Below are 143,358 nucleotides of genomic sequence, written 5' to 3'. Positions count from 1 at the left end.
ATTAGGAACGGCTCACTGTGAATTGTTACAAGCAAGAGAACAAACTTCGCTTGCATGCACACAGTCACCCAGACAGGGCTAGAACGCAGGGGTCTAGAGTGAAATCTGCTTGCTAATTTGCCTAATAAAACTTGTATGCCCTGTCACTAGCGCTCCAGGACCTGAGCCAAGGGCTCGCTGGCCTATCCGGAGAAAGGTTAGGCTCGCTGGCCTATCAGGGTAAAGGTTATTACTTTAGTGTCTGAAGTGTCCAATGAGAAGTACGCTTCTTGCATGAGGGGCTTTGTCTGACCGAGGTCTGTTTCCTTAAACCCCCTCCCCAGCCCCCCAAATTAGGCATGTTTGTGTTATTTGGAAGTATGTCCTAGATGCCAGGCCTAGATATCAGAGTCGCCTTCACTGACAGCAGGAGCCGCAGGAGCACACCAGGACACTCCGGGGCTGGAAATGGTACGTTCGGCCTGTGACTTAGATGTGGGCAGGATGCTGCGGCAGCAGACGGAGACCGCAATGGGAGCAGGTCTTGCAAGACAGCTGAGTCTGCAGCGGAGTCTCATCTGGCTCCGCTGGGTCTTGCCGCTCCGATTCCGCTGGGTGGAGCTGGTCCATCAGACAGAGCGGTGGTCTCTTCCTCTCTGAGCGCTCAGCGCTGCAGCGTCTGGGGTCAGCTGGGCTTCTCCACCAAGGTCTCGGGAGGATCCTGAGGAGCCAACTCTGGGAGTTGGATTGGGACTCTTCTACGGGGGATGAAGGTGGAGCTGCGTGGATGATGAAGGTTAGGACACGAGTCCTATAACTGCTTCGTCCTCCCCTGAAAATCTCGACACACCCTATGCAGTGTCTCAGGGCGCAGCTACCCAGAGGACTTTGTGATTCTCAGTGTTGAGAGAGAGAGATGGGGTGGGGGGTGCCGGGGTGTGTGTGTGCGGGGGAGGGGGGTTAGACATATTGGAGCAGCGAGTGGCCCCATCCTTTCTGGAATAAATGCCCATAGTGCAGTGACTCTCAACCTTCCTAATGTTCATTTTGTGATCCCATCCATAAAATTACCTTTGTTGCTCCTTTATAACTGCAATTCTGCTACCGTTATGAACCGTAATGTAAACATCTGATATGCAAGATATCTAACATACAACCCTTGAGGCTGGTACTGGTCCTGGACTCACAGATCTGCCTAGTTCTGCTCTCCAGTGCTGGGATGAAAGATGTGCACTTCCACACCTAGTGATTCCAGTTTGAATCCCTAACATCAACCAGCAGATCACACGGGGACATTTCACACAACCAGAGACAACACAGGTTACAAATGGCTAGGAAATAGTTAAAGAGCCTGCAGAATCCGTCTGTCCTGAAGACACAGGTAGAGAGCTGAGGTAGGTGAGGGGGGAGTCTCCAGGGGACCAGCTAAGGCTTGGCAGTGCAGGTACGTAGATGCCAAATGCCTCTTGGGAGGACAGGCTATTGGATGGTGACTTTCAGGTGGGCTGAATATTTTGCCACGAAGAAACTGCTGTGGTGAGGGACATGGTGATCCAGGAGTTGACAATTTTGCTGGCTTTTGACAGCTGACCCTGCCACTCTCTGGTTTTAGTCTCAGGTAAGAGGGTTCCATCTGTTGTGGACCAAAAGCCCCTGTGTCTGGTGTTTCTGGTATGATCTGGTATGAGTGTTGCTACTTATTGACACAGTTAATGTCTCTTGGTGTGCTGGCAGATTGTGGTTTGTGTGTGTGTGTGTGTGTGTGTGTGTGTGTGTGTGTGTGTGTAAACAAGCTGGACTTGTGTAAACAGTCCCCCTTTCCTGGTACTGTTACTCTGTAGCAAATCAGGTCAGTATGGTTGTTGTCCAAGGTGACACTCTTCTAGGCTAGCTCTGACACAGAGGTTGTGATATTCTGCACAGCAGAGTGACCTAGAGCAGTCCCTGCCCGCCCTCTACCTTGTCTCCGTGTCACCCAGAGATGCTTGCTTTTTCATAGGCGTGCCACAGAGTTAAAGGATGTTTCCTCTGAACTCTGTCATTTGTGTCCTTGGGCGCAGAGTGCCTAGAACTAGGAGTAAATCTGTGATTTTGCAAGTCTTCCTGACATTGCCAAACTCACTGACCTCTCCTCCCATTGATTGGGGACCCTGCGCTCAGTGCAATGGTTGGTTGTGAGCATCTGGATCTGTCTTTGGAAGGCTCTGGCAGGGCCTCTCAGGAGACAGCCATATTAGCTTTCTTTCAGCAAGCATTTCTTTGTATCCACAGTAGTGTCTGGGTTTGGTGACGGTATCTGGGATGAATCCCCAGGTAGAACAGTCTCTAGATGGCCTTTCCTGCAGTCTCTGCTCTACGCTTTGTCTCCATATTTGCTCCTGTGTGTATTTTGTTTCCCTTTCTAAGAAGGACCGAAGCACCCACATGTTGCTCTTCCTTCTTCTTGAGCGTCATATTACTTTTTTTGTTAAAGATTTATTTATTTCATGTATGTGAGTACACTGTAGCTGTCTTCAGACACACCAGAAGAGGGCATCGGATCCCATCACAGATGGTTGTGAGCCACCATGTGGTTGCTGGGAATTGAACTCAGGACCTCTAGAAAAGCAGTCAGTGCTCTTAACCACTGAGCCATCTCTCCAGCCTGAATATATAACTTTTAACATGTCTTTCCCTTTTCTCTCTCTCTCTCTCTCTCTCTCTCTCTCTCTCTCTCTCTCTCTTTCTTTCTTCCTTCCTTCCTTCCTTTTTTTTTTTTTACTTGATGGTTCATTTTTGTATGTTTGGTATTTAAAGAATTTAGGATCTTTTTCCTCCAAGATTTATTTGTGTGTGTGTTGACATCATGTGTGTGCGGTGTGCATGTCTGATACCTGTGGAATTCAGAAGTTACTGGATCCTCTGGAAGTAGAGTCAAGGACAGTTGTAACAACCATGATTGGAACCAAACCCAAATTCTCTACAAAGCCAGTGAGTGCTATGAACTTCTGAGCCGTCATTGCAGCTGCTGGGTCTCTTTATTATTTTTATTTTTCCTCTCAATAGAAGAAGTTTATGTTTTAATGAAAACATTATGGTTGCATCTAAAATATACCTGAGACACACAGACTTGCCAGGAGTCCTACACACCTGTTCTTAAGTAACTTGAAATATGCATTATAGATTTAAGTCTTTTGTTGAACAAAGAACTCTACTAACTCTGGGGTGCATGACCATAGCTCAGACCTGGAGAATTTAAGACTCCCCATTTTTCAAAATGGTTCAGAGGACTGTAACATTCCCTTTCTTCTTTCTGACTCTGTTGAGCAAGCTTTCTTTCCCACTTTGGGCTTGCCCTCCGGTATTTCGGCTTCCTTCTATTTTCTCTAAAGGGCTCCTCTCCTCTGTGCAGCTGTCTGCACTGTGGAGCGGACCTCCCTGCCAGTTTATATGCCCTGGCTGTTCTCCCCTCCCTCCCGTTCTCCTGTCCATGTACCTGCTCACATCTTACAAGTGACTTGCACTGAAGTTTTCATTTAGACTCTGAAAAGATGTCCTTGAGCTTTAGCCAAACAAACAAACAAACAAAGCCTCGTCTTCTTTGGACATCCAAGGGCAATGCTGAGAGCAGTGCCAAGGTTTTATGGGGTGGGGGTACCTCTGGGACACTCCTGACCAACAGCTTCTGGCATGGGCTTTTTATTTGACAACCTGTGGCTTCTAGCAGGGAGCACAGTGCCTGGGTAGGGGACTGGTTGTAGACGTTTATTATAGACATTCATTTGCAGGTAATAAATTTGGTCAATTATTTGTTTATTTTTTTCCAAGACAGGGTTTCTCTGTGTGGCCTTGGCTGTCCTGAAACTTGTACTGTAGGCCAGATTGGCCTCAAGCTCACAGACTACTCTGCCTCTGCCTCCGAGGGTTGGGATTCAATGTGTGTACAACCACTGCCCTTCCAAGAATTTTACTTTAATGTGTGCTTTAGGAATTATAGAGGTGACATGTTGGTGAATTAGAGCTCTGTCTAAAGACATATGTCATCTGTCCCTTTGTTTAATGATTTAGTAGAATTCTCACATAAAAGTGGTGTGATGGCTCCATTGTTTATCAACCTGGCATACCTGGGGAGTGAGGATCTCAACTGAGGAACTGGCTCCACCAATCTGACCTTGCCTTCAGGGCCTTTTCTTTTTTTTTCCCTTTCTTCCTTTCTTTTTCTCTTCCTTTCTTTCCATAATTTAGAAGCCTGAGTCTTAAAGAATTTTTTTTCTATTTATTTATTTTATGTGTATGAGTGCCCTGCAGCTGTCTTCAGACACACCAGAAGAGGACATCAGATCCCATTACAGATGGTTTTGAGCCACATGTGGGTGCTAGGAATTGAACTCAGGACCCCTGGAAGAGCAGTTAGTGCTCTTAATCGCTGAGCCATCTCTCCAGTCCCCAGAGCATTTTCTTAAATGCTAATTGATGAAGGAGGGCCTAGTCCAGTGTGGGTGTTGACATCCCAGGAAGTAGGGGCTCAAACGTGGAGGAGAAGAATAACCCAACCAGCCAGTGAGCCCTGTTCATGCGTGCTCTCCTCTTCAGTTCTTGCCTGCACACTTCTTCCTTTAGTTTCCCCCCTTAGTTTCCATCATTGATAGACTGATCTGTAATCCATATAAACATAGTCCTGCCCAAGTTGCATTTGGTAATGATATGTCATAGCAACAGAAGGAAATATAGGACACTACTGAGAAGAACTGCTTGTCACGAGTCCTGTTTGCTGTTTGATTAAGGAACCCAGTTAAACACTTTCATTTTTTTAAGATTTATTTATTTATATGTATATGAATACACTGTAGCTGTCTTCAGACACACCGGAAGAGGGCATCAGATCCTATTACAGATGGTTGTGAGCCACCATGTAGTTGCTGGGAATTGAACTCAGGACCTCTGGAAGAACAGTCAGTGCTCTTAACTGAGGAGCCATGTCTCCAGCCCGAGCTGTACACATTCTAATATCTGCCTTTTATGCAATCGCTGAACATGTATTCAGGTTCATAGCAAGTTGTAAGAAGGAGTATTAACCAGAGGTCCAGTGAGTTGGCTCAGTGGATAAAGGGATAAGCTAAATATGGTCTAAGTTCAACCTCTAGAACCAACTTCCACAGGATGCTTCTAACTTCCACTAGTGTTCTGTGGCATGCTCACACTTCCCACCCACATTACACACTAAACCAAGGTTTTAAAACCACATACGAGTAGTGTCTACCAACCCAGGTAATGTAGACAGACAATATGTTGGATTTTAAGCAGATAGCATCCTTCTGATGAGTATGAATTCATTGCTAGGATTCTTAGGGAGAAGAGGATGTGGTTGTTTTAAACTTGGGGTAGAGTTGTTCTCAACTGTCTGAGAAATCGACCTCACTCTTTATAGCTCTGGTGGGAAGGAACCTTTCCAGATCTCAGCTCTCAGGTACCAGGATGACTGTTGTGTCCAGCATTTCTAGCACACACGTTCTAAGGACAGCTGATGCTGACCCATGGTGGGTAGTAGACAATAGAACTTGGGATGACAGTTGTTAGAAAGATGCAGTGCAGGAAGAGCAACTGCACTGTCATCTGCACAAGAGCTCATCCTACTTTGATGTTTCTTTCCCAGAAAGCTCCAAGTTACTTTTAGCATTTGTGTTTGAGGAATCTTGGTCTATATGAGCAGTAGATTGTGATGACCACGACAACTTGAACCCTTGTGGAACATAGTTTCGTGTCACCTTATGTCACCTTCTTATTAATTCTGTGTATGTCTGTGGTACCACGAGTCTTACTTTCCTGGAAATATATGTGTGTGCTTTTAGGAGTCAGTGAGCTTTGAGGATGTGGCTGTGAAGTTCACGCAGGAGGAGTGGGCTGTGCTGGATCCATCCCAGAAGAAGCTGTACAAAGATGTGATGCAGGAAACCCTGAAGAACCTGGCTTCCATAGGTAAACATGGGCATTGGCTTTTGTAGTCCATCAAGGACAAGTGTTTCTAGATAGTGTTGATGTATGAATTAGAATAGGGAGAAGGGAATTGGGGTGGATATGTTAGGTGGGATACACAAATGAATTTAGCTGGAATTCAGAACTTTTTCTCTAATTAATAATTAGTAATTAGTTTTCTGTGTCTGCATTTTAGGAAACAAGTCGGGCAAACAGAAGGTTATAAATGAGTATGGAAAACTATGGAGAAAACTAAGGTAATTTCTTTGCCACGAGATAGCCATATTCTTGAGAGCTGTTATGTTAGGACATCTCACAAAGAAGCAGTAGATGTACTTTATGTCAAGCATCAAACCAATTACTACCAAACTAGAATACAAACCAACATACAAACCAAACTAGAATGTGTTGATGTCATATGTGATCTGTTACCATAGCTTATATCTTAGCTTGGTTTTGTATTGCTGTACTCAAAGACCAGGAGCCAAGGCTGCTCTGGGTGGAAAGGTTTTTGTTTTATTTTTTTTTAATTTTTATTTATTTATTTTGGCTTTTCGCGACAGGGTTTCTCTGTGTAGCCCTGGCTGTCCTGGAACTCACTCTGTAGACCAGGCTGGCCTCGAACTCAGAAATCCACCTGCCTCTGCCTCCCGAGTGCTGGGATTAAAGGCGTGCGCCACCACTGCCTGGCAGGGTGAAAAGGGTTAATTTCACCTTTTAGTTAGCAGTCCATGATCCAGGGAAGTCAGGACATGAACTGAAGCAGACGTCATGGAGGCATGCTGTTTACTGTCCTGCCCTGTGTCCTGCCTTAGTTTTCTTATGCACCTCATGACCCCTTCCCCAGGAGTTGTACTGGTCACGTGGGCTGGATTATCATAAAGAAAATTCTCCACGGGCTTCCTTACTGGTCAGTTCAATGAGGACATTTTTTTCAACTAAAGTCCTCTAGGTTTTGTCCAGCTGACAAAATACTAAATAGCAAAATCAATTCTCTGTCATTAGGACTCATAAACACCTCAGTATTTGGCCATGGTCTGTCCTGTCCTTTTTGTTTGTCCACAAGATGTCATGTTAATATTAATATCACAATTTAGAACATTGGAAACAGTTTTAAGAAATTTCAACAGTTTAAAAGTCCAAGGGCTCCTAAAAACCGAGTGTCTCTTTCAAAAGCATTTTAATATTGCAACTGTGGACTTGCAATATTAAAAAAAAAAAGAATGTTCCATGCTTTCTTACTCCACTAGCGAAGAACCAGATTTATTTATTTATTTTATGTATATGAGTACACTCTCTTCAGACACACCAGAAGAGGGCATCAGAGCCCATTACAGATGGCTGTAAGCCACCATGTGGTTGCTGGGAATTGAACTCAGGACTTCTGGAAGAGCAGTCAGTGCTCTTAACCACTGAGCCATCTCTCCATCCCCAGATGAACACATTTTTAAAACTTAATGTTGTATTGATATATTCACCAGCCATGGGGGACAAATTGGGAATGATTTATTGTCAAAAGACAGAAGGTGATTTGACGGACACCATTGTGTATCCAAAATGTTCCAAAGATTGTGAATTGAGATAGATGTTGAAATGCTATGTGAATGTTTAGTGTTCTCAAGGAGAACCATACATGAATTGCACTGTTTCTAGTGGCACTGTCCTCAGGAGACTTGGAAAGCATGCAGTCTGAACACGTTACAAACTGTTTCCCAGCACGAGACCAGCATTCATTCCCGTGTTCAGTGGTTAGTAACCACTGTCTCAGGCATGCTCGCTTCTTTTGTTTTGCAGCAGCCACCTGGCGGGGAAATTCAGTGACTATAATGAAAATCATCAGTGTGCAGACATCTTCAACTGCAGTCCAGGGCACTCTGTGAGCCTGCAATCTTGTCCAGGACGTGCTACATTTGAAAAGAATCTCTGTGAAGAAGGTAGAATTGGCCATTCATCTCTGGGTGTGCCATTGAACCATCTGGTAGGACCTTATGAAGACCAAGAACATGGACAGCCATTGTATAAACATAAGGAGTTTGAGAGCAGCTCCAATTCTCTGTCCCTTCAGATGCATACAAACACTCACACCGGAGAGAAACCTTCCAAAAATAAGGGCTTTGAGGAAGACCTTCCTTGTGTCAGATCTGGCCAAACGTATAAACAAAATGACTATTCAAAGAAGTCTTATGTGCACAGGCCATGTGGGAAAGGCTTCACGCATCCCAGTCCTTTACAAAGGCATGAGAAGAGTCACAGCGTTAAGAAGCCCTATGTATGTGAACTGTGTGGCAAAGGCTTTGCTCGGTTTGGTAACCTTTTAAGGCATCAGAGAACTGACACAGGTGAGAAGATTTTTCTGCCTGGTCATTATGCAAGAACTCTTCCTCGTTCTGCTTGCCTTAGAAGAAGAACGAGTGTCCGCAATGGCGAGAAACCCTATGTATGTGAACAGTGTGGGAAGACGTTTCTTGATTCTACCTACTTTAGAATACACAGGAGGATTCACACTGGTGTGAAACCCTATGTCTGTAAGCAGTGTGGGAAGGCCTTCACTGCTTCTCGGTACCTCAGATCGCACGAACTAACGCACACTCGGGAAAAGTCTTATGTGTGCGAGCTCTGTGGGGGCGCCTTCACATTTTGGTATCAGTTTCAAAAGCACAAGGTAGCTCACAGTGGTGTGAATCCTTACGTTTGTAAGCAGTGTGGAAAGGGCTTTCCTTATTCCAGTTCCCTAAAAACACATGAGCGAATTCACACTGGTCAGAAGCCCTATGTGTGTAAGCACTGTGGGAAAACCTTTGGTAGTTCCGGGAACCTTAAAAGACATGGAAGTACTCACACTGGTGAGAGACTCTACATTTGCAAGCAGTGTGGGAAGTCATTCAACAATCACAGTTCCTTTCAGTTCCACAATCGAATGCATACTGGAGCGAATCCCTACAAGTGTAAGCAGTGTGGGAAGGATCTAGCTTCTTCCTCCTCCCTTCAGAGCCACGAAAGGAATCACTCTGGAGAGAAGCCCTACGCGTGTTTGCAATGCGGGAAAGCTTTCAGTTCAGACAGCTCTCTTCGGAAACATAAAATAATGCATAGTGAAGAAAAACCCTACGTATGTAAGCACTGCGGGAAATCTTTTCGTCGCTTTTTTGAGGTTCGGGTACATGAGCGAATCCACAGTAGTGAGAGACCCTATGAATGTGAGACGTGCGGGAGAGGCTTTTTGAGTTCAACTCATTTACGAAGGCATGTACCAATTCATAGTAGAGCAGAAAAGGATGCTAGTAAATAACATGAGAAACTCTGTGGTAGTTCTCACTAAGTCAAACTGCATGAAGTAGGTTATTGCTAGCAATGTGGGGAAGTGTCAGACAAATTTGAGAAGACCATATACTTTTGAATTGATGTAGGTATTACTACTAGAAATTCTCTTCTAATATATGGGAGCAGACACTGGAGAAATGCTGCAAGCCACGTGATGAAATCCTCAGCGTTCTTTTCATTGTGGAGAAGATGTGAAATAGCTCACACTGGAGAAAAACCTTATGCAGGCCATGTGGAAAGCCCTTAGTTCTCAGGGGGCCCTCGAGACATGGTAGTTGTCATTCAGAGAGAAATCCTTCATATATAATGTGGTGATTTGAATAAGGATGCTCCAAATATGCTTATATATTTGAATGTTTATTAACCAGGGAGTGGAATTGTTTTGAAAGGCTTATAAGAATTAAAAGGCATGGCCTTTTTTAGAGTAGATGTGAACTTTTCAGAGGTGTGAGGTGTAAGACTTGGCGGTGGACTTGGAGGTTTCAAAAGCCTGTGCAAGATCCAGTTTCTCGGTCTTTGTGTCTGTTTTTGTGGATCAGGATGTAGCTCTCAGCGACTGCGTAAGTTCCCAGACATGATGCTAATGGTCTGCATCTCTGAAACTGTAAGCAAGCCCCCAATTAAATGCCTTCTCTTGTAAGTGTTCCTTTGTCATGGTGTCTCTTCACAGCAATAGAACAGTGTCTAAGACATAGAATCTTACACAACTTTCAGTCATCTTAAGGAGACATGAAATAACTCACTGTGGGGTAGCCTAACCTACAGGATTTGTAAAGTCTCCATTATTACTTTGTTAGTACTTCAAAAGGATGCATCGAGAAAACCCCTAGCATTGGAAAGCATGTGGGGAGATTTCTGGATTCAACTCAAAAATTAAGAAATAGCAAAGTTTGAGAAACAAGTTTGATTAAAAGAGATACTTGATTTTGGTCAGACAGTCTCATCCACCAAGTCTGTGTGCCCCCTCTGGTGAAGTTGTCCCCAGGTGTGGTGGCTCAGGCATGTGTCCTACTTGGGAAGCTTGTGAGAAGGATTCCAAGTTTCAGAGCTGTCTGGGTGTATTGAGGTCCTGGTATTCCCAGGGAAACTGGGCTCCCCTTTGGGGGATTGTATCCTGATAATAATAAGTGAGCCCAGAGGAAATCTCAAGGACTGTTTTAGAAAGTTTGAGTCAAAAACCACATACCAGGCAAGCTATAGGCAAACTATAGGTCTTGAAGGAAGTGTGTTCTAGTGTCTCCTCCTACTCTTTTCCCTTCCTCCTAGCCCCGTCTCCCTCTTTAACTTCGTAAATTTTTATTTCACAAATGTGAGTGTTTTGCCTGCATCTGTATCTGTTCTGTGTATGTGTACCTGGTGCCCAATGAGGCCAGAAGACAGCATTGAACCCCCAGGAAGTGGAGTTACAGATGGTTTGAACCTCCATGTTGGGATGTTGGGAGTTAACGCCAGGGACTCTGAAACGCCAGTGCTCCTGACCACTAAGCCACGTCTCCAGGCAAACAACTAGCTAACAACTGCCAGATAACTTGGTTTGTGCTATGTAGCCCAGGCAGGATGTTCTCACACTCACTGCAATGCTCATGCCTTATTCTGTCATCACCGTGTGAAGTAGTATTTTGACAGGAAGTATATCTGTTTTCATTTTCAAAAATTACATAGCTAAAAATACTCAATTGCCCATTTACTGCATGTTAAGCAAGCACTTTCCCTTATATACGTGTCTAGTCTTCGTGGTTAGATAGGTGAATATAGACACCGTTTGCTCCATCTTACTACATATTATTAGTTTCTGACAGTGCCCCTGCCTAAGAGCAGCTTCAGTATATTTGACCACAACTAGGCGTTCTAACCATAAAGAGACACAGATACCAAGATGCCGCTGCAGGTTGACTTGGTGAGCTCTTTGACTATTGGGTAGTCTGGGGTGACCTCCTTCCTGGAAAGGTGGAAGCTTTTTGAAGCCATCCACGCCTACAATTTAGTCTGTGGCAGTTACATTAGGTGCATGATTTAGTGGGTGAGTATGGCTGTGATAAACACCACAAGCCAAACGAGTGGGGAGACAGGGTTCATCTGGCTTTATACTTCAAAATCACAGTGCATCATCAAAGGGAGTCGGGACAGGAACTCAGACAGGGCAGGAAGCTGGAGGCTGATGCAGAGGCTACGGAGGGGAGCTGCTTACTACTGCTTGCTCACACTGCCTTGTTCAACCTGCTTTCTTACAGAATCCAGGACCACCAGCCCAGGGATAGCACCATCTATAATGGACTGGGCCCTCCCCCCATCAGTCACAAATCGAGAAAATGCTCTACAGCCTTGCGTTCAGCCCGGTTTTGAAGCATTTTCTCAATGTTGGTTCCCTCTTCTCAAATGACTCTAGCCTGTGTCAAGTTGTCACAAGTAACCAGTACAGTGCAGGAGCCCACGAAAGGAAAACTAGACAGCAGGGCCTGTGTATGACTCGCCAACCTGTCAAGACCAGCTTTGTTTCCCAAATGTGCTCAGGTTGGCAATCTCATACCCAGAATCAAGCCTTCCTGTTTATTTTTTCAGTGTCCTTCACCTCACCATAGTCAACATTTTAAAACATTTTTATTTTTATATATTTATGTATAGGTATGACACATTTTCAATTTTTTTATACTTATATGTGTGAGTATGGACATGTGTGACGGTAACCCGAGTCCAGAAAGCCATTAGATGCCTTATGAGTATTGCTTCTCAACCTGTGGGTTGGTGGCCTTTTAACAACCCTCCTTCTCAACAAAAAAATGTACATTATGATTCATAACAGCAGCATCACAGTTATGAACTAGCAACAAAAACAATGTAATGGTTTGAGTTGCCAAATGAACTATATTAAAGGGTCACCGCATTGGGAAGGTTGAAAACCACTTACTACCTTAGAGCAAGCTGGTAGTTGTGAGCTGCCAGGGGTGCTGGGAACTGAAGTCTGGTCCTGCCCAAGAGCAGAAGGTGCTCTTAATCACCAAGCTACGTTCCCAGCTCCTCAGCCCAATATCTTTTTTTTTAAATATTTTTAAAGATTCATTTATTTATTATATGTAAGTACACTGTAGCTGTCCTCATACAATCCAGAAGAGGGAGTCAGATCTTGTTATGGGTGGTTGTGAGCTACCATGTGGTTGCTGGGATTTAAACCCCGGACCTTCAGAAGAGCAGTCGGGTGCTCTTACCCACTGAGCCACCTCACCAGCCCTCAGCCCAATATCTTAACATTCGCATTAACCCCAGCACTTGTTTTCACCACAACAAAGAGAAACATCTGTACAGCAGCATGGATGGCAAACGTGGTTCTATTGGAAGCCTCTGGGAGCACTGCTCTCACAATTCAGACCCACACACAGTCCTGCACGTGTAAACGCAATTAAAAAGAAATACTTCAGAAAGACATTCTGTTTCCAGTTTTGTTTCTGATGCAGGCGTGGGGGTGGTGAGGGCCGGGCCCAGGACTTCACAGAAGCTCGCAAAGCGCTACCACTGAGAAGGCTAGGCTGACTCCAGACAAGCTTCAGGAGACAGGCCTAAATATGTTTCCATGAACTGGACAAGTCCAGGCAAGCTCAAGCAAGTCGGCTACTAGAAAAACCCTTCAGGCAGCTAGTCGGAAGCTGTCGCGCCACCCAACCTGAGGCAAGGACAATGGCAAGGACAGCAGCACTTTTCAGCCGCCACGCCCCATAATGGCTCTGGGATGTCCCTAGATATGAACTCAACAGATTAAGATAGAGGTCACCTACCCAGAGTTCCCCTACTGTGCTTTAAATCAGGCCTGCGAGCTCACTTCGGGGGGGTCTCTCTGTCTTTATCTTGGTAGTGGGAGACCCCAGCATGATGGACTTCTGCAGAATAAAACACTGTGTTTACATACTACTTGAATCCCCTGTATCATTCTTCGGACAATCATGAACCCTTACACCATTAAGATGCCTATCTAGCCCTGCAGTCCTTTTGGAAAATACTTGGCTTTTGGAATTGGCTTTGAGGAAGACCACAACAGCCAAAGAGTAGGAAGCCAAATATTGCCGCTGATTATAGTTCTGAAAGTGTAAGACCCGAAAAGCCTTACGTCCGGGATGTCCCACTCACAGAGACGGAGATCGATGCAAAAAGCAAGAGGTTTATTAATCCACCCTGCTGGGGTCGTTCTGAAATCAGGATAGAAGCAACCCTGAGTAGCTAAAGCACACACCTTTTATACATTTTTTAGAGCAGTTCTCAGTCACAGTTTAGGGCTGGCAGTTTATCACTGGTTAACCTTTAACTGCATTAAGGGGGCAGACTTAAGGACCGGAGACATTGTGTGGGCTTTTCTATACAATCGGAAGACTTAGCACACCTTGCAGTGAGGCAAATTCTGGGAAAAGAACACATTTACTTAACTTTTTTACAACCATGGTCATTTTGAGCTACCACAAATCTTACAAAAGGAGTTTCCCACCGAGCCCCAAGGTCTGTAACTGCCTTCATGGCCAGTGTGATTCCTTCATTAATCCCTGCTGGTGCTCAATGTCCTGCATGGACGACAGCGGGATTCTGGGATCGGGAAAGATCAAGAGTCTGTAATTTGAGCTCTACCTTGCCTGGTTCAAGTTGCTTCCTCTGTTCCTGGGTCTTGAGGAGGTGGGTCCAAGGTGTTACTTGAGCGCTTGTATTGATTGGCCAACGAGGAGTTTGTTCTGTGAGTGAGGCATTCTGCCACTATCAGATCTGTTTCTTTTCCTGCGCATTTTAGGTACCTGTGTGTTCTTTGAAAGCAGATCCTAGAGCACAGTCCTTGGCCTCCAGGTCGCATTCATTGACTGCAGGAGTGGCAGGAGGACACCAGGACACGAAAAGACAGGAAATGGTGAATGCTGTTGAGCGTCCCAGGTGTGGGAGGAGGCAGCTGCAACCTGGAGGCGGTAAGGGATACCGCTGATACTGCTTGCCGCTGAGTCTGGTCTGTCCCCGCTGGCCCCTGCTGCTTCTGGCATCCTGCTAGAAGGAGCTGGGCCAGCAGGCAGAGCTTCGGGCCTTTCCTTATCTGAGCTTTGGGTGTTGCAACGTCTCTTAGCTTAGCGCGTGCTGCCCGGGTCCCCTACAGTCTGGGTCGTGAGTGGGCCGCCTTAGGAGTCGAACTGGGGCTTTTTTGCAGAGATGAGGGAGGGGGATCTACGTGGATGGTAGCTGTTAATTCACTGCCCTGCTCTTTACCTAAAACCTCGCCACACTCCCATGTAATGTCTCAGGATGCAGCTACTAAGAGTATCTGTGACTCTCAATATTATAAACAAACAAAACGGGGCAGAGAAGCATCCGGACACAATGACAGCCGGAGACCACTTTTTTGGAATAGCACGGCTTTATTCCCTGGATGAGTTGAGTGCACCTAACAGGGCTCGGGGACTTACACAGGAAGTTCAAGCTTTTTATTGGTTCGGTTCGGTTCCATTGGGAGCAGAGGGTTTGGGAAACTCCATATCCGGTCTTCTTGTTTCTGCAGGTAGAGCGGAATTAACGGTCATGCTGTGGTTAAGAACTCCATATGACTAGGCGCCTGCACAACCTGGCTCAATTTCTCATAAACCTCAAGTCATGAGCTAAACCTCAGCTGCAGTTAAGGTGGGGAAAACGACTGGATGCAGGATAGCTTAGAGTCATGGCTCTCTAGTCTTTTGTAAGGGGGTGGGGAGTTGGACTTTTCCAGACAGGGTTTCTCTGTGTAGTTCTTCTGGCTGTCCTGGAACCCACATTGTGAACCAGGCTGATCTCAGACTCAGAAGTCTCTCTGCCTCTCCAGAGCTGGGAGTAAAGGCTTGCACCACCACACCCAGCTTCAGGGCTCAAGTGTCTATCTGTTCCTTCTCCGATGCTTTTTCACACTGCCCGTGCTTAGCGTAGGTCTGCCTGTGGTTATAGATTATGCCTTAGGTTATAGCTGCCTGAGGCTTGATATTATAATTCACCCAGTGAATCTCTTCTCAGCTCCCTTTCTGTCAAACCTATAACATCATTCATCTTACAGTGACCACAAGAGCCTTGAGCCCGTTATGTCAGGCAACAGACAGACACGTTTGTGTTATTGAAGCTGGCATTCCCAACCTGTGCCCCAAGTCAGGCCCAGCCCCCTGTTCTCAGTAAGCCAATAAAGAAGAGCCAAATATTGGTGAAAAGCAGAAAAGATGCATTCAGTGTCTGTACATTGGAAAGTGTTAACGCCTGGGGAACTGCTGCCTGCCTGTTTAGCAAGCCACTGCATGCTGCTATTGCTGTCACTAGGAGACTTCCTCATGTCCAGGTTGATTGCATATTCTGTTATGTTCTGTGCTTTGGTGTTTTTTTGAAACCAATCACAATAAAGTCAGAAGTGCTTTGTATAGTTAGCCGCAATAAGCTTGGCCCTGAACCAATGGCCTGGTAGCACTGTGTATGCGCTTTTATGGTTTTTGCTTTTGTTGTTGATGTTGTTCTTAAAATTTTTTAAAAGATTTATTTACTTTGAATGTGCATTGGTGTTTTACCTGTATATTTATGCCTATGTGAGGGTGCCAGCTCTCCTGGACCTGGAGTTACAAACAGGAGTTGTAAACTGCCATATGGGTGCTGGGAATTGAACCAGGATCCTAAACTCTGAGCTATCTCTTCAGCCCATGATAAACATTTTTTTCTTAAGATTTATTTATTTATTATATGTAAGTACACTGTAGCTGTCTTCAGACACTCCAGAAGAGGGCGTCAGATCTCATTACAGATGGTTGTGAGCCACCATGTGGTTGCTGGGATTTAAACTCAGGACCTTTGGAAAAGCAGTTGGTGCTCTTATCCGTTGAGCCATCTCACCAGCCCCAACATTTTTTAATTATTTATTTTATGTATATGATTGCTCTATCTGCATGTAAACCTGTGTGCCAAATCCCATTACAGATGTTTGTGAGCCACCATGCGGTTTCTGGGAACTAAACACAGGACCTCTGGAAGAGTAGTCAGTGCTCTTAACAACTGAGCCATATCTCCAGTCCCTTGATAACCATTTTTAATGGTCACTTATTGTTGTGATTTATTTAAAAACAAAAACAAAAACCAACAAGATATGTTTGGTAGAGCTGAGTATGGTGAGGTGGGAGGGATGCATTGGTGGGCCCATGCTGAGGCATCCCTTCCTCCTGAGGTACCAGTCATACAATGGGTATAGTATAGAATAGAGTTTATTTATAGATATGGGAAAGGGAATTGAGGAGGGAGTAGAGACAGAGAATGACAGAGACAGACAGACGGACTGACAGGCTGATGGGGACGGGGGGAGTGGGGAGAGGGAGAAAGGAGTCAGGGAGAGAAGAGAGTCAAAGAGAGACAAGGGGCAAAGAGCAGTTTTTGCTTTTATAAGCTGCCCCTGGGATGGCTGTGAGTATTCAATAAATAAGAGAGACACCTACACCAATAGAAGAAGCCATTTGAAATAAGACTTCTGGCTGGAGAGATGGCTCAGAGGTTAAGAGCACTGACTGCTCATTCAGAGGTCCTGAGTCCAATTCCCAGCAACCACATTGTGGCTCACAACCATCTGTAATGGGAGGGAATTTAAAAACCTGTTTTGGTGTGTGTCTGAAGAGATCAACAGTATACTCACATACATAAAATAAATAAATCTTAAAGAAAGAAAGAAAGAAAGAGAGAGAGAGAGAGAGAGAGAGAGAGAGAGAGAGAGAGAGGAAGGAAGGAAGGAAGGAAGGAAGGAAGGAAGGAAAGAAAAGAAAGAAAGAAAGAAAGAAAGAAAGAAAGAAAGAAAGAAAGAAAGAAAGAAAGGAAGGAAGGAAGAAAGAAAAGAAAGAAAGAAAGAAAGAAAGAAAGAAAGAAAGAAAGAAAGAAAGAAAGGAAGGAAGGAAGGAAGGAAGAAAGAAAGGAGACTTCCATTTTGAGTAGGAGTTAAGTGAAATTTTAAGTTCTAAGACCACCATGGAAATTGACATCCTGTCATCCTGGTTGGCAAGTTAAGTCATGAATGTTAGGCAAGCAAGTCACTCTGCCACCATTGAATAACCCAACCAATGATGACAGAATAAATGTAATAAATAAGTAAGTAAGTAAGTAAATAAATAAATAAATAAATAAATAAATAAATAAATAAATAAATACATAAGACATATTCCTAAGGAAGTCCCCTATCCTTAGATCCTGATTAGTAGAATGGTAGAATAACTTGGCACAGATGTTTGTGGATTTCAAGTTTAAAAGCTCTGAAGGATTCTGGCTTTTGGGGGGAGGGGGGCAGGGGATGTTGCAATCAGCTCCATCAGTCCTGGGGCAAATACACAATAAACTCTTCCTGTCTGACTAAGATCTGTGTTCCTGTGGTTTGTGAAGAGATTCCTGGACCCCAGTAGAGGAAGAAGAGATCTAGGGAGGCCCCTATGTCTGTCTTCAAGGTCCTGAAGTGAGATCAGAGTGAAGTAGAGGCCAGGGATGTGCATGAGCAAACAGTGATGTTGAGGTCTGGTCCTGCACTGGCCCACCACTGGTGGGCTTCAGGCTCATCCTGCTAGGTCATCGGACAAATTGTTAGAAGGGTGTTAAATCCCTTTCTGAGAGACAGGCTCCCCACTCTGATTGGTGCCTTCTCCTTCTTTCAGCCTGAGATTCCTGAGGAAATTCCCATTTCTTCGAGGTCCACAGTTTCAGAGTCTCTTTCGAATATCCTCAGTTCTCCCAGGCAGGCTTCAATGGCAGAATTTATTGAATACCCAAATTCAACAGCATTGTTTCATTGGTGGCACTTTGCTTTGTAAGCCTGACCTTCCTTTCTTCCTGGCAAGTGCTCTTCATCCAGTCTTACAACTTGTGTTTTGAGATGAGTCTCACTGTGTAATTCTGCCTTCTCTGGAGCTTATTCTATAGACCACATTGATTTGAAATTAGAGATCTGTCTGCCTGGCCTCCACAGTGCTGTGGCTAAAAGGTGGTGCCACCATGCTTGGCCCTTTATCTCAAATTTTGTTGTTTGTTTTAAGACAGCTTCTCACTATTTGGTATTGGCTGGCTGCTACTCCCTGTGTAGGCAGAGCAGGCTGGCACTGGACTCACAGGATGTTCCAGGTTCTGCCTCCCGAGTGCTGGGATGAAAGATGTGCACTACCACACCTAGCCCTTTTATTCCAGTTTGAATCACTAACATCAGCTGATAGATTATTTTCCTCCAATCCAAGCCAGATTAGATTATATTAAAGGCAAGTAGGTTTATTGAGAAGCTGCTCTCAGGCTAGTTCACTGGTCCCAAGGACTGAGGCCAGGGGCGTGGTGGGAATAGAAATAAAGAAAAGGGCAAAGAGAGGGAAGAGGAGAGACCAAAATGTCTGGATTATAGAGGAAGGAGCTTCTGGGGGAAGCTCCCGGGCTGGAAAGTTCAAGGTTGGAAGCAGGGTGTGCCAGGTAGGGTCTGGTGGCTGCTGGGAGAACCTGGAGGCCAGGTCTGCTTTGGTGTGTAAAATATGCACCTCGGTCGCTTGTCTGGATCCGAAACCAAACTTCAACCAGCAGCTCTCACATTGACATTTCACATGAGAGACAATGTGGGTTACAGAATGGCTAGGAAATGGTTAAAGAGGCTGCAGAGATCAGTCTGACTTGAAGTCACAGGCAGCCTAAGTAGGTGAGGGAGAGTCTATAGGGGACCAGATCCGTTTTAGCAGTGTGGCTGCAGGGATTCCTGTGTAGCCTGGCACATGACCAGTTTCTGGTATGATTAAAGGGAAAGTTTTTGTTTTATTGCAGAGACGAGAGAGAGAACTGTCTGAGCAATCGGCATGAGTCAGGAGCAGAGAGAGAAAGTAGACTGAACACAGACAGCAGGCATGGATGGCAGAGGGAGGAGATTCAGCTATGGCAGCGCATATTTGTCAATAGTTTAAGGGTCTATGATTTGCCGAAGAATGATATCCTGGACTTAAATAGTATGCAAATGTAAAGAGTGTTTTATTCTGTACAAGTCCAGCATGTTGGAGTCTCTCCTTATCAAGACAGAGAGACAATCTAGTGAGCTCGCAGGCCTGATTTAAAGCACATTAGGGGAGTTCTGGGGTAGATGAGCTTTCTCTTACTCTATCGCTAGGCATTCCAGAACCATTGCTGGGGCATGGCGGCTGGAAGTTGTTACTGAGGAATTCCGGGGTAGGTGAGCTTTCTCTTACTGTATCTCCAATAACTGACTTGCCTGGGTCTGCCTGGACTTGCCCAGGCCTTAGGCCTTAACTCCTAAACTGCCAATTTGAAGTTATCATGGAGTCAGCCTAGCTTTCTCATTAGCAGCTGGTTGGCCCAGCCTGAGGAGACCGGGAGCAATCACAGAGGCTGGGCTGGTTTATAGCGACTTTCTGCAAATCCAGAGCTCACTGACTCTGCAGTACCTCCTGGGGCCAGCATGACTCTTTGGGGCAAATGTACTGGCTGCAGTTGACTCCTTCGATGATATCTGTTAGCTGGACATTAATCTGCTGTGACAGATACTGTAATGGTCCATGATTTGCCAAAAAAAAAATTATACCCTATATTCAAATAGTATGTCAATGTAAAGAGTGTTTTACTCTGCAGAAGTCCATCATGCTGGGGTCTCCCATTACCAAGACAGAGAAACACACACACACACACACACACACACACACACACACACACACGCGCGCGCGCGCGCGCGCGCGCGCGCGCGCCTCCCCCTCCCTCCACTTCTACCCCCCAACCCCAAAGTGAGTTCCCAGGCCTGATTTAAAACATATTAGGGGAATTCCAGGTAGGTGACCTCTATCTTAATCTGTTGCTGAGTCCATCTCTAGGGACATTTCAGAGCCATTATGGGGCATGGCTGCTGGAGACTGCTGCTGACCCATTGTCCTTGCCTCAGGTCAGGTGGTAGGGCAGCTTCTGACTAGGTTTTCTTTCTTTCTTTTTTTTTTCTAGTAACTGACTTGCCTGGACTTGCCCAGTTCTTAGGCATAGTCTGCTGAACTGCCAATTTGAAGCCTGTTATTTGAAGCCTAACTTTCTCAGTGGTGGTGCACGCCTTTAATCCCAGCACTTGGGAGGCAGAGGCAGGCAGATTTCTGAATTCCAGGCCAGCCTAGTGTACAGAGTGAGTTTCAGGACAGCCAAAGCTATGCAGAGAAACCCTGTCTTCGAAAAAAGAAAAAGAAAAAGGAAAAGGAAAAGGAAAAGGAAAAGGAAAAGGAAAAGGAAAAGGAAAAGGAAAAGGAAAAGGAAAAGGAGAGGAGAGGAGAGGAGAGGAGAGGAGAAGAGAAGAGAAGAGAAGAGAAGAGAAGAGAAGAGAAGAGAAGAGAAGAGAAGAGAAGAGAAAAGAAAAACCAGCCTAACTTCAATACACAGTCTATTTACAAACAAAGTTACAGATTCAGATAAGGTAGTGTTAAGGAGCATAGGGGGACGTCTCTGTCTTGTCTCTGGTCACAGCCACCGAGGAGAGGAGAAGAGAAGAGAAGAGAAGAGAAGAGAAGAGAAGAGAAGAGAAGAGAAGAGAAGAGAAGAGAAGAGAAGAGAAGAGAAAAGAAAAACCAGCCTAACTTCAATACACAGTCTATTTACAAACAAAGTTACAGATTCAGATAAGGTAGTGTTAAGGAGCATAGGGGGACGTCTCTGTCTTGTCTCTGGTCACAGCCACCCTCTCTGTCTTGTCTCTGGCCACTGCCACCCTAGATTTCCTCTACTCGGTTTCCATGCAGCTCCATAGTGCCAACATGCCTTCCCGAAGTTTGGCTGGACAGTCTTCTTGCCCAGGAACTGTTTGCACCACTTTAGACTGCCAGTAGGGATCCTCAACAGTTCCAAGTGTGTGCCCTTATGGATATGTTGTATCTGTTTACCTGCTGTTTACCACCTGAGAGTGCTGAAAGCTCTTTCTTGGGCAAATGTTTCAATTTGGAGAGAATGTTTCAATTTGAAGGAAGACGTGGGATAAGAAAGAAAGAGCTAGCTTATTATTTAAACAATAAGGATTTGTTTTGACCCTCTCATGGAAGCAAGAACCCAAGAACCAATGTGATAATGATTTGGGAAAAAAAAAAGATGTCAGCCCATCAGGATATCCGAGTATGTGTCCATCTTGTCTTCTCTTTGAATTTTATACTGTGACGACCCCATCACATCTCCAACGTGAGCCTGGAGACATCAGATTCCATTTCAAGTTTCCCCTAGGAAGGTCACATTACGTTTTAAAATTTTTGTTTCCTGGGCTTGGAGAGATTACCGTACAGTTCAGAGCTGCCTTTGCAGAGGACCCAGGTTTGGTTTCCCAACACCCACATCAGGGGGCTCATAACTGCCTGTAACTCCAAATCAAGGGGGATTCAGCACCCTCTGCTGGCCTCTGACGACCGTACACTCAAATGCACACACCCTCAACACACACAAATGTTAGAAATAAAACCAAAACCTTTAAGATACATATTTACAAAAACCTCCACTTTATGCCCCTTGTCTATACTGTTCTCCAATTAGCATATCATAAGGACTGGCATCCAAGGTTAACCTATAAGGACCCCAGAATCAGGCTTCCTCTTTTAAATTTTTAATTACATTGTAAACTAGAATGGCATTGGCCTAATTTCAGAATTTTAATTTACAGGATGACTCACCATTCCTTTTCAAATATCTAGAATTTGGCTTTTTAAAACAAAGCAAGAAGTGTTGGATTTTCTGAGTTACAGGCAATGGTTGCCCACCTGATATAGTTCTGGGACTTGAACTTGGGTCCTCTACAAAAGCAGCAAAGGCTGCTGAGCTGTCTTTCCAGCTGTGCTCAATCATAAGCAAATTTGATACTATGTGTACAGGATAGAGATGTAGGAACAGTATGTAGACAGTATTTATATACATACAGATACCATAAAGGGAGCGCTTTAAGTCAAAGATTTTAAAGCGTTTACTTTGAGCTAAGTATGATTTGTCAGTTTTTATGCTAGAGTGTTTGATTGTTTCAAAGTTTGAATTCGTCCTTCATCTAAACCCTGGATGGATAAAACATGAATTCTAATAGAAACAAAGTAGACAAATTAAATGCAATGGTATAGATGCTAGACAGATCTCTAAAACCATGCAGTATCAGTTTGGTTTTGGATTTATCAATTAATTAATTAGTCAAGTAATTAATTTTCGTGATGGGGTTTCTCTCTGTAGCCCTGGTTGTCTGACTTTGTAGACCAGCCTGGCCTCCAACTCACAGAGATCCACCTGTCTCTGCCTTCTGAGTTCTGGAATTAAAGGTGTGCACCAACACTGCCCAGCTGATTTTATTTATTAAAATACAATTTCTACTTATACTTTCTGAATTTCATACATGTAGACAATATTTTTGAGCATATCACATGCACCACTCTCTTCTAACTTCTCCATCCCCTGCCTAAATATGGCTTTTTTTTTACAGTTGGCCTACTGAATAGTTTTTCTGCTCTTGTGTATATGGCTCAAAGCATGCTCTGATGCACAGTTGACCTATCAAGGGACATCACTCCTCAAATAACGGTGAGGCGCTTATGAGCCCATCCCCCACAGATGATGGAATCTTGACTTGCTAGATCTGGCCCAGACAAACACAATTCTTGTTATTTTATAAATGTAGTCTGATCATATCCAGAAGACACTGTTTCAGCCCAGGCTCTGGCTTCTACAATTATTGTGCCTCTTCCTGTTCAATGTTCCCTGGACCTGGAGGGATGGGGTGCGTGATGGAGGGATGGTGTAGATGTTCTGTTGATGACTAAGCACTCCATAGACGCCTTTTGTCTTCACGCTGACAGGCTGTCATTTCTACATTTGTCATTGTCCACTGCACACAGAAACATCTCTCATGAGGATAAATGTTACACTGTTCTATGAGCATACAGATAGGCATTGAGACTGTAAGCATTTAAGAGAATTATAGTAGATTTACTTCAGAGGCCTATGATATCTCCAGCTCTAGGTCAGACTGAGAGGACAAGACCTATGTTCCCTATATGCAGTGGGCCTTAAATCCAGTTAAAATACAATCCGTTACCCTTATAACCTGCATGACAGGATTGCACCCATGGACTTATGTTTCCGGCTGGTTGTTACTGTAGCTTTCAAGGTTCACAGGTAGAACAGTGTTGATGTCTTAACTCCCTCAGCAATAGCATAGTGGGCAACCAAGGGCAATACTGAGAGCCAGTGTTACATTTTTAGGAGAAGGGGGTGCCTCTGTGACACTCCTGACCAAGAACTCAACAGAAGGAACCTAACCTCTGCCATTGGGCTTTTTAATTGACAACTTGTGGCTCCTGACAGGAGTCCTGTAGGGGACTAGTTGTAGACATTTATTGCAGGCATTAGTTGCAGCTAATAGATTTGACCAAGGGTTTTAAAGTATGTTTTAGGAATTATAGAGGCGATATGCTGGTGAATTAGAACTCTGGCTAAGAACATATGCCATCCTTCTCTTGTCTTATTCTCTAGTTACTTTCTCAAATAAAAATTGTGTGATGGACCAGTGAGATGACTCAGTAAGTTGTCAACTTGGCCCAACTGGGAAATGGGAATCTCACTTGAGGAGTCGGCTCCAGCAAATTGGCCAGTGTGCCTGTCTTCAGAACATCTTCTTGATTGCTAGTTGATGAAGGAGGGCCTACTCCACTGTAGGTGTTGACATCCCAGGACATGTGGGCCTTGGCTTGTACAAACAGGATAGCCCAGCAAGCCAGTGGAAGCAAGCCAGTACTCATGGTTCATCCAGATTCTAGGATTCAGTTTTTGCCTGCACATTCCTGCCTTAGCTTCACTCAGAGATTGACTATAGCCTGTAGTCCATATAAACACTTTCCTGCCCAAGCTTCATTCAGTCATGGTGATATGTCATAGCAACAGAAAGCACAATGGGACAGTACTGAGAAGAACTGCTTGTCATGAGTCCTGTTTGCTGGTTGACTAAGGGTACACTAAAGAACCCAGCTATGCGCTTTCTCATATCTGCCTTCAGTGCAACACAGAACATGTATTCAGGTTCCTAACAAGTTGTAGGAAGATGTACTAACTAGAGACACGCCAGGTTACCTCAGGGGATAAAAGCATGTGCTATGCAACCCTGAGGATCTGAGATCTCCAGAACCATTGTTAAGCTAGACCAAGAGAACCGACTCCCACAAGGGGGCGCTGACTTCTACCAGAGCACAGTGGCATGCTCACATTCTCCATGCACAATATACACTAAATCAAGCCTTTACAAAGATGTGCGGGTAGTATCTGTCATCCCAAATGAGGTAGACCCATCTAGAGAATAGGTTCGGTTCTAAGCAGATAGCATCCATCTGACGACCATGAGATCATTGCTAGGATTCTTAGAGAGAAGAGGATGTGGTTGTTTTCAACTTGGGGTAGAGTTGTTCTCAACTGTCTGAGAAATCGACCTCACTCTTTATAGCTCTGGTGGGAAGGAACCTCTCCAGATCTCAGCTCTCAGATACCAGGATGACTGTTGTGTCCAGCATTTCTAAGCACGCACGTTCTAAGCAAGTGAGTCTCAATGATTAAATTCAGGTTTTAAAAAAGGCCTCAAGAAACCTTTTTTTCTTTCTTCCTTATTTTCTGTATTCTGAAATAGCCTCTCACTATGCATTCCTTGCTAGCTTCAAACTCAGATCAGTCTGCCTCCAGCACCTAGGTTGGGAAACTCACAATTGCATGTAACTCCAGCTCTAGGGTATCCAGCACTCTGGCCTCCACAAGCATGCCAGACACGTACCCACACGTAGACACACATATGTAAACTTAAAATATGACATCTTTCTAAAAAGTGCACCTCTATATAGTCCTTTCTAATCATGAACTCTTTATGTACCAAGGGTTGGCCTTGAACTTGAAATCCTCCTGCCTCTTCCTTTAGACTGCCAAGATTAAAGCCATGCACCCCCACTCCCAGCTACATTTGAAAATTTAAATACACTAAGAAGCTATGTCCAATTAATAGCCACTTGCTAGGGGCTAAATTAGTTTTTCTCCAATGGTAAGTGATCCTCATAGCCAGTCTCAGCCTGGGAAGGACTGATCACCAGAAAGAGCACAGACTCAGTGGGTGAGACTGTCTGATCAAAACCAAGTATTTAGTTTAATCAAAGTTGCTCCCATAACATTGCTATTGCATAGTTTTTTGAGTTGAACCAAGACATCTTCCTGTTTTCCAATACCAGGAGTTCTCTCAATGCATTTTTAAAGTCCTACCAGAGTGATAATGGAGACTTCACAAATTCTGTACCTTAGGCTACCCTAAAAGCAAATTATTTCAAGTCTATAAAAGAACTTGAGATAACTGGAAGATTTCTAAGATTTTTTTTTATTTATATACATTGAGTTTCCCTCCAGAAGGACTACCACAATGTCTTTGGAGGGCCCCAGGAGAACTAAAGGCTTTCCCCATAATGTGCACATTGTGGTGGCTTCTCTTCAATGTGAGATCTTCCATATCTTCTCCATGATAAAAAAAGAAGGTGGAAGACTTCATCATATTGCTAGCAGCTTTTCTCCAAAGGGCTTTTCTCCAGTGTGTCTGCTTCTAGTTCTAAAAGTTACATCAATTAAACAAACAAACAAAGCTTCTCTCTATTAAGCTTTGTTCAACATTTCCCACACTGCTAGCAGTCTGTTTCATGCCCATGTGGTTTGATTTCTCAGAGGTAACAAAGAGAATACATTCCAACATTACTTACAAGAATCCTTATGTGTTTCTATGAATTAGTTCATGTCTTTGCAAAGAAGATGACCTCAAACAGCCTCTCATTCATAGGGTCTTTCGCTGGTGTGGACTCTTTCATGTACTTGAGACTTCCAAAAATCGATCAAAGGCTTTTGCTTTTCCCACATTGCTTGCGTCCACAGGAATTTGCTGTAGTGTGAGTTATTTTATGTTGCTGAAGAGAGCTGTCCGAACTGAAAGCTTTCCCACATTGCAAACTCGCATAGGGCTTCTCTCCAGAGCGATTCCTTTCTTAGCTCTGTAGGGAGGAAGAAGCTAAATCCTTCCCACACTGCTCACAATTGTAGGGTTTGTCTCCAGTATGTATTCAATTGTGGAACTGAAAGGAATGGTGATTCTTTAAAGCTTTCCCACACTGCTTGTGTATGTAGAGTCTCTATACAGTGTGAAGTTTTTTTTTTTTTTTATGTCTTTTATGGCTACCAAAATGAGCAAAGGTTTTCCCACAGTGCTTATACACATAGGACTTCTCATCAGTGTGAATTCTTTCATGTGCTCTCAGGAAACCAGAACATGTGAAACCTTTCCCACATGGCTTACAAGTATAGGGATTCACACCACTGTGAGATATTTTATGTTTCTAAAATTGATTCCAAAATGAGAAGGCACTCCCACACTGCTTACCTACGTAACTTTTTTTTTCCAGTATGAATTTGTTCGTGTATATGAAGGTACTGAGAAGCAGTGAAGGCTTTCCCACATTGCTTACACACACTGGGTTTCTCTCCAGTGTGACTTCTTCTATGAATCTGAAAGTAAGCAGAATAAAGAAAATCTCTCCCATACTGCTCACCCACATAGGGTTTCTCACCAGTATGAATTTTTGTGTGTTTTCGAGGTAAGCAGAACGAGAAAAAAATTTTCCCACAGTGATTACAAAAAAAAAAAAGTCTTCTCACAATCTGGAGTCATCTTATGTCTTAAAAGATTATCTAAGCGAACAAAGCCTTTACCACACAGTTCACATACATAGGGCTTCTTAACGCTGTGACTCTTCTCATGCCTTTGTAAAGGACTGGGATGCGTGAGGCCTTTCCCAAACAGCTTTTGAACGTAAGATTTTTTTTGCAGGGTGATGTTCTTTATTTCCTTGACCAGATTGGAGTAAAAGGTCCTCACAGTCCTTATTTTTAGAAGGTTTCTTTCCACTGTGAGCACTTTTATGCATCTGAAGGGACAGAGGATATGTGAAGCTGCTCCCAAACTCCTTATGTTTATACAACTTATAGTCACTGAATTTCTCCGCCAGGTGGCTGCTGCAAAACAAAAGAAGCGAGCATGCCTGAGACAGTGGTTACTAACCACTGAACACGGGAATGAATGCTGGTCTCATGCTGGGAAACAGTTTGTAACGTGTTCAGACTGCATGCTTTCCAAGTCTCCTGAGGACAGCGCGACTAGAAACAGTGCGATTCATGTATGGTGAGGTAAGTCTCTTTGAGAACACTAAACATTCACATAGCATTTCAACACAGATTTCAATCCACAATCTTATGCATACTTGGATATGTAATGATATCAACGCAAATTATGGTCTTTTTTGTCTTCTTGTTACTGTGTTTGTTTCTGGTTTTATTTGTTTGTCTGTTTGAAACAGCATTTTACTGCATACCCCTGACTGTCCTGAAAATTACTCTGTAGATCAGGCTGGCCTCTCTTACACAGAGATCCACCTGCTTCTGCCTGCTGAGTGCTGAGATTAAAGGTGTGCGCCTCTACCACTACCACTACCACTACCACTGAGTCAATCTTCTGCTTGAATACATGCATATCCAAGAAGTAAATTGACAGTCCCAATTAGGACAGTTAGGAATTTCTATTTTCTTATCATGATCAACCTGTCCCCATGACTTGTGGATAAATCAATATAACATTGAGTTTTGTAAGTGTGTTCATTTACTGTGTTTGTGGGTGCACACGTATACTACGGTACATGGGAGATGTGCAGGACAGCTTTCAGAAGTACTGTTTCCTTCCATGTCAATGAAGCAGGCTTTCTGTGAGAAGTGCTGGGATTACAGATATGTCCTGTTTTATGTGGATTTGGGGAACTGAACTCAGACCATTGTGATTACATGGCCAGCACTATGGCTGGCTGGGCAATCTTTTTACTTCCTTTGTTATCATTCTGAAAGGATGAGGTATGTCCTGAAGAGTTTTCTGTTAAATAGACACAACGTGGAGTCATCTGGGAAAAAAAAAAAAAAAACACAGTCTGAGCTGAGAAAATGTTTCCATCAGATCATCTTTAGGCAAATCTGTGGGGGACATTTTTGTTATTAACCATCAATGTGAGAGGGACCAGCCACCTAGTGGGTAGTGTCACCCCTGGGCATCAGGTGGTCCTGATTATATAAGAAAGCTGGCTGAGCAAGCCCTGAAGAGCAAGTCAGTAAGCAATTTCCTCCACGGGTCTCAGTCCCAGTTCTCTGGGCCCTTGCCTGCCTTCAATTCTTGCTTTGGCTTCCCTAAATGATGGGCTGTGACCAGAACTGATAAACCAAACAAACCCTCCCCTCTGCCTACATAGGAGAAGGCTGAGCCTCAGTCACAGTGGAAAACTGCATATTGGAGATACCAGTAGAGGGGGACGAGCATCCAGGACAGCAGCCTGAGCACAGGAGACTATCTATGTATGCTTCCAGGAGCAGAGCTGGGGAAGTGGAGCTGTCTAAGTCAGTCCTTGGGAGCCCAGGAGATGGTGCGTCAATTCCAATGTGGGACACTAAGCGAGGCAGACTGCACGAGGTTGGTCCTGCTTTGCTTTGATTGTGACTATGCCATGTTTTTCTTTTAGAGTAAGAAAGAATGTAATTTTTTTTTTTTTTTTTACTATTGTAGGGACCCACAAGTCAGAGGCTTTCAACTTTTTATAGGCACATTTGGTTTTGAAGGAGAACTATAAGTTCTTTTAAACTGCTGAAATTTCTTAAGACAGTTACTTAAGTTTTAAATTGTGGTATAGATATTAACAAGACATCTTGGAGGCAGACAAATAGGAAAGGTTGTGGTTAATTAATAATATGTTTATGTATCAAGTTGACAGAGTGTCAATTGTGCTGATTATTATTTCATCAGTGTGGCAAAACCGAGAGTCTTATGGGGGAACTTCAACTGAGAAAATGCTCCCGCTGGACTGGCTTATAGGAAGCTTTTGGAATTTTCTTAATGAAAGATTGATGTGGCAGCGTCCAGCCTATTGAGCTGTTCTGTGGATCCTGTTCATGTGGTTATGTAAGAAAGCAAACGGAGCCAGCCAGTAGAAGCAAGACAGTAAACGGCATTCCTCCGTGGCGTCTGCTTTCAGCTCAGGTCGACAGGTTCCTGTTTGAGTTTAGGCACTGATTTCCCTTGGTCACGGACTGCTAACAACAAGGTGAAATTACAAAACCAAACGAAGACATTCTGTATGGCATAAAGTTTCTATATGTGAACTATAACGCATCGCATGTAACATGATCATGTTCTAGTTATTCTCAAAATCCTAATAATTGGCATCTCCTAGGATTGAGGTGTGAGACACTAATTTGGGGGGAATTTTTCTTGAGATGAAATTGGTTTGATGCTTGATATCAAATGTATCTTTTACTTCTTTGAAAAAAAGGCCTCATTTGTAACAGCTCTCTGGAATATGGCCATCTCTTGGGAAAGAAATTACCTGAGTTTTCTCCAGAGATTTTCATACTCATTTATAGCCTTCTGTTTGTTGGACTTCTTTCCTAAAATGTAGAATCAGAAAAATAGTTAAGAATTATTTATTTAGAGTCACACCAAGGTATTTGATATTATTTGTGACTACTGTGAAGGGTGTTGTTTCCCTAATTTTTTTCTCGGCCTGTTTTTCCTTTGTGTAGAGAAAGGTCACTGATTGGTTTGAGTTAATTTTATATCCAGCTACTTTGCTGAAATTGTTTATCAGGTGTAGGAGAGATCTCTGGTGGAATTTTGGGCATCACTTAAGTATACTAGCATATCATCTGCAAAGAGTGATGGTGTGACTTCTTTCTTTCCAATCTGTATCCGTTTGATCTCCTTTTATTGTCTAATTATTCTGGCTAGGACTTCAAGCACTATATTGAATAGGTAGAGAAAGAGAGGGAAGCCTTGTCTAGTCCCTGATTTTAGTGGGATTGCTTCAAGTTTCTCTCCATTTACTTTGACTTTGGCTACAGGTTTGCTGTAGATTGCTTTTACAATGTTTAGGTATGGGCCTTGAATTCCTGATCTTTCCAAGACTTTAATCATGAATGGATGTTGGACTTTATCAAATGCTTTCTCAGCATCTAATGAGATGATCATATGGTTTCTTTTGCTTTGAGTTTGATTATATAGTGAATTACGTTGATGTTATTCCATATATTGAACCATCCCTGCACCCCTGGGATGAAGCCTACTTGATCATGATAGATGATCATTTTAATGTGTTCTTGAATTTGGTTTGCAAGAATTTTACTGAGTGTTTTTGCATCAATATTCATAAGGGAAATTGGTCTGAAGTTCTCTTTCTTTGTAGGGTCTTTGTGTGGTTTAGGTATCAGAGTGATTGTGGCTTCATAAAATGAATTGGTTAGAGTATCTTCTGTTTCTATTTTGTGGAATAGTTTGAGAAGAATTGGAATTAGGTCTTCTTTGAAGGTCTGATAGAACTCTGCACTAAATCCATCTGGTCCTGGGCATTTTTTGGTTGAGAGACTATTGATGATTGTTCTAAAATTTTTTTAGGGGATATGGGACTGTTTAGATCACTAATCTGATCCTTTTGAAAATTGTCCATTTAATTCAGGTTTCCAGTTTTGTTGAGTATAGGCTTTTGTAGTAGAATCTGATGATTTTTTTTTATTTCCTCAGATTCTGTTGTTATGTCTCCCTTTTCATTTATGATTTTGTTAATTAAGATACTGTCTCTGTGCCTTCTAGTTAGTCTGGCTAAGGGTTTATCTATCTTGTTGATTTTCTCAAAGAACCAGCTCCTGGTTTGGTTGATTCTTTGTATAATTCTTTTTGTTTCCATTTGGTTGATTTCAGCCCTGAGATTGATTATTTCCTGCCCTCTATTCCTCTTGGGTGAATTTGCTTCTTTTTTGTTCTAGGGCTGTCAGGTGTGCTGTCAGGCTGCTAGTGTATGCTCTCTCCAGCTTCTTTTTGGGGGTACTCAGAACTAGGAGTTTTCCTCTCATGACTGCCTTCCTTCATTGTGTCCCATAAGTTTGGGTATGTTGTGGCTTCATTTTCTTTGAACTCTAAAAAGTCTTTCACTTCTTTCTTTATTTCTTCCTTGACCAAGTTATCATTAAGTAGAGAGTTGTTCTGCTTCCACGTATATGTGGGCTTTCTATTACTTATGTTGTTATTGAAGATCAGTCTTAGTTCGTGGTGATCTGATAGGATGCATGGGATTATCTCAATCTTCCTGAATCTGTTGAGGCCTGTTTTGTGATGGATTATATGTTCAATTTTGGAGAACATACCATGAGGTGCTGATAAGAAGGTATGTCCTTTTGTTTTAGGATAAAATGTTCTATAGATAACTATTAAATCCATTTGTTTCATAACTTCTGTTAGTTTCACTGTGTCTTTGTTTAGTTTCTGTTTCCACGATTTGTCCATTGCTGAGAGTGGGTTGTTGAAGTCTCCCAGTATTATTGTGTGCGGTGCAATGTGTGCTTTAAGCTTTAGTAAGGTTTCTTTTATGAATGTGGAATGCCCTTGCATTTGGAGCAGAAATGTTCAGAATTGAGAATTCATCTTGGTGAATTTTACCTTTGATGAGTATGAAGTGTCCCTCCTTATCTATTTTGACAATTTTAGGTTGAAAGTAAAGCAAGTGAAAGATCTGTTTGATAAGAACTTAAAGTCTCTGAAGAAAGAAATCAAAGAAGATCTCAGAAGATGGAAAGATCTCCCATGCTCATGGATTGGCAGGATTAATACAGTAAAAATGGTCATCTTGCTAAAAGTAATCTACAGATTCAATGCAATCCGTATCAAAATTCCAACTCAGTTCTTCATAGAGTTATAAAGAACAATGTGAAAATTCATCTGGAATAACAAAAAACCTCAGATGGTGAAAACTATTTTCAACAATAAAGGAACTTCTGGTGGAATCACCATCACTGACCTCAAGCTGTACTACAGAGCAACTGTGATAAAAACTACATGGTATTGGGAAAGTGACAGGCAGGTAGATCAATGGAATAGAATTGAAGACCCAGAAATGAACCCACACACCTATGGTCACTTGATCTTTGACAAAGGAGCTAAAACCATCCAATGGAAAAAAGACAGCATTTTCAACAAATAGTGCTGTTCAACTAGTGGTTAACTTGTAGAAGGATGAAAATTGATCCATTCTTATCTCCTTGTACAAAGCTCAAGTACAAGTGGATCAAGGAACTCCACATAAAACCAGAGACACTGAGGCTTATAGAGGAGAAAGTGGGGAAGAGCCTTGAAGATATGGGCACAGGGGGAAAATTCCTAAACAGAACAGCAATGGCTTGTGCTGTGAAATCAAGAATCGATAAGAGAGACCTCATAAAATTGCAAAGCTTCTGTAAGGCAAATACACTGTCAATAAGACATAAAGGCAACCAACAGATTGAGAAAAGATCTTTACCACTCCTAAATCTGATAGAGGGCTAATAACAAATAACCCTATTAAAAATGGGGTACAGAGCTAAACAAAGAATTCTCCATTGAGGAATACTGAATGGCTGAGAAGCACCTAAAAAAAATGTTCAACATCCTTATTTATCATGGAAATGCAAATCAAAACAACCCTGATATTCCACCTTACACCAGTCAGAATGGCTAAGGTCAAAACCTCAGGTGACAGCAGATGCTGGTGAAGAGGTAGAGAAAGAGGAAGACTCCTCCATTGCTGGTGGGATTGCAAGCTTGTACAACCACTCTGGAAATCAGTTTGGTGATTCCTCAGAAGATTGGACATAGTACTACCTGAGGACCCAGCACTACTACTCCTGGGCATATACCCATAAGATGTTCCAACATGTAATAAGGACACATGCTCCACTATGTTCATAGCAGCCTTATTTATAATAACCAGAAGCTGGAAAGATCCCTCAACAGAGGAATGGATACAAAAAATGTGGTACATTTACACAATGGAGTACTACTCAGCTATAAAAAAAACAATGAATTCATGAAATTCTTAGGATAGATCTGGAGGATATCATCCTGAATGAGGTAACCCAGTCACAAAAGGACTCCCATGATATGTACTCACTGATAAGTGGATATTAGCCCAGAAGCTCGGAATACCCAAGATACAATTTATAAACCACGTGAAACTTAAGAAGGAAGAAGACCAAAGTGTGGATACTTCCATCCTTCCTAGAAGGGGGAACAAAATACCCCTGGAAGAAGTTACTGAGACAAAGTGTGGAACAGAGACTGAAAGAAAGATCAGCCAGGGACTGCTCGACCTTGGTATCCATCCCATAAACCACCACCAAAACCAGACACTATTGTGGACGCCAACAAAAGCTTGCTGACAGGAGCCTGATATAGCTGTCTCCTAAGAGGCTCTGCCAGTGCCTAACAAATACAGAGGTGGATGCTCATGGTAATCCATTGGACGGAGCACAGAGTCCTCAATGAAGGAGCTAGAGAAAGGACCCAAGGAGATAAAGGGGTTTACAGATCCATAGGAAGAACAATAATATGAGCTAACCAGTACCCCCAGAGCTCCCAGGGACTAAACCACCAACCAAAGAGTACACATGGTGGTACTCATGGCTCCAGCTACATATGCAGCAGAGGATACCCTAGTTGGTCATCAATAGGAGGAGAGGCCCTTGGTCCTGTGAAGGCTCGATGCCCCAGTGTAGGGGAATACCAGGGCCAGGAAGTGGGAGTGGGCGGGTTGGTGAGCAGGGGGGGGGGGAAAGAGGGGGTTTTCGGTGGGAGACCAGGAAAGGGGATAACATTTGAAATGTAAATAAAGAAAATATCTAATAAAAATTATTTATTACCAAAAACATTAGGGAACAGGGAAATTCGTGGTGCAAATGATCCCACTGACATATTCACCCCAATTCCCTTCTCCCTGTCCAAATTCATACATCAACACTATCTAGAAACACTTGTCCTTGATGGACTACAAAAGCCCATGTTTACCTATGGAAGCCAGGTTCTTCAGGGTTTCCTGCATCACATCTTTGTACAGCTTCTTCTGGGATGGATCCAGCACAGCCCACTCCTCCTGTGTGAACTTCACAGCCACATCCTCAAAGCTCACTGACTCCTAAAAGCACACACATATATTTCCAGGAAAGTAAGACTCGTGGTACCACAGACATACACAGAATTAATAAGAAGGTAACATAAGGTGACACAAAACTATGTTCCACAAAGGTTCAAGTTGTCGTGGTCATCACAGTCTACTGCTCATACAGACCAAGATTCATCAAACACAAATGCCAAAAGTAACTTGGAGCTTTCTGGGAAAGAAACATCAAAGTAGGATGAGCTCTTGTGCAGATGACAGTGCAGTTGCTCTTCCTGCACTGCATCTTTCTAACAACTGTCATCCCAAGTTCTATTGTCTACTACCCACCAAGGATCAGTATCAGCTGTCTTTAGAACGTGCGTGCTTAGAAATGCTGGACACAACAGTCATCCTGGTACCTGAGAGCTGAGATCTGGAGAGGTTCCTTCCCACCAGAGCTATAAAGAGTGAGGTCGATTTCTCAGACAGTTGAGAACAACTATACCACAAGTTTAAAACAACAACATCCTCTTCTCTCTAGAATCCTAGCAATGATCTCATGGTCGTCAGATGGATGCTATCTGCTTAGAACCGAACCTATTCTCTAGATGGGTCTACCTCATTTGGGATGACAGATACTACCCGCACATCTTTGTAAAGGCTTGATTTAGTGTATATTGTGCATGGAGAATGTGAGCATGCCACTGTGCTCTGGTAGAAGTCAGCGCCCCCTTGTGGGAGTCGGTTCTCTTGGTCTAGCTTAACAATGGTTCTGGAGATCTCAGATCCTCAGGGTTGCATAGCACATGCTTTTATCCCCTGAGGTAACCTGGCGTGTCTCTAGTTAGTACATCTTCCTACAACTTGTTAGGAACCTGAATACATGTTCTGTGTTGCACTGAAGGCAGATATGAGAAAGCATATAGCTGGGTTCTTTAGTGCACCCTTAGTCAACCAGCAAACAGGACTCATGACAAGCAGTTCTTCTCAGTACTGTCCCATTGTGCTTTCTGTTGCTATGACATATCACCATGACTGAATGAAGCTTGGGCAGGAAAGTGTTTATATGGACTACAGGCTACAGTCAATCTCTGAGTGAAGCTAAGGCAGGAATGTGCAGGCAAGAACTGAATCCTAGAATCTGGATGAACCATGGGTACTGGCTTGCTTCCACTGGCTTGTTGGGCTATCCTGTTTGTACAAGCCAAGGCTCACATGTCCTGGGATGTCAACACCCACAGTGGAGTAGGCCCTCCTTCATCAACTAGCAATCAAGATGTTCTGAAGACACATGCATTGGCCAATTTGCTGGAGCCGACTCCTCAAGTGAGATTCCCATTTCCCAGTTGGGCCAAGTTGACAACTTACTGAGTCATCTCACTGGTCCATCACACAACTTTTACTTGAGAATGTAGCTGGATATTGAAGGAGACACATACTCCTGGAGTTCTAATTTACCACATGTCAACTCTGTCATTTTTTTTAAAAATGTATTTTAAAATAAATTTTACTAATTTAATAAAAAAATAATTTTAAAAACATAGTGTAATGTGACAGGGGTCTACGCAGCCTTAGGGGGATGGGTGGAGGTGGGACACAGTGCTGGATGGAAGCCAAAGGATGATGATCGCCTACCTTCCTTCCTCTTAACTCTAACTCACTCTATAATTCTCTGTGCTTGCCTAAGTGCTGATCTCTGGTGCTTAACAGATGCTGTACAACAAGGGGGAAAATGTTCTTTCCTACAGTTTCTTTCTTTTTTCTTTTTAGATTTATTCATGTATTATATGTAAATACACTGTAACTGTCTTCAGACACCCCAGAAGAGGGCATCGGATCTCATTAAGGATGGTTGTGAGCCACCCTGTGGTGGCTGGGATTTGAACTTAGGACCTTCCGAAGAGCAGTCAGTGCTCTTAACCACTGAGCCATCTCGCCAGCCCCCTCTAATTTCAACAACACATATTTTAAATGAAAATACGTGATGAACTCTATTAGCTGCAGGGAAAACCTTAATGCATTTCTACCACCAGCTCCCTTCAAAGGGCACTGTGCTCCCTGCCAGAAGCAGGTTGTTAAATAAAATGCTCAGCAATGAGTGTCAGGCTCCTTTCCTTGAGTTTTTGGTCAGGAGAGTCCCAGAGGCACCCTCTCCTCCTAAAACCTTGACACTGGCTCTCCGCATGGCCCCTGGTTGCCCACTATGTTACTGCTGGGGGAGAGAAGCCATCAACACACTTCACTACCTGTGAACTCTGAAAGCTACTGTAACAATCGCCCTGGAGCATAAGTCCATTGTGCAATTGTATCAAGGTTAGAGGGGTAACAGATGAGATGGAGAGGTCGCAGGCCTCAGCAGAAACTCTACTATTATTTTACTAAGTGGTAATATTTAAAAAAAAACAAAACTATCTCTATACTCATAAGTACAGCTCTTATCCTCATGAAAAAGTTTTCTGTGTGCAGTGAACATGATGCAGGAACTTACAAGTTGTCAGTGACGAGAGTAAGCGTGTATGTTGTGCTCAGACATGAATGGGGTTTCTGTACCACAGCTTGTCCCTCACCGTCTTTCCCCAGGTTCAGGGAACCCTGAACAAGTGATGGAGGAATGACTCTAAAAGCCAGAGGTTGGTGTGACACTATGTCTACTGAACAGGACAGGACTTTATTTATTTATTTATTCATTCATTCATTCATTCATTCAATGTATGTGAGTACACTGTTGCTGTCTTCAGACACACCAGAAGAGGGCATGAGAGCCCATTGCAGATGGTTGTGAACCACCAAAAGGTTGCAGGGAATTGAACTCAGACCTCTGGAAGAGCAGTCAGTGCTCTTAACCACTGAGCCATCTCTCCAGCCCCCGGGACTACATTTATAACACCAGAATAATTGAATTTGTCTGCAGGACATCTAGCCAGCTACTGTTCCAGCATGGATGGTGAAAGGCTAATAAGCCCCCATCATTATTTCAGGAGCTCTTGTCAGTTAATGGCTGCTAGGAGAGGGAGAATCAGTTTACTTTAAAAGTATGGCCATTGGTAGATCAACTGTGCTCTAGTGCATGGCCTTACAAATATGTATATAAGAGCAGCAATAGCTAAACAGTAGATTATCAAAGGAAAAAAGATTAATTGGGGATAGAAGATGGAGAAGTTAGAGGAGTGGCAGGTGTATGAATGTGCTCATATCGCCTTACATGTATGGAGTTATGGCTGACTTGTATGAAATCCTAAAAGCATAAGTAAAAATAGTACCTTTAAAAATAAATAAAACCAAAAACAGACTGTTACTGCATGTTTTTAGACACCAGGGTAGCACCTGTGTTCTTGCCTGTAAGTTTTCTACATTATTCCTATTAAAAATCAAGTCCCCAACAGTGCAGAGTTCAGATTAGGATTCATTAAGACTATAAAAAACAATCAAATTAAGAGTCAACACAAAAACTGACAACTCATACTTCTACGTAAGAGTTATAAAAGCTCTCAAAGATATATATCTTTATTGAGATGTATATTCATAAATACTACTTACATGTGTTTGTGTCTTTATATTGTAAACACAGTACCTAATTTGCTTGTAAGGTGAGTGAGTCCCACTGGAGAGAAGGCTCAACAGCAATTGCTGCTATTGCAGAGGACCTCAGTTCAAATCCCAGCACCTACCATGGGTGGCTAACTACTGCCTATAACTCAGTACCTCCAAAAAAACACCAACACCTCTGGTCTTACATACACATTAAAAAACTAACAATTTTTATTTATATACATTGCTGTTTTGCCTGCATGTATGTTTGTATGAGGGTGTCAGATCCCCTGGAACTGAAGTTATAGATACTTTTTAACTGCCATATGGGTGCTGGGAATTGAACCCGGATCCTCTGGAAGAGCAGCTAGGGCTCTTAACCCCTGAGCCAGCTCTCCAAATGAATACTTGATTTTTGACAAAGAATCCAAAACCATACAATGGAAAAACAAAAACATTTTCAACAAATGGTGCTGGTCAAACTGGATGCCTGAATGTAGAAGAATGCAAATATATGCATAGCTATCACTCTGCACAAAACTCAAGTCCAAGTGGATCAAAGACCTCAACATAAAACCAGAAACACTAAATCTAATAGACGAGAAAGTAAGGTACTGTGTTGAACACATTGGCACAGGAGACAAATTCCTGAACAGAACACCAATAGCTCCGGCACAAAGATAAACAATGAAGGGGACCTCATGAAACTGAAAAGCTTTGCAAGGCTATGGATATCAAGAAGACAAAACAGCAGCCTAGAGAATGGAAAAAGGTCTTCACCAAGCACTGAGCGCTCAATAAGGGAGGGGACCGCGGCTCTGCTGGGAGACCTGGGCCGTATGATCCAGCGGAGCCAGATGAGAAACAGTCTCAGCTGCCTTGAAAGGCCGCGTCCTTACTGTGGTCTCCGTGTGTAGCATCCTCCTCCTCCCAACATCCAAAAAGCGGGCCAAACGTGCTATTTCCAGCCACGGAGTGTTCTGTGTCCTTCTGCCGCTCCTGCTGTCAATGAAAATGACTTTGAGATCTAGGCCTGTGATCTAGGATCTACTTCCTTAAGAATACAAACATCATTCTTTTCCGGCTGGAACCATGGAGGCAGTTCCAGAGAAGAAAAAGAAGGTTGCCACTGTTCCAGGAACCCTTTAAAAAAGGTTCCTGCTGTGCCAAAAACTCTCAAGAAAAAGGTTCCGGCTGTGCCAGAAACCCTTAAGAAAAAGCGAAGGAATTTCGCAGAGTTGAAGGTGAAGCGCCTGAGGAAGAAGTTTGCCCTGAAGACACTTCGAAAGGCAAGGAGGAAGCTCATCTATGAGAAGGCAAAGCGCTATCACAAGGAGTACAGGCAGATAGATGTACCGCACTGAGATTCGGATGGCCCGGATGGCAAGGAAAGCTGGGAACTTCTATGTGCCCGCAGAACCAAAACTGGCCTTTGTCATCAGAATCCGAGGTATCAATGGAGTAAGCTCAAAGGTCCGCAAGGTATTGCAGCTTCGTCTTTGACAGATCTTCAACGGCACCTTTGTTAAGCTCAACAAGGCTTCAATTAACATGCTGCGGATTGTGGAACCATACATTGCATGGGGGTACCCCAACCTGAAGTCAGTAAATGAGCTCATCTACAAGCGCGGCTACGGCAAAATCAACAAGAAGCGGATTGCCTTGACAGATAATTCCTTGATTGCTCGGTCTCTTGGTAAGTTTGGCATCATCTGCATGGAGGATCTAATTCATGAGATCTATACAGTTGGGAAACGCTTCAAGGAATCCGCAAATAACTTCCTGTGGCCCTTCAAATTATCTTCCCCACGAGGTGGAATGAAGAAAAAGTCAACTCACTTTGTAGAAGGTGGAGATGCTGGCAACAGGGAAGACCAGATAAACAGGCTTATTAGACAGATGACCTAAGGTGTCACCCGTGGTATTTTTGTAATCTGGTCAGTTAATAAACAGTCACAGCTTGGCAAATTGGAAAAAAAAAAAGAGAGAGAACACAAACATGCCTAGTGTGTCTGTAGGGGTAGGAAGTGTGGGTAGCGGGGGCAAGTGAACTAACAGACCCGGGTCTGGCAGCTTCCTACACCTAAGAAGCACACTCCTCCTTGGCCAGTTCATGCACTCAAATATATTCTGATAGGCCAGCGAGCCCTTTGCCTGGAGCTCTGGAGACAGGAGACACAAGTTTTACTAGGAGAATGCAACTAGCCAGTTACTAGGCCCTACCTTCATGAGAGAAAGTACATTTAAGCATAATTCGTTCTGGCCTCATCGGGCTTGTAACAATGCACCGTGGGCAACTCCTACTTTTTCCTCATCAGTGGGATCACAACAAGAATTTAGAGAATTCCAGACTCAGTAGCCATGGCGACAACTCAAAGGGCTACCTTGAACAGGCCTGTACTGCGGGATAAGGAGGGAGGGCCTCATTAAAGGAAACCCCATCTGCCCTCCCCGCCCACCCCAAACCCCCCACTCTCCCCACCTCCAGATCCTCACATCTCACCACCCCACATCCAGCCTGCCCAAGACTTCAGGAAACTGGCTGCCCTCCACCGGTAGAATAAACAAAAACAGGCAATCTGATTTACTTTTTATCTTGAAGTTTCAAAACAAAAAACAAAAACCAAAACCATTTTATTCTGAAAACCAGTTTCTGGGCCTGTTAAAGCCAGAACCTGCCACTCCCTGCTCTCCACTGCAAAAACAGATGTTCAGTCTCCGAGTGATATGTTCAGATTTGGAGGCCTTTGTCTCTCTGACCAATAAAACTCTGCCCTCCCTGTCTTGATTAAACTAAGTATTCTTTCATTTTCCTTTGCTGACCTTTTTCTTTTTAGACTGGTGTTTTCTCAACTCAGAATTTGGAACGAGGCAGGTGCCCAAGGCTTTCTCAATCTCATATTCAACCAATAACATAAAGACACACAAACAACCAAGAGATGGTGGCTCGTGCCTTTAATCTCAGCAGAGGCAGGCAGAGCTCTGTAAGATCAAGGCCAGCCTAGTCTAGAGAGAGAGTTCCAGAGCATCCAGAGAAACCCTGTCACAAAAATCCAAAACAAGAATAAAAACACACATATACATACATACACAAACAATGACAAATATTCAAGTCATGGAGAAAGTGGTGGGATTTATAGTGGAAAAACTGGCTCAAAATAATAGCAAAGCTATCCACACATAAAAGACCCTTAGTGGTGGTACAGGCCTTTGTCCCAAGCACTTGTCAGGAAGATGCAGAGTGAATTCTGTGAGTTCAAGATCAACTTTATCTACAAGTGGGCCAGCCAGAGATACATAGTGAGACCTTATGTTAAAAAATTACAATTACAACAAAATAGACCCTGACTGCTCAGCTTGACCCCATAATTTATGATGTTGTAATAGGGCCCCAGACCTTATTTGGCCCCCATACCTAGCACAACTGACTCCAGGATGGAAGTACCACTCACAGTGTAAAACTCGGCATGCAGAGAGTATAGTCTATCAAAAAACAAGACCTAATCCTTGAAAGTCAATAGTTCTGAGAAAGTCTCTAAATGTACCAACCTTGCTTTTTAACTTCCTTGGTTCAACTTTTGGCTAACTGTTCACGCTAACGGAAGTATGTTAACAGGACACTTTTTTCTAACGTAATGTATTTATTATTTGGGAATTTCTCATTATATACCTTGATCACACTGCCTAGTCCTCAAGTTCCCCACCCCAGCCCTTGTGATTTCCCCCCACAAAAAAAAGAAGCAGAAGAAGAAAAGGAGGAGAAGGAAGAGGAGAAAGAAGAGTAGGAGGAAGAGGAAGAAACCAAGTCCAATTTGGGCTACCCATATACTCACTGGAGCAGGAAAAACTTAGGATATGTTTTTTGTGCCTAAAATCTCACCTTGAAAAAAGGTTCAGAACTATACTGGCATCCCAAACACCCAGTGTAGTTGCTGGCCTGCTAATAAAGATTTTTTTATATTAGCTAAAAACCATGTCTGAGCAGGCTTCTCTGGTGGATACCCTGAAACAATGTCTCCTCCAAACATTTACAACTGACCCTCTAGTGAATGACATTCAGCACCTGACCCTAAATGAAAGTGTGGGAGTTAGTCCTGCAGGTTCCTCCTCAGGGTTCTGGTTTCTTCCTTCTGCAACCATCTCTCTGCTACCCAGTTTTAGGAAAAGAGCCCTTGCCATCATGGAAGGAAGTCCTGTGGTTCAGAATCCATCCTCTTCCTTGGGGCGAGGCTGCGGATGCCCTTGGAACAGCAAGGAGCCACCTTAGTTTTACTCTTCTATAAGGGTCTTCTAAGATCCTGCTGACTGCACCAACTGTCACAAGCAAGCAGGTAGATACACCTAATTAGTGTAACAAAGGTTATATTTCATTATGCTGAGGAGCATCACGCAATGTTCACACTCTAAATTTCCAACTACAGTCCTAAGCCTATCTCCCCAAGGCTGCTCACTTGTGAGATGTAGCTTAGCTGCAGGTCAGGTCCTGAGGGAGACTCTCTAACCACAGAGGAGATCCAGGTAGTGTCTCTCCAGATAGGCAAAGCAGAGCATTGCTCTCCGTCTCTGCTTATGTACTGTCCAGTGGGTATCATGGGATTCTAAGACTGTGTCTGGTTATCTTGAGTGAGTGATATCACTGAGTTCTCAGGTTCAGCCTTGGGTGGAGTGGGGATCCTGACATGTCTAGATTTTGCATGTCTAAATGAGCATCTTGTTTTCACTATGTTCAGTACAAAAAAACAAAACAAACGAATGAAAGAAAGAAGGAAAAAGTCAGTAGAAAAAAAAGAAAATATAGACTCAGTTCAACCTCAAAACAAAGAGAGCAGACTTCTGAGTGTGAGAGGGTGCTGTTGTGTGGCAGCCACCAGCGAAGACTTATAGGCCAATAGAAAGTCATTTTTATCCCGGCAGCAATGCCACTGGCTGTTTGGGATCTCTGGGAAAGCTTGTTCTAGGTTGACATCGGTTAACAAGAACAGTTGCAGAAGCAGAACTCAAAAAGCCTGAAAGCAAGGTTAGTACATTGACAGACTTTGATGGGTTGGGTCGTGGTCTTCGTTTTGGCAGGTGGTATACAGGCTGAGTTTTACAACCTGAATGACACTTGCATCACAAAATCAGTTGTGCTTAGGTCTGAGGCCAACTAAGGTATGGGGCCCTGTTATAAATGACACACTCAAACCCTGGGACTCAGTATCCCAGCTTTCTAAAGAATGAGCCTTGCAGGGTCTGACAATCAGTGTTTGTGGTGGAGAGTAGGGAGGGAGGAAACCTGGCTTCACCAGACACAGAAGAAATTGATTTTTTTTTAACTCCAGGGTGAGAGATAAGCCAGATTTTTGAGGGGTGGGGCACAGAGTGCAAGCTCTAGGCTCCTGGCCACATAATGGGAACTGGCTGCTTTCTGGAAACTCTGTGGGTAACATTTCTTGAAGCCTTGGATTAGTCAAATGGTTCTGGTTTGTGGGGCAGAGATTTCCTTTAAACATTCTCATCTAAACTTGGGGATACAGAAACTTTCTCCACTGTTGCAGGCTTTCTCTAAGCCTGACCTTTACGGAAACTGAGCATTTAAAACACCTCTACCCCAATAGTTACCATTTCAGCCACATCTGCACCCTGGTTCCCTGTGTTCCTACTCTCTACATCCCCCACTTGAAAAGAGACAAAAAATTTAAAAAAAAAAACAAAATGTAAAAACCAAAAAGAAAAATTTCCCTCTTAATAGCAGTTACACCCTGTCTTAGGGTTCTATTGCTGTAAAGAGACACCAGGGACTTGGGCAATTCTTATAAAAGAAAACATTTATTTGGGTCTGGCTTACAGGTTCAGAGATCGTGGTGGTTTGAGTAGGTTTGTGTTGGGCAATGGGCTATGCACAGACAGGCTGGTCTCCAGTCGAGCTGAGGTTGTGAACCCTGGAGAAACCCAGTGGTGATAATTCACTTACATGGGATGGAAGGAGTTCCCTCATGTCTCATGGAACCCTGGCTCTTGTCGAAGTTACTGCCCCCACAGCCCCCACAAGAGAAGCATGTGGCTAGCAGTCACGTAGGCAATGTCCCAAGCTTCTGACCTTCAGGTTAGACTCCTCCCAGTTACTTAGCAACACCAAGCTAACAGCCCACCATAAGAGGAGTTGCTTGGCCCCACCTCACTCTCTCCCTCTTACTTTCTCCCTCTTACTCTCTCTCTCTCTCCTCTCTCTCTCTCTCTCTCTAATTTCTTACTCTAGCCTTTCTTCTCTCTCTCTCTCTCTCTCTCTCTCTCTCTCTCTCTCTCTCTCTCTCTCTCTCTCTCTCCCCTTTTCCCCCTTCTCTCCTCTTGGCCATGGCCGGTCTCCCTCTCTCTTTTACCTTCTCTCTTTCCCCCTGCCTTTCTACAATGAAGCTCTAAAACCATAGACTGTCTCTGTTCATCAAGGCCTGCTGTGCTTGGATGATGGGATAGGCTTTCTTCTAATGAGCCATGTCTAATCTCCTGTCAGAAGGCCTTCCTGTGCTCCAGCCATATACTGGACTAAAGACTCTCGCCTGTGTGGAAACCTCTCTCCCTCTGCCCTCTCTCCCATAACTCCAGATCCGAGGGTGTCTCCCTGGGACCCCTGGTATCAGGGGCTGCCCCTTGTCCACCCCCCATCAAGTGATGTCAGTGGCTTAGACACCCACCTGGGGCCGAGTGGAAAGCATCTGGCAGCCCTCCCACTTCTACCTGCCCAGAGCACAGGAGGAACTCTGGCTAGATGTGGGCTATCTCCCTCCCCCTTTTCCCCTACACCCCAACAGCCCCACAGGTTTGGCCCCCACATGTTTAAATGCTTGGTCTATATGGAGTGGCACTATTAGGATGTGCGGCCTTTTTGAAGTACCAGTGGCCTTGATGGAGGGAATTTGTCTTTGTGTAGGTCTGCTTTAAGGTCTGCTATGCTCAAGCTCCACTCAGTGTGGAACCAGAGCCTACTCCTGGCTGCCTACAGAAGAGAGAGTCTTTTCCATGCTGTCTTTGGATCAAGGTGTAGAACTTTCAGGTCCTCCAGCACCATGTCTTCCTGCACGTTGCCATGATTCCTGCTATGATAATGGACTGGACATCTGAACCAGCAATACAAACCTAATTAAGACAGAGATTTAGTCTATTACATCAAGGTAGGAAGCATGGTAGAACACAAGCAAACGTGGTGCTGGAGAAGTAGTTGAGTTATACATCTGGATGTCCAGGCACCAGGAAGAGAAACTGACATTAGACCTGGCTTGAGGTTCTGAAACCCACCCTCAGTGACATACAGAAGTACCTTCAATAATGCCACTCCCTATGCATCTATGGAGGCCATTTCCATCGAAACCACCAGAGGCCCTAAGGGCTGAGGGGCTGATCTAGTTGTTTTGCAATATCTCATATAAGCAATTAGTGCCTAACTGCTAAGGCTCTCTCCTCAGTTCAAATATCTCATGAGAGACAAGTGCCATTGTAAGATCTATTACCTCAGGAGAGTAAGCCCCTTCTCTCTGCTCTAGTCAAGCAATACACCACTTATGTGGTCCATGAAGCAAGCCTGGGGAACTCCTCCCACCTCCTGCAAAAGATTCATTTCCTGTCATTGACAGAATTTTCCCTTTTTTCTCTGAGCATTTGCTTACATTGTTTTGGTCACTGTTTTACTGTCTAGAGATCTTGATTTTGTTCGTTTTCTCTTTCATTTTAAAAAATAGAAGGTAGGAAAAATCTTAAGTGTGTCAGGTACCAGCAGGGAAATTCCTGGGAACAGCATCCAGGAGCAGACTCAGTGAGTTAAGAAAGGCTTTGACTAGGGGTGACTGCCAAGTGTGCTGGACCGCAGTTGCTGGTTCATGTGTGATGTCTGCTGAGAAGACTGGACCGAAGCTGCTGGTTCATAGTTGGTGTTTGCTACTGTACTGAACTGCTGTTATCCATCTCAGTGCTTCCCTTGAGCCCTGCATGTGAGAACTTTCAATTATGTCTCTCAGGCCCACTACAGACAAAAACTTTGTATACCAAACTAGAGATTCTGAAATCTTAAAAAATACAAATATATTACTTACTTATTTGGGGGGGGGGGGGCATTGTGAGCACGTGTGTGTGTGTGTGTGTGTGTGTGTGTGTGTGTGTGTGTGTGTGTGTGTGTACGTGCACACAGCAGGTCAGAGGTCAGAGGAAAACTTGTAGGATTCTTTCTCTTTCCACCCTGTGGGTCCCAGAGATTAAATTCAGGTCATCAGTCTCGGTGGCAAGCACCATTGTCACGAGTAAGCTATGTCACCAACCCCCAAACTAGAAATTCTAAAATCTCACTTGCTCCAAATCCCAACTGCTACTCTCTGGCTTTCTGCTTAAGGATTTGTTCTTCAAGTCTTACCCATCTAGTCTTGACCCACCTCTATAATACTCTTGCCTTCTCTCTTTGCCTCTCTTCCTAAGGATATGAAGATTAGACATAGGTTGTCTCCACATAGTCCTTTCTTTCCCCTTTTCTTGTTCATTATGCCCCTGTAGCAGATTGAGGTGAAAAAAAGTAGCTGAGCTCAGTGTCCTTGGTGTCAGTATCAGAAGAGTAGACGTCAAGGAGGACAATAAAACAGAAATGTTCCCCCATTTGGGCTACATTCAACAGACAACAATTTTTTTAAATGTCACACATGTGGCAGAGACAGATGCTGAGTAAAATATTTCTAAAGAGTCATGAGAGGGACAGCCCAGTGGTTTAAGAGTGCATACTGCTTTTCTAAAGGACTAGAGCTCCCAGCAACTACATCAGGAGGCTCACAATAGTCTGAGCTTCCAGCTCTGGGGACTCCAATGTTTCTGATATCTGTGGGTACCTACCTATACATGCATATATTCAGAGACATACACAAATATTCACATAATTTAAAACAAAATAGATTTATTTAAAGAGTTGTGCGTTGGTGACTTGTGCTAGTGAACACATACTTCTCAGAGTTCAGTAGCCCAACTTGGAGGAGTGTCTTTGTGTTTGTAAACTATCTCTGCTTTTATTACTTTGTACCCTTGGTGCAGTTCCATTTTAAAATTTTTATTACCTTTATTTGCTTAGCAGCAGAGTGTGTGCCACCATGAACATGTGGAGGTTAAAAAACAACCTTAGGGGTAGGTTCCCTTCATTCTACCATGAGATTCCCAGGCATCTAACTCAGGATATCACCGTTGACAGCAATCACCTTCAACCTCAAGTCATCTTACAGACCCCATGGTGCAATGCTCTGTTCTAGGACTCAACCTGAAAAGTTCAGGGGTATTATTCAAGCTCAGATCTGTGCCTGTGCACCAGGACTCTTTCTTCATATCCGTCTCCATCTTTCCCAAGGGAAAAAAGGATCCAATTTTAAATTAAAGGAAAAAGGGTGAGAAATAGACAAAACAGCCTTGGTCTGTTTCCAAGGACTTGGGATAAAAACCAGAAGGCACCTGGAGCCTTGTCCTATCCTAACATGAATGGCTGACTCAAATACTCACCCAAGTACCAAAATGAAGTCATTGGAGCATATATGCCACCCACTTTCTGAGTCCTCACCTCAGGATGCAACATTTCTGTTTGGGTAAAGGTGACACAAGGGTGCAAATACTTTTTTAAAATACTTACTTATTGGAGAGGGTCATGGATTTGTAGCATGGTAACCATGTGGAGTTCAAAGGACAACTTGCTGGTCTCCATAGCAAGTTCTGAGCCTGCCAAGGCTCATAGTGAGACACTGTCTGAGTAAAACATAGCAACATCTTCTGAACTCCAGGGGCCAAAAGAGCTGGACTGCTCTCAGCTATGGCCAGAAAAACTTTTTGCTGTGAACAGTCAATAGAGAGTTGTGTAACCGGTCGAAATACTGTAACTGACTGTTCACTTCCAAATGGGACATCTATACTAACATTCCCAACACTAAGGAACATTGAGGAAGAAACAGAAAAAGCATTTAAAAGCTGAAGGAGGGGAAGATTGCTGTGAAATGCTGTCTTCTGGACATGGCATGGCTACAGCTACCATCAGCTCTCAGCAATATTGATTAGCTGCAGCATTGATTACCTGCACAAGACCAGAACAAGATCAAGCCATCAAGATTACTAGTGTATATGGGTTGACGAACTCCAAACCCCATCCTTTCTTGTGGAGATATTGCAGTGGATAGTTGTAGGGTCTAGAGACATGGGTATAAATATAATCCAACAGGCAGTGGGTGGTGCTGTGTGGCATTGGTTCACCTTGCTACTCTTTGCTGGTCTTCATTGGGTAGCTACTGCTGCTGATTAGCCTGAACTGAACTGGACTGCTGCTATCCTGACAATAAGATTGTAATTTCCCCCAAAGAACTATTTCTAAACAGGCCATGTTTTTCTCTGCCCTATTAACTTTTCTTTTCAACTACCTCCAGTAGGTGGTGGGCTAGAAGGCAGGTTAAAGTTTTTAAAAACCCTTATTAAAGTAGGTTTTGAAAGCTGTAAGCCTACAGGTGGTCATTTTGCGTTTTAAGGTGTTATTCTACTTCATATCCTCTGCTTGATGCATACTTTGTAGAGTAAAACAATAGAGATAAAAATGGAGAGAAGCACTGTTAAGAGCTGGTTGGTGCTGACACACTCCTTCAATCCCAGCAGAGGCAGGCAAAGTTTGAGGCCAGCCTGGGCTACAGAGCTAGTTGCAGGACAGCCAGGGGTACACAGAAAAAAAAAAGGTCTTAAAAAACAAAACTAGGGCTGGAGAGATGGCTCAGCAGTTAAGAGCACTGATGGCTCTTCCAAAGGTCCTGAGTTCAGTTCCCAGCAACCACTTGGTGGCTCACAACCATCTGTAATGGGATCCGATGCCCTCTTCTGGTGTGTCTGAAAATAGCTACAGTATACTCACATACATAAAATAAGTAAGTAAGTAAGTAAATAAATAAATAAATAAATAAATAAATATTTTTAAAAAGCTAAACAAACAAACCAACAAACAGACAAATAAGCTACTAGGAATGGCTATACAGGCACACTTTTCACTGACATTCAAGAGTAAGAGAAGGAAGACTGCCCATTCCAGGTCAACCTGCAATCTATGGAAAAATCCTTTTTCTATGGAAAAATCCTTTTTCTGAGAAACAAAAGCAAAAACAAATACTTGAGATCTTTCAACAGTTATGTATATATATGAATGAATGTATATTGCATGTGTGTGTGTGTGTGAGGGGGGTGCATTGACTCTCTTAACACTAGAGTCATAAGCAGATGTGAGCTGCCTGATGTGTGTGCCAGAAGAAGAATTCGGAGCACTTGCTCTGGAAGGACAGCAAGTGCTCATCTCTGAATCATCTTTACAGACCACAGGAATTCTGAATAAACACAAAATATTGGTAATATTGCATTTGGAATATGCATTTTCTGAGACATTCTACCAAAAATCAATCTCTGTCTAGGCCTTCATATTACTGACATTCAATAGATTAGACCTGAAGAATTTTCAAAGGACTTTCATTCTATTTAGTGCTCTTCTGGTCTTTCAGTGTTTCTATCTGGTGTGTGCTTGGAAGCCTGAACATCCTTTTAATCAAATCAGAACTTCATACCACCTTTTTCCTTTATCTGCTAACTGAACCAAGAGGTGTTCCTATGTTTTCCACTGATAGTTCTCCCTATAAAGTTTCAAGATGATTAAAATTTTTAAATTTTATTTTATTCAGTTTGGTCTGCATGTATGTATATGCACCACATACATGACTGGTACCTGCAAAGGTGAGGAGTGAGGTTGTGTGCCACCGCATGGCTTCTAGAAAATGAGCCTAGGTCCACTACAAGAGCCATAAGGGCTCTTAACCACTGAGTCCTCTCCCCAGTCCCCACCATGTGCATGCTTTAAGTGTTCTCAGAGTGATAAGGAGGACTTCAAAATGTCTGTATTTAAGTTTACACTATAGTGTGTTCTTTTACGTCTGTAAAGGATGAGTGCTGACTAGTAGGAAGACTTTCCAAGATGTGAGGGATTTCTCTGAAGTGTGACCATCTCCTTGCATTCAGCAGGAAGAGGGAAATAGGGAAGAAGGGACGGCTTTTTTACATTCTATACCCACGAAAAGCTTCCCTCCATTTTGTGCTTCTCACATCTTCCACAAAATCTGTAACTACAGAAGGCTTTACTGCATCACATACAGTCACAGTGCCTTTTCTCTACTGTGATTTCTTTCATATACATGGGATAATTTTTTGTAGAAAAAAAAATACTTGTGCATTTAAAAAAAAAAAAAAAAACCAAAGACTTCTCTCCATTCACGTTTTTTTGAAGGACCCAAACCTACAGGTCATTTTCCCACATTGTTAGCATAAATTCAGTAGTCTTCAATGTGATTTTACTTATTTCTGCAAAAGCTATCAAGCCAACAAAAGGTTTTTCAACATTACTTACAAACATTGGGAAGCCCACAACTGTGAAATGATTTATACTTTTGTGATTCAAAGTAAAGTGGGCTTTCCCACACTGTCTACATATGTAAGGCCCCTCCCTCCCCAGCGGGAGGGTGTTCATGCTTGTTAAGGCAACTAGGAAACCTGCAGCCTTCCCCACACTTCTTGCATTCATGGGGTTTCTCTCCAGTGTGAATTCTTCTATGACTCTGAGGAGAACTGGAACAATGGAAAGGTTCACCCCAGTGGTTACACACATAGACCCTTAACAGAGTGAGCGCTTTTCTGGGCTATGAAATAGAAGAACCACAGTGTTTTCCACACTGTTTACACACGTGGGCTTCTCCTCAGTATTGACTTGCACATGTACTTGTTGGGAGATGGGAAAGGCAAACCCTTTCCCACATGGCTTACACTGTGCAGTGGCAGTACTTGTGCCTTGATAAGTCCCTGAAGGACTGAGAGCTTTCCCGAATTTTGCTTACATTGTTGGTGTTTTTATCCAGTGAAATACTTTGACAATTTTGACCAAAATGCAAATTTTCATCCCAGTTCTTATTTTATATGATCTCTGTACGGTGTGAATACTTTCACACTTCTGAACAAATCATGGAGAGCTGGGGGTGGGGGGAGGGATTCCAAACTCCTTTTCTTACACAATTTCTTTCTGTGTTCCTGATCTTCATATTATTTGTGTTGTGAGTTAGGTTTAAGGCACACAGCTAGAGATAGAGGCCAATGGCTGGTTTGTACACCCATTTCTTTTACACCTATGTACTTCCAGATACATGTTTTGGCTCACAATACCCTCCGAGTGAAGTTGAAGACTTCTACAAACTATGATCTTTATAGTCCCAGAATTTTTCATGAGCTGACTGCCACAAGAAAGCAAAAGTGTATTACCAAGATTTTATTTATTAATGATTTACCAGTAAAAAAAAAGGGGGGGGAGTTCTGTGTAACACTGGCTGTCCTGAAACTCTCTATAGATCAGGCTGGCCTTGAACTCAGAGGTTCACTTGTCTCTGTTTCCCAAGTGATGATATTAAAAGCATAACACACTATGCCCAGACTCACTTTAAAAACAAAACAAAACAAAACAAAAACCAAAAATGAAAACAACAACAACAACAACAACAAAAACTTCTGGTTTTGGCTCTCATTTTCAATGGCCAATCTCACAAAGGCCACACATGTTGTGTTTTATAAAAGTAAAGAGAGAAGGAATATGTTTGGTGGAGGTCCAGTTGGGGCGGGGGGGTGGGGGAGGTTCCTCCATGGACCCATGCTAAGGCATCCCTTCCCCCTGAGGCATCAACCACAGGGTGGTATAGTGTGGTATAGAATAGAGTTTATTCAGGGAGTGAGTTGGGAGGGTAGTAGAGCCAGAGAAAGGCAGAGAGAGATTGAGAGCAGTGGGGTAGAGGCCAGCCATGACTACATGGTGAGAGAGTGGGGCAGAGAAATGGGGAGAGGGGGTAAGAGGAGAGAGGACAGAGTGAGAGTAAGAAACAAGAGAGCAAGAGTGAAGCCGGGCGTGGTGGCACATGCCTTTAATCCCAGCACTCGGGAGGCAGAGGCGGGCAGATTTCTGAGTTCGAGGCCAGCCTGGTCTACAGAGTGAGTTCCAGGACAGCCAGGGCTATACAGAGAAACCCTGTCTCGAAAAACCAAGGGGAAAAAAAAAGAGCAAGAGTGAGAGGAGGGGACAGCCAGCCCCTTTTATAGTGAATCAGACACACCTGGCTATTGCCAGGTAGCAGTGGGATGGAGCCTAGACAAAATGCAACAATGGGTAGGAGATCGACAAACAATAATTCCTGAAACATCAGTAAAGTTTGCCAAACTATCCAAGATGTAAAAGCCTTCCATTTCCCTTCACGATCCTTCTGAAATAATAAAGTAAAATAAAATCTACAGAACTTAAGTGCATAGTATTGTTAGGACAGAAAAAGATAGTGTCTCTGCCTCCATTGTCTGGCAGCAGGGATGTGGCAGATGGGGTCAAAATCCACAGCCGCTGCCCTAGGATACCTGACCAGATGATGGGATTAAGATCCACCATGCCTGTGGCTCAGGTAATAAGGGAGTTTCCTGTCTTCTGCTTCTCCCTGCTGGGAACCTAAGCTACACAGGGGCATTTCTCTTTGTTTCTCTTATCTCTGGAATGCATTTATGAAAACTTCTACTTCCTCCTCTCTCCAACATGCCAGACAGCTGCACAAAGTGGAAAATTAAATTTGCAGCTTGACTCAGTCCACATATACTTGGTGCGTGCTTGTGATTTTCCCCACATATACCTCTGCCTGAAGCTCGCATCTCACGCCTTTGGACCAGACAGGCTGGGTAGCCAGTGCTCACTTGGGCCTGCCATGTGCAGGCGCCTGTAGTCGTCTCCGCTCCCGCCCCCGCCCCGCCCCGCCTCTGCCCAGAGACACTGTATCCTTGAACAGGACTTAGGGTGGGAGGCCGCGCTGTTTGTAGCCAGCATTTGCAGGAGGCACCTCCCCCTTCCAGTGGTTACTAGATTTATTATGGTTAGAGTCCTCGATAGACCAATTAAAGAGACGAGTAATAGTGAAAAGCAGGAAAAGGAGATTTTCTTTTTCAGTGTGACTATGGCCAGAGAATAAAAACTGGAGACATCAATAGTAACACGAAAAAGAAATCCGGCCTGCAGAGAAAGGGGTGAAATCACTTCCTCTGCCTAGGCAGCATATGAAACAATGGAGCGTGGACAGTTTGGTCAACTCATCAACGACCTAGAGTCATCTGAGAAGAAAGCTTCAACTAAGGAACTGCTTAGATCAAATTGGCCTGTGGCTATGTCTGTGGGGCATGGGTTTGATCGTTAATTTATGAAGGAGGGGCCAGCCCATCATCTTGGGCTGCATAAGAAAGCAAGCTAAACAGGTGGGGTGGGAATATAAGGGTTGATTATTAGATATTGAAATAAAGAACAATAACTAAATATTGAAGTTCAAGACCACACTCCTCAAGGCACAGAAAAGTGCAGTTGTGTAATCTCAATTTAAGATGGAAAAAAAAATCTGTCTTTTGGAAACTGGATCTGAAACGTGAAATATAACACTAATTGCCTGAAAGAGCCAGAAGCAAAGAGGTAGGAAGAGGAAAGAAAGATACCATTTCACACAACACTAAATGCTGCAGAATGAGGTCTGTTGAGAGTTCAGTGGTTAGGAGTATTTACTGCTCTTCCAGAAGACCTGGGTTCGGTTCCCAGCACCACGGTTAGACCTGCAACAGAAGGTCTTAGGTTGATCAGCTCCCACCAGCGGTGGTGTAAGCAGGAGGTGACTTGGGTCTGCAATCATTTTTGTTATTATCAATTTCCTTTTCTAGTTTTCATAGTTAGGAGACAGAAATATAGTTGATGCATTTTGGCCATATTTTACTCCAAAGAAGAGAAACACTAGGCAGAATAGATAAATGGTAAATGTTCTGACAAAATATATTGAATACATGTATAAAAATTCCAAACTGAAACTAAGTGTGGTGGCTCTGTTGTAGCTTACATATAGGCTCAAGACATTGTTTTCTAGGCAAAAAAAAAAAATGTGTGTGTGTGTGTGTGTGTGTGTGTGAGAGAGAGAGAGAGAGAGAGAGGGAGAGAGAGAGAGAGAGAAAGAGAGAGAGAGAGAGAGAGAGAGAGAGAGAGAGAGAGAGAAACAGGGTGAAGAGGGGAGGGGTAAAAAGACAACTTGGCAGTTAAAAGTGGTTGCTGCTCTTGCAGAGGTCCCGAGTTTAGGATCTAGCACCCACAGTGAGCAGTTCAGAATTCCCTTAATTCCAACTCCATAGAATTTGACATCTCTGGCCTCCTGCACTTACATGCACAAACCTACTTGCACACCACACACACACACACACACACACACACACACACACACACACATACACACACACACTTTACAAAACAACAAAAATAAATTTAAGAAAAAACTATGTAAAGGGTCTGGTGTGAAGGCTTAGAGGGTAAAAGGGATTAACGCAGAACCTGATGAAGTTCGATCCCTAGGCACTCACAAGAAGGTGGTAGGAGAGAGCCAACATCTGACCTCTATAGACATGCTCAAACACATATGATGCACAAAACCACAACACTAATAATCAAATAAAACTTAAGGAGAGAAGACAAATCAAGGGATGGGAAATTTACCTTAGTTGTGGAATTATGGACCCTGTTCCATGCTTGAGACCAGTTCCTTTAATTTATAATCTGTAGCTAGCAAGGGACCCTGGGGAGGTGAGAATCTTCAAATAATGTTATAAAGGGATAAAAGGGAAACAGAATAGGAGGATTAAATGGATAAGGAAGGCAGGGAGATGGATGGAATATGGGAAGGGAAAGCTAACACCCAAGGCCTTTTTTTTTTTTTTTAAAGATTTATTTATTTATTATATGTAAGTACACTGTAGCTGTCTTCAGACATTCCAGAAGAGGGAGTCAGATCTCATTACAGATGGTTGTGAGCCACCATGTGGTTGCTGGGATTTGAACTCTGGACCTTCGGAAGAGCAGTCGGGTGCTCTTACCCACTGAGCCATCTCACCAGCCCCCACCCAAGGCCTTTTGAAAAGCTACATCAAGACAGAAGCTCTTTATAATAGACACATAAGATATAATACATACATAAGAAGAATCTAAATGGAGTTAGCACACAAAAGGCAATGCCCTAACCTGACATCATAGGCTACCAAATAACGCCCGCCCTCCCCCAGACCAAGAATAATTACATCATTTTAAGCCTTTAGACAAAGGGGACACATAAACCCTCTTGGGATGTGGTCTAAGAATAACATCAGTTCTGAGTGCTTGTGAGAAAACTCCAAGAAAATAATACAAGAGTCTTGTGACCTCAGTCTCTTCCGAAACACAGAGTCGTTCTTGGAATCCGTGTTCATGCTCCTTCCAGGTATAGCAGATAGGAGTGAGTTTATTTCAGATTAGTAATTACAACTGGCTGTTGTTACTTGTTTCTATGCCTCTATGGAAAGACATGGGCTTTGCCACAGGGGGGTTGTTCTTCTGGTTATATACAGCTTGAACTCATGTGACCTTTCTTAACCCTCAGAGTATAAGTTGTCTGATGCTCTCTGAATAAAGTTGGCCATTGCATGAGACTTTAGTCCATTTCCCTTTTAGGCTCCAGTCTCCCAGGTCCCACCACATTTAGAGCATAAACAGACACCTAAACATCACACAGCCTGTTGCCAATGCTGTTGCTTACCTTTCACAAACTGATACGACCTTATTGCTTATGTGAACACACGATATACTTATTCAAAGAACAGGGACAAATCAAGCTGGTACTTAACTAGAAGCTTCATTCTCACTGACTAGTGTTCACAGTGCTAGAAGATGCTACCAAGGAGAAAGCAACCATCCGTCTCATCCAGCTAGGTACCGTTTGAGCTACAATAGTGACCTGCCTACAGAATATGTCTGCTGGTTCAACAGTAGCATGAATGTTATAGGAGAATACAACAGCCGTAGGGTTGGATTTAAGGCATGCTACATGAGATGGAACTCACCCCTGACACCAATGATGAGGCCAAGAACCTGGTACTAGATAGGTCATGGGCCCTGGAGGAAAACCTATTACCATTATTCTGATAAACAAATATAGCATAAGGCGCATTACTATACCCATAGGTCAGCCTAACTCATAGCTCAACCCTAGTCAGAGAAGATGGCAAATAACATAGAGACCCAGAGTTAGACAGCATGCAGAGAATGAGAGCTGTGAATGCTTCAGTCTTAAGTGGAATGCTTTAGTCACACCCCCTCCCCTGCAGATTGTGGTGCTTGGAATAAGATACTCCATAGGTTAGAATATTTGGTTTCCAGCTCATGGAATCGTTAAGGAAGGAATGGGATGTACAGCTTTGTTGGATGAGGTGTGACTCAAGCAGGCCTTGAGTTTAGAATGACTCGTTCCATTTCCTGTAACTGCCAGTCTTAGTGCCATCTTTCTTATAACTCCTGAGCCACGAGAATGAAGTGGAGGAAAAACAGAATGTGGAGGCTCAATCAGAAGAAAGATGAGGCTGGGGTCCAAGTAAATTAGCTTGTGCATCCACAAATGCTGAGGGATGCTAAAGGCTGGGATACTGGTACAAGTTGTTGAACTGTACGTTACTGCTGGTAATTATGGGACTGTGAAAGGCAGTCTGTTTTCTGGTCAAGCTAGGTTTAAACTCTGGAGACCCAGGAGATAAATCTACAAGGAACAGAAGGAAGTTTGCCACCCTCTCAAACACTAGGCTCCTGACACAAGGCCTCAGCTCCATAATTCTGTGGCCATCAGTCACATAGGGCAACTCCCCAAACCCATCGTTTTCTGTCCAGACTCCACTCCCACAGTTACCTGGCAATACTCAGCTAGGCCTGGCCCACTATAAAAGTGGCTGCTGCCCCCCTTCTCTTCCTCTCTCTTTCTCTCTCTTTCTCTCTTTCTTTCTCTCTCTCTCTCTCTCTCTCTCTCTCTCTCTCTCTCTCTCTCCCTCTCCCTCTCTCTCTCTCCAATTTTTTATTAGACATTTTCTTCATTTACATTTCAAATGCTATCCCTAAAGTCCCCTATACCCTCCCCCCGCCCTGCTCCCCTACCTACCTACTCCCACTTCTTGGCCCTGGCATTCCCCTGTACTGGGACATATAAAATTTGCAATACCAAGGGGCCTCTTTCCCAATGATGGCCAACTAGGCCATCTTCTGCTACATATGCATCAAGAGACACGAGCTCTGGGGGTATTGGTTAGTTTGTATTGTTGTTCCACCTATAGGGTTGCAGACCCCTTCAGCTCCTTGGGTACTTTCTCTAGCTCCTCCATTGGGGACCCTGTGTTCTATCCAATAGATGACTGTGAGCATCAACTTCTATATTTTCCAGGCATTGGCATAGCCTCACAAGAGACAGCTCTATTAGGGTCCTTTCAGCAAAATCTTGCTGGCATATGCAATAGTGTCTGGGTTTGGTGGTTGTATATGGGATGGATCCCCGGGTGGGTCAGTCTATGGATAGTCCATCCTTTCGTCTCAGCTCCAAACTTTGTTTCTGTAACTCCTTTCATGGGTATTTTGTTCCCTATTCTAAGGAGGAATGAAGTATCCACACATTGGTCTTCCTTCTTCCTGATTTTCTTGTGTTTTCCAAATTGTATCTTGGGTATTCTATGTTTCTGGGCTAATATCAACTTATTAGTGAGTGCATATCAAGTGAGTTCTTTTGTGATTGGGTTACCTCACTCAGGATGATATCCTTCACATACATCCATTTGCCTAAGAATTTCATAAATTCATTGTTTTTAATAGCTGAGTAGTACTCCATTGTGTAAATGTACCAGATTTTCTGTATCCATTCTTCTGTTGAGGGATATCTGGAATCTTTCCAGCTTCTGCCTATTATAAATAAGGCTGCTATGAACAATATTGGAACTCAGAAATCCGCCTGCCTCTGCCTCCCGAGTGCTGGGATTAAAGGCGTGCGCCACCACGCCCGGCTACCATGCAGTTTTTATCACAATTGCTCTGTAGTACAGCTTGAGGTCAGGCATGGTGATTCCACCAGAGGTTCTTATATTGTTGAAAATAGTTTTTGCTATCCTAGGTTTTTTGTTATTCCAGATGAATTTGCAAATTGCCCTTTCTAACTCAGTGAAGAATTGAGTTTGAATTTTGATGGGGATTGCATTGAATCTGTATATTGCTTTCAGCAGGATGGCCATTTTGACTATATTAATCCTGCCAATCCATGAGCATGGGAGATCTTTTCATCTTCTGAGATCTTTTTTGATTTCTTTCTTCAGAGACTTGAAGTTCTTATCATACAGATCTTTCACTTCCTTAGTTAGAGTCACACCAAGGTATTTTATATTATTTGTGACTATTGTGAAGGGTGTTGTTTCCCTAATTTCTTGCTTGTCCCGTTTATCCTTTGTGTAGAGAAAGGCCACTGGTTTGTTTGAGTTAATTTTATATCCAGCTACTGCACTGAAGCTGTTTATCAGGTTTAGGAGTTCTCTGGTGGAATTTTGGGGGTAACCTATATATACTATCATATCATCTGCAAATAGTGATATTTTTACTTCTTCCTTTCCAATTTGTATCCCCTTTATCTCCTTTTGTTGTCGAATTGCTCTGGCTAGGACTTCACGTACTATATTGAATAGATAGGGAGAGAGTGGACAGCCTTGTCTAGTCCCTGATTTTAGTGGGATTGCTTCAGGTCTCTCTCCATTTAGTTTGATGTTGGCTACTGGTTTGCTGTATATTGCTTTTATTTTGTTTAGGTATGGGCCTTGAATTCCTGATCTTTCCAAGACTATTAACATGAAGGAATGTTGAATTTTGTCAAATGCTTTTGTAGTGTCTAGTGAAATAATCATGCAGTTTTTTCTTTGAGTTTGTTTACATAGTGGATTACGTTGTTGGATTTCCATATATTGAGCCATCCCTGTGTCCCTGGCATGAAGCCTACTTGATGGTGGTGAATGATCATTTTGTGAGTTCTTGGATTCGGTTGGCAAGAATTTTATTGAGTATTTTTGCATCAATGTTCATAAGGGAAATTGGTCTGAAGTTTTCTTTCGTTGTTGGATCTCTGTGTGTTTTAGGTATATGCATAATTGTGGCTGCATTGAACTAAATGAGTAGTGTTCCTTCTGTTTCTATTTTGTGAAACAAATTTTGAAGAGTATTTGTATTCTTTGAAGGTCTGATAGAATGCTTTACTAAACCCATCTGGTCCTGGGCTTTTTTTTTTTTTTTTTTGCTTGGGAGACTATAAATGGCTGTTTCTATTTCTTTAGGGGTTATGGGACTGTTTAGATGGTTTATCTGATCCTGATTTAACTTTGGTAATTGGTATCTGTCTAGAAAATTGTCCATTTCATCATAATTTCCAGTTTTGTTGAGTATAGGCTTTTGTAGTAGGATCTGATTTTTTTGTTTTGTTTTGTTTTTTGGATTCCTCAGTTTCTTTTGTTATATCTCTCTTTTCATTTCTGATTTTGTTAATTTGGATACTGTCTCTGTGCCTCTGGTTAGGCTGGCTAAGGATTTATCTATCTTGTTGAATTTTTCAAAGAACCAGCTCCTGGGTTTGTTTGTTAAAGAATTAACAAAAAACTATACAAAAATATAGCTCTTTTTGTTTCTGCTTGGTTGATTTCAGCCCCAAGTTTGATTATTTGTTGCCATCTACTCCTCTTGGGTGAATTTGTTTCCTTTTGTCCTAGAGTTTTTAGGTGTGCTGAAAGCTGCTAGTGTATGCTCTCTCCAGTTTCTTTTTGGAGGCACTCAGTGCTATGAGTTTTCCTCTTAGCACTGCTTTCATTGTGTCCTATAATTTGGGGTAATGTTGTGCTTTCATTTTCATTAAATTCTAAAAAGTTTTTTCTTTATTTGTTCCTTGTCCAAGTTATCATTGAGCAGAGTGTTGTTCAGCTTCTATGGGTATGTCGGCTTTCTGTTGTTTTTGTTGTTGTTGAAGACCAGCCTTAGTCCATGGTGATCTGATAGGGTGCATGAGATTATTTCAGTCTTCTTGTATCTGCTGAGGCCTGTTTTGTGATGGATTATATGGTCAGTTTTGGAGAACATACCATGAGGTGCTGAGAAGAAGGTATATCCTTTTGTTTTAGGATGAAATATTCTGTAGATATCTGTTAAATCTATTTGGTCCATAACTTCTGTTAGTTACACTGTGTCTCTGTTTAGTTTCTGTTTCCATGATCTGTCTATTGCTGAGAGTGGGGTGTTGAGCTTTAGTGAAGTTTCTTTTATGAATGTGGGTACCCTTGCATTTGGAGCATAAATGTTCAGAATTGAGAGCTCTTCTTGGTAGATTTTTCCTTTGATGAGTATGAAGTGTCCTTCCTTATCTTTTATGATAATTTTAGGTTGACAGTCAATTTTATTTGATATTAGAATGGCTACTCCAGCTTGTTTTGGGGACCATTGTCTTGGAAAATTGTTTTGCAACCCTTTTCTCTGAGGTAGTGTCTGTCTTTGACACTGAGGTGCAATTCCTGTATGCAGCAAAATTCTGGATTGTTTATGTATCCAGTCTGTTAGTCTATGTCTTTTTATTGAGGAATTGAGTCCATTGGTGTTAAGAGATATTAAGAAATAGTGATTGTTGATTCCTGATATTTTTGTTGTTTGAGGTGGAATTATGTTTGTGTGGCTGTCTTCTTTTGGGTTTGTTGAAAGAAGATTACTGTCTTGCTTTTTCTAGGGTGTACTTTCCTTTCTTGTGTTGGAGTTTTCCTTCTATTATCCTTTTTAGGTCTGGATTTTTGGAAAGATATTGTGTAAATTTGTTTTTGTCATGGACTATCTTGCTCTCTCCATCTATGGTAATTGAGAGTTTTGCTGGATATAGTAGCCTGGGCTGGCATTTGTGTTTTCTTAGGGTCTGTATGACATCATATTTCTTACTGTCTTAGCTGAAGAATCAAAAAAGGAAAAAAAAATCTAATGAAGGTAGAGATCTCTGTAGAAGAGGCAGTGTAATGTTTGTAAGACCAGAGGAGATGGGTGACTTCAAGAAAACAGTGTTTTCCAGATAAGCAGGGTTGGTGCACATAAGAACTCAGAGAGACAGTGGCTACATGTACAAGACCTACATAAGTTCAATAAAGTTAGACAAAAATCCCAGCCCAGGGAAGGGGAAGTGGTAGCAAAGTCCCACTCCTAATCAAGATGCTAGGAGAGCGAAAATTGTTTTTCCTTAATGGAGTGACACAGGGAACATCAACCACACTCCAAATGAGGCCCCGTATGTGGGAGCAGCTGGCCAACACAAAGCAGAAATTTGTTGTCGCTTGCTTGTTTGATGAGATGATACATGAGGGGGTTTGGAAGACCTGTGCTTTTGAGGAAGGAGGCTGATTATTTTTATTTTTTTCATTTTATTATTTTGTGTGTGTGTGCAGGTATATTTTTCCTGCAGGTATGGTTTGTGCACCCATTGCATGCATGGTGCCCTTGGAGGCAAAAATAGGGCATCAGGCATCAGATCCCCTGGAATTAAGAGTTACAGACAATTGTGAACCACGATGAGGTTCTGGAAAGCCAACCCGAGTTCTCCAGAAGAACTTCAAAGGAGCCATCTCCCTAGCCCCAACCCTTTGACTTTTGCCCTTCTGGGATCATCAAAATATCTTGTGTGGTGATATTGAAACATGAGCTATAAATAAATGTACCAAAAAGGAACGATAAAAGTAGTGCATCTGAGAAAAAACCTTGGTGGGGCCAGGTGCTCTCCAGAGTAGGAACCAGGGTCAACTGTGAAGTCTTCCAGGGAGGAAGGAGATGTTTCTATTGTCACTCAGGATTCAGGAGGCAGGCTCACGGATTGTTGGCCAATCAAGGAGAACGTTTGGTAGCTGTGTGAACTGCCCAATGAGGAGTTTCGGTCTTCGGTGACGTAGAAAGCACAACATTTGGGGTGCCATTGTGTGTCCCCGCCATATTGTCGTCCTGTGTCTTTGACTGCGGCCCCCAGGTCTCTCTCCTCGGTATCTCTGTCCCCCCTACTGACAGCGGGAATCGCAGGAGGTCACCTGGACACCCGGTGACTGGAAATGGTGCGTGCGCAGGCTGTAGGGAGGAGGCTACTGTAAGCGGAGGCGGCAGTGGGGACGCGGCCTTCCAGGGCAGCTGAGTCTGCATCTCATCTGCTCTGCTGGGCCGCGCTGCCCGGGTCCCTCTGGATGGAGCTGGACCAGCAGGCAGAGCTGCGGTCCTGTCCTTTGCTGAGAGCTCAGTGCTGCGGGGTCTCAGGTCAGCTGGGCGCTTGCAGCCTGCGTCTCCGCAGTCTGGGAGGTGTAGGCGGAGAGTCGTGGGGAACCGTGGGTTTGGGCTCTTGTAAGGGGATTTGTAGGAAAACCGCGAGGTGAGCCCGGGTTCTATGCACGTTGTCAAAAAAAAAAAAAAAAAAAAAAAAAAAAAAAAAAAAGTAGGCTGCATTTATGTCTGCTCAGTGTCCCAATTTACTTAACAGTCAGTCATTTCTCAGCCTTTATCGGCTAGGATTTGATGAGTACACCTGGTTATCCTTGAGAGCTGGCCATTGGCAACCACGATGCATTTATCCCTATCTTAAGTATTACTATCAATAGGCAGGTAACACATGACCATTTAACACAATGGTATACAAAGTGCAAGTTACTAAATGGTTAGAAAGGCTGAAAATATAGGAGGTTCTCAAGTTGGAGGCAGAGAACTGGTAAGACTTATCAGTGAGGGTGTAGAATGTCCAATGCACGTTCCGAGCACAGGCTGTTGTTAGAAGGCCTGTTTGAAGTGAGCTGAGGTCCTAGAGCTGGAGTCCTAGGGTAGAGACGGGGCTTTTCCTGTGATAAGTTTTCTGGCTTTTGACAATTGACCCTATGACCCGTCAACCAGCTTGTTGCAGTTTCTATAGTCTCAGGCAGGGGGTTATATCTGGTTAGGCTGGTGAGTTTTATGTGCATGTATATATGATTTGGTATATTGTCAGGCGTCATTATTGAGACAGATTATTAAATTGTGCCTTTATTTGTTCTTTGTTGATATTGATATTCAGAATAAACCAGTGCAGAGTTTTTGCTTAACAAAACAGTCATGTAGGCCAGAAAGCTGATAGTTCCCAAAGCACAGAGTATCCCAGAACAGCCCCACCCCACCCTGTCTTCTCTCACATTTCAGTGACATCCGCTAGTCCTATGAGAACATGCCTATGGGTTTCACTCAAGGGAAGTTTCCTCTAAATTCCATGACTTGTATTCTTAGCCTAAGGATTCTTATAACTCTCAATAAATGCCTGACTTTCCAAACCCTTTTGACATTGCTGGACTTACTGAAAAGGAAAATTCACGTGCATGGCTTGCTCAGATTGGTCCTTATCATAAGTATTACTGGTCACGTGCATGGCTTGCTCAGATTGGTCTTTATCATAAGTATTACTGGTCACGTGCATGGCTCGCTCAGATTGGTTTTTATCATACGTATTACTGGTCACGTGCATGGCTCGCTCAGATTGGTTTTTATCATACGTATTACTGGTCACGTGCATGGCTCGCTCAGATTGGTCCTTATCATAAGTATTACTGGTCACGTGCATGGCTTGCTCAGATTGGTCTTTATCATAAGTATTACTGGTCACGTGCATGGCTCGCTCAGATTGGTCTTTATCATAAGTATTACTGGTCACGTGCATGGCTTGCTCAGATTGGTCTTTATCATAAGTATTACTGCCTTGGATTGTTTCTAAACGTTTTAACATGAAAAAATCTTCATGGGGTAAGACATGACTGGATATGAATGGGCTATTGCAATAGAATAAAGCCCCACATGGAAGATTGAAAAGCTTCCCTACAGATGGCCAGAGGGCTTCTCTTGAAGGAAGTTAAAAACAGTGGTGAATGAAGCATAGAACACCCAAGATACAATTTGCAAAACACAAGAAAATCAAGAAGAGGGAAGACCAATGGGTGGATACTTCGTTCCTCCTTAGAATAGGGAACAAAATACCCGTGAAAGGAGTTATAGAGACAAAGTTTGGAGCTAAGACGAAAGGATGGACTATCCAGACCAGAGACTACCCCACCCGGGGATCCATCCCATAATCATCCACCAAACCCAGACACTATTGCATATGCCAGCAAGATTTTGCTGAAAGGACCCTGATAGAGCTGTCTCTTGTGAGACTATGCCAGTGCCTGGCAAATACAGAAGTTGATGCTCACAGTCATCTATAAGATGGAACACAGGGCCCCCAATGGAGAAGCTAGAGAAAGTACCCAAGGAGCTGAAGGGGTCTGCAACCCTATAGGTAGAACAACAATATGAACTAACCAGTACCCCCAGAGCTTGTGTCTCTAGCTGCAGAGATATGTAGCAGAAGATGGCCTAATTGGCCATCACTGGAAAGAGAGGCCCCTTGGTATTGCAAACTTTATATGCCCCAGTACAGGGGAATGCCAGGGCCAAGAAGCAGGAGAGGGTGGGTAGGGGAGCAGGGTGGGGGGAGGGTATAGGGAACTTTCGGGATAGCATTTGAAATTTGAAATGTATATAAAGAAAATATCTAATAAAAAATGGGGAAAAAAAAAACAGTGGTGAATAAGGAAGCAAAGGCTAGTTGATAGGCCAGCCTGGTCACATAGTGAGTTTCAGGCCAGCCAGAGCTTGACAGTAAGACTCTGACTCAAAATAAATACATAAAATCTACCATACATAGCAATCACAACTTTTAAAGCCATTTCATTATTTACTGTGTATGGGGGTGGTCTGTGTGTCATGGAGTATGTATGTAAGTTAGAGGACCACTCCCTGGAGTTCGTTCTCTCCTCACATCATGTAGGTTCTAAGGAACTATGTCCTGTGCTCAGATTGCTTACCCAGTGAGGCATCTCACTGGCTCATATCTAGAGTTTTAACTTTTAATTCCTGTTCTAGGATAGTACTGTCAATTTAAGTATAGTTGTGAGGACTCAAGTACAGTGTGCAGGAGTGAATCCTAACGAACAGCTTGTCTTGGCACAATATAGCCTCTGTGTTTAATAAACTGTGTTCATCCTTTCACATTATTTAAGGCATGGACCCTCCAGGTCTTGTGGAAGCTCGAAGCTGGAGGCATGACCTGAAACTGAGGCCACTGAGTGCTACTTACTGCCTTCTTCACTGTGGCTTCCTCAGCCTGTTTTCTTATTCTACCCAGGACCATCTACCAGGATGGCACCACCCATAGTGAACTGGATCTTACCATGGCATCATTAATGAAGAAAATGCCCTCAGACTAAGATTCTCCTTCCCAGGCTGGGTGTGATGATGCCCGCCTTTAATTCCAACACTGAGGAGGCACAGGCAGGTGGATCTCTCAGAACTCAAGGCCAGCCTGGTCTACAGTGATTTCCAGGAGAGCCATGGCTGTTACACAGAGAAACCATGCCTCAAACTAACTCCCCCAAAAGAACCAAACCGAAAACAAAAAAATTCCCCTTCCCAGATATGTCAAACTTTGTTAACCAGCTCATTTATCTTCTGTGTTAACTCAGAAACAAAGGTAGCCCCATTACCTTTCGGTATGCTATTAGACAATGCATTAGGGGAGATAGTCTTTCTGACAAGTACTTTAATTACTTCATAGTCTTTTTAGTGAGAGTGGGAGAGACTTCAAACTACTCTGAACGAAAGTGTCAGCGTAGATCAACATTTATTTAAACCCGCTTGATCCTGGCATTTAAGGAAAGTTGACTTGTTCAATCCTTGAATGGGTATTAACTATGTTAATTGATTTTTTAAAAATTATTTTATTTACATGAGTACACTGTAGCTGTCTTCAGACACACCAGAAGAGGGCATTGGATCCCATTACAGATGGTTGTGAACCACCATGTGGTTGCTGGGAATTGAACTCAGGACCTCTAGAAGAGTAGTCCCTGATTTTTCTTTTTTTAAGATTTTTTATCTTAATTTTGAATCATGTGTACTAGTGTGTGCACATGAATACAGGTGCTTGGAGAGGCCAAAGGTGACAACATCTCTGTAGACGAGTTACAAACCTGACATGGGGGCTGCAAACCAAACTCAGTTCTGGATCTTTTCTCTTCTCTTCTCTTCTCTTCTCTTCTCTTCTCTTCTCTTCTCTTCTCTTCTCTTCTCTTCTCTTCTCTTCTCTTCTCTTCTCTTCTCTTCTCTTCTCTCCTCCTCTCCTCCTTCCCTTCCCTTCCCTTCCCTTCTCTTCTCTTTTCTCTCTTTCTCCCCCTACCCCCTTTCTTCTTGTTTTGTTTTTTCATTCCCCTTAGGCAGAGTCTCTTTGAAGTCCTGACAATCTTGGAACTTGCTGTGTAGATCAGGCTAGCTTTGAACTCACAGAAATCCTCCTGCCTCTGCTTCAGAATGCTAGAATGAAAGGTGTGTTCCACCACTCCTGGCCAAGAGTATTGGATCTTAATGGAACCGTCTCTTCATTCTTTGTTTGAAATTGTTTTTCTGATCCATGGTAACTAATAAACTCTGGGAGAGGGCCATTTCTATTTACTTATATACCACTGGTGAGCCCACCCAGGCCACATGTTTATTTCCAAATTCAGAGTCAGACAGCCTCAATTAAACTCCGTGGAACTCTAAACAGATAAAATCAATGACTATGAAAAAGAGATTTGCAATGAAGAAACAGGGATGGAAGGATGAGAAGGAGTAAGAGACGGTGTGGGGGAGAAAAACCAGAACACATCATATATGTATGTATGTCAGCACATATCATATATGTATGTATGTCAGCACATATCATATATGTATGTATGTCAGCACATATCATATGTATGCATGTCATCTTTCCTTAAAGCTTCTCTTGTAGATCTTGAAAAGACAAGATTTCTTTGTATTTATATGCAAGTGTGTATGTCTCTGCATATGCACACACGTGCACAGGTGACGGGGAGGCCAGAGGAGGGTGTTGAGTACCTCAGAGCTGGAGCCAAGACCTGCTATTGGTGATGAACTCGAGTCCTCTGAAAGAGCAGCAATGCTCTTAGCCATTGAGCCATCTCTTCAGTCTTACAAATGACTTTGTGATGTAAGCCCTTGGTGCCGTATTTAAGCTTTCCAGTTTGCTCTCACTTCTTTTTAGTTCCATTTTGATTCAGTCCTCCATATTGAAGATAGGGGAGTGGGACATCACCTAACTTCCTTTCCAGTTTTAAAACAGTTCTTACACTCGGTCAGCATGTCTGATTTGGAGCCCCAGAAAGCCAGATATACAGGTACATGCTGTGCTGGTGGGAGTGGGTTAGAGGATGGTGGGAGTGTAAATAGGAGGGCATGGTGGAGAGACCTTGGGACACTTGCTGGCTTTCCCCTCTAGGTGAATTTAGTGCTAGGTTTAGGGAGAAACCCTATCTTTTTAAAATGTGGTGGAAAGTAATAGAAAAATGCCCAAGACAGTTTCTGGTCACCATTCATGCATGCATGGGGCAAGTGCAGTGACATATACATGTTTACATGCATGCACACACACACACACAAGCCAGGTGGTGGTAGCACACACCTTTAATCCCAGCCCTCAGGAGGCAGAAGCAGGCAGATCTCTTGAGTTTGAGGTCAGCCTGGTCTATACAGAGTGAGTTCCAGGACAGCCAGTGCTACACAGACAGACCTTGTCTCAAAAAAACATAAAGTAACAGGGAAAAAAAAGACTCAGAGTATAATTTGGAGAAGTCAGTTTTCTTTTTCTAACATGGATTTTGGAGATTGAACTGGTGAGCAGGCTTCTGTGGCGAGTGTGTCTCTACCCCATTCTACAAAAGAATTCACAGTGAGCCACTGTGAATCAGTGAATCAGAGTTAGAGGCTTGTTTGTTTATTATAATTGGGTCTCTATGTAACCCTGGTTGTTCTAGGACTTGGTATGTAGAACAGGCTGGCCTCAAACTCACCAAAATCCAACTGCTTCTGCCCCCCAAGTGCTGGGGCTGTAGGCATGCACCACCACACCCCATTGAGATTTGTTAAGACATTTGAAGCCTGGAACACATGTATTATTAGAAAGAGACACTCTGGGGAAAGAATAAGACATGGCCAAGTGTAGATACAGGTGTTTCAAAGAAGAGAGTCAACTAAGTGCCTTTACAGTGGGTCTATGTAGAATTTTAGTGGCTTTGAAGTTTTATGTTAAGAACCCCATAACTCCTCCATTTTATTAATACATTCTGATCTTTGACAGCTTACATACATATATGATATGTGCTGACATACATACATATATGATGTGTTCTGGTTTTCTCCCCCACACCGTCTCTTACGTCTTCTCATCTTTCCATTCCTATTTCTTCATTGCAAATCTCTTTTCCATAGTCATTGATTTTATCTGTTTAGAGTTCCACGGAGTTTAATTGAGGCCATCTGACTCTCAATTTGGAAATAAACATGTGGCCTGGGTGGACTCACCAGTGGTATATAAGTAAATAGAAATGGCCCTCTCCTAGAATGTATTAGCTACCATGGATCAGGGGAAGTGACTGGGCCCCATTGGCCCTTTTCCTAGTCATAGCTGATTGTTAGGAGGGCCAGGTTTGTACGGGTAGTGCTGAGAGCTCATGATTGCCATGGCCCACCTCTTTAAATTTTATTTTTTTATTTACATTTGTTTGCCTGTATGTGTGTGATACAGATGTCCATGGAGGCCAGAGAGGGCATCAGATCTCCTCCAACAGGAGTTACTGTCTCATGTGGGTGTTGGACCCTCTGCAAGAGCAGCAAGTACTCTTGGCTACTGAACTTTAATCCTGCCTCACCCATCCCCCTTTATAACACTCTTAGCTAAATATAGTTTACTAAGGTTGAAAGTTTAAAGAAATGTCTTCTATAAGCAAAGCTATAAGGTGGATTTATCAAGGATGCTGTTTAGATTGGGAAACAAGAAGTACTACATAATTTTTATCATTTTTTCACTAAGTATGAAGAATATATTTATTGTCTTTGACAAGACTATCTTTAGAAAAACATATTGCCTCTGCAAGCAAATATGGCTTTATTAGTATTGCCTCTAGTTTCTTGTTGACTACTACTGTTAATTATCCTTAATAAGTTCCATTCAGTTTTTATAATCGTTTATAATAAATGAATGAATAAATGAATAATTGATTCAATGTTTGTATATTTGTTTTGCGGCTTGGCCTCACTATGTACCTCTTGCTGGCCTGGATCTGTCTGGCCTTAAACTCACAGAGATCCACCTGCCTCTGCCTGCCAAGTGTTGGAATTAAAGGTGTGCACCACCATGCCCAGCTTTCCATTTCTAATTAAGAGTGATCTATAAGAAAGCAGCTACATGCTTCCAAATATCTTTAGTGCATTCACTGAGGATGTACTAATGGCCCTAACAAGTTGTTAAAAGAGATTGCATCCACTCAGCCAGCTTTTTAAATATTCATCATGCAAAAAATATGTTTTCCAATCAGTTAACCTCTGGTGACTACAGAAATATGGCAAAGATGCTGAAACTATAACAGTAGCATATGGGTGGGCATCAACTGTTTGGAAAGGCCATACCATTCTTTGGAGTTAGGTTGAAGAGGAATCCTTCCCAGTAGTAGCTTCCATAGCCAAAAGAGGTAGAATATTTTCTATAGCATGTTTAAGATTATATAGTATCACAACTGTCAATGTTGACTCTCTTGTGTGTATTAAGTAATTGAAAGCTGCTATAAACAATTTAAGAGGGACCTCTGTAGTAGAGATTATCAGTACCAGGGGTAATCTCATTTTGCATTTGCTTTACCAGATATCTCCAGTCAGCTGTTAGAATTGTTGTATAAAAAAAAAAAAATCAGCATGCATGAAATTGTATGTATGGAATAAGGCCATGACTTGAACACATGTGGAACACAGCATTGTATCAATTAATTAAGTAATTCCTATGAATTAAGTCTAGATCTCCAGTATTGTAAAGCTCATCCTTTTTCCTGGAAATATTGTGGGCTTTTTTAGGAGTCAGTGACCTTGGAGGATGTGGCTGTGAACTTCACCTTGGAAGAGTGGACTATGCTGAATGCATCCCAAAAGGAGCTCTACAAAGATGTGATGCAGGACACCTTGAGGAACCTGTCCTATATAGGTGAAGGTGACATTCTTTTCTTACTTAGCCAATGAAAAAACAAATGGTTCTTCCACACCACGCCTGCTGTGTGAATTGGATTATAGAAAAGAAACATGTTGGGTTAATAAGTCAGGTGGAATCACTTTCTACTGTGAATTTAACCAGAATCTTTTATTTGTTTCTTTGTTTGTCTATTTGTTTCTTTATTTGTTTTTCTGTAGCAGTAATTCATTTCTCTTGATCTGTATTTTAGGAAACAAATGGGAACACCAAAATATTGAAAATGAGTATGAAACTCTCTGGAGAAAACTAAGGTAATCTGTGCCTAGCAGGGTTTCTCCCAGTTCTTGGTGTGCTAACACATTTTACAAAGAAGTAATTCATACAAATAAATCTTGCTTCAAACTGTTTTAATTTTAACAAATTTTATCCAAAACTGCAGACCCATTAACCTTCTGCAATCAGAATATCCTAATATTACTAACAACCGGAGCACCGTGATACCTACCACAAGTAATACTATGTCATGGTTCATATGTACTAACTTTACTCTGTCCATAATATTATTTAAAATGTTGTAGTGATGTGTTTCTAAGTTCTAGGCATGTGTTGTATATGAAACAAAAATAAAATTTCTTTTTATAATAGGACCAGTTGTCAAGAGAAGTCATTATGGGGATACAAGTATGTTAGAATCCAACACTGTTTTAGTCACTAGTACATCAAAACTGTATATAGTACTAAATATTGAAAAATATATTTAAATGTGATGTAGTTATTCAGCACTTGCCACTAATGAAGACAGTATACCACAACCACCCACAAATTATCTTTTGTTTTTTATTATTATTGTAAATGTCCTTAAACCAAATTTTAAAGCAAATGGTTCAAACATTTTTAAAAACTCTTACAGGGGATATAACTACCACTTCTTGTGGTAAATCATTAGTAAACAATTTTTTAGTAATGAACTTTTAAAATTTTTTTCGCAGTAGTCAGTTGTTGGAGAGACTCTGTGAATATACCGAAGGTCATCAGCGTGCAGAAATCTTTAACTGGACCCCAGAGTGTGCTGTGAGCCAGAAGTCATGTCCAGTTCCCCCATATGAAAGCCCTGTCTATGAAGAAGTAGTTATTGGCCATTTATCTGTGAATGTCTCCCCTCATCCTCACCCAGGACACAAACTGTATGCCATTCAGGAATATGGAAAAGAATTGTATAAACACAAAGAATCTGGGAACACCTCCATTTCTTCCACACCTTTTCAGAAGCAAAAAACAATTCGCACTGAGGAGAAACCTGAAACTAGTCACTGTAAGGAAGATTCCAGGTGTCTCCCATCCAGTCAGAACGATGGAAAGAGCTCCAGTGGAGAACCGCACTATGAATGTAAGCAGTGTGGGAAAGCATTCACTTCTTCTAGCTCTTTTCGTAGGCATGAAGAATATCACAGCCGAGAAAAATCCTATGTGTGTAAGCAGTGTGGGAAAGCCTTCCCCTTTCCTAGCTCCCTCCAAATACATGAAAGAATCCACACTGGTGAGAAGCCCTATATGTGTAAGCAGTGTGGGAAGACCTTTGCCCGTTCGAGCTCCCTGCTGACGCATGAGAGGATTCACACTGGAGAAAAGCCCTACGTGTGTAAGCAGTGTGGGAAGGCCTTCACCGATCGTAGTTCACTTCGATTCCATGAAATGATGCACAGTGGCGAGAAACCGTATAAGTGTACGAAATGCAGTAAGGCGTTTGCTTCCTCGGGCGCCTTTCGAAAACATGAACGAACTCACACAGGAGAGCAACTCTTCGTGTGTTTGCAATGTGAGAAGGTTTTTAGCTGTGAAAGCGCTTTTCGAACACATAAAATAATTCATTCTGGAGAATGTGTCTGTAAGCAATGTGGTAAAGCCTTCACTAGTCACAGCTCCGTTAAGTACCATGAATTGATGCATAGTGGAGAGAAACCCTATGTATGCAAGCAGTGTGGGAAAACCTTTAGGTCTCCAAAACAAGTTCAGATTCATAAGCGAACTCACACTGGAGAAAAACCTTACGTCTGTAAGGAATGCGGGAAAGCTTTTACCTTTCTCGGTTCCCTTCAATACCACGAGTTGATTCATACCGGGGAGAAACCCTATCTATGTAAACAATGTGGGAAAGCCTTCAGGTCTTCTCGTCAAGTTCAGATACACGAACGAACTCACACTGGAGAGAAACCATATGTATGTAAGCAGTGTGGCAAAGCCTTCTTTTCTTTGTATCATTTAAGAAGACATGAAGTAATTCACAGTGGCTCGAACCCCTACGTTTGTAAGCAATGTGGGAAAGCCTTTAGTTGGTTTAGTACCTTTCACAGTCATAAACAGACTCACACTGGTGAAAAACCCTATTTATGCAAGCAATGCGGAAAAGCCTTCTGTAGTCGCATATCATGGAGAAGACATGAGAAGGCTCACACCACAGTGAAGCCCTATGCGTGTGTGCAATGTGGAAAAGCCTTTCGTTCTCCTAGTTATCTCAAAATACATGAAAGGATCCACACTGGGGAGAAACCCTTTATATGTTCTCAGTGTGGGAAACCCTTCCGTTCTTTCCGATATGTCAAGTCACATGAAAGAAGCCACACTGGAGAGAAACCCTTTGTGTGTTCAGAATGTGGGAAAGCCTTCAGTTATTATAGCTCTTTCCATAGACATAGAAGAACTCACCAGGCAGTAACCTTGAACGCAGAACTAGAAGAGACGTCGTAACACCCGTAAGACTGCGCGTGAAGAAAACTTCTGTAAAGGTTAAATTAAGCAAGTGAAACACCTGGCCCTGCTCATGGGTAAAGAGAACTTTAGGCCAGACATGGTGTGGCACACCCTTCATCCCAACACTTGAAAGGCAGAGGCAGGGGATCTCAGAATTCAGGGCCAACCTGATCTACACACTGAGTTTCCGGTCACCGATGGCTCCATAGTGTGACTGTTTTGTATGAAGAGCAAGTTTGGCTGGAAGAGATGGCTTCCTTTGGTACATGTGCATATACTTGCCCGGTAAAATCTTTGCTTGGCAAAGTACAAGAAACTCAAGAGTATCGAGTAGTGGCCCAGTCCTCTCACAGGGTTTCATTTGTTCATTCCCATAAACATCAGCAATGTGAAGGACTGGATACAATTTTTTGTTTGTTTGGTTGGTTTTTGGTTTTTCGAGACAGGGTTTCTCTGTGTAGCCCTGGCTGTCTTGGAACTCACTCTGTAGACCAGGCTGGCCTCGAACTCAGAAATCCGCCTGCCTCTGCCTCCCAAATGCTGGGAATAAAGGCGTGCGCCACCATGCCCGGCTTTTTGTTTGTTTTAAGAATGCCTTAGAAAATGCAAAATCTGAAGAAACTATGTAAATATATTGAACTTACTAGAATTCACTAGGGATTTGTTTTTGTTTGTCGGAAATAGTCTTGCCATGTAACCCAGACTGTCCTCGAACCAATTATAAATCGTCTTGTTTCAACCTCTAGATGGTGGGGGTGAAAGCTGTCTGCTTCCACATCCAGCATCAGTCGTTCATACTCCCTCTACCCCTTTGATTTCTGCAGACATGGTTTCTCTGTGTCGTACGGGCCATCCTAGAACTCTAGATCAGGCAGGTCTCGAACTCAAGAGATTCACCTGTCTCTGCTACCCTAGTGATTGGGTTAAAGGTGTGTACCACCACCACCCAGCATTTTTTAAAGATTTATTTATTTTTTATTTATATGAGTACATTGCAGCTGTCTTCAAACACACACTAGAAGAGGGCATCTGATCCCATTACAGATGGTTGTGAGCCACCATGTGGTTGCTGGGAACTGAACTCAGGACCTCTGACAGAGCAGTCAGTGCTCTTTACTGCCATCTCTCCAGCCCCCGCCCAGTATTCTTACAGAAACCTTTCTGGACTCCATGCTTCACATTTTTGCTTTAGAATATTATCTCTATTTTAGTTAATTTTTAAAATTGTGTGTAGATGCGTGTGTCTGTACGGATCTGTGCACATCCATGTAGTTCCTGAAGAGGGTGTGTCAGAGCCCCTGGGGCTGGAGTTAATGGCTGTGAGCTGTCCCATAGGTGTGCTAGAACCCATGTTCGCTGCCAGACTTCTGTTCAAGGAATGGCACTACGCCGTTTCTCTCGCCCCTAGAAAATGATCTTGACACTGTTTGAGATGGAGGATTACGTAAGTACAGGAGATGGAAACAAGAAAAGACCTTAGAAGGAATTACAAACAAAAAGTGTACTATCATTACAGTGATTTTCATTTTTATCTTTTTGTATCAAATCAGGTAGTTTTTTTCTTTCACTTTAAGTTATATACATTCACTGGTGAGTTGATAATTACTTGTTAAATGCCAGGAAACATAAAAAGTGAGTTGTTTTCAAGCCTTTGAGATTAATGAGTGGAGGAAAAATGACTTTTTGTGGATATTGAGATTTTTTTCTTGCCATTTTCTTTTTAAGACTGTCATTCTCTTCTATGAACAAGAAACTTTTATACTTTTTTGTTAACTTTTCTCTCTACCTGATGTTTTTTTCTAACATTTCTTGTCGCCATGCCCTTTACACAACTTTCAAAACACTTTTAGGTTATCAAATGTTAACTCTTGTCTATGTAGAAGGTAGGTATAAATGTCGCTCTATAATCATAGATTGACATCACATTTAGAAGTTGTTTCCATGTCACAAGCTGTTCTTACTGTACATGTATACTTAATAATTTGCTCTCATGTAAATGTTGCTTTTCATGCTTATTTTGTTGTATCTTTGATTTTTTTATTGTAATTTCTCCTGTCATTATACTAAAAGATATATTGGCATTAGTGGCTTCTTGCCAAAGACTAAGCACCGTGTAATAAATCATAGTCAATCTCTCCATATATATACATATACATACATATATACTATATATATATATATATATATATATATATATAGTAGCTAAGTATGCCTCATCAGTGAGAACATTGCATAAATGTTCTGCAGGTATTGGTGGTTAGCTTATAAGGCTTTATGGGATTCGTTAGATATAGTTAGGTGCCTCTTGAATGTACTGAGATGTGAGTATAATTCCATATTTGTTAATTGTGGTTATTATTTGGAGGTCCTCAAACAGTGCAGTGCAGGAAGCTTTAATCCATGAGCATAGCTCGGCACGTTAGTGAGGAGAGGGTACTTTGCTCACTTTCATGACTCAGGATGTTTTACGTTTTGTTGGATTTACGGACAACTTTACAGGGTGGCCTTTTCTTTTGTCCTAGTTTGGGACACCTGCCTTCATAGCCGAAGACTGGCCTTTGCTTTGAACACCTGTGTTCTGGGCCAGTTTTTAACCTTTCAGAGTTTCTATACCAACACAATATTTCCTCCAATATATTGGTTGCTAGTCTTAACAAATGCAAATGTTCCTAATTACCCATTGGTTATGTTCTCATAACCAATGCAAGGGGTAGCCATAGCAATGAAAGGGTAACCATAGCAATGAAAGGGTAGCCATAGCAATGAAAGGGTAACCATAGCAAGAAATTGTACTCAACCTATTGAACATGAAACTTTAGGCATTTCCAGGTCTCTTACATTAGGCCCAGATAGGGGGAAGTAATTTCTTATGCATATTACTTTTAGCTTTAAATTAAAAAAAAATGGCATGTATTATTGAGCAAAGTAATGGTTTTTGTCATGATATTTTGACAGTTCTACATATTTGACTCTCTTCACCCATTTTTTTTTCTATCTCCCAACCCCTTCCCTCTGCCTAATGGTCCTCATTTCCTCACAAGTAGACCCTTAGAGTCTCTCTTTTGCCTACTAGAGTCTGTGTATGCTAAAACACAGGCTGTGTTGGCTGAGCCTGGCTTCTTTCATTTAATGTGATTTCTAGTTCCCTTCAGTTCTCTGGGCATCAGTGTATGCCATCGTATATTTGTGGAGGTCAAAGCAGTTTTAGGAATCTGTTCTCATGTCCTACCTTGTGGAGGAAAGGTCACTTACTTATGCCATGCTGCACACTGCAGGCATCTAGCCCACCAGCTTGCGACCGATTCACCTGTCTACACACACACACACACACACACACACACACACACCATGCGCGCACACACACACACACCCATCTCCCTAAAGGAGAGTTAGGTGCTACCATATCTGAATTTGTATGTGGTCCCCAGGGAGCCAGGTTTGCTTATCAAGTACATTTATCTATTGAACCATCTTCCAGGGCTCTTAGGTAGTAAAATTTTATACAACCAAGTGTTCTTTCTGGATCCTGGACATTATGGTTAGGCACCAGGGTCATGGGGAGTTAGGCATGGAATGAATGTTCTAGAAGACCTCACATACAGATCACTGGATCAGATTCCAAGCAGTCAGGAGTCTGATTATTAAGGTATAGTCATATTTGCTTTTATTTTGATTCTTTCACTCATCTACATTCTTTCCAATCTTCTTAGCAATTATAAATACAAATATGTTTAATATAATTCTACTACTGGGTGTGGTGCCCTTAATCCGAGCACTTGGGAGGTAGAGACAGAGGCAGGTTGAATCTCTGTAAGTTTGAGGCCAACCTGGTCTACTTAAATGAGGTCCAGGCCAGCCAGAGGTAAATAAATTGTAAGATTGTCTCAAAAAAGAAAGACTACTTCTAAAGCTGTTTTTTTTTGGGGGGGGGGGGGGGCTCAGACTCTTCCTAGACCTGAACTCACTTAGGAGATTGATAGCCACTAGTCATTTCCTTTTTAATTTTTTTTTAACCTATGTTTATTTTAGGTACAAGGTGAGCTGTGTGTATGCTTGCTACAGTGTCCATGAGGAGGTTATGACAACTGTGAGGGCTGGGTTTCTCCAGTTATTTGGGTCACAGTCAATTGCTTGGAGGCAGTTTCTCTGTATCCACTGAGCCATCATCGCCCCAGCCCAGGTCATCTCCTTATAAAGTCAATAGGACTTTCTTCATGAAGAGAGTCCATAATTAAAAGTTCTTCAGCCCAGGTCATCTCCTTATGATGTCTATAGGACATTCTTCATGAAGAGAGTCCATAATTAGAAGTTCTTGGGTCCAAACTCTCATGTGTGACTCAGTGATTCATTACCCCCAAGTAATTAAATCCCATGACAAGGAGAATATCAAGAAACACCCTTGGTGTTCATCCAGATTATCGGCATCTCTAGCACAGGGTTATCTTAAATGACTGCTTTAGGTCAAGCATGGGAGAGCACCTCAGGAGGATTTGCCCTGGGTCAGTTAGCTTTGCTTTGCTTAGCTTTGCTTTGCTTTGCTTTTCATTTTGTTTTTTTTTTTTATTGATGTTGTGTTTGTTTGTTTGTTTTTGTTTTTTCGAGACAGGGTTTCTCTATGTAGTCTTGGGTGTCCTGGAACTCACTTTGTAGACCAGGCTGGCCTCGAACTCAGAAATCTGCCTGCCTCTGCCTCCCGAGTGCTGGGATTAAAGCTAGGGTAGTAGCACAATGAGGCTTAAGATTTTGCTACAGAGACAAAAAGGTGGATCCTTTCCCTGCCCAGCTACTCTGTCCACCAGGGAAACCTTTCTACACCCTCATCTGAAGCACCCTGGCAGTGATGTCTCTGCCTCTCAGTAATGTCCTCCCCACCAGAATTCACCAAGGTCGCACCGTGCTCAGTGGAGCCAGCTCAAGCAGCAGCACTACTTTAAATACCTGCGTCAGGAGTGATGCTCCCAGCATCGCTCTGGCGCTGGGTAATGATTTTCAGGGGCTTGCACAGCTCCATGGTTCAGTGAATAAGACTGTGTCCTCCAGGAAATTGGGTTTGCTGGCCAAGGATTGCACGCTCCCACAGTTACATTCCTATGCGTCCAGTGATCTGCTCTGGGGCTCAATTACAGTGTTAAGTCTGGCCCTTGAACTTGAGAATGTATGTGATACTGAGTTTTAACAGCTTGCTTCTCTGAGTGCATTCATATGTTTTCTTTACTTCCTCTTGATTCATTTTTTGAGTGTAGGTACCTTATAGTTCTGTCAAAGGTAGACAGAGTTGACAGGTCAGTAACATTCAGCCTGCAGACAAAGGTAGAAAATGTTTTAAACATGCAATGTTACAGCCACAGCTAATACCCTGATTTCCTTGTATTTGTGAAGGAAGGCACCCCCACCCCCACCCCAACATGCACACACCTCAGGAAGGAAGGGAGGGAGGGAGGGAGGGAGGGAGGGAGGGAGGGAGGGAGGAAGGAAGGAAGGAAGGAAGGAAGGAAGGAAGGAAGGAAGGAAGGAAGGAAGGAAGGAAGGAGAGCTTACGGACACTTCCTGCTCTTGCAAAGAACTCACATTCAGATCCTAACAGTCAAGGCTGCTCACAACCATTTGTAACTCCAGCTCCAGGGAATTTGATACCCTTTTCTGGCCTCTGCAGATACCTACATACAGGTGCACATACCCACATATAGAAATACACCCATACACATTAAATATATAAATGTGTGTGTGTGTGTGTGTGTGTGTGTGTGTGTGTGTGTTAAATAGGCACCAGATTGGGCTGGAGCGATGGTTCAGCAGTTAAGAGCACTGACTGCTCTTTCAGAGGTCATGAATTCAATTCCCAGCAACCACATGGTAGCTCACAACCATCTGTAATGTGATCTGATACCCTCTTCTGGTGTGTCTGAAGACAGCTACAGTGTACTCATCATATATATATAATAAATAAAATCTTTTTAAAAAAGCAAACAAAAAAATGGGTACCAGATGAAAGGGGTTCAGGACATGGTTGCTTCTAGGTATGGTGGAGGAAAAGGCTTTTTATAGATATGTGAAAGAGTGTGGCTAGAGGCAGAGACATCTGGGAGAGTCCTGAGTGAGCATGAGCTGTGCCATGTGAGGAGAGAAGGAGAGGACACAGCAGGAGAGCCAGGTGTAGCAGCTAGGAGGCCCAAAGGGGACAGATGACCAAAATGGCTGGATTACATAGGAAAGGGCATGTGTGAGAAGGGCAGTCTATCCCCTGGGCTAGAGAAGTCTGAGGTATGCCAGCCAGGAGGACCCTGTGATGGTGGGACTGAGGACTGGGAGAACCTGGCAGCCAGTGTCTGCTTTGATATGGTAAGTAGGCACCTCATTCATCTGTCCTGGGTTTGAAACCTAACATGTATATTATACAATATATTAATAAGTTTGTATGGATAATATACAGTGCATATTATTGAATCCTTAATCTCATAATTAATGTATAATATATCAATATAGTAGAATATATTAATCATATAACATAATTAATACATATTAATAATTAGCACATTTTTTTTCTGGGCCTGATGGTGAATGCCTTTAATGCCAGCATTGTGGAGGCACAGGTAAGTAGATCTCAGAATTAGAGACTAGTCTAGTCTACATAGCAAGTTCAGGCCAGCAAGGCCTATATAGTGAGACCTTTCCTCAAAATTCTTTTCCCAACTCAAAAGAAGAAGCCACACTGAACATTAAATGTTCTGTAAAAGTAATTACAGCTTCAGTGGCTGGAGAGATGGAATGTTGTAGGTTCAAAGCTTAATTATAATTTGTCTTGGGCTATCTTTAGCTCTCTTATTAGCCTTTTTTTTTTTTTTTTTTTTTTTTTTTTTTTTTTTTTGCCTGCTTCTGTGTCTGGCCTAATATCCTTGTGATTATCAGGTAAAGTCTTTTCAAGTATATTAATTTAGCACGCTACTAGCTTCCACCAACCAAATGGCTAAGCATGTGGTCAGGTACTCCTAGACGTCCCCATTTTCTGTAATCTACCTACCCGATGTTTCCACCAATATATTTCAAGCCTTTTGACTTTCTTAGCTTTGTTTCTATAAAACATCATAACATCGTTACCACATTGGAACATACTACTGGTGTAATGTGAGTCTATTTCCAGGCCATGGTCACTCATTTGCCTCCAGAATAAATTATGTCTTATCCCTTTTGAAGTAAGCATTGTATTTTTTTTTTTTTTTTTTTTGCCTTGGCACATTGCTGAAAGGGGTAGAAGTCTCTCGTAGCAATTGAGTGGAAAGTTAGTCTAGATCTGTCTAGATTTCTCTGAGGACACACCTGTCTGCAGTCACCTCTCTCTAACCTCAAAGTTGGTGCTGTAATTCTCCATGCTAGTGAGGCTTGTTTGACAAGCACCCAGCTATGATTCTCACTCAAAGGAGTTGAGTAGGCTCCTTACTTAAGTGAGAACTAGGAAATTGACAAGCAGCCTAGTGAGATTCTGTAATTCTCACTATAATATGCTGATAGGAAAGAGGACACTGAAGCAGATTGCTCCTTGAGACCACAAGATTTAGTGCCAGGGAGACTGTGATGTGGTCTAAATTTCCTAGGTCTCTCTCTAAGTTTCTTGGCCTGTCATTCTCTAAACAGCACATTTAGGGAGTTTGATTACAAGCCCTAACCTAACCCTAACCTTCCTACAACATGAGGTGTCTCAGAATCAGCTCTGAGAAATAAGCTACCCAAGATGGGGGAGAGTTACCTTGTCTCTAGGCTCTTCTTTCCAGAGAACCTGTTGGAAAGTCACAGACATCTCAGTAGGGTGCCTGAAATACTGCAGGGAAATGTAGGCTGATTAACTCCTAGCTGAAACCCAATACTTCCACAAAAGAAATTATCAGGATCCCTGTGCAACCAGATCCTAGACCACTAAGGACTTCGAATGGCATATCTTGTATAATGGGTTTGCGGCAGCCATCTTTCTTCCCTCCAAGTCACACGTTAAAAGACTTCTTCCTCCAAGTGCAGGATCACCTCTTCCTCCAAAGCCTTAAAATGGATACCGCTGCCCTTTCTGAGTAGTCTCTTTATTTCCTTCCCTTTTAGGCCCCACTGTTGTATTTGACATTAACCTGACAGAAATGAATGTTTTCTTAAAAGAGCCTTTAGCTTTAACAATATTGAAACAGTGAATTCCAAGAAATTGAGATTTCTCTGGGAATCTGGTATTGGGAGAAGAAAACCCTGGGCCAGAGCTGATGCTCATCTCCTCCAGGAAAGGGATGAACAACCTCACAGAGATGGTGACAGTCCAGTAATGGGTGGCATCACCCCTCATCCTGGACTGCTTAGTATGCCCTGGGCTTTAACTTAAACTTCAGTCTCACTTTAGTAACCCCAAGATAGACTAGTGGGGAATCACTGGGTCTTTTTGTTCCTCTTCCCAACATAGCCACATTGCATAAATTTCTTCTTTTCTGGTTTTCCCTACTAATTTGCATGTTTGTCTTCACGAGGTTGGGTGGCTGAACCTGGCTTCTTATAGACTGTGACCTCAAGTTTAGTAACAGCCATCAGGAACAATCTGACTCAGTGTCTCTCTTGCATTTGACCCTTGTATATATCTGCATGGACAAGCTGAACTGTACAGCACCTCCTGTCCAAACATTGACTATTTGGAGTCAGATAATAGTGTGCTTGTGGAACACACCAGAAGTCACTGGGTCAAATTAAACACTGGATCCTTGTTAAAGCGTGAGGACTTTGCTGGTATGTTTGACCTCTTTCTATAAATTCCACTTTCTGTATGCCTTCAATAATTTCATTCCTTCATATGTTTTCTATGCTATTGACTGAATATAGGTAGCCTCCATCCCTCCCTCACACACACTCTCTCTGTGTCTGTCTCCCTCCCTCCCTTACTCCCTCTCTCCCTCTCCCCTCTCCCCTCTCCCCTCTCCCCTCTCCCCTCTCCCCTCTCCCCTCTCCCCTCTCCCCTCTCCCCTCTCTCTCCTATTCCAGACCTGGTATGCCTTTTGTCTTCTATGGTGCGATGGGGCTGTTTCCATAGACACCGAGTCTGGAATCCCTCTGTGCTTCTGTAACCCCATCAGAAAGGGGAGGAAGCAAGAATTGCCCGCTGAGCAAGTGTTGGGTCAGGAAAGCTGGGACAGGGCTCTGCTTCTGCCCTTTCCCACTGTGGGGCCAGTGAGGATCTAGGAAAGTACTCTATGCAGTCTGGGTAGGCTTGAACCTAAAATTTCTAATTTGAATCTCAATGTGGTAGGTGAGTGTGCTCCTCCAGTCGCTAAAGCTTTAGGAGGCGGGTCTGTGGATTGATGGCCAACCAGGCAAGTTGTTTTGGGATGCATATCCAATGAAATATCCAGGCATTAGGAAGATGGCCGCTACGTATCACTGAGACATCCCCTTTTGGTCCCCGCCTTATTTGGGGATCTGGATTGTTAGCATCTGTACAGGGAATCTCCAGGTCTCTCTCTCTCTCTACTCCATTTCTGCCTCACCTCCACTGACTGCAGGAACTACAAGAGGACACTAGGACATCATGTCTCTGGAAATGGTTCGTGCGGGCGATTGTGGCAGTGGGGTACAGCTCTCGTCTGCAGAGGGGTCTCTCTGACTCTGATGAGCCTCAGAGCGGGATCCTCCGGGTGGAGCTGGTCCAGGCTGCCCTGTCTCTTGCTGAGCGCTCACTGAAGCAGACACATCTGGTCTCTCGCAGTGCCAGGTCTAGGCAGAGTGGGTGGTGGTGGCAGAGGGTGGTGGAGACTAGGTACTCGGGTTGGGGGTTCTGCACCAGAGGAGGTAAGAGGTGTGTTGACCCCCGGATCTTGTGCATGTTATTCTGAAACATACAGAGACATGGATCTTTTTTACACTGTCACGATTTATTAAATAGCCAATAAATTCTTTTTCCTTGACTACAGTTTTCCAAGTAAGCCCGATTTTGCCTTCTTTCTGGCCGTGGGCAGCCACTGCTCTTTTATTCCAATCTTAATCACTAACATTAAACCACATATTAACATTTCACACAATAATGAACCAAAACACAGGTTGCAGAATGGTTAAGAAAGTGTTAGAAAGGCTTGAAAGCACACAAAGCTTTACTGGAGTCCAGGCATTGGAGCTAATACGGGGACAAAGAGGGCTGTTGAGGATCGAATAATTCTCATCGATCAACTAAGCCGGAGAAACTGCGAGGACAAAGGCGGGAGGGAGTCCTTGCCCACGGTTATTCCCCTTCTCTTGACAGCTGACCCTGTGATCACTGCCTGTGTGCCACACTCTGGTTTTGGGGTGCTCCTTGTAGAAATTCAGGTGAGGGGTTGCATATATTGTGGTTGATAAGCTCATGCGTCTAGTGTTTTTGATAAAATTTGGTACATTTTCAGGAGTTGTTTACTGATGTCACTTTGTGCCTTCTGGAGTGCTGGCAAATAGTAGCTCTTTTTCCTCTATGAGATCTTATGCTTAAAACTCGAGCAAATCAGATTAACGTTGTTGCTGAACACAATGGAGCCATTCTAGGTTTGGCATAACCTGCAACATGAACTAACTACAAGCAGCCCGCCCCCACGCCCCCCTCCACCCCCCCCCACCCCCCCCACCCCCCCCCACCCCCCGCCGTCTTTTCCTTGTCTCATTTCAGTGGCACCTGCTTTTCCAATGAGCCTTGCAGGTTGCTCTAGTCTCATCCTGTCGCTGCAGTAACATACTGACTGAAGGCAGCATGGCTCGTGAGGAAAGGGTTCTTTTGGCTTATTATTTTCAGGTCACAGTTCATCATTGAAGGAATTCAGAGGGAAAGCTCAGGCAAGCACTTGAAGCAGACACCATGGAGGAATGCTGGCTGGCTTATAAACTCATGCTAAAATAGCTTTCTTATACAGCCCAGGACCCCCTGCCTAGGGAAGGTTCTTTTCATCATAGACTGGGCCTTCCCACATCAATTAACTATCCACATGCTAATCTGATCCAGACAATTTCTCAATTGAGATGCTCTTCTCAGATAACTATAGACTGTGCCATGTTGACAGTTGAAGCTAACCAGGATGCAGATTCAAGGGACTCTTCCTCCAAATTCCCTGACCTGTACTCTTAGACTAAGGATTCTTAGGACTGGCATTGAATCCCTGACTTTCCAAGTCCTCCTAACATTGTCCGACTCATAGAAAGGGAGAGCCATATATACCTGGGATGGACAGGGTTGGCCTCTGTCAAAATTGTAATTGATGTGGTTTGTTTCTAAATATTGTTTGAAAACGGAAGTCCTGATGGAGGTAAGCCATGACAGTGTTGTGAATGTACTGTGAAAGGGGAAAGCCCTCCGTGTTGGCTCACAAGCTTCTCATAGGGTTGGGCTAAAGAAAGCTGTGCTTAAACCAGAATAAAAAGGAACGGACAAAAGATAAGAGAGCCTGATGTGATCAAGATGCCACAGTTAGCGCCCAGATTAGAGCAGTTTGCTCTGAGGTCATCTGTGCTTAGGACTACAGGAAGGACTGGTATGTGCTGGCTCAGGCTGGGAATGAATCAATCAGTGCTCACACGCCTAGAGGAAAGACACAAACTTGAGGAAAATCTGCCTAGAAAAATATTTTATGTCTCGACCAAGTGTTAAGGCAACAAATCTGAGTTGTCCTGAGTAGCAAGTATTAATCTGTCCAAATTATTTCCCAGAGCTGAGGATGTCAGCCAGGTTTATTCCTGTGTGTATAAATACTCCCGGCAATTGTTACACGGTCTTTTAAGGACTCCAGAATTTGGAGTGTATAGATTCTCAGTGTCTTTGTTTTCAGATTTTCTTCATGTGTGATGGAGATTGGTTGGCGACATAAGCATCTCGTTATTGCCAACTTTATCACATACCCCACATACAAGTTTTATCTCCTACAGAGATTTTCAATTACTCACTTTGACTCTTTGTGACAGGTTTAAGCTTTCTAGCTTTGCCCTCACAGCTTTGTTTGTTTGGAGACAGGGTTTCTCTGTGTAGCCCTGGCCATCCTAGAACTAGCTCTGTAGACCAGCCTGGCCTCAACCTGCCTGCCTGCCTCTATCTCCTGAGTACTGGAATTAAGGATGTGTGTGTGACACGACACCTGGCTACACTCACAGCTTAGGAAAGGTTTTCCTTGTTGTTATGTACATGCCTCGGTCTCCCAGTGGAGGCCAGAGGCCAACTGTTTGCAGTCAGTTCTTTCCTTCCACACTTCTGTGAGTTCCAGGGTTCAAACTGAGGACGCCACTGGGCCATATTTGCTGACCCACTTTCTCTTACTTCTGTTTTAAAAGTTTGTTTTTATGTATGTGAAAAAAATTTGTTTGTTTTATGTATGTGAGTGCACTGTAGCTGTCTTCAGACACACCAGAAGAGAGCATCAGATCCTATTACAGATGTTTGTGAGTCACCATGGGGTTGCTGAGAATTGAACTCAGGACCTCTGGAAGAGGTATGCTCTCAGCCAGTGCTCTCAACCACTAAGCCATCTCTCCAGCCCCCACTTACTTCTTTTTTATGCCTACTTTAGAGCAGTTCTTAACATCAGAACAATGCTACCTGAACCTCCTTTCTCCTTTAAAAGCAGTTCCCTTTTTGCTTTAATATTCTTGTTCTAAAATTATATCATATTGCTATAATTTTAAATATCTTCTTTTTTTAAGTTGGTCATTCCTTTTTGTCTTATTTTTTTTTACAGAATTTAGAAAACATTTCTTAATAAAGTGGCTCCATGTTTATAGAGATGTATTTTATTTTTAATTATTAGAGTAAGTGTGCATATGTGAGAAGATGCCCCTGGACTCCAGAAGAGGGCCCCAGGGCCCTGGATCTGGAGCTCCAGGCGGTTATTGTTGGAACACTAAGAATGGAGTCAGTTAGACTTCTGAGTGCTTGTGAGAAAACTCCAAGAAAACAAGACAAGAATAGTATCTGACCCCAGTTTCCTCAAAACTGCGAAATTGATATTGGAGTGTGTTTTTGTGCCCCTCCCAGGTATAACAGAGTGAGTTTATTTCAGATTATTCATTACAACTGTCTACTGTTATTTGTTTATGTGTCTACAGAAAAAAACCATTTTTGCCATGAGTGGCTTGTCCACCAAATACGGCTTGTCCTTGTGATCGTACAGTTTGCATATGTGACTCCTCTTGACCCTCAGAGTAAAAACTGTCCGATGCTCTGACTTAAGTTGGCTATTGCATGAGACTTTAGTCTGCCTCACTTATTGCCTCCATCCTCCCAGCTGAAGGAGCCCCATATCCTCCTACACACGGCATTAAAACAAAAAATATATCTGATAATATTTTTGTGTTTTTCAAAAAAAAAAAAAAAAAAACCAAAGCTCCAAAATTGTCAGTATATTCTAGTTACATAATGAACTAGGAACTAGTTGGAATAATTTAACTTATTCATCCTCTGAGTCATTCTATTTTTGCATATACAATATAAAAATGTAAGCACATGTAGATAATATTTATATCCATGTAACTGTATATATAGATGAATTTAAGCATAAACACTTTACTGATTATCTTTTAAAAACTGTTTTATTATCTTATTTGTATAGGTGTTTTGTCTGCCTGTTTGGCTGTGCACCATATGTGTGCCTGGTACTGGTAGGGGCCAGAAATGGGCATAGGATTATCTGAAACTATAGTTATAGACAGTTATGAGACACAATGTGGTACTAGAAATTAAACCTAGGTCCTCTGGAAGAGCAGACAGCCTCGTAGAGTCATCTCTCTAGCCTCTTTCTTCCTTCTTTCCTTTCTTTCTTTCTTTCCTTCCTCCCCTCCCCTCCCTTCCTCTTCCCCTCCCCTCCCTTCCCCTTCCCCTCCCTCCCTCCCTCCCTCCCTCCCTCCCTCCCTCCCTTCCTTCCTTCCTTCTTTTTTTTCTGTTTTGTAGTATTAAATGATTCTTTTCCTCCAAAGTCTGCTTTGCCTTTTGTGTGTGTTTTAGCTTTTTCTTTTTGAGACAGAGTCTCGCCGAGTGAGTAAGCCTGCTAGCTGGGAAGTTAGGCTCAGGCTGGTCTTCAGCTCCCCAGGGTCTTCTGCCTCTTCAGTCACAGGATTAGAGGTGTGTACCATCAGCCCAGCCAAGCCCTGGACTTTTTAAAGACACGATTGTAATATTAACAGTGTAGAAAAGTTACAACTTCATTAGCCATATCTGCAAGTAGTAACACGTTTTTAAATTGAAATTTTGTTTTCATTTTAACTACTATGGGGGCTGTGATTAGAAATGGGTGGGAGGAAAAAAGTTCACATTTTAATTTATAGTTTTGGTTTTTTTATAGTACAGAAAGCCCAGATATTCAGGTGAAAGTTCTCATACCTTGAAAGTTGTAAGCTAAAATCTATCTTTAAAATGTAAGATATCTCTGTGTGTGCTCAATGTCACCTGATCTCGGAAGCTAAGCAGGGGCTGGCTTGGTTAGTACTTGGATGAGATTCTCTCTGGGAATATGGTGCACTGCGGGCTTTTTCTTTCTTCTATTTAAAAGTAAGATCTTAGCAATAATTTATTTTGGGTTCCATTGTTTAAAGAATGTAGTTTACAACCAGGTTTAAATTGTAATGAATCATCTGTTGTAAAGGAAGTTGTTGTAAAGTAGATTTCTGAGGGATGGTGTTCATTTGGATTGGTTGTGAAACACCTTGACTGGAAACGTCAGGCCATGTCATTTTATGATTTTGATCCCAAGTAAGCAGTATTTATTTTCTTTCTTTCTTTTATTTATTTTTATTTTTTAAATTCACTTTACATACGTTTTCTCTCATAGCCCCCATCCCTCCTCTCTTCTCAGTCCCACCCTTACAAATCTTTCCCCCCACTGGCCCCTCCTCTTCTCCTCAGAGAATGGGAGCCCTACTTGGGTACCACCTCACCCTGGGGCATCCAGTCCTAGTAGGACTAGGTGCATCCTCTTCCACTGAGGCCCAACCAGGCTGTTCAGTTAGGGGAAGGGGATCCAAAGGCAGGAAACAAAGACAGAAACAACCTCTACTCCACTTGTTAGGGGTCTCACATGAAGACCAAGCTGCACATTTGCTACAAATGTGTAGGGGGAGTCTAGGTCCAGCTCCTGCATGCTACCCCCCACCCCCGGGTTGATGGCCTAGGCTCTGTGAGCCCACATGGTCCCAGGTTAGTTGACTCTGTGGTTTTTCTTGTGGTGTCCTGACCCCCCTCCTACTTGCTCACTTCTATCCCCTACTCTTCCACAAGGCTCCGCCTGATGTTTGGCTGTGGGTCTTTGCATCTGCCTCCATCCATTGCTGGATGAAGCCTCCAGCTAGTTACCAGAGTTGCCACCCTCCCCTCGCCCTGATTTGCATTCTCACTTCCAGCCCTCTCCAGCCTCCTTTTTTCCCCATACCTGATCGCCATCCCCTTTCTCCTTTCAGCTCCTCTCCTATCCAGTTCCCTCTCTCCATCCACCTCCAATGACTGTTTAGTTTCCCCTAAGTGAGACTCAAGCATCCTCCTTGGGGACCTTATTACCCAGTTTTATTGGGTTTGTGGATTGTAACATGGTTGTCCTGCACTTTATGGCTAATGCCCACTTATAAGTGAGTACATGCCATTCATGTCTTTCTAGCTTTGAGTTACCTCACTTGGGATGATATTCTCAAGTTCTTTCCATTTGTCTGCAAAATTCACGATGTGTTTAACAGCTGATTAGTGTTCCATTGTGTAGATAGATGTACCACATTTTCTCTATCCATTCTTCAGTTGAGGGATATCTAGGTTGTTCTCAGTTTCTGGCTATTATGAATAAAGCTGCTATGAACATAGCTGAGCAAGTGTGCCTGTGGTACAGTAGAGCATCTTTTGGGTATATGCCCAGGAGTGGTATAGCTGGCTCTTGAGGTAGAACTTTTCCCAGTTTTCTGAGAAACCACCAGATTGGTTTCCAAAGTGGTTGTACCAGTTTGCACTCCTACCAGCAGTGCAGGAGTGTTCCCTTTGTTTCATACCCTCAAAAGCATGTGCTATCTCTTGAGGTTTTGATCTTAGCCATTCTGATGGATGTAAGATGGAATCAAAAAATTGTTTTGATTTGCGTTTCCCTGTTGAATAAGGACATTGAAGATTTCTTAGAGTGTTTCTTGGTCATTTGAAATTCCTCTGCTGAGAATTCTCTGTTTAGCTCTGTACCCCATTTTTTAATTGGAGTACTTATTTTTATTTGGGGTATTTATTTTCTTTGACTAGATGCCATAGGAAACATACTGTGTCTCTGTTTGCCTTCTTAGTGGTTGCTGAAGTTTCCTGGCCCTTTCAAAAGGAAAACCAAACCTGAAGTGGGGGTTGGGGGAATCCAGAACCTGTTTTCTTTTCCTTTCTTTTTTTTTCTTCCTGTTTTCTGTAACATCTCTCTCTAATTCTTCATACCTTTTGTCCTGTCTCACTTATCTTTTCCTTTTTCACACTGAAACAATGTCTTACCTCTGGATAAAACTAGTTCATAATCTCACACCCCCCACCTCCGCTTTGTCTTTAAAAACTTTGTTTTAAAAACATATCCTCACTGGGGAGTGGTGGCGCATGCCTTTAATCCCAGCACTTGGGAGGCAGAGGCAGGCGGATTTCTGAGTTCAAGGTCAGCCTGGTGTACAGAGTGAGTTCCAGGACAGCCAGGGCTACACAGAGAAACCCTGTCTTGAAAAAAACCAAAACCAAACAAACAAACAAACATAAAACCCAAAATCAAAAACCAAAAACCATATCCTCATACCATCATCCTTTTAACATCTTCCTCGAAAGCATCACAGAGCGACACTCAGGCTTCCGTGAAGATATTCCAGTTCTGCCACACATTGCCTGAGCATTGATGCCCTGGGACACTCTTAATTTTGCGTCTTTCATTTCTTTAAAGTCAGGACTATGTGGATGGCACTCCCAAGGCTTGCCGCAGGTTCTGATGGAGCCTCTGCCAGTTGCAGCTTTGTGTTCAGAGGCCTTTCCTGCTGTCCTAATGCTTCCAGAGGAATTTTTGGTTTAAAGGTGCTGATCTCAAATTAAAACTCCGTTCTCAGCCTTTGTGCCTTGTAAGTTGTAGTAAACATGTCCCCTTAAATGAACTCTAACTTATTCAATGGCTTTTCTAACCGAAAGCTTAAAACTCCTCTATATTCCTCTTGTATAAGTCATAGTTCTCTGGAGGTACAGTACTACTGATAGAATGAACATGGTTTATTAGAGTGGCTTACAGGCTATGATCACACACACACACACACACACACACACACACACACACACACACAAGCACACATGCGATTTATTAAAGTGGCTTACAGGCTATGGTGCCAGTTATCCTAACTGCTGAGTCACCTCTCTGACCCTGCATCATAAAAGTCTTACTCAATTTTGATTTAAGAATGCTCCATAAGAAAGCAGGTACACACTTCCAAATTTGGTTTATGGGGAATCACAGAGTATATATTCAGAGAATATATTCAAGTCCCTCACATGAAGAGTGATGAAATACCTACTTGTCTTAGTCACTGTTCTAAGTGCTGTGAGGAAGCACCATGACCAAAGCAACTCCGTTTAGTGGTGTTTTTCCTCCTATGTCCCTGTTCCCAGAAATAATGAGTTTGAGACTCACTTATGTTTACAAACACCTTGGCTGTTATACTTTGTTTATTCTAATCTAAGTTCTGTTACGCGGCTAGTTAACAGTCTGCTCAGGTCTCATGTGTCTGTGCCTCCCCACCCGAACAATTGCAAGGCCTGGCTCTATCCCAGAATCCTTTATGTCTATGGGATGCCTCACCTTCTATTCTACCCTTTCCTATGGGTCATAGGTTTTTTTAATTGACAGGTGGTGTATCCATACAGTGCACAAGAGATTCACTCTATACAACTCTGTTTTGGGTAGGGCAGGAGGGTGCTGAAGACGGAACTCCAATCCTCTTGAAAAGTATGCAGTGCTCACAACCAGAAATATTATTTCTTTTTTTAGGTAAGTTTTCTCCGTGTAGTCCTCGCTGTCCTGGAACTCACTCTGTAGACCAGGCTGGCCTGGAACTAAGAAATCCACCTGCCTCTGCCTCCCAAGTGCTGGGATTACAAGCATGCACCACCACTGCCTGGCTATAATCACAGTTTCTTATAAAAGTTGTTACAGTGACCGAGTGGACAAAAAGAAATAAGCACATATTATGAGGGCAAAGGTTGCCCTATCCGCTGCTGTTTGACCAGATTGTTCCAGTCTACTGTCAGAATCGCTGCATTAGAGAATCTTAGTATGCATGAACAGTTTAAGAGTATGGTGACCAAGACAACTTGCATCTATGGAACTTGGAATATGGTGTCACAGTAAGTTCTTATGAAACCTAGGTCTCTGGTAGCAGGAAGTTCATCTGTGTGACATTGCATGTGGGCTCTTTCAGGAGCTGGTGACCTTCGAGGATGTGGCTGTGCACTTCACCATGGAGGAGTGGGCTCTGCTGGATCTATCCCAAAAGGAGCTCTACAAAGACGTGATGAAGGAGATATTGAGAAATGTGGTTTCCATAGGTAAAGACATTATCCTACTCACAATAGGTCATTCATCGTTGCTGCTGCAGAAGCTGAAGTATGGTAAAGAACCGTTGGGTTATACTCACCTGGCAGAGAGACACCACCATCAGGAAGGCGCTTTCCTAGAGTACGGCTCATCCACTGTTCTTGGGATGTGCGGACCCCTGAGATTTCCCCAAATGCAGAAGTCTTGAGTGCATGATTGGAGGTAGTGGGGGACTGTGTTCTCTCTCTGACCTGAAGTAGGGGGAAATGGGTAATTATATGAGGTGGGCTTACTACACGAATTTAGTTGGACTCTACTAATGTTTGTAGTGTACTATAATAATTCCCAATGATTTATCTTAATTTGTATTTTTAGGAGACATAAGGAAACACCAAAAGATTGACAATAAATACCAAAATTCTGGGAGAAAACTAAGGTAATCCAGGCTCCTCCAGGTTTGTGGTGTCATAGGACATTTTACCAAGAGATAAAAGAAACAAATATATCAAGCATCAATCTGAGTTGATCTCAGGAAATTGCCACCAAGATTGCTGATATGTTTCATAGCATCAGTGAGAATATCTCAGAGATTTGAGTGTTGGAAACCATGGGAGTGTCATGAAGCCAGGAGAGAAACTTAATCATACTTCACATGTACAAACTTTACACCATATACATTATGGAAAATGAAGTATAAATTTATCTACCATCTTAGCCAGGAAGTGCATATAAAACAAAACCCAGAGAACTTTTTTACACAAGAACTAATAGATGAGATAACATGCATAGGTGGGGGTGGGGTTGCACCTTTAATCCGAGCACTTGGGAGTCAAAAACAGGTGGTTCTTTGAGTTAGGTGCCACTCAGCACTTCAAAGTGAGACTCTTATCTCAAAAAAACAAAAATACCTCAATGTAGACATTTGTCTTAAGGTTTCTATTACTGTGAAGAGACACTATGACCACAGCAACTCTTTTTTTTTTTTCCGAGACAGGGTTTCTCTGTGCAGTCCTGACTGTCCTGGAATTCACTCTGTAGACCAGGCTGGCCTCGAACTCAGAAACCCACCTGCCTCTGCCTCCCAAGTGCTGGGATTAAAGGCGTATGCCACCACTGCCCGGCTCACAGCAACTCTTATAAAGGAAAACATTTCATTGGAACTGGCTTACAGGTTCAAAGATTTCGTCTGTTACTGTCATGGCGTGGAAGCATGGAGGCATGCAGGCAGATGTGGTGCTGGAGAGGTAGCTGAGAGTTATGCATCTGGATCTGCAGGCAGAAGGAAGAGATAGTGATGCTAAGCCTAGTTTGACCTTCTCAAAGCCCATCCAGTGACACACTTGCTCCAACACCGCCATACCTCCAATATTGACACAATATAAACTCCCTATGAGTTTATAGGGGCCACTTTTACTCAAACCACCACAACATTAAGTAGTTCAAAATACAACATGATTTTTGTCATCAGTATTGTACATCAAATTGTGTACAATATTAGTATTGAAATCTCTGTTTAAATGTGACATACCTTCAGTATTTACCAAACATGTAAACAATATAACGCAACTTGTCATTGTGGCTTTTTTAAAAGATTTATTTATTTTTTATTTATATGAGTACACTGCAGCTATCTTCAGACACACCAGAAGATGGTATCAGATCCCATTACAGATGGTTGTGAGTCACCCCACCATGTAGTTGCTGGGAATTGAACTCATGACCTCTGGAAGAACAGTCAATGCTCTTAACCACTGAGCCATGTCTCCAGTCCGTCTTTGTTTTTTTATACCATTATACCACTTGCTTTATAATTATAGCTGTCCTCAATCATGTTGCATAACATCCAGTCAAAATATGTTCAAAATCATCAGAATGTATAAAACTAATATTTCTACTAGTAAATCATTAATAATCAAAAACTGAGCAATTCACTTTTTCATTTCTTACAGATGTCAACTTGTGGAGAAACTCCATGACTGTAAAGAAGGTCATGAGTGTGCAGAGATCTTCAAATTCTCTACAGAGGGCACTGTGAACCATGAATTTTATCCAGGAGTACATATATGTAAAAGAAATGGGTTTGTCAATGTACTCATTGGCCATTTAGCTATAAATGTGCGACTGAAACCTAGGCCAGGGCAGAAGTCAAATGAAGTCCAGGAACATGGAAAGAATGTGTATACTAAGGAATCTCAGGGCACCTCCAGCGCTTCCCCGTCTCTTCAGAAGCATCAAAGTGCTGAGCCTGCAGAGAAATCTGATAAAACTAAACAGCCTGATGAAGACTTGAGACTTGGTCAGAATCATGAAAGGACTCCTGCTGAAGAAAAACACCACAAATGTAAACACTGTGGGAAAGCTTGTACTTCTCTCAGCTCCTTGAAGAGGCATGAACAACATTACCATGCAAAGAAATGCTCTAAGTGTAAGCAGTGTGGGAAAGCCTTCCCTTTCCCGAGTTCCCTACAAGTCCACCAAAGGATCCACACTGGAGAAAAGCCCTATGCGTGTAAGACGTGTGGGAAGACCTTTGGACATTCCAGTTCTCTCCTAAGACATGAAAGAATCCACACTGGCTCGAGTCCCCATGAGTGTAAACTGTGCAAGAAAACCTTTACTCGTTTGAATTCGCTTTTAAGGCACAAAATAATTCATACTGGTGAGAAGCCCTATGCATGTAATCAGTGTGGGAAAGCTTTCTCTCGATCCGCTTCCCTTCAGAGACACACAAGACTCCACACTGGAGAGAAACCCTATGTGTGTAAGCAGTGTGGGAAAGCCTTCATTACCTCTACTTACCTACAAGTTCATGAACGAACTCACACTGGGGAAAAACCATATGTATGTAAGGAGTGTGGGAGCACCTTCATGCTTTGGACTCAATTCCAAAAGCATAAAATAGTTCACAGCGGTGTGAATCCCTTTGTTTGTAAGCAATGCGGGAAGGCTTTCACTCGTCTTGGTACCCTACAGATACATGAGAGAATTCACACTGGTGAGAAGCCCTATGTGTGTAAGCAGTGTGCAAAAGCCTTCATGTCTTTGACTCAGTTAAGACGACATGAAATAATCCACAGTGGCATCAAACCCTACATGTGCAAACAATGTGGAAAGGGGTTTCTCTGCTCTACTACTCTTCGGAGTCATGAGAAGATCCACAGTGGCAGTAACCCGTATGTATGTTCTCAATGTGAGAAAGTTGTGAGTTCTGAGAGCGCTTTGCGGAAACATAAAATGATTCACACTGGAGAGAAGCCTTGTGTCTGTAAGCAATGTGGCAAAACATTCACTCATTTAAGTTCTCTTCAGTACCATGCACTGATGCACAGCGGAGAGAAACCCCATGAATGTAAGAAATGCGGGAAAGGCTTTCGGTCTCTTAGTCACCTTAAAAAGCACGAGAGAACTCAACACTAAATAGAAACTATATGCATGGAAGCAATATGGGAAAGCCATACACAGTGGCATAAATCCATAGGCTTGTTTGTAAGCAGTGTTCACAGCCTTTAAATAGCTGTGGTGTTTTCACATAAACTCACTGGAGAAAAGGGGGACTTTTTGCTAACAATATGTGAAAGTTCCCTATAGGATTGATTTTAAAAAACAAAAACCCATGAAATAGCCAGAGTGGAGGGGGAACCTTTTTAAAAAATAATATGGAAGCCAGGCAGTGGTGGTGCATGCCTTTAGTCCCAGTACTTGGGAGGCAGAGGCAGGTGAATCCCTGTGAGTTCAAGACCAGCCTGGTCTACAGGGGGAGTTTTAAGACAGCTGAGGCTGTCCTGTCTCAAAACAGAGAAACCGTGTCTCAAAAAAAAAAAAAAAAAAAAAAAAGCCTAATTGATGAAGGAAGAGGAAGAGGAGGAGGGGGGAAGGAAGAGGACGGGGAGGAAGAGAAAGAAGAAGAGGAAGGAGGAGGAGGAGGAGGAGGAGGAGGAGAAGGAGGAGGAGGAGGAGAAGAAGAAGAAGAAGAAGAAGAAGAAGAAGAAGAAGAAGAAGAAGAAGTAGTAGTTTTTATATTAAAAGTTTTCTTTAATTACATGAGTAAACTCACACTGGTGAAAAGCTGTATGAGTACAAGTGATGCTTAAACTTTTTGTGGTCCCAAATCATGGGAAAGGCATGGCATTGATTAGATTGTAGAGGAACCTGGTGCATGTTTGCAATGTAGAAAGTCTTCACTTCTCTGCTTCCTCCAAATATGTATAAGAAGTCAACTAGAGGGTGCTGGAGAGATGCCTCAGTGGTTAAGAGCACTGACTGTTCTTAGAGAGGATCCAGGTTTGATTCCCAACACCCACATGGAAAGCCACAACTGTCCCAACTCCAGTTCTAAGAGACCCAGTGTCCTCTTCTGAGCTCAGTGGGGCCTTCATGTGCATGGCACACAGACATATATGCAGGCAAATTAACCACACACACAATAAAAAATAAGTCATAGCAGAGAGAACCCCTTTGTGTGTAGGTAATATTGAAAAGCCTCTCATTAGCACAGTTAATTTCACAGACATGAAAGAACCTACCCTAGAGTAACCTTAAATATGGGGTCTACTTAAAAAATCTTTCTAGACTATTTATTTCATGTGTGTAAGTGTTTTGCCTGCATGTGTGAATGTGTGTCACATATGTGCACTGCCTGCCCCACCCTGAAGAGTGCCTGGAGTTACAGATGGCTGTGAGCAGCCTTGTAGGTGCTGGGATCTGAACAAACGCCCTTTGTAAACACAGGGAGTGCTCTTAAAAACTGAGCCATCTCTCCAGCCCAGTAGTTCATTCTGGACTCCTATTTCTAAATTTTGTTTTACAAAATAAGCTTAAGCCAACTATGTGAGATAGGATGACAGCTTATACCCTTGGGATGGAGACTAGTAATCAGCACATGTGAAGGAAACAAGACAAAACAAAAAACAGCGGTAAAAAGAAAAGTAAACTATTGTGAAATGATTCTGTAAGGTTTCTTAAAGCAGAAATCTAGAGTTTAATGGGTGATCTCTTCTCGAATCAAATCTGGCACGTTTCTGTTTGCATTGTGAATTGTGTTAGATTCATTGTTGAACTGACATTTAATTGTAACATGCCAATATTCATAAATGCCTTTTTTCAAGCAATTGTGGTTAATTAAAAATTACTTTTTGAGAATATTGGAATTTTTGCACTGCTTTCATGTGCCTGGGTCTGACCATTTTGTGTGTACTTTTATTTTCATGAACAAAATATAGTATTAAGTGTGTGTATGTAAGACCATGCATTTGTATATATGGTGTGTGTGTGTGTGTTGATACTGAGGCAGGTGTAACAATAACAATGGGTGGCTTGCTTTATCACTCTCTGCCTTGTTCTCTTGAGAAAGCATATCTCACTGAACTACGAACTAAACTGGCAGCCAGTCAAATCCAGCCATCCACCCCTCTCCAATTCCCCCATAGTTCTGGGTGTATGGGCATGACTGAAGCCATTCCCAGGTTTACATGAGTGCTAAGGATTCAAAGTCAGGTCTTCATGCTTGCAAAGTGCTTTTACCCACCATAATATCTTCTAGCCCCTTTAAACCATCTTTCTCTTGATTTTGTATTGCTTATGTTTTGTATATGTTTATTTTTCTCTCTCTGGCGTTTATTTTCTAAAATTACTTCCTTGTATGTCTAGGACATTTGGTTTTAATGTCAGTTTGCTACAGACTAGAAACACCTGAGTGAGGACCCTCACCTGAACATCTGTTCTGATTTTCTTGTTGATGTGGTAAGTCCCACCCACATTGTAGGTGGCACCTTCTGGTCCAGATCAAAAAGGATCTGGCAGAAGGAAGATCACTGCCTTTTGTTCAGTTGGCTATCTCTCTCTTTCTACCCAGTTAATCTGCCCTGTCGATACTGATGTTCACTTCACAGATTTCAGACCTAGTGTTTCTAAACCTTAATTGTGGCTAGGGACCATTGCTGTTCAGGAAATTTCTGGGTTCCCTGCACCAGATTGGGACAGCTGAGGCCCCTCCATCCACCCAGCAACCTTCTCACTCACTCACCAACTCTCACACTCACTTGCCCACCCACTCACCCTGAGGCACCAAAACCCCAGCCTTAAGGACTTACTAATGACCAGTTCTCAGCTCTCGGGTCTTTCTATTTTTTTCGGTACTTTAAAGTACTTAATAAATTTCATTCCTCTACAGAAGCCTGGTAGGTACAGTGTCCTTCCCTTTAAGATTGAACTATTTAAAAATTGCTTTTAGAAGAGAGAAAATGTTAACTTTTTACAAACACTAAGCAAGATACATATGTATTAATCATAGATCAGGTCATGTTTCCAAGTTTATTTAGTTTGTGTTGTATGGTAAATGAAGGCCTCCTCTCTCAGAGATCCACCTGTGTCTGGAATTAAAGGCTGGAGCCACCACAGCCAGGCCAGTGAGTTGTTTGTAACAGACCACATCGAGATAGACTCCTGATTGTCAAAGCTGCTCATTGCTGGGAGGAAAGCTCAATGTAGAGGACAAACTTTGGCTTGAGGATAAGGTTGAAAGTGATGGGTATCAGTGTCCAATAATGAGGTGGGACGCTTGATGTGTAATGACCTCAGAACCGGGGTGTTAGTGTTAGGTATTGTCTTAGTCACTGTCCTAGTGCTGTGAAAAGATATCATGACCAAGGTCGTTCTTGTTGTTGTTGTTGTTTGTTGTTTGAGACAGAGTTTCTCTGTGTAGCCCTGGCTGTGCTGGAATTCACTCTGTAGATCAGGCTGGCCTTGAATTCAGAGCTCCACTTGCCTCTGCTTCCAAGGGGCTGGGATCAAAAGCACATACCACCAATGCCTGGCAACCAAGTGGTGGTCTTTTGGGTTTCACGAACGTTTCCTGGAACAATATTAAAAACTCCCATTCAAACCACATAGGACATAGAGGAGAAACCTGAGTGACTTCACTCAATTCCATCTCAGTGAACACATGAGATCCTGTGGTGACTGACAGGAGGCCAGGTTACTCAAATCCACCTGCATCACTGAAAAGCCAACCCCAGCATAGGGGATGGTTCCTTAGAGTGTCGCCCCTGCTGTTCTCTGCACAACTTCCAAGTTTCTCAGTGCCAGAATCTCCTTTCCCTAACACTTGCTTCTTGCAAACTCTCTAATTCTCTGACTTTCCTGGGCCTTGTGTCATGAGACTGACACACATGAATCTTCCTTCCTTCTCTCAGGAGAAATGTTTCAATTTGGAAGGAATAACCACACAAGACTCCAGGCCCTTTTCATACTCTTGTTTGTTTGCTTGCTTTGGTTGTCCCACTCGGTCTGTAGACCAGGCTGACCTTGAACTCACAGAGATCTGCCACCTCTACCTTCCAAGTGATGGGACTGAAGGCAGGCACCAGCACATTCAGTATGCTTTTCTATTCCGTCTGCTCCTTCTCCTGTGGTGGTCACTGACTGGAGTGTAATGCTGGAGGTGGGGATACAGATGTCTGATTGTTGTCCTTCATGTATGACTGATAACCAAGAATGTGCACATGCATGAGACACACAGATGCATACACAGAATTAAAAGTCAATTCTTAAGAACAGAAAGCAATGCTGAGTAGCGCAGCATGGAAGGAGACCGTTCCTAATCCACCACTCTCTAACCTCAGTAGGCTCTCCTTGAGCCATAGAGCTCAGTCATCTTTAGGTGCTGTATAGTGGCAAAGGGGTTGCTGCATATGACCCTACCACCAATGGTCTTCGTGGGGCCAGCTTGTGTTTCTTGGCAAAGAATGGGCCCCAGATATCAGTCAGGGCCATGCCATTTTGTAAGGAACCTTGATTTTGATTGGACAAGAACAATTTCTGTAATGACAGTAGTCTGATTCATTTTTTTTCTAGATTATTGCTGTTCTTGCTCCAGAATTATGGAGCCTTTATCCCAGATAATGGCTAACCAGGAATAAATTCATCAGCTAACATTGTTCAACTGACTGCTCACTGCCTCCCTCTTGCAGAGGGCAACTGCGGGCCTGAAATGGAGCCTTTGAATGTTCTTCCCCTGTTTCTTTTCTGCTCTATAACCACCTCAGTGTTGACAGATAGAAAAGCTTTGATTTTTATAGAGACTCCTTTTGTAGGCTTTTCCCCAAATAAAGGCCTTCCCTGTCTTAAGTCACTCATTCCCTTGTCTTTCCTACTCAATAGACATTCATAAGAGGGCACAGAGTCGTGCCCTAGCCTTCCAGTCACCTGCTAGAGCTGGCTATCTGGTTTGAACTGGCCCCTGGTGAGTGATATGTCTCTTCTCTTTCCATGACCACTGTTACTGAATGGAACACAAACTGGATGCATAAACTCCTACTATTATACATTTTATAATAGTAGGAGTTTATAATATACTGGGAAGATAATTGCCCATTCTCAGGACTAGCTTTCTTAAAAACAAAACAAAACAAAGCAAAACAAAACAAACAAAAAACAAAACAAAAACTAAACAGCTCAGTGTAACCTTTCAGTCTTCTGTGAATTACTGCTCAGGCTTTAAATATTTTAGGGGTGAATAACCACCCCATTTTCCTTATTACTAACATTTCCCCCGGATCTCCATCTCAACACAAGTCTTCCCATGTTTGACTTTGAATGACCAGGATAGTCCCCTTTGTCTGTTTTGCTCTTCTCTCAATACCCCTCCTTTGCTTGGTTTCATATTTTAGGAACAGTTTGTTCAGATTACTCATGTATTTCCTACTTTATAGTATGTCTGTCACACCAGGGGCTTCAGCCCAAGGCTTGACTGTATCAACCTCTTTGTTAGTTCTCATATGAACACAGTTCTATTTTAGCCAAGTGAACTGGCCACATTTGTGATGGGGGGTTGATTAATTTGAAGTAGGAGGCTCCACTTCTAATCCAGGTTTTTGATGTAGAAAGGCAAGCCTTGAATTCAGATTTTTTTTTGAGCTAGGAAAACCCACCTCTAATCTAGGCCACACCTTCTTCTGGAAACAGAAGGATGCTTTTGTTCTTTGCTCTCACCTTACGAGCACATCCATTCCTTCACTGGCATTGCTTAGAGCTTACTTCTTCAGGATTCCATTGTACACCGAAGACCAGCTGAGTCATTTAGCCTTGTGGACCGAGCAACTACTAGATCCTTGGAGTTTCTTTTCACAGCCAGCCATGGTTGGATTAGCTCGACTTAGCCTTTAAGTCATTCTAATACATCCCCTTTCTATAGATTTCTAGAGTCTAGACTAATACAGATTTTGGTACCAGAAGTGGTTCTAGAGCACTAGAACTGTAAGGGTGAATCTGTTAAGTATCTGAAAGGGGTTTTTCAATTTGCCAACACCCACAGTTACGGAAGCCTTCCAGTTAGTGAAGCCTTTGCTGGGAGCTCAGAGAGGACTAAAAGCTCATACAGTGAACTATTTTACAGACCCAAGGAGATAAACGCATTTGATTATCCCTATTCACCAGTTGTGGGTGGCAATGGGCTTGTTGATTCTGTTTATGAAACTTTTGACAGTTTTGGGAAAAAATAAGGAAAGTGATGATGCTGGTCGGTTGCTCTCAGCATCTCTGGATAAATTGACAAAGGATAGGGATGAGCTTAGTAATGCGCATAAACGCTCTAAGGTTTCCTAAGTGTCCCCTGTGTCCCCTGGAAGAGAGTCTTCTCTCCAGCAGACACAGAGCCCAAGTACACCTTTATAGTTTTACCCCAGGGATATATTAAATCTTCAGTCCTGGGCCAAAAGAGCAGGAGATAGCAACCATTTTGGACTTAGTGGTAACACATATGCACATCAGCGGATGGGAAATAAATCCAACCAGAGATCAAAGGCCTTCTACCTCCATGAAATTCTTAGGAGTCCAGTGGTGTAGGACATGCAGAAATATGCCCGCAGGCCAAAGGAGTTGTTGATGAAAATCATCAAGCCAGTGATGAGGGACCTCTTTATAAGTTGTCAGCCCCAAAGGCCACAGGGTTTACCCTTTCTCTGTTAGTGTCCTTAATTTGTGTTTATGTCCTGTCGGAATTTGTGAATAAGGCATTTGTGGCCTCTTTGTGTGTGCTCGAATGTGTGTGTGTGTGTGTGTGTACACTCTTGAGCATGTGTGCTTATTCTTTGGATTTCATTGTCTAAGATGTCATCTAATTCACTTGAATTGGAGGTCACTACTGTGGAATTAGTAATTTTTGGTAGAATTGTGTTTTCTTTTCTTTTCTTTCTTTCTTTCTTTCTTTCTTTTTTTTTTTTTGAGACAGGGTTTCTCTATATAACCCTGGCTGTCCCGGAACTCACTTTGTAGACCAGGCTGGCCTTGAACTCAGAAATCTGCCTGCCTCTGCCTCCCGAGTGCTGGGATTAAAGGCATGTGCCACCACGTCCGGCTGCGTTTTCTTGATTTGAATGTTTATTATAGTTTTCCAATAAAGCTTCTTTATTTGAGGTTAAATCACCGGTTATTGTTGTTGTTGTTTTTTAAATCATATTGCTCTTTGAAATGGAACTGATTGCAATTTTCAGGTTGTAGTAGGGATGAAGTTTTGGTTAATTCTGCTGCATAATGTTTGGCCCACCAGGTTAACAGGGAAATAGTGTCTGTAATAGTCACTATCCACAGCTAGGCTCATTGTAAAGTGCATTTAAACCCACAAAGTACCATGCCTCAAATACCAATCACTTTAGAAAATAGAGGAACAGTATGACTCTGTTTTGAACAAGTGTATCAACAACATTAGTTACGAGTAGAAAGGAAAAGAAACATAAAGGTGGTCCTGAAGTAGGAGGCATTGAGCTGAGGCGGGTGCAAAGAAGAATCTGAAAGGGGACCAATGATGATGTCCTAGCAGTGTAGACACAGAGATGTCAAGTATACGCGCACCGAACGTTGAAGTAAGTCAATTTGAAGTTGGCTGAATGTCCTGGGCAGGAGAAACCACACTGGAGATGGAGTCCAAGGACTGACTCAGTTCTTCCCGTGTTGATGACAAACAGTAGGCAAGGAAAAAGTAACTACAAGGGGACAGTAGTGACATGAGGGTGCAGAGGAGGGAAGCTTGTTTAAAAGTACAGAATTGCAAGCAGATAACCTAAAGCCGTCCCAGCCATTAGCAGCAGGCTGAGACCAGAGACCCTGAAAACCAGGCCAGCCTGTGTTCCTTGGGGAAATCTCTGAAAGGGAAAATAATACAGAAACGATAGGGAAAGGAACTAGAGAGAAAAGAGGTAAAAATGGAAAGCAGAGAAGGACACAGTCTGCTAATTTGTCAGTAAATATTAAATATTTTTTATAAATGTGAAGAAGAGAGAACTGGGTGGGAGTCTGAAGAGTTGGGGGCTGGAACGCTGGCTTCGTGGTTTAGAGTGCATATTGTTTTTGTAAAGTACCCAAATTCTGTACCAGGACCCACGTTCTGCAGTTTATAAGTCCATCTCCGCGGATTCAGTGCCCTCTTCTGGCCTCCATGGGCATCTGTTCTTGCGTGACATGCACACAGACACACAAACATATTTTTAAAAAAATAATAAATTCTTAAACAAAATCTGTAAATGCCATCTAGTCATCTTGCTGGCTGCGCCTCAAGTCTTTTTAGCTTTCCTATTTTCGCTCCTGTCTTCTAAAATATCACTTAAAATACCTGTCTGCAGGTTCCCTGACATTGTTCCAAGCTTGCACCTTCTTCACCTTCTTCACAGCAGGAATCTATTATCTGTCTACTGCTTCCCACCCCCACCCCCCCACCCCCGGCCTCTTATAACGCTTTCAGCACCCAGAGCAGGCTTACAATTCCAATCTTCTCTCTTCAAGGCTTCCTTTCTGATTTCTACCATTCCTCTGTGAACTTAGTTCTACCTCCGCAGTCAGGCTGGTTCTCCTGATTGCAGGAATGTCTGCCCTGGAAGTCATCTGTGGAGTATTCCAGGTTTATGTGTTCAGAGTCCTGGAGCTCCGCTGCGACCTGCGCAAACTTCCACTTACTGAAGAATCTTTGGAATGCTTCGAATCTTAAGAATGGTTCTGTGTCCTTCCATTCCCAAAATGTTTTGCTCTAGAAGTGACTTTGTGAGGGCAATAGTGGCGAGGTGGGTTCAAGAGAGAATTTGAAAAGAGTAAGCAGAATGGGTAAATCCCCAGCCACAGAGACCTTGGTGACAACCATCGATCACAAAATGAGAGAGAATATTAGAAGCGCAGCCAAATAGGCATAATTCACATCATTCTTTTCAATGCCATTTCTCACTCACGCAAATAGAATTTAGCCGACATCTTTGCTTTGTTAAAGAATAGACTTCTACGTATGTTTAAATCCATGTAAAATATAAAGTATTCATCCCCTTCACACGTAACGCCAGAAGTAGAGTTTGGGAATCCCACCTCCAGTTTAGACCCCAAGTATCAAGCCTTACGTTCGGATTAGAGGTTTGGCGCCACAGTACACTCGAGAGGATGCTTTTTCTGTCATTTAAGCATTGGGAGGCGTGCACGTGACTCACTGGCCAGTAAGAAAAGTTGCTTGGCTGCATAAACTGTCCAATGAGATTTTCAGATGTTGAGAGAGGGCGGGCACAGAAGCGGAGGATGCCACTTCCCGTCCAGCCATTTTAGGCGTTTGTGTCTTCTGTGGAGAGAGACCCGCAGGTTGTTTTCCCCAGTGTCTGTGTTCCATCCACTTACTGCAAGAGCTGCCGGAGAACAGCAGGACACCCGGTGATTGGAAATGGTACGTGCGGCCAGGCGTCCCGGCTGCGGGGAGGGCGCCGCTAGAAGCGGAGGCGGCAGTGGGGACGCGGCCTTCCAGGGCAGCTGAGTCTGCATCTCATCTGCTCTGCTGGGCCGCGCTGCCCGGGTCCCTCTGGGTGGAGCTGGGCCATCAGGCAGAGCTGCGGTCCTGTCCTTTGCTAAGAGCTCAGTGCTGCGGCCATGGCCTCCCTAGGCATCCGGGCACCCGCAGCGACGCGGCTCCGCAGCCTGGGCGGTGGCGGCAGCGTCGCGGTGAGACACGGGACCCTGGAATTCGTGTGTGTGTGTGTGTGTGTGTGTGTGTGTTGGGGGGCAGGGAAGCCGCAGGGTGTGGTGACCTTGTGTCCTGGGCGTGTTGTCATAAACAGGGGGGACAAGTTTGTGTGTTTCCAATGCCAGAATTTATCGAATAATTAATAATTCACAAGTCATGTGTATTTCGTTAATAATTAATCCAGTAGTCCCGATTTTGCTAACCAGCCATTGGCAATCAACGCGTTTTTATATAACAATCTAATTGCTAACGTTAACTGGAAGATCACACATGAACATTTCACACAAAAACATACAAAATGTGCAGATCACAGAATGACTAAGAGCCAAAGTGGTTGAGTTTAGAGTCTGTCCTGAAGTAGGAGGCATTGAGCTGAGGCGGGTGCAAAGAAGAATCTGAAAGGGGACCAATGATGATGTCCTAGCAGTGTAGACACAGAGATGTCAAGTATACGCGCACCGAACGTTGAAGTAAGTCAATTTGAAGTTGGCTGAATGTCCTGGGCAGGAGAAACCGCACTGGAGATGGAGTCCAAAGGACTGACTCAGTTCTTCCCTGTGGGTAAGTGTGACAGTTGCCTGCCATCCTTTGGGCTTGGGGATGCTCCTTCGTAGTGCCAGGTGAGGGGATTATATGTTGTATACTTTGTGTGGTGTTTCTAATACAATTTGGTATATTTTTAGTTGTTGATATTGTCAGTTTGTCCCTCCTAGTTTTCTAGGAGATAGTGGGCCTTTTTTTTTTTTTTTTTTTTTTGCTTGCGTAAACAAGTTGTACTGCCCTTCCTTTTTCGGGGGAGGGGCTTTGAGTAACTAGTCCAGGTTGTTATTTAATAAAATGGAGTCATTCTAGGCTTGACGTTGTTGGAAAGCAGATATTCCCTACGGTATCACTGAGTGGTCTGCCCTGGCTTCCTCACTCTTGTCACTCACAGATTCAAGGGGAAGCTGTCTTTAAATTCCATGACCTGTGCCTGTAAGTCAGTGAATCTTAGCATTTCTACCTTCTTCTGCTCTTCCTAAACTCACTGGATAGGCGTAGCCATACACATGCGTGCGGCTGGAGTCTGGCTCTGTCATAACGGCTGCTGCCTTCAGATCTTTCTACACATTGACTTTTGTTTTTATATTTTATTTTTTAGTTGTTGTGTATATGTGTGGTGTGTGTGTGTGTGTGTGTGTGTGTGTGTGTTTCCTGCATGCTCCAGCTTGCATGTTTAGAGGTCAGAGAAAGAAGAATGCAGTGACTAATCTCTCCTTTACATGGGTTCCCAGGATTGAACTCAGGACATTATACTTCTGCAGCCAAATGTCTTCACCTGCTGAGTCATTTTTCCGTTCCCTACACATTATTTTAAAAGGCAGAGCCCTGATAGAGGTAGGCCTTACTGGATGTGAGCGCAATCTTGGGTTAGAAAACCCTAAATGTTAGGTTATAAAGTGCCCAATGGTTACCCTGAACAGGGCCTTCCTAACTCTTAGGGAAGACAGGAGTACGCAAGTATACACAGTAGTTACCAGAAGGCCCTAGAGCCTGGAGTGGTTTATTAAGGTGGCATACACTCTCAGTTTTTTCCTTATATAAGCTGGCTGCTTTGTCTAGGCCATCACCAGCTCCTGGCATCCACCTGGAATATACATTATATATATACATTACACACATACACACATATATACATTATATATATATATATATATATATATACACACACATTTTATTTTATATGGACTCAGTGGGGTGGTACCCCACTCATCTTGTTACTGTGAGTGGCTGCAGAGAGAATAGAATGTTAGAATCCAGCAAACGCTTAGGAAGTAACATGTCTAGCGCCTTCCCCCTCACAGATACTGACAACCACCTTACTAAGAGATTGTCAGAATTGCTAGCTAATAGACTTCCAGGTGCCAGGATTTTCCACCCAGAGAAGTCAGTTTACATTAGTGGGTACTAGTGGCCACACCCCCTTCTCCCCACCCTCTTCACTCCCCTGCCTCCTGCCAGGTAACCTGAGAGCCTGCTCCTAGTCTGGCTCCTGCTCTGAAACTAATTCCATCCCCAGGAAGCTGTAAGAGCACCTCTTCCAGGCAGATCCACATTCATTCCGTTCTTTAGAACTAAGGCCACTGCTGCCTGCCTGCCTGCTTCACAGAATCTCAGTCTCAGAACATTTCAGACATCTTACAGAATAAGGGCCGAGATAATGATCACCTGGGAAACAGACCAAGACTCTTTCTGTGTGCATCTTGTGTTTTGTCTTAATCCTTTCTCGTTTCTATTATTACTGGGGTGTTTTGTTTTGTTGTTTTTTAAAATTGAAGTATGTGCCAGATCCCCAAAGTCAGATCTGGTATGATCAGACCCTTCCATTTGTTCTCTGAAAAAGCTAGGTTGATTTATAGAACTGCTGTTCCTTTGCTCTCATTACCGTGTCTCTAATCGGCAGTTTGTGATTGCTGGTCAATCTGTCACGATTGCCAGAATCAGGATATTGGGTTTTACATTTTTGAGTTACTTATGAACTAGGAAATATTTGGACTAATTCAACTGGCTTAATTTATGTGAGCACTTATTCATCTCCTCAGCCAATTTGTTGTCATACAACAATATGAAAATGCAAGCATGTGTAGACACTATCCTCATCTAGCCATATACAGCTTTAAATAGAAAATGTTATAGCACTTATTTCTAGTTATCATTTGTCAGTCATAAGCTAAACTGTTAATTACTGTTTTATTTGTATTTGTGTGTGTGTGTCTGTCTGTCTACTAAACATGTCTGAATGCCCAAGAAGGCCAGAAGGGGTGTCAGATTTTTCTGGAGCTGAAGTAACAGGTGGTTGTGAGCTGCCTGACTCGGGTCTTTGGGAAGAGCGTGAAGAACTCTTGACAACTCTTAAGCTCCTGTGTATCTTTTCTTTTTTCTTTTTGTATCTTTTCTATCATTAAATAATTTCCCCCACATCTGTACTTTTATAAATATGACTTTAAACATAAACAACACACAAACTTTAAGACCTTTTTTTTAAAAAGATTTATTGATTATTATATGTAAGTACACTGTAGCTGTCTTCAGACACTCCAGAAGAGGGCGTCAGATCTCATTGAGGATGGTTGTGAGCCACCATGTGTTTGCTGGGATTTGAACTCACGACCTTCGGAAGAACAGTCAGTGCTCTTAACCACTGAGCCATCTCTCCAGCCCTTTAAGGCCTTTTAAAATTGTATATTTGTTTTTTCTTTGAAAATGTCTCACCATACATTCAGTGTATTTGGATTAAATTGATCCTGTAATCCCACCCTCCCAGTCTCCTCCCAGCCCTACTGCACTATATCTGCCTCCCAACTTCATGTACTCTTTCGTGAACCCACCAAGTCTAATTAGTGTTTCCAGTATGTTTGTGGGTGTTGGGTCATCCACTGAAGCATCAGCAACCTGGCAGGAGCAGCATTTCTAAAGAACACTGATTCTCCCTCCTCTGACGTCATCAGTTGCCAATAAGTCCTCTGTTGGGAGTTGTGCTTTGTTAGTGTTTCCCATTGATTCTGAAATTTTGACTGGTTTCATCTTGTGCTGTTTTTAAGCAAGCCACCACAGCTGCTCTGAGTTGGTGGATGCAGCAGCCCTGTTGTGTGTGCGCGGAAAACATGACTTCCTGTAGTCTCCCCTGACCTCTCACTCCTGCAGTGTTTTCTCTCCTTCTTTCGTAATGATTCTAGAGCCTTGTGGGGAACAGGATCTCATTTAGAGCTGAGCTCTCCACAGTCAGTATCTCTGCATTTTGATCAATTGTGGGTCTCTGTATTAACTTCACGAAGAGTCAGGCTTCTTTGATTAGGGTAGAAAGTTACACTAATCTATTTATTGGTGTTACTGTAAGTATTTAGAAGAAGTTTTAGCAGAATAATAGCATTAAATTCTCCCCTAAGGCCTATGACCTAGCCAGCTGTCGGCTTTTGGTCCAGTTAACAGTGCTAGCTATGGAATCCATCTTGTGGAGCAGGCTGTGAATTCAGTCAGAGAGTGGTTGGTTGTTACCATTACATTGGTGCCACACTTGGGCCAGCAGGTGTGTCTTGCCAGGCAAGTCATTATATTATAGGTTGGAGTGTTCAAAGCTATGTAAGACTATGCCCTAGCAACCTGCACAGCACCTTTGGTATTGTGAAAGCTAGCCGACAGGGATGAGGATTCCGTGTAAGTACCAATGTCTTGTCTTGTGACTCAAGTGTGAGGTGTGTTCAGCAATAGGGTCTTATCATCAAGTTCTGGTGGGTAGCCAAGAGCAGTGGTGGTACCCTGTGTTGTAAAACTAAAGTCTTGACAACACAGAGCCTCCCCTCATCTCTAAGCAGGCAACAACATATGGGTTTTAAAATAAATTTTCTGGTTTTATTCTCCTACACTGGCCGAGGCAAGAAACTTGGGGAAAACTGCTGGTTTTGTTTGTATCACAGAGGAGAGAAAACAAATATGCAAGTGATTGTGAGCTTAAGCAATTATATGTTAGAATTTATCTGAAAGAAAATGCAAGATATGCTATTTAATTCTTCACTAAGACATGGTCCATTCTGAGATTACATAGAGAGTACATTTAGCTATCTGCTGGAGGTTACGGGTTGTTGTGGCTGCATCTTCCGAAAAGGCAATTAAACTTGAACCTATTAGACACATTTTGGGTCAAACCAGTATAAAGGCAATATATCAAGCAATATAAAGGAAGTGCACCAAGAGACATTTTAAAACTTAGACATTAGCGCAAAGATTATTGGAAAAAGAGATATTTAGGGAATAAAGTATTAGGGTTTTTATTCTCTGCCATAAGTTTAATGTCATATGTATGGATGCTTTTTTGGCTTGTATGTGCATGTACCACATGTGTGTAGTATTCACAGAAAAGGACATTCAGTCCCCTTGACCTGGAGTTATGGAGTTGTCAGCCACTGTGGGGGTGCTGGGAATCAAACCAGGATCCTCTCAAAGAGCAGCCAGAGTTCTTAACTGCTGCGCACCCCCCTCCTAATTTTTTTAAAACATTACTCAAAGAATATTCTTTACAGGTTAAAAATACAAAGAACTTTCTTTTGTAAACAAAACTATACACTGGATTTATAAGGGAGCTTGTTTAAATTGGTAATAAGAGGGCATTATTGTTAGACCCTATTAGGATGTCTTAGCTTTGTCATCGGTGTCTGGTCTTTTCCTGACTCCGTGAACAGGAATGGCAAACCAGTGGCCTAGTGTCTTCCTCATGCTTTCTCTCCTGGGTCCCAATAATTTCCTGTTTGTTTCATTTACCTTTTCCTTTTTTTTAAATAAAAATAAAAAAAAAAATAGAACAATACAGTAAAATATTCACAATTTAAAATCCTTTCTCATTAAAAGCCTTTACATTTGTACTACACTTTTTACTAAAAATATATCCTTAGGACCTGTGAGTTGACTTGGTTGGTAATGGTATTCGCCACCAAGCTTGACTAAGACCTGATAGTGGAAGGAGAGGACCAACTCCTGGAAGCTGTCCTTTCAATGCCACAGGTGAACCATGGGCTGGAGGCCTCTCCCAGCCCTCTTCACCATCCGTCCCCTGCCAGACATTTTATATATGTATATATATGTATGTATATATATGTATATGTAATTTAAAGCAGCAAGAAAAAAAATTCTCATTTATATCTGTTTTGACATATGCTTAACATTTATATCCATTTTTTTTTCTTCCTTACTGGATTCTATTTGTTGATTTTTCTTCAGTATCATAAGACATAGGGACAAAACAAACTGACTTGTTTTTAAATAAAGAGTTAAAAATCAATTTATAGTGGAGCAAATCAAGATTTTCTTTTTATGTATCATTAAACTAAGGCTTTGCTGCTGAGCTTGGACAGACTTTGTCATTTGGGTTTTGTTGTTGTTTTTTTTTTTTTTAATTTATTTATTTTCCTCTTTGAGTATATATGTTATGTTTTGTGACATGTGTGGAACTCAGAAAATAACGTCAGTTCTCTTCTTCTGCCATATGGACTCTGGAGCTCAGATTCAAGCTGCCTGATATGTAGACGACACCTTTACCCACTGATCCACCCATTTGGCAGGCCTACTCTAGTTTTGGGGTTCTTGTTTGTTTTTTGGGGAAGCAGTTGTTTTGTGTATGTCCCGAAAGTCTTGCTTCAGGCTTATTTGTAACATATATAACCCAGAGTAGTCATGAACCTTAAATTTTCCTGCCTCAGTTTCCCAAATGCTGGGATAATTTTTGTCCATTATTTTAGTTAGGCTGACTGACTTTTAAGACTTCATATTTGATTATTGGCTATGGAGTAGAAGAAAATATACTGCATATTCCCAAATTTGTGCCAGTTTATCTTTGCCTTAGGTGGTTTTTGTCTCTGATATGGAATCTATTCAACAGTCAACTGTTCTGTTTCAAAATTGCTGAGTAAAGCCTGATTGTCTGCGTGTAGTGTGTTTGTCTGTGTTGATACCTTAGTGCTGTGACTCTTAGTGCTGTGACTATTGTAGCATTAGTCTTTTGTTTATGTTAGGCAAGCTTTTATTTTCTTAAATAAGAAATAACTGGTTGATATTTTTTTCAACTACTATGTTTGGTAAAATAGATTTTCTTATATTCATTGGTTATTTTTTCCTCAACACTATAGGAAAAATAACTAGTGACTAAGAAAATCTATTTTACCAAACATAGATTCTGATAAGTTTAGGGAGAAAGAGTTTGTTGTGGCTTACATATTAGCTTACAGTCTACCATAGTAGGGAAGTCAGGGCAAGAAGCAGATGAAGTGCATGCTCATATCATCTACAGACAGGAAGAGAACACTGTCTTCATTTTATACAGTCCATATCCTCTACCTAGGGAATGACCCTCCCACAGTCACAGTGACTGTGCCTACACCGGTTAATGTGATCAGTATGATCTCTCAGAGACATTCTCCAAGGCTAACCTCAGTCTAGACCCCTCATAAGTGCACGCGGACCTGTGTCTCTTAGGTGACTACAGAGTCTGTCAAGTTGATAATTAATATTAAGCATCATTTCAATTTTTGTCAACTTGATGTCCAGACTCTTAATCACCACTTTTAAGTCATAACTTTCCACTCATCTCCATAGACTTGTGTCCATCTTATAGTGTAATATGCATTTATCCCAACACCAGAAACATCCCATTGCCATTAAGCTTGTTTAAACAATTGGAAATTTCAAAGTGTCTTAACTGTGAGCTCCTGTAAAATGAAAAACAAGTTGCATACTTCCAATATATACATTTATTTATTTATATTTTATGTGCATTGATATTTTGCTTGCATGTACGCCTGTTTGAGGGTGTAGGATCCCCCCGGGAACTAGAGTTACAGACTGAGTGAGCTGCCGTGTGGGTGGTGAGAATTGGTCCCCTGGAAGAACAGCCAGTGCTTTTAACTGCTGAGCCAACTCTCCAGCCTCACATACTTCCGATATCCAGTGGCCCAGAGCAGACACTCCAATTGTAAAATGGAAGAATTGGGGCCTAGCCAATTATGATTGAGTCAAGGCAAGATACAAACCCAGTGAGGCAAACACCCAATCCGACATCTTTGTGCCCAATCTCTAACTCTAATGAAACCACCCGACTCCTGAGGGTAGGTAACCCCACAGCTCCAGCTCTGCCACCTGCAGCGCGTATAGTCTGTCTCTTGGACTGGCTCCTCTCAGTGCCTGTAGCTGTTCGTGGCAGACATCTCAAAGTCTTGGCATCTCCATAGCCTGTGGTCTCCAAGATCACTTAGGCTTCATCTTCAGAACTCCACACAGTGACTTCTGAGGGTCAATCAATCTACAGGAACTCAGACTCTCAAATGGTGCCTGGCCCCAGCTCTTCTGTATGGCCTCCCTTTCTTGCATCCTTCATTCCTTCAAAACTATCACCATTGTGATAACAGTACCAAGATTTACTACCACCTCAGATTGGAGCCTCTGGCTTTGCCCTCAGGCCACTTTTCTTATTGTTCTACTGTGCCCCAGCAAGTTTTCCTCCAGTCACACTGATATTTTATCAATTCCAGCTGTTCTCAGCATTGTTGGTTTTAAGCTTCCACAAACATGGCTCATTAAGCCCTGCTTTTCTAACCCAAATACCAATGTTTTTCCATGTTCTTCCCACAAACAATGCCTAAGGTGGCCATGTATATTACATAAACAGCCAGTGTAAGGTACCAGTTTTCTGTCTTAGTTTCTTGCCTGGTTGCTGTGATAAAATACCCTGATGAAAATAACTGGAAAAGGGATTCAGTCCAAGTTACACACTATTAGGAGTCTGGATCTACTGCCTTGATTATCTACAACAGGAAGTAGAAAGAAATGAATAAATACTGGTGCTTAGCTCCCTTCCTTCATGTTATACAGTTCAAGATCCCCTGCTCAGGGACTGCTACTACCCACACTTGAGAGGTTTGTTCCCATATCAAGTAATGTGATCTAGAGCTAGATAATCATTCACGGGTGTGCCCGAGGCTTGTGTCCTGGGTGACTTTTGTTTTTGTTTTTGTTTTTTTTTAGAATTATTTATTTATTTAATGAATATTGAGTCCACTGTAGCTGTCTTCAGACACACCAGAAGGCGGTATCAGATCCTATTACAGATGGTTGTGAGCCACCATGTGGTTGCTGGGATTTGAACTCAGGACCTCTGGAAGAGCAGTCAGTGCTCTTAACAGCTGAGCCACCTTTCCAGCCCTTTTTATTTTGTTTTGTTTTTAAGATTTATTTCGGTGTGTGTGTGTGTGTGTGTGTGTGTGTGTGTGTGTGTGTGAGAGAGAGAGAGAGAGAGAGAGAGAGAGAGAGAGAGAGATTGAGAAAAGAAGAGAGGAGAGGAGAGGAGAGGGAGAAGAATATGCGCATGGATGCCAGAAGAGGAGATCAGATCCTTGTGGCACTTGAGGCACAGGTGGCTGTGGGTCACGTGATGTGATTAGAGTTTCTCCTGCTGTGGTAAACAACCAAAAACAACCTGGGAAGGAAAGGATTTATTTCAGAGTTCAGTGCCACATCACAGTCTGTCACTGAGGGAAGTTAGATCAGGAACTAACTAAGTAGGACAGGGACCTGGAAGCAGGAATTGATGGCAGAGGCCATGGAGGAGTGCTGCTTACTGTCTTGCTCCCCAAGGCTTGCACAGCCTGTTTTGTTAGAGCTTCCAGGACCAACTGCTCAGGAGTAGCACCATCCAAAGTGATCTGGGCCCTTCCATATCAATCAAGAAAATGTATGGCACATTTGTCCACAGGCCAATCAGTTGGGGGCATTTCCCATCCCTTTTTTTTCCTTTTTCTTTTTTTCCCAAGACAGGGTCACACTATATAATATAGCTGGCCTGAAACTCTCTATGTAGACAAGGCTGGCCTCACACTTACAGAGATCCACTCACCTTTGCCTCCCAAGTGCTGGGATTAAGGGTGTGTGTCGCTATGTCTGGCACTTAGGGCATTTTTTCTGTTGAGTTTTTTAGTTCTTCGAAAATGACTGACTGGTGTCAAGTTGATGTAAAACAGCTAAAATATTGGTCTTCCCAAGAGCAGCAAGTGTTCTTCATTCGTGAGCCATCTCTACAGTCCGCCTAAGAAGACATCTTGAGGGAGTCTAGGCTTCAGATTAGGGATGCAGACTATCATGACAAGAAAGGCACTGCAGGAGGAGCTTGAGGTAGCTGGTTACGTTGGGTGTCTTCATCGGGAACTGAGGATACGTGCTGGTTCTCTAATGGCTCTGTTCTCTGAATATGTAGTGTTCTAACACGTATCTGATGAGCACTTAAAACATTCCAAGAATTCTGAGAGAAAAGTGACATTATAAAAGTAGCATGTGATTGACATCAGTTGTTGGGAAAGCTACTTCCTTCTTTACAGTTGAGGTGGGGGAGGACTCCATCTGAAGAGCAGTTGCAGATGCCAGGAGAATTAGAATTGTTTTCTTCTACATCTGTAAGCCTATGCAGTGTTAGGACAGCTGGTGTTGACTGTGTTTTGGTGCGTTCGATAATCAGAATTAGCTGTAAATGCTGCAGTGAACGAATGTACAAGGAGAGCTTAACACAATACATTGGAACAGAGATGGTCCTATCCTGCTGGTGCTTTACCAGATGGCTCCAATCTGCTGTGAGAACTATTGTGTGAAAGACTCTTAGTGTGTGTGAAAGCTAAGGGTATGATGGCCAGGACATGACTGACACAAAGAGCATTGTATCCTATTAACTTCTTAGGAGTTAAGATTAGATCTCCAGTTCTGTGAGACTCACATTTCCTTGTGGAAATGTGTATGGGCTCTTTCAGGAGTCAGTGGCCTTTGAGGATGTGGCTGTGAACTTCTCCCTGGAGGAGTGGGCTATGTTGAATCCATCCCAGAAGAACCTCTACAAAGATGTGATGCAGGAAACCTTGAGGAACCTGGCTTCTATAGGTAAGTATGCCATCATCCCTTTAATCGGTGAAAGAAAGCATGCTTCTAGATGAGTTTAAATATGGTAAAGAGGTTTGAATGACTACTTGAGATCCACCTTATACTGCAAATTTTGCTATAATCTATTAATGTATTTACTATGATGTCATAATTTATAATGATTCGACTTTAATTGTATTTTAGGGAGCAGTTTGGAGCACCATATCATTGAAAATATATACCGAAACTCCTGGAAAAAACTAAGGTAATACGGACCTCAAGAGACAGCCATACTCTTTATAAAGTAGTAAAAAACACAGGCATATCCAGTTTCAAACTCAACTACCCTCAGGGAATTTTCTTCAACACTAGAAACATTAAACATCCTGAAAATGTTATAAGGATTCCAATACTGGAAATAACGTGAGCATCATTGTGCCCAAAGTGATTTTTGTCATACTTAATATGTACCAACTTTGTTCCATACAATATTCTTAAATTTTAAATATTGACTTAGTCACTCACTTTATGTATAAAATATATGTGACACAAAAATCAGGGGTCCTTTTAGGCTTGGACTAAATATCAAAATCTCATTGTGGCCCTTCGAGTGGTTTAGAATGTCATGTGAGTGTGATTATGATTATCCACCATTATTTATTTGTTTTAGTTTAGTTCTGAGGGTTATAGCATCACATGGATTCTGTGTTCAGTAACCTTCCTTTCCCTTTTTTTTTTTATTTTTTTATTTTGAGATAGTATTCGCCTAGTTTAGACTAGTCTGGCCTCGAACTCAGAACCTGCCTCTGCCTCCCAAGCATTAAGGTTAAAGGCATGCGCTACCATGCCTGACGTCCAGTAGCCTTTGTAGCAAGTTTTCTTCAGAATTCAACATGAAGCATGCTACTGTTTCATGGACTTGAGTTACCTCTTCCCAGATTATTCTTTTTTTTTCCCCTCCAAGAGTCACTTTTGGTTTGGTTTGGTTGCTTTATACGCAGAAGCACATCTCTTGTCTAAGGAGAATTTGTTTCCATCTTAGACTTAAACTTCTTAAGTTTTAAGAAAACCTATATGCCTCCTTTGGTTCTAAAGACCTTGCTAATTATAGCCAGCAAAAATGGCCTTGCACAGCAGCCTCTGAGACAAAACTTGCTGATAGACGTCCTGTTTTTTAAGCAGGCCTCCCCAGGTGCCAAGATGGCATTGAGAATTGAAATAGATATTTTAATGTTATGTAAGACATGTTTGCTAGACCTGTGTAGGTGATATAACAGCCACCCGTGAATACTACTGTTTTTGGTATAGTTGTCCTCAGAGTTGCTGAGTGTGTTAAAAAACTTCTGACAGCATAGAGCCAACATTTCTGCTGGTAGGTAAAATATTAGTGATGTACATTTGCTTTCTTCGCAGTGGTCAAGTGGTGGAGGGACTCTATGACTGTAAAGATGACCATCAATGTGCAGAAATCTTCGACTTCACTACACACAGTATTGTAAACCAGAACTCCTTGCCAGGAGTGTATATATGTGAAAACAGCGGATGTGCAACGGTAGTCATTGGCCATTTATCTCTAAGTGTACTTCTTAAACCTGACCCAAAGCATGAATCGTGCGAAGATCAGGAATATGGGAAGGAATTATACAATATGGAATATGGGGCCCCCTCCAGTTCTCTCACATCATTTGAGAACTATGAAAGTACTTACACTGTAGAGAGAATCTATAAAACTGAGCGTTGTGACGAAGACTATAGATATGGCCAAAATGTTGAAAAGACTTTCACTGAAGAAAAGCCCTTTGAGTGTAAGCAGTGTGGGAAGTGTTTCAGTTCCTCCAGGTATTTTCGAAGGCACGAACGACGTCATCGGGCCAAGAAATGCTATATCTGTAAGCAGTGTGGGAAAGCCTTTGCTTTTCCCACTTACCTACAAACACACGAAAGAATTCACACGGGGGAGAAACCGTACGTGTGCTTGCAGTGTGGGAAAACCTTCGCTCATTCTCGTTCCCTTAAAACACATAAAAGAACTCACTCGGTTAGGGACCTCTTTGTGTGCAATTACTGTGGGAAAACCTTACGTCATTACAGCTCTCTTCAAATTCATACAAGAATTCACACGGGAGAGAAACCTTATGTGTGTAAACCGTGTGGTAAAGCCTTCATTACTTACCGCTCCTTTCGAATACATGAAAGAATTCACACTGGAGAAACACCTTATGAATGTAAGCAGTGTGGCAACACCTTCATGCGTTGGATTCAGTTGCGAAAGCATGAAATAATTCACAGTGGGGTGAAGCCCTATGCTTGTAAGCTGTGTGGAAAAAGCTTCACTTGTTCTGGGTCCTTGAGAACACATGAAAGGATTCACACTGGGGAGAGACCCTATGTGTGTGACCAGTGTGGATATAGCTTTACTCGGTTAAATTCGCTTTTAAGGCATAAAATAACCCACACCGGTGAGAAGCCCTACGTGTGTAATCATTGTGGGAAGACTTTCCCTCGATCTGCGTCTCTTCAAAGACATGTCAAAATTCACACCGAGGAGAAACCCTATGTATGCAAACAGTGTGGCGTTGCCTTCCCTAGTTCTGCTGACCTCTTAGAACACGAGCAAACCCATATTGACGAGAAACCGTACATATGTGAGCAGTGCGGCAACGCCTTCGTGCTGTGGAGTCAGTTTCAGAAGCATAAAGCCCTTCACGCCGTCCCAGTGTCCTACGTGTGTAAGCAGTGTGGGAAGAGCTTCACTTCCTCGAGGTCCCTGAAAACCCACGAGAGAATCCACACGGGTGAGAAGCCTTACGAGTGCAAGCAGTGTGGGAAGACCTTCCTGTGGTCCTACTCCCTACAGAGACATGAAAAGACTCACACGGACGGGAAGGTCCACGTGTGTAAGCAGTGCGGGGAAACTTTCCCTTACGACAGTCATCTCCAGGTGCATGAGAAACTGCACTTTGACGATGAGCCTTTTAATTGTAAGTACTGTGGGAAGCCCTTCTTCACTCTGAACCATTTGCATAGACATGAATTACTTCACACTACCCTGGATTCCAGTGTTTTTTAGTCATGGGAGGATTTTTTTCCCCCGCTTTGTGGTTTTCATAGAAATAAGAGAAATCATACTGGAAAAAGACTGGATTTGTGCTAGCAATGTGGAAAACCTTTTGATTTGTTTCATTGAAACAAACGTGCGATGTCACAATGAGGAGAAACCTTTTTTTAAAACGAAAATCAATGTACAAATGGTTTTCTGAGCTTAAAGCTCCTTGGAATGCATCAAAGAGAAACGGGCCTGTGACTGCGAGCAGTGTGGTCGAGTCATCTGCAGTCCTGGATCTTGGAGGAGACAGGAGAAAACTCAAGCTGTAGAGAAACTTTTATGTGTATATGTGGTGTTGTATTAAAAAAAAGCCCTTTCTGCTTCCCCATTCCCTCTGAATATGTGGAAGGAGTCACTGGAGAGAAACCCTTCATAGCTAGGCAATCTTGGATAGTCTTGAGTTATCACATCCTCTTACAGACATGAAAGAACCTACTGTAGAGAAATCTTAAAAACGGGATTTGTGAACTCTTCATTATCAGCTTCATAGAACTAACAAGAATGTACGTGGGGAGAATTCCTATTAGTGGAAACCTCTATGAACACCATTTGGTTCAATGAACAGACAAGGAAAGAACTTGATCCGGAGTGCTAATCTTCTCAAAAGAGATGTTCAAGGTTTCATTTGGCACAGATGGTAACACATATCGGATGAAAACTTTTGCTGTTGAAAAACATTGGAAAATCTAGAGCAAAGTCCTTTGAAATTTTTTTCATGTTTAATCTGATAAATGTCAGTATTATGAAGGACTGGACATATTTTATTTTATTATTTTTTTTTTGTAGCATGCTCCAGGAAATGCACACTCTGGTGAGAATGTTATCAGTACAGTATTTTGTATTTATTGAAATGTTTCAGGGGCTGATAGGGATGAGTTAGCCTTTAAGAGCATCTTCTGCTCCTTCCAAAGGACATTGAGTTGGCCTTTAAGAGCATTTGCTTTTTAGCACCACGTCACAGGGCTCACAACTGCATGTGACTCTAGTTACAGGAGACACACTTGTACACATAAAAATAAAGCTTAAATATTTTTCTAGTCTTTTTTTTTCCAAAAAAAAAAAAACTTTTGTTGTATATCATGTTTACCCAGAACTGTTAATCTTCCAGCTTCCAGCTTTTGAATGTTTAAAATGAAATGTCTCTGCTTCCACATTCACCGTCATTAGCTCCTGCTTGAGAGTCCATCTCTTGGCTTGTTTTTAAATTTTACTCTACAAAAGCAAGCAGTGAGCAGAGCATTGAGCAATGTGGAATGGCGGCCTAATTACATGAACTGCAGACCAGTGAGACCTACATATGAAAAATGCTCACAGGAATAGAAAGTGCATTTTATTACATTTGTGACACTTCTTAAAGCAATCATGTATTAGTTTAATAGGTGATATCTTTTTGTATTTAATAAGTAGATGCTTCTCATTGTAAATTATGTTAGATTCATTGGTAAATTGATATTTGAAGTATGCCAGTCCACATAAATGTCTTTAAATGCATTTTAGTATTTATGTGTGAGCATGTGAGGGTATGTAGACATATGCCCATGGAGGCTAGAGTGCTTTGGAGATAGTATTACAGGAATTGTGACATGTTTGATGTGTGTCATGGGATCAAAATCCTAGTCTTCATGATAGAACAGTAAGTACTCTTAACTGCTGAGCCCCCTCAAACCCTGCATAAGTGTATTGTTTTTCAATCATGTTTAATGGGTAGTTTAAAAAATGGCTTTGTGAGTATTGGGATAGTCCTATTGGTTTTATTTGGCTAATTATAAGCATTTTGTGTATATGCTTATTTTTCACGAAAAATGTGTGTGTGTGTGTGTGTGTGTGTGTGTGTGTGTGTGTGTGTGTGTGTGTACGTACGTAGACGAGTGTGTTTGGAGGGCATTGTTTATGTGTTGCTGGTATGGTTGGTGGTGTTCACAAAGTGAGCAAAGTAATATATTGGGTGTCTTGCTCTATCTATCACTGTTATTCCCCCTAAGACAGAGTCTCACTGAGCCTGGAGCTGGGCAGCAGGAGCATTTCTTGTGTCTGTCCCCCCAGTGCTGAGTATAGAGACACTCTAGAAGTTGGCTCTGGTTCTTCCTCCCAGCATCATGTTCCCAGAAATAAGACTCAGACTCAAAATATATTTACAAATGCCTTAGCCATATTGCTAAGCTCTTTTCTGGCTAGATCATAACTAAAGATAACCCATTTATTTTAACCTCCATTCTGCCATGTGGGTGCTTACCTGTGCTGAGGTACCAAGCACCTGTCTAGTTACATCTTCCTGGGCAAATCTCCTACCTCTGGCTCTATTCCAGAATCCTTTCTGCCTCCTGGATGTCCCTCCTTGCATTTCCTGCCTAAGTCACGGCCCATGAGCTTTTTGATTGATCGGTACAATACAGAAGGTATCTTCTCTATAGATAACTCAGTCATTCCCAGCTTCTTATTAATAGGGAATGAAACTTGAGTCCTTATGACTGCACAGCAAGTGGCTCCCCACGTAGCCACCTCCTCAGGCCTAAACCAGTCTTAAATTGATTGTTTCTTTTATGTTGCTCTCTCGTGTGTTCTCACAATCCTGAGTATCTGTTCTTTTTGACTTTGAAGTATTTTCAAAATATTTTTTAGAATAGCAAATGTTAGGGTTGATTTTGTTTTGGTTTTCCTATTCAGAAGGTAGGAATAAGTATATTGTAATCATGGGTCAGCCTGTCTTTCCAAGTTGACTTATTTCTTTTGAGAATTTCATACACATATACAAGAAAAGAGAATCATGCATATCCACTGTTTCTCCTTCCAAGCCTTCCTATTTCTCCCCAACACCCCCTCTTAACTTTGTCTTTAAAAATAACCTGCTAGTCTAGTTAGTGTCGTTCATACATGCATGAGTCTGGGGCCATCTACTGGAGGATGGGGGACCTACCAGTAGTTACATCTTCACTAGTCATTCTCCACCCCCCAGCAGCTATTCACTACCTGTAGCTTCTCAGTAAGGGAGATGCTGGGATCTGGGCTGACTTAATCTTACAATGTAGGCCTTGTGCATGCAGTCACATTTGCTATGAGTTCATGATTATAGTAACCATGTCAAAAGAAAAAAAAAAAAGAACCCAGCATTTCACAGCACTTCTCCCTCCCTCTGGCTTCTGTATTCTTGTTGCTTTTTCTTTGATTGTCCCTGAGCCTTGCTGATGGTGGAGACTAATATAGCTGTCTCATTTAGAGGTACCCATTCAGTCTCTATAGCCCTTTGACCAGTTGTGCATCACTCCATTGACAGCTGTCCACTGGGAAAAGCAGCTTCTCTGACCAAAGTGGAGAGCAGTCAAGGTCTGTTGGTGTCAAGAGCTGAATGGATGGCAGGTACTCAGTGTTTAGAGTGTTTTTCTTTGTCTTTTTTCAGATGGTGTCATGTTACATGGCCTTGGCTAGCCTGGAACTTTCTATGTAGGCAAGACTGTTGTCAACTTGTGCTTAATCTTTATTTTTAAGTCACGAACTATTAGTGTGTGTGTGTGTGTTTATGTAAATATACTGTGTAAATTTTGCTTTTCATGTATATTTCATTTTCATTGTAATTTCTCTAGCTATTACACTAAGAGATTTATTGGTGTTACTGCCTTAGTAAAACCACGTGTTCAATACATTTACTAACTCGGTATACGTGGTGAGTGAGTGGCTCATCTATAAAAGGATTCTCCACATTACTTCTGGCAGAGCTGGTGTTTGGATTTAGGAGGTCTCAAAGGGATTAGTTCTGTAGTTCGGTGTCCCCTGTGTTGGATGCACTGAGGGGTAACTGAAGTTCTGCTCTTGTAACCATAACAGTTGCTACCCAGGAGACTGAGTGCTGGATTTAAGGGAGTGCGATTCATGAGGTATGCTGTGTGATTAGTCCACCAGTGAGTTGGAGGTACTTTCCTATTTCATGAATCAAAATGTTTCACAGTTTTTCAACTTAAGAATGCCTTGTAGTCATTCAGGAACATTGTTCACTGGTTGGAGGCTTGGAACATGTCCTTGAGTGGCAGAAGATGTGTCTAGCTGTGTGAGGTGAACAACAGTGTTCTGGATCATTTTTGCATTTCTTAGTTTCTTTTTAAACACTAATATTTACTATAAGATGATGGATGCAGTTGTCCGCATATATAGGTGTGCCTAGAGTTTCCATAACGTTACATTATGATAAGTAAAGTGCGAGGTCAAGAAAAGCGCTTTACACTCAACCTAGTGGTCGGCACACCTTAGCCTAGTCTACAGCAACAGTTTTGGCCGCACTTACGTTTTCTTTATGTTGGAAAAAGGGGCTTTTTCTTTGTACATAATTTTTTTATTTCAATGTTTTTTTAAATTATTAGCTCGTATGTTGGCAAAGTTATAGGTTTTCAAATGACATTGTAACCCAGGTTTCCATGTACTTTAACCATAACCACTAACTGTTTTTTCTGGTTCCGTTTCTTCTTCCCAGTGGGTCTGTTCTCCCAAGTAGACTCCCTTAGTTCATCTCTCTAGTTTGTTTACATTTTGATTCTGTTCGATATAGAAGGGACACCATTTGGAACTGAGTTGACAACTTACTATCAATCTCCAGTTCCATCCAGATTCCTGCCAATAACAATTCTTGGTGACCAAGAATAGTCTATGTTTCTTATATAGCACATTAAAAATTGAAAAATTTTAGTTTATCTATTGATGGGCACTTAGGCTGAGATGGGCACTTGGGCTGATCCTATAATTGAGAGCAGTCAGCAGTTGTGTAGGAACAGGAGCACAAGTGTTTCTAGTATTATCTGACTTAGATTCCTTTTGTTGCATACTAAGCAGTAGTACAGCAGGATCATAAGGTAGTAGTATATTTTGATTTTTGATGAAACTTCTGTTTTCCAGAGTGACCGTGCTAATACACATTGCCAGGAGCAGCCGTACATTCTCACCAGTTTGTGTTATAGTTTGGTTTCTTGATAGCTATTCACACTGGGGTAAAGTTAATTGTATTGAGAATTTTCATGTATTTATTGGCTATTCGTACATTGTTTGAGAATGGATTGTTTCTACTTGTGTTGATTCAGTTACTTGTTTATTTGTAATATAATTTTTGTTGCCTTGTACTGGTTTTCTCATTGTGTGTTTCGTGTACCTAAAATTGCTTTTAAGCTTGCTGTGTGTGTGTGTGTGTGTGTGTGTGTGTGTGCGTGTGTGTGTGTGTGTGTGTGTGTGTGTGTACTTTTTGTCTGTATGTTAATCTCTTGTCAGATGAATGAGAGTCCAAAGATATTCCCCCACCCCCAACTCTGTGGCGCGCTCTCTCTCTCTCTCTCTCTCTCTCTCTCTCTCTCTCTCTCTTAATAAAGAATTGTTTCCTTTTTCTTTATAAAAGCTCTTTAACTTCTTGCAGTGATTAACTCCCATTTATACTTTGGGGGATTTTGTTTGTTTTTGTTTTTAATATGGGTTCTTGCTTTGTAGGCCTGTCTGGACTGGAATTTGCTGCATACATGAGGGTAACATCTAATTTACAGCTCTCTTCCTTCCTCTGCTTTCTGGGTGTTAACATTATAGTCCTGAGCCTCTAATGTCCATTCCCAATTTGTCATACTTCCTGTAAACTATTAGATTGAGAATGCCATTGTCCACGCCTATAGCTTCATGTATTCTGTAGATTTCCCTCTGAGTTTCAAGTTTTGTAGACCTTATGTTAAGCTCTTTGGTTCACTTTGTGTTGCTTTTATACAGAATAATAGAGGGATTTAGGGCTACTCTTGTACATACAATGCTGATTTCCTATTGAGGCCACTTCTTATCCTTAGCGTGATTTGGGTGCCTTTGCTGAAACCAGAAGGAGTGGCTCCATGGTTGTTCTGGGACCCTTCCATTGCTCCGTGTGTCGGTTTTTAAGTTATACTATTTCACTCTGCTTTTAGAGCATAATTTAAATTGGTGTAGTAAGAACTCTAGCTAGCATTACTCTTTTTGCTCAGTGTTGCTTTGACCATTTGGAGTGTTTGGGTTTTCTTACAGTTACAGGAGTGTGTTCTCTATTTCTGGAAATAATGACATTGGAACTTTGAGGGGCATGTGTGAAGTCTGAACAGCTTAGACTTTTTCATATTACTATGGTGGTGATTTGTGAGCATAGGAATGGTTTCCCTTTTCTAGAGCATTCAGTCTTCAGTGTTTTTAGATTGTCACGATGACCTCAGCTTGACTAAGTTATTCATAGGTATATTTGACTTTTTGTCTGGTCGCTTGTTTCTTGGGCTTTTGGAAGACAATTTTAAAAATTATTTTATCACCATTTTCATTATATAAATGGCTACTTGGTTTTTCTAGACTGACTTTATTGTACTACTTTGGTGAAGTAATGATTGGATGTAAGAGTCTTGGTGCGGCACTTTGGGTCTTTTAAGACTATGAACATAGGAGCAGTCAAGAGCACTGGCTCTTTTCCTAGAGGACTGAGGCTTGATTCCCAGCACCTGTGTGGCACCTCACACCTGTAACTCCAGTTCCAAGGAATCCAACACCCTCCTCTGATCTCTGGGCATCAGACATGCGCATGGTGCACAGATAGACAGGCAGGTAAAACACCCTTACCAGGTAATAATAATAATTTTAATAAGATGATCATATTATCTATAAATAGAGATTTGGCTTCATTTTGCTTCCATTTTTCTTTCCTCCATGCTCAGGGTTGAACCAAGGAGCTTGTATGTGGTAGGCAAGAGGTGTACCACTGAACTGCAGCCGCACAATTGGATCTCTTTCCTTTCTCTTTTTAAATGTTCTAGCTAAGGATGCAGGAGATGTGTACAGCAGTGTAGAGAAGGTGTGTAACTTCTTCTTGTGTAACTCCTGATAGTTGAAGAGATGCTTTTAGTTTTCCTATTTGGTATAATCTTGGCTCTAGTTTTGCTGTGTGTAACATTTCTTACAGTGAGGTGTCTTCCTCTTCCTAATTTCAGGATATTTTCATCAGGGAACATAGAGCTTTGAAGTCCACTTCTCCATGTATTGAGGTGATCAGTGGATCCTTGAATATCTATATTTTCTACAATTAGTGATTGATATCTGTGGAAAGATGCTTATATGCAAAGAATGAAATTCACCTGATTATAGTTTGTGGTGTTTTTAATATGTTGGCTTGCTTTGAGAGTATAATATTGATTTTTTTTTCTATTTTCATCAAGGAAATTGTGTTATAGTTTTCTTTGTTGTTGAGCCCTTCCTGGTTTTGGCATCATGGTAATACTACTACCTTTTATGAATAAATTAGTATTTCTTCCCTTTATATTTAGTGAAATAGTTTGGGAAGCTTGGTAGAATTCAACAGTGAATTTGTCAAGTCCTGTGCTTTCCTTGTGGAGACAATTCATTTCTAGCTTGAAGATGTTTCCCTTTTTCACTGTTCACATTCCCTTGACTTTTCATCTGTTTTGTTGTTGAGAATTTTATGCATGCACATAATGCATTTTGATCAAGCCCACACACTCCCCATTCCTTCTAATTTTTCCATCCCTCACCACTTTTGTTCTCAATTTCATTTGTTCTCTTCCATGTTTAACCTACAGTCTCCTTAATGCTTCCAGTATATACATGGGTGCAGTGCCATCTTCTTTGGCATGACTAGCCTCTCCCTTACCCAGCAGGCATCAGTTGCCAATAGCTACTCAGGAGTGGGCCTTTCTGCACACCTCCCACCTCCATGCTGTCATTTTTGTCTCGCTTGTATTTCCAGTCACAGCTGTTGTCAGTTAGTAGGTGCAACTGTCCTGTTGTATCTAGCACACACTGTTTGGCTGTAATAATTCACTCTGGCTCTCACATTCTTTCGGCTCCCTCATCTGTAATGATCCCTGGTCCTCTGAGAGAAGAAATGTGATGTGTGTAGATGCTCCATTTAGAACTGAGCCCTCCAGAATCACTTATTTTCTACATGTTGACCAGTTGTGAATCTATTCATTATAATCTACTGCAAAAACAGTAATAAAACCCATCTTCTGTGATGAAGATACATTTTTCTATGGGTATAAAGATACCCTTTAACAGAATAATAGTAGGTTAGTAGAAAGTTCTCCACATTAATGCTGCCAGACTTGGGTTTTATCTTGTGGGTTGTGTGAAATAGGCCTGAAATCCAGTCACAGTGGTTGGTTATTCTTGCCGTACTCATGGCTGTGTCTTGTCAGACTGATCTGTAATTGTAGCTCAGAGGCTTCTCAGCTGGGTAAACACAGCATCATCTAGCACTATGAAAGCTAGCCAGTAGGCTGAACTCTCTAGGTCAGTATAAGCTATGATTTCTTAATACTCTGTGACTCAATGTGTGGTGTCTTCAGTAATAAGGTCTTACTGTCAAGTTCTGTGTGGTAACCAAGGACAATCGCAATAGCCTATAATATTTGGAGGGGGAGGTCTATGAAACCTCCAACTTTTGGCCTAATTTTGATATTTCATATATGTCTTGAAATTCTCCTTGATTTCTTAGTTTATTGTAATATAAGTTTTCAAAGTGTCCTCAAATCATTCTCTGGATTTCATTTTCTGTGTATTGTAATCTCTCTTTTCAGCTCTAACTTTATTCATATGAATAAATGTATAAAAGAAAGCATAAGATAATAAACAATGAAGTACTTAATTAAAGTTTGTAACTATTATGACTGCCTGAAAGTTGTATATGGAGCAGCTACAGGGTTGAAGTTTTTTGAGTGGTCACCCCTTCTCAGTGTACTTTTTGGTGATGCAACTGACTTTGAGTCACCCTTATTCCTGTAAGTAATCCCTTATTGATACTCCTGTAAGTAAATCTCAATAAAATCATGGTTCTCCAAATTGGTCTTTGGTGCTGTCATTACTTTGGTGTGATGTTGGTTTCTTACCTGTAGTGAGTAGATGTTTGTTTGTATCTGCCCTTGAACTGCCACACTGTATTCTCTAATAACAGAATCTTCCAAGGAGGGAAGGTGTGACTCTAAGCAGGAACTTCTTGTCATTCTGTCTTTACAAACTGTTGCACAACAGCTGAGAACTACTCTGACAAAAGCTATGTGTTGGACCTGCATGATGGTTCAAAGCTTAAAGGCACTTGTTGGGAAGCCAGAAGACTTGATTTTGATTCCTGGGAGCTACATTGTGGAAGGAAAAAAGGACCTTCTGCAGGTTTACTTTCCATCTACCTACCTTCATTCACTCAAAGAAATGCATGTAACTTCAATGGTTTTCAAGAGTCAGTTCAGCCTAGGAGTACCTTCATTTTAGAGGTTGCTCTTTCCATATTCATTGCTGCCCAGACCCCAGCATACTTTCTGACCTGTTTCCATCCTGTCAAGCCTGGCTCACACCAGCTTTAACGTTTAGTGAGCACAAATGGCCAAGCTTGAAGGTCTTGCCCCATCGTAAATGTGTGGGAAAAGTAAATTTAGCACGGACATATGCAACAGGTGGCAACTGAGGAAACCTAGCATTCTGCCTACCAGCCTTAAACTTTTTTTTCTTTTAAGCACCTTTACTATTAAAGCAAATGAAGAAGTAGGAGATGGCAACAGAGGAATGGATAAAGAAAATGGAGTACTACTCGGCAATTAAAAACAATGAATTCATGAAATTCTTAGGCAAATGGATGGATCCGGACGATATCCTGACTGAGGTAACCTAATCACAAAAGAGCACACATGATATTCACTCACGGATAAGTGGATATTAGCCCAGAAACTTAGGATATCCTAGATACAATTTGAAAAACACATAAAACTCAAGAAGAAAGACCTAAGTGTGGATACTTTGGTCCTTCTTAGAATGGGGAACAAAATACCCATGGAAGGACTTACAGAGATAAAGTTCGGAGCTGAGACGAAAGGAAGGACCATCCAGAGACTGCCCCACCCAGGGATCCATCCCATATACAACCACCAAACCCAGACACTATTGCATATGCCAGAAAGATTTTGCTGACAGGACCCTGATATAGCTCTCTCTTGTGAGGCTATGCCAGTGCCTGTCAAGTACAGAAGTTGATGTTCACAGTCATCTATTGGATGGAACACAGGGTCCCTAGTGAAGGAGCTAGAGAAAGTACCCAGGGAGCTAAAGGGGTCTGCAACTCTATAGGAGGAACAACAATATGAACTAACCAGTACCCCCCAGAGCTGTGTCTCTAGTTGCATATGTAGCAGAGGAAGCTCTACTTCCAGGCGGTCTAACAGCCAGGACCACAGGATCCCAGGAGCTTGGTCACACCAGTATCTCAGGGTCTTAGAGGCAGCGTGACTCCCAGGAGCCCTGACACACCCAGGATTTCAGGGTTGCAGGATCACAGAATCACAGGATCACAGAGACAGCTGAACTCTGAGGAGTTCACAACCAGGATATCAGGAAGGGCAGGTAGCACTAGAGATAGTCAGATGGCGGGAGGCAAGTGTAAAAACATAAGCAACAGAAACTAAGGCTACTTGGCATCATTAGAACCCAATTCTCCCACCATAGCAAGTCTGGGATACACCATCACACCAGAAAAGCAAGATTCAGATCTAAAATCACTTCTCATGATGATGATAGAGGACTTTAAGAATATAGATAACTCTCTTAAAGAAATACAGGAGAACACATGTAAGTAGCTAGAAGCCCTTAAAGAGGAAACACAAAAATCCCTTAAAGAATTACAGGAAAACACAATCAAACAGGCAAAGGAAATGAACAAAACCATCCAAGATGTAAAAATGGAAATAGAAACAAACAAACAAAAAAATCACAAAGGGAGACAACCCTGGAGTTAGAAAACCTAGGAATGGGCTGGTGAGATGGCTCCGAACCTTTGGAAGAGCAGTCGGGTGATGCAAAGGTGCTGAGTTCAAATCCCAGCAACCACATGGTGGCTCACAACCATCTGTAACAAGATCTGACTCCCTCTTCTGGATTGTCTGAAGACAGCTACAGTGTACTTACATATAATAAATAAATGAATCTTTAAAAAAAAAAAAAAAGAAAACCTAGGAAAAAGATCAGGAGTCATAGATGCAAGCATCACCAACAGAATACAAGAGATAGAGAGAATCTCAGGGGCAGAAGATACCATAGAAAACATTGACACAACAGTCAAAGGAAATGCAAGAAGCAAAAAGCTCCTAACCCAAAACATCCAAGAAATCCAGGACACAATAAGAAGATGAAACCTAAGGATAATAGGTATAGAAGAGAGGGAAGATTCCCAACTTAAAGGGCCACTAAATATCTTCAACAAAATTATAGAAGAAAACTTCCCTAACCTAAAGAAAGAGATGCCCATGAACAGACAAAAAGCCTACAAAACTCTGAATAGACTAGACCAGAAAAGAGATGTCTCCTGCCACATAATAATCAAAACACCAAATACACTAAACAAAGAATATTAAAAGCAGTAAGGGAAAAAAGTCAAGTAACATATAAAAGCAGACCTATCAGAATTACACCAGACTTCTCACCAGAGACTATGAAAGCTAGAAGATCCTAGACAGATGTCATACAGAACCTAAGAGAACCCAAATTCCAGCCCAGGCTACTATACCCAGCAAAACTCTCAATTACTATAGATGAAGAAACCAAGATATTCTATGACAAAACCAAATTACACAATATCTTTCCAGAAATCCAGACCTAAAAAGGATAATAGATGGAAAATTCCAACACAAGAAAGGAAAGTACACCCTAGAAAAAGCAAGAAAATAATCTTATTTCAACAAAACCAAAAGAAGACAGCCACACAAACATAATTCCACCTCTAACAACAAAAATAATAGGAAGTAACAATCACTTTTCCTTAATGTCTCTTAACATCAATGGACTCAATTCCCCAAAAAAAGACATAGACTAACAGGCTGAATACATAAACAGGACCCAGCAGTTTGCTGCATATAGGAAACGCTCCTCGGTGACAAAGACAGACACTACCTCAGTGTAAAAAAAAATCAACTTTTTAAAAAAAAGATTTATTTATTTATTATATGTAAGTACACTGTAGCTGTCTTCAGACACACCAGAAGAGGGAGTCATATCTTTTTATGGATGGTTGTGAGCCACCATGTGGTTGCTGGGATTTGAACTCAGGACCTTCGGTAGAGCAGTCAGTGCTCTTAACCACTGAGCCATCTCACCAGCCCCAAAAAATCAACTTTCAACCAAAAGTTATCAAAAAAGATAAGGAAGGACACTTCATACTGGTCAAAGGAAAAATCTACCAAGATGAACTCTCAATTCTGAACATCTATTCTCCAAATGCAAAGGCACCTGCATTCATAAAAGAAACTTCACTAAAGCTCAAAGCACACATCACATACCATACAATAATAGTGGGAGACTTCAACACCCCACTCTCAGCAATGAACAGATCATGGAAACAGAAAGTAAATAGAGACACAGTGAAACTAACAGAAGTTATGAACCAAATGGATCTAACAGATATTTATAGAACATTTCATCCTAAAATAAAAGAATATACCTTCTTCTCAGCACCTCATGGTACCTTCTCCAAAATTGACCATATAATTGGTCACAAAACAGGCCTCAACAGATACAAGAAGATTGAAATAATCCCATGTACCCTATCAGATCACCATGGACTAAGTTTGGTCTTAAATATCAACAAAAACTATGGAAAGCACACAGACTCATGGAATCTGAACAACACTCTACTCAATAATAACTTGGTCAAGGAAGAGATAAAGAAAGACTTTTTAGAATTTAATGAAAATGAAGACATATCATACCCAAACTTATGGGACACAATGAAAACAGTGGTAAGAGGAAAACTCATAGCTCTAAGTGCCTCCAAAAAGAAAGTGGAGAGAGCTTACACTGGCAGCTTGACAGCACACCTGAAAGCTCTAGAACAAAGAAAGCAAATATACCCAAGAGGAGTAGACAGCAGGAAATAATCAAACTCAGGGCTGAAATCAACCAAATAGAAACAAAAAAACTATACAAAGAATCAACAAAACCAGGAGCCAAGATAGACAAACCCTTAGCCAGACTAACCAGACAGCACAGAGTCAGTATCCAAATTAATAAAATCAGAAATGAAAAGGGAGACATAACAACAAAATATATCTTAAAATAATTATTCTGTTTGTTGAATATTAACAGTTGAAAATGTTAAAATCATGTTCTAAAAGAATTGACTGCAAAAGTACATTCTCACAAGGTTAATTTTGGAAGCATCATGTATATTCATAAACATGTTGAGATTTTTCTCAAGTGAAGAGACATCCTTTTTATATACTCAAGAAAAAGTTTCTGAAGATCTTAGCTCTTTGAACAACTGCATATGAGGTGGTGATCCAAATGGATTTTGACTCATGTGAAGTATCTTCAGTCATGGTATTTCAGATAACCACAGATATAAAACTACATGCACACAGTTGCCAGTCATTATGGATTTTACTTTTGACCCATTTGTTTATTTGAAAAGGTTCATCCAGTTAGTGTATAGCTGGTAGAGGTATATCAGTCAAAAGCTGGAATATCTCACTTGTACATGTGTACACTGTCAATTATATATCTGCATTTTATGCTTGTAAAAAACACACACACAAAACCTATCATGCTGAATCCTGGTTTTCCCCTTTTTGTGTATTAAAGAGCAGACCAGATTACTTCTTTTATCACTTCCACCTTACTTCCTTCTCATTATGTGAGTCTTACTGTGAACTCCAAGGTTTGGGATCTTAAGAAGGGCTCTTTGCATTTATCTGAACTCTACTCTCTATCCTTTGCATCCTGTTAGGTATTAAGAAATGCCAAACCAACACCTTTTCACGTTTCCATTTCACCTGTGAAGTAATAGGCTACTTTAGAGAATAGTGTCTTTTCCCCATTGTGGTCCAATTCCCTTTTAACATGTGCATGTTGGGGGCAGGACAGACAGCTCAGCCTCAGTTCTATGTCTTAATATGCATAGCAAAGTTACTCTATGGCTGATATAGCATAGCCTTGCTAGGATCCCTGACTACACATAGTATTTAAAGGAATTGCAATATATTCTTTGCTCCATCAACTCTTTCGAAGTGTTCTTATGCTTAAGGAGATGTTCCTTCTGCCTTTATACATGACTTAATGCTTTCTCTTGCAACTTTCATTATATTTTCTTTGAGAGCATGCATGCATGTGTGTGTGTGTGTGTGTGTGTGTGTGTAGTTGTGTAGTTAGTGTGTGTACTATAATATACCATAAGAATATACATCTCTGATCCTTTCTGTTTGGTGTGCTATAGCCTTTCATCCCTGGTTTGACCTCTTTCCCCAAAATTCAGAAGTTTTCTGGTATTATATTAAAAATATTTCTTTGTCTTTCACAGAAAATACTCCATGCCCATAATTCATAGATTTGTCTTTTTACAGTGTTAGAACATTTCCCATTTATCTATCCATTCTTTCACTCATTTATTTCTCTCTCTCTCTTTCTCTCTCTCTGCCATGCACTGCAGGTACATTTGGATGACTACCTATGGGTGGTTCCTCGGAAGTTGTCAACCTAATTTTTTTGTGACAGATTCCTTCATGGGGACAGTGAATTAGTCATTAGTCATTTGGCTAATGAGTCCAGTGGACCCACCTGTCTCCACTTTCTCTATTCTAGGATTACAAGTGTAGCAGCATGTCCACATAGTACTTAGGGTGAGCTGAGGTCCTTGTGGCTTACAGGGCAAGCAATTCACTAGCCACACTGCTCCTTATCCCATCAGTTAGATTTTGAGTACTCTATTGATTTTTTTCTTTTTAAATTTATTTTATTTTATGTGTTTGAATGTTTATCCTACATGTATTTGTGTACACCATGTATGTGCGTGCTGCCCTCGAAGGCTAGGAGAGGAGTTAGATTTTTTTGGTACTAGAATTACAGATGGTTGTTACTCACCATGTACATGCTGGGAATTGTTATGGAAGAGAAGCCAGTGGTCTTTACAAACTCAGCCATCTCTCTGAGATCAGCCAGGTTATATAAGAATCAAATGAGTCCCCCTCACCATTCTGAAAACAACTGATGAAAGCCTATTATTATTATTTTTTCCATTGAGCCAGAGGCAGAGGAAAGGCTGGAGGTTGATTAACATTGCCTTTGTATCTCAATTAGCTCCAAACAGTAGGAGGAATCTACATAGACTTGAAGGATTGAGGAAGAGAACCTCTCCAAACTATTAGAAATAACTACTAAGGTTTATAACAATAGAATCAGGAAGATAGACAGGCAAGAAAGATCACTAAAACAATGATGGTGACCTTCCATGAGGACCAAAGGCCTTGGCCACAGGGCCCTAAGCCCCCAGGCCCAAACTACCCACCAGGAACAAGAAAACTCCTTCACCACTTCAGAAGAATCAGTGTGCATATTGTAAAGAAATGGGCCTGGTCAAAACCTAACTGTATTACATTTCTTTTACTGATGGGCCTATCCCCCTCATGGGCAACCCCAAACTATTATTGACTGTCGTTGGTCCTCTGAGCTGGCGCCTTGCTTGTGGGTGCCAACACTGCTAGTACACTACTCAGGGGATAGTTTCAATGAGGAAAAACGTCTGTGACTCCTAAATAAACAAGTAGATAAAGACCTAAGTCACCTTCCCTTTTCCATACAACAATTAGAAAAACAAGTAGACTCCCTAGCAGAAGTAACATTACAAAATAGGCAAGTGTTGCATTTGGTATTCATCAAGGAAGGAGGCCTCTGTATGACCTTAGGAGAATCCTGTTGCTTCTATGCCAGTCATTCTGGAGTAGTCTGAGACACCTTAGCAAAGGTAAAACAGAACCTGTTCAATGGGGAGGAACAGTGGATTGATACAGATTCTACATTCAGACTTTGTCAGGCTGAGTTGTCTTTGAGTTTCTACCCCTTACCAGTTTCTACCATTTGCTCTTGCTGCCCCCTCTCTCTGTGAGGACAGAGCACCCCATCCCAACCTGTGATGTCAGGATAGATTGGACTTACTCCGCTGCTTTATAGAGTTCTCTATTTTACCTTGCTATTAAAAGTAGAGATGCTTAGGCATCACCAGCCTCTTCTTTATTACTGTAGTTCAACTTTCCCAAGTTTATTCCCTGGAGAATGCAACAGACTGTGCCTGCTCATCATTGGCCAACTTATATTCACTTTCCCATCTTGGGGATATATCTTATTTTTAATTCCAAATGGCCAGAGGGAAAAGACAAGTGTTCCTCATTTTGGTTGGATTCTTCAGTATTGTAATGGGGTGGGAACTTGTGGAGGATCCAAGAGAGACCAGGAATTATGGAGAATCTGAGGTGTCACTGGTGGAACCAATGACGAAATTGGAAGAGAGTATCTCAGGAAGGGTTACTTTCCCATTGCCCTTGGGAAACATGGCCCAAAAATCAAATATGTGAACCAGTCATTGGTGGCTGTGGAAAAAGAATATTTTCTGTATTGTACAAAGAAACACAGGAACAAAGCAAGGTAATTTCTTTTTGCAAAGTGGATGTACTCAAACTGGGCTAGCAAACTGCACACATGGCCAACAAGTCCTCTGTCTTTGATTTCTAATGCAAGAGGGATCTTAGCTGTTTCTCATTGGCTGATGGTCAACCTCATAGTCTATTCCTGATTGGGTTAATTCTGAAAACAGCAGGAAGGATATGGATAAGAGGCCAGCCACTCAAGAGTCGTCAAGTTCTGAGAATGAAAAGGGTCCTTGTGTAAACAAACAAAGTGCTGGGATAAAGGATATACTACACTATGTGTTTCTTAAGAAGAAATTTCTCCTCCGCCGTCCCCTCCTCCTCTCTTCCTCCCTACTTCTTTCCTCTTTTGTCTATAGATTTAAACACAAAGGTTACTAGAAAAAGATTAAGACACACCCAAGACTGGGTGAAGAATTCTCAAGGGAGAATTCTACACTTAACAGTTTTTACAATAGCCATAGGTGTGGTTAGATCTTCAAAGGTTGCAAAGAATTTAAATGAGATTACAGAGTCAAGACTAGAGAGATGGATCAGCCGTGAAGAGCGCTTGCAAGTTCAGTTCCCAGGCAGTCACATTAGGGGACTCACAACCACCTGTAACTTCAGCTCCAGGGGATCCAGCGTTCTCTTCTGGCTTCTGCAGACATCAGCATATATGTACACACACACAAACAGAGAGGAAATAATGATAACAACAACAATAATAATAACAATAAATCTTTTAAAAGAGAGATTGCAGACTGGATTCTATGGTGTATTAGATAGGACTGCATCTAACAAAGTGAATCCTTAAGACATAGGCATTGCATGAGAAAGCCAGATTACTTTTCCTACAATTAGAAGTTAATAGTCTTCCTGCTTGTGAGAGTCCCATAAAATATCTGGGACAGGAGTATATGGAGTACAAGGGACAGACCATACTCAAGGTCGTGTATGTTCACATCTAAAGCATGACTCATTGCTCTTTATTTCAAATTATCTTTCTATATAAAGAGTATTGTTTTTATGGTTTGGAGAGATGGCTCAGTGGCTAAGAACACTTGTTCTTTCTGAAGACATAGGTTCAGTTCCCAACCACATAGTAGCTCACACGGACAGAGTATCCATTGGGCAGCCTGTCTCTTTGGGGGAGGAATTTCAGAAAGAGGGACTGCAGGAGAAAGATGTGAGCTATATGCTGCGACCATTTCTGCCCCTATAAAGGGTGGCAACCATCTGTTTTTTCTGGCATATCCTCAACTTTCTGAGGAAGAGAATCTGCCCTCTCATTGTGAGCACCAATAAACACAATCTCATCCTGTCTTTTTCTGACTCTGGTATCTTTCTGCTACCTCAGAAATCTAACAACAACCATTTGTAACTTCAGTTCCAGGAGATCTGATGCCCTCTCCTGATTTTTTTTTCCTTTCCTTTCCTTTCCTTTCCTTTCCTTTCCTTTCCTTTCCTTTCCTTTCCTTTCCTGTTTCTCTAAAAATTTCCCTTCTCTCTGGCTTCACTCCTACTTGGTACATGGAGTTCTTATTCTTACTTCAGTGGGATGATGACTATAATGATGTTCTGTCTTGTTCTCTGTTTTCATTCGCTTATCATGGGCCCTGACTGTCATGGCTGTCTTAGGAACTATTGTTTTCTTGTTTGGCATTTTGTTAGGGGAGAAAAACATAAAACAAATTATTAGCCATGTGTGCTATAGATTCTTTCCTACAAAATGAAACATAAATGTGTTATAATAATAGAGAATAACCACTCTGGAAATCAGTCTGGCGGTTCCTCAGAAAATTGGACATAGTACTACCGGAGGATCCTGCAATACCTCTCCTGGGCATATATCCAGAAGATGTCCCAACCGGTAAGAAGGACACATGCTCCACTATGTTCATAGCAGCCTTATTTATAATAGCCAGAAGCTAGAAAGAACCCAGATGCCCCTCAACAGAGGAATGGATACAAAAAATGTGGTACATTTACACAATGGAGTAGTACTCAGCTATTAAAAGGAATGAATTTATGAAATTCCTAGACAAATGGTTGGACCTGGAGAGCATCATCCTGAGTGAGGTAACACAATCACAAAAGAACTCAAATGATATGTACTCACTGATAAGTGGATATTAGCCCAGAAACTTAGTATACCCAAGATATAAGATACAATTTGCAAAACACATGAAACTGAAGAAGAACGAAGACCGAAGTGTGGACACTTTGCCCCTTCTTAGAATTGGAAACAATCACCCATGGAAGGAGTTACAGAGACAAAGTTTGGAGCTGAGACAAAAGGATGGACCATCTAGAGACTGCCATATCCAGGGATCCATCCCATAATTAGCTTCCAAACGATGACACCATTACATACACTAGCAAGCATTTGCTGAAAGGACCCTGATATAGCTGTCTCTTGTGAGACTAGGCCAGGGTCTAGCAAACACATAAGTGGATGATCACAGTCAGCTATTGGATGGATCACAGGGCCCCCAATGGAGGAGCTAGAGAAAGAACCCAAGGAGCTAAAGGGATCTGCAACCCTATAGGTGGAACAACATTATGAACTAACCAGTACCCCGGAGCTCTTGACTCTAGCTGCATATGTATCAAAAGATGGCCTAGTCGGCCATCACTGGAAAGAGAGGCCCATTGGACACGCAAACTTTATATGCCCCAGTATAGGGGAATGCCAGGGCCAAAAAGTGGGAATGGGTGGGTAGGGGAGTGGGGGGGGGCATGGGGGACTTTTGGGCTAGCATTGGAAATGTAATTGAGGAAAATACGTAATAAAAAATTAAAAAAAAAGAAAGACAAGAGTAGTGTGGTTTTCTCATATGGAATCTAAACATTCAACAAGTAAGAGTTAGGAAAGTCTAAGAAGTGAGTCCAATAAAAGCAAACCTATGAGAGCAGGCCATGTTTTATACAGGACAGACGTTAATCGTGCATCCTGGGCCGCTACTGTCCAATCCTTCCCTATCCCAGAGACACAGATGAGAATAGAAAGGATTTTGATTTTTAGTTTTAATTTTTGCTTTCCTCCTTGCTATATAAGGAAGGAGTAGATATTTATTCCTGTTACATCTTCCAAAGGAAGGGTTCCTGGACCAGGAGGATGGGGAAGAGGCTTATCGATCCATCATCCTTCCTTTCACACCATTTTCAAGCTAAGGGTCTGCACGGGACAGTGGCGAGTGTTCTGCATGAACGTGAGAACTTCTGCACACTCAGAGAACGTATCATTGGCAAACATGGACTTGCAGTCTGGAGCAAAAACTACATTTGTGAAGCATGGCCACTTAGAAATTTCTAGATACTGAAGCAAGGAAGTATACCCTTCACCCAGTCTTGTGGGCTAAGTCAGACCTTGTTTGCCACAGTCGGCTAGCCCACCTAGGGAGGAGTCTTTTGACCTGTTGTCTATTGTCCTGCCACATCTGCAGCTTCCTGCAAGAAGCCACTGTCTGCTGAACAGCTGAGCCTGTCTTCCTGACGAGATCCTGGCATAGTCAGGGATGGGATTTCCCCCTTTAAATTCAGACCCTACAATTAAACATTGAGCCTTGATCAGAAAAAAAAAATAGAGACTATGCCGCACCCTCTTCACTGTGGCCCTATTATTTTAATAAGCAGGAAGCAATTGCTGCTGGGAAGTCAGGACAGGTTTTGTGAGTGAACGAATGCTTTTCCTTTTGGCTGACTGAGAACTTTGTGCACAGAATCTGTAATCTGGTCTCGGCCCTGCCAGTTTGGGGATGGGTATCCTCCACGGGTGAGTTGCTGCACTATGGAGGGGCGGTGGATGGGGTGTATGTGTGGTTGTTTCGCACTGTATAAACTGTCCAACTAGAAATTTGGGCCTTAGGAGATAGTCACTGCAAAACACTGAGATGCCACGTTCTGTATTTGTCGTATTAAATGCCTGGGTCTGGAAGAAAGATTCCAGGTTTTGCCCCGCTGTGTCTGGGTTACGTCCACCGGCTGCTGGAGTCAGAGGAGGACTAGGACACCTGGCGGCTGAAAATAGTGGCTACTGCTGGGAGTCCTAAGTGTGAGGGGGAGGCTGCTGCAACCAAGGGAGCAGTGGAGGAGTAACTTCCCCTGGAAGCAGTAGTTTGGCCCCCCGCTGGGTCGCGCTGTTCTGCCCTTGCAGAGCTTAGTGCGTCAGGCTCTGTGGACATTCATCAGCCCATGTCTCTGCTATCTGGGCGGTGGTGGTGGAGGGTGGTGAGGAGATTCACACTCGGGTTGGGAGTTCATGCACAGGAAATTTAGTGATCCGGGGTCGTGAACGTTTTATGTAAGACTGGTAGATGGAATGATGAGTAAGTTCTCAGTATGGCTGTTTTGTGGCCAGATTTTGTTTGCAAGCCAGCAGATGGTAATCAAAGATGATTTTGTAACAGTCTATCTGATCACTTATATTTACTGACAAATTGCATATTAATGTCTCACACAATTAATTATATGCAACCATGCTGGTCACAGAATGGCTAAGAAACGGTTAAATGACTAACTGGTAAGAGGCATGAAGTCTGAGGCAGACAGCTGAAACTGGAGCAAGGAAAAGTAGGGGTGGTGGTGGCAGGTCTTACCAGGGCAGGTGCAGAGGTGGCAAATGTATGTGAGACTAGGCTGTGAGTTTGAAGGGCACTGAGTGTCCCGGGCAGGACTGAAGAGTCCTTCCCTGTGGTAAGTTTCTGTGCTTTTAACCAGAGATCACTCAGTGTGCCTGCCACACTTTGGGCCTTATAGACACAGGCAAAGGATTGCACCTCATGTGGTTGATAAGCTCGCCTGGCTGGAATTTCTGATATGACCTTATTTATTTTCGGATATTATTTGTTGCTATAAGTAGTTGTTGAGTTTATATCTCCCCGTGTACTGCCAGAGGGTGGATGCTCATTTGTGTAAGCAAGATACAAGGTTTATCTTTCTTGGCACATGTTCTAAAATGAAGTAAAGCAGTTTAAGAGTGTTGCTTAATCAAAGGAGCTGTTAATTCTCAGCTGGGCACAACCAAGCTGATACTTCCTCCAGCGCAGAGTAACTCAGAGCAGTCGTCCTGTCTTCCTCACCTGCTATGAGCCTCACAGTCCGAAGAGAAGCTTTCGAAACACTGTCCCTGTGCCCTTACCACAGTGATTCGTAGGACTAGCAACAATTACCTGAATTTCCAGCATTGCTAAACTAATAGTAAATGGACATGCGCGGGGGGGGGGGGGGGGGGACTCGTGTTGATCTTCGTCATCATTGCTGTTGCTCTTGGGCTGTTTTTAGATGTTTTACTTCTATTTAAAAGACAGAGGATGTAGTTCTGGTGGTCCTGGAACTCTGCCTGCCTCAGCTTCACCAAGTGGGCTGCAATGCCTGGATTTAGATATTGCATTAAAATACAAAATCATTAAAATACAAAAAGAGGTAGGCCATGACTGTGTGTTGCAGTAAAGGAAAGGTCAAGTGTTAGGTCCACAAAACTCCCTAGCGCTATGTTATGGGAGAAACCGAGGTGTTTTCCCTCTCTCTCTCTCTCTCTCTCTCTCTCTCTCTCTCTCCCTCTCCCTCTCCCTCTCCCTCTCTCTCTCTCTCTCTCCTGTCATTATTAAGAAAAGATTATTTTGGGCTGGAGAGATGGCTCACTGGTTAAGAGCACTGGCTGTTCTTCTAAAGTTCAATTTCCAGCAACCACATAGTGGCTCACAACCATCTATTATTGCCCTCTTTTGGTGTGTTTGAAGACAGTGGCAATGTACTCATATATACATTAAATAAATAAATAAATAAATAAATATTTTTTTAAAAAAGAAAAATTAATTTTTAAAGGGCACAAAACAATTCTATATTAAAATTTAAAAGAAAACTTAGAAAGCAGGTGTCACCATAATGTCTCCAGAGGTTCCTATTTGGCCCCCATTTGACAGGGTTGTTTGGGGGATGTTTGTGAAATAGTCCCTACTTGGAGGAAGGGTGTCGCTGGAGGTGGGCTTTGAGAGTTTAAAGACTCATGCCATACCAAGTTTGTTCTGTTTCCTGCTTGTGGGTCAAGATGTGAGCTCTCAGCTTTCTGTTTCTACTGTCATGTGTGCCACTTGCTACCATGGTTCCCCACCATGAACTTCTGGAACCATAAGCCCAAAGAAATCTTGGTTTTGACTTCTACCAGCAGAGATCAGAAAGAATTAAATCTCCTGAAATTGGTGCTACACTCAGACCCTCCATACATTAATCATTAATTTAAAAAGAAAAAATCCTCCCATAGACATGCCTATGGGTCAGTCTGATGGAGGCAATTCCTTAACTGCGGTTCCCTCTTTCCAGGTGACTCTAGTTTATGTCTCCTTGACAAAAACTAACCAGCATAAGATACAAGTCCTTTTATGACAAGCATTTCAATGCTGGTTTTGTTTTAAAAGTTCAACTTTTTATTTTGACCTATAAGGCAACAACAACAACAAAAAATCAGATTAATACTCTGGCATCTCTGTCCAGTCTGTCCTTTATTGCAGGAAATATTTTTAAAAAGAACCTGCGCCGGGCAGTTGTGGCGCACGCCTTTAATCCCAGCACTTGGGAGGCAGAGGCAGGTGGATTTCTGAGTTCGAGGCCAGCCTGGTCTACAGAGTGAGTTCCAGGACAGCCAGAGCTACACAGAGAAACCCTGTCTCGAAAAACCAAAAAAAAAAAAAAAAAAAAAAAAAGAACCTGCCAGTTCTCTGTGCTCTTGCTTCTCTCAGCCTACAAACTCTCTGGTGGTGGGAGGGCCAAGTTCCTCTCAATACCAAGCAACGCTCAACGCACCCAAGGTCAGCCATCACGACACCCAGTAGAATTAAAACTCTTAAAGCTTATAGTTAACCAATCAGATTTATGTATCAATAAGATCACAATTTACAAGATGCCAATACAATAATTTCAGAGCCAACTGATAATGATAGAAGCTTTATCCCAATTATTCTAACCTTAAGATATCATAACTATGGCTGGTTCAAGCCACGCTGGTTCATATCTGCCTCCATTCTCCTTCCTCCTTCTCCCCTGAGACGCTGTCTGGTTTCTCCCACTCATAGCTCCGCCTCCCTTTTCCCTGTCCAATCACAGGCCTCTTGGCTGCCCTAATGTGATTGGACAGGGAAAATCCTGAACCAATCCTTTGGGAAAACTGAAAGCCCAGAGACAGTCATCCTTTTCTATCTGTAGCTGTCTTGAACTTCAGGAGCAACAGAGACTCACGGGAGTACTCTCACACGAGGGCCTGAGAGCTAGTATTTTTAAAAATAGGGACATTTCTTTTCTCTTGTTTTTGTTTTCAAGATAGGATTTCTCTGTGTAGTCTCAACTGTCCTGGAACTCACTTTGTAGACCAGGGTGGCCTCAAAAAATGGAGTTCCACCTTACCTCTGCCTTTCAAGAACTGAGAATAAAGGTGTGTACCATCACTGCCCAGCAGAATATGGAATTTTCTTGCCTATCTTATAGAATCAGAATTGAGACAAAGATGAAGGTAAAAGAAGATCAAACAAATAACAGTCTTATTGAGGATACATAACCTGCTGGGGCAGCCAGAATCAGGACTTTTTATTTTAAAATTAGACTTATATTATGAATAGAAGGAATTTGGACCAATTTGACAGTTTTAATTTATATAAGTACTCACTCATTCTACAAAGCCAATTTGGTACTTTGTAAATAATATAAAAAATAAGCATATGTAGACTATGTGTTTATGCGTGCATACACTTTAATCACTTTAAAATTTTGTTTAAATCTACCTTTTCCCCATGTCCTGCATAATTTGATTCTCTGATCCTTCATCACAGATGGAGAGAAAACTAAGAAAGGACAGACATACAGACACACATACAGTGAAGCTTGGGTTACGTGGGGTATATAAGGCAGGAAGTTCAGATTACTGGTCACATTGCCTTCACAGTCAGGAGCAGAGGGAAATGAATCAATAAATGCTCCTTTGCTTGTTTACTTGTTCTCAGCCTGATTTCTCTACTTTTATACAATTCCGACATTCCTGTTCATCTACCATAGTAGTCTGCCTCGTCGCATATTGATTTACTTAAGACAATCCCTCAGAGACATGCCCACAAATCAAACCAATGCAGACATTCCCTCATTGAAACTCTTCTTCCCAGGAAATGCTAGGTTGTGTTAAGTTGACAGTTAAAGCTAACCATCACACCAAATGAAGTAGAATTTTTTTCTTTTGGAATTATAAAGACTATGCAGTCTCATGATAGGTGGGAGGTTTTGTTCTTGTTTGGTTTTGGCTTTGTTTTTGGTTTGGTTTGATTTGGTTTTGTTCTCTTGTAAGCATTTGGTAACCACAATTTATCAGTTGTTAAACTGACCCAGTCACAAAGAGAAACCAGTGCAAGCAACCAGCACAAAGGATGATTCTATTTTGCTGTTGCTTTACCAGAGAACTTCAATAAACTGTTAGAATTAAGGCGTGAGATGCCTTTCATATGTATAAACAATAAAAGCATTGTCTTAGTGTTCTGTGTGAAGAGACACTATGACCATGGCAACTCTTATAAAAGAAAACATTTAGTTGACACTCACCTATAGTTCCGAGGTTTGGTCCATTGTGATAATGGTGGGAAGTTTGACAGTATGCAGCATGGTGCTGGAGAAGGAGCTTGGTAGTTCTATATACAGATGCTCAGGTAGCTGCAAGAGAACCCTTAGGCTTGGCTTGGGCTTCTGGAGACACAAAGCCCACTCTTCACTAACACACTTCCTCTAATAAGAGCACACCTCCTAATCCCACTCAAATAGCCCTGCTCCCTAATGAGCAAGCATTCAAATATGAGTCTATGGGGGCCACTCCTATTCAAACCACCACAAGCGTGACAATAAAATGTGACTCGGACATGTGCAGAACCTAAGGCTATGTCAACTTCTTACAAATTGAGTTTGAACCTCCTACACTGTGAAGCTCACTCTTGTGGCAACATGTGTTTGCTTATTTAGGAGTCAGTTACCTTTAAGAACATGACTGTGAACTTCAACCAGGGGAGTAAACTAAGTTGATTCAAACCAAAGGGATTTTAATAAAGATGTGATGTGGGAACCCTTGAGGAACCTAGTCTCCATAGACAAAGATACTATTGTATTAAAAACCAAGTGCTTCTGGCTCATCAGTACTGCTGCATGGATTGAAATATGGTAAAGAAGTATTTGGGTAAATATGTCAAGTGACTCACTTTATACTGGGAATTGAAATACAATCTGATATTTTTTCCATGGTAATATTTTTGTAGTAGTATTATTCCTAGTGATTTTTCTTGGCCTGTCTTTTAGAAGAACAAATGAGAATGTGAAAATGAGTACCAACATCCCTGATGAAAACAAGG

General features: G+C 42.3%; 4 protein-coding genes, 2 long non-coding RNA genes, 1 other non-coding gene and 3 pseudogenes across 17 annotated transcripts; 7 read left to right on the top strand and 3 right to left on the bottom strand.

Moving 5' to 3' along the window:
• Positions 1 to 249: 249 nt before the first annotated feature.
• On the top strand, positions 250 to 12,670 carry Zfp870 (zinc finger protein 870). Of its 2 annotated transcripts, none has more exons than XM_006524252.3 (4): positions 250 to 775; positions 5,808 to 5,934; positions 6,128 to 6,188; positions 7,726 to 12,670. In XM_006524252.3, exons 1-4 carry the CDS (start codon positions 767 to 769, stop codon positions 9,218 to 9,220), a joined length of 1,692 nt encoding a protein of 563 aa, XP_006524315.1. In that variant the 5' UTR covers positions 250 to 766; the 3' UTR covers positions 9,221 to 12,670. The 2 variants fall into 2 exon arrangements, with proteins under 2 accessions (XP_006524315.1, NP_997128.1); NM_207245.2 differs by having other exon boundaries at positions 288 to 450.
• Gm18273 (predicted gene, 18273) lies at positions 25,994 to 27,242 on the bottom strand (annotated as a pseudogene).
• On the top strand, positions 27,014 to 31,866 carry Gm50050. The gene is made up of 4 exons (XR_003952261.1): positions 27,014 to 27,073; positions 27,270 to 27,447; positions 28,551 to 28,768; positions 31,829 to 31,866. It is a non-coding gene; the product is annotated as a predicted gene, 50050 (long non-coding RNA).
• Positions 31,867 to 38,855: 6,989 nt separating this feature from the next.
• Positions 38,856 to 39,749, top strand: Gm7059 (annotated as a pseudogene).
• Positions 49,894 to 50,879, bottom strand: Gm18272 (predicted gene, 18272; annotated as a pseudogene).
• On the top strand, positions 61,630 to 76,442 carry Zfp799 (zinc finger protein 799). 5 transcript variants are annotated; one of them, NM_177359.5, is made up of 4 exons: positions 61,630 to 61,802; positions 69,691 to 69,817; positions 70,053 to 70,113; positions 70,792 to 76,442. In NM_177359.5, the coding sequence occupies exons 1-4, from the start codon at positions 61,800 to 61,802 to the stop codon at positions 72,545 to 72,547; spliced, it is 1,947 nt and encodes a 648-aa protein (NP_796333.3). In that variant the 5' UTR covers positions 61,630 to 61,799; the 3' UTR covers positions 72,548 to 76,442. The 5 variants fall into 5 exon arrangements, with proteins under 5 accessions (NP_796333.3, NP_001347408.1, NP_001280158.1 ...); NM_001360479.1 differs by having other exon boundaries at positions 69,691 to 69,823; XM_011246442.3 differs by having other exon boundaries at positions 61,632 to 61,802; positions 70,795 to 74,689.
• Positions 76,443 to 81,833: 5,391 nt separating this feature from the next.
• Zfp811 (zinc finger protein 811) lies at positions 81,834 to 96,215 on the top strand. Of its 5 annotated transcripts, XM_030249792.1 has the most exons (5): positions 81,834 to 82,109; positions 82,803 to 82,867; positions 90,953 to 91,079; positions 91,444 to 91,504; positions 93,018 to 96,215. In XM_030249792.1, exons 3-5 carry the CDS (start codon positions 90,992 to 90,994, stop codon positions 94,483 to 94,485), a joined length of 1,617 nt encoding a protein of 538 aa, XP_030105652.1. In that variant the 5' UTR covers positions 81,834 to 82,109; positions 82,803 to 82,867; positions 90,953 to 90,991; the 3' UTR covers positions 94,486 to 96,215. The 5 variants fall into 5 exon arrangements, with proteins under 5 accessions (XP_030105652.1, XP_017172959.1, NP_899000.2 ...); XM_017317470.2 differs by lacking the exon at positions 82,803 to 82,867 and having other exon boundaries at positions 90,439 to 91,079; NM_183177.3 differs by lacking the exon at positions 82,803 to 82,867 and having other exon boundaries at positions 81,960 to 82,109.
• Positions 91,161 to 91,324, top strand: Gm23294. Its single transcript, XR_003952432.1, has one exon. It is a non-coding gene; the product is annotated as a U1 spliceosomal RNA (small nuclear RNA).
• A 5,236-nt stretch (positions 96,216 to 101,451) lies between the features above and the next one.
• On the bottom strand, positions 101,452 to 103,497 carry Gm17115 (predicted gene 17115). Its single transcript, NR_168031.1, has 2 exons — positions 102,818 to 103,497; positions 101,452 to 102,504 (listed from the first exon to the last, which is right to left on the bottom strand). It is a non-coding gene; the product is annotated as a predicted gene 17115 (long non-coding RNA).
• A 106-nt stretch (positions 103,498 to 103,603) lies between these two features.
• Positions 103,604 to 126,395, top strand: Zfp871 (zinc finger protein 871). 2 transcript variants are annotated; one of them, NM_172458.3, is made up of 4 exons: positions 103,604 to 103,753; positions 114,364 to 114,490; positions 114,674 to 114,734; positions 115,883 to 126,395. In NM_172458.3, the coding sequence occupies exons 1-4, from the start codon at positions 103,751 to 103,753 to the stop codon at positions 117,537 to 117,539; spliced, it is 1,848 nt and encodes a 615-aa protein (NP_766046.3). In that variant the 5' UTR covers positions 103,604 to 103,750; the 3' UTR covers positions 117,540 to 126,395. The 2 variants fall into 2 exon arrangements, with proteins under 2 accessions (NP_766046.3, NP_001333634.1); NM_001346705.1 differs by lacking the exon at positions 103,604 to 103,753 and adding an exon at positions 104,344 to 104,608.
• The last annotated feature ends 16,963 nt before the right edge of the window (positions 126,396 to 143,358 follow it).

Source organism: Mus musculus, chromosome 17, assembly GCF_000001635.26.
Source record: "Mus musculus strain C57BL/6J chromosome 17, GRCm38.p6 C57BL/6J".
Classification (NCBI taxonomy): Eukaryota; Metazoa; Chordata; class Mammalia; order Rodentia; family Muridae; genus Mus; species Mus musculus.
This window is presented reverse-complemented; position numbering and strand designations above follow the sequence as displayed.

Excerpts from the sequence above, each read along its gene's own strand:
- Zfp870 (XM_006524252.3), top strand. Across the intron at positions 5,935-6,127 it reads GAAGAACCTGGCTTCCATAG|GAAACAAGTCGGGCAAACAG; the intron begins GTAAACATGGGC and ends TCTGCATTTTAG. Across the intron at positions 6,189-7,725 it reads AAACTATGGAGAAAACTAAG|CAGCCACCTGGCGGGGAAAT; the intron begins GTAATTTCTTTG and ends TTTGTTTTGCAG.
- Zfp799 (NM_001360479.1), top strand. Across the intron at positions 69,824-70,052 it reads CCTGTCCTATATAGGTGAAG|GAAACAAATGGGAACACCAA; the intron begins GTGACATTCTTT and ends TCTGTATTTTAG. Across the intron at positions 70,114-70,791 it reads ACTCTCTGGAGAAAACTAAG|TAGTCAGTTGTTGGAGAGAC; the intron begins GTAATCTGTGCC and ends TTTTTTTCGCAG.
- Zfp811 (NM_183177.3), top strand. Across the intron at positions 91,080-91,443 it reads GAGAAATGTGGTTTCCATAG|GAGACATAAGGAAACACCAA; the intron begins GTAAAGACATTA and ends TTGTATTTTTAG. Across the intron at positions 91,505-93,017 it reads AATTCTGGGAGAAAACTAAG|ATGTCAACTTGTGGAGAAAC; the intron begins GTAATCCAGGCT and ends CATTTCTTACAG.
- Zfp871 (NM_172458.3), top strand. Across the intron at positions 114,491-114,673 it reads GAGGAACCTGGCTTCTATAG|GGAGCAGTTTGGAGCACCAT; the intron begins GTAAGTATGCCA and ends ATTGTATTTTAG. Across the intron at positions 114,735-115,882 it reads AACTCCTGGAAAAAACTAAG|TGGTCAAGTGGTGGAGGGAC; the intron begins GTAATACGGACC and ends CTTTCTTCGCAG.